Raw genomic sequence first — 144,179 nt, 5'->3', positions numbered from 1 at the left:
CATAACTAGGCCACATAAAATCATGAGTACTTCAAGTCGATCGTCAGAGGAGGTTGTCTGTTAATGTGTGGTACCTTTGAAGATGAAATCGTGGAGAGATGTATCGAGTTTTGATCTGCCTCACTGTACTAATTGTAAGAAACCACGTAACTCATGTAGGGTTCACGTGTTTAACTGTACGCTTTAAACTCATCAGTTTGTGCTCTGCTGTTGCAGCGATCAGGCAACTTGCACTTGAAGAAACACAACATGTGATCAGTAGGACAAGAAAGGCGAGAGAAGTCAGCAGGAGCATGCTGTGTTTTAACGAAATCACAACAGCGTCATAAGTTTTAATAAGAGAACAGGCAAATAGGATTTGGGTAAGACACTCCAGGAAGTCGAAATGTGTCCAGACTTCAGCGACTACCGTAGGACAGTTTTATCGTAAAATCACTCATAGTACCTAATATTTATTTATACTCTAAGCAGCATAAAAATTAATGCCCAATCAATTTCTGAACGCATAGGAATTGGAACATAAACGAAAGCAGTAATCTAATGTGTTCCCATACTTTTTCTAATAATAACTCAAAGCTGTATCACTGTATCACTAACAATGCATCTGTAGTGATGAGTTTAATGTGTTACTGTTTTTGTGCTACTGCATTCTTACGCTGTGCACGTTCCGATAACATCGATTAACGCTGTGACAGCAGAAGAGGAGACAAATGGCAATTTTTACCTCCACCAAAGATTCATTTTAGATAGCAAGTTTGCAAATTATTGTACTTCTTAAATGTGTGCAGTGAGTGGTTGCCGCCTCAAGAGTGGAACTTGTTTGAGTCCACAGCAGCCTGTATTCGACCTTTACGTTGCTCAAATTATTTATTAATGAATTTTTCCACTAGGTTGTGAGAACGTTACACCGTTTGTTCAAAGCAAGTGAATGATCGATTCTGATGAAACTTGTCACAATGTGAAGACGCAGCTACAGATGGATAAACAATATCGCAAACTGAAGCGCTACGATAAATGGTTTCTTATTAGTTCCCGTTTTTCTCTCGAAGTATTACTGCATACGTTTTTGTCACGATATTATATAAACGAATGATATAATTTTCAGAACGTTACCAATGGACATCGGACGTCATTGAACTAAAAACTCTGACGAGAAATGAATCTCTGATAGCCGTTAATAAGAACTAACTTTACCTTTAGTTCAAATGCGTGGTAGAGATCCCGTCAATTACTTAAAAAGAACGTGTGTTATTCCCTGCTGCAAGAAATTCTGTAGAACAAGTCTGCGGCACTATATTTATCACGATACTGTCTTTCAAAATGCTATCCTAAGCTAGAACATAATGACCTGCCTTTGCAGCAAGGACGCTCCAAAAATTTATAACAGTGGATTCCGATACTACTGCGCACATAAGCATCAACTTGCGCTCTCTACTCCCTGTGTCCTAAAAACATAGATCACAGTAACCTTGTTAATTCCGCCTACGACTTAGGAAAGCCATTGTTCATACAGTATATTACATACTTTTTAAATACTATTTTTAGCCTCACAGTTTTCAGAAATGACGCATTTGTCTGCTCATCATCATTGTCATTGACTACTAGACATATGTTATCGAATTTTTCCTTGTATTATAGTTGTTAGCTAAAGGCATAGACGTCCTTCCTACATATTTCACAGTGCCCTCTATTCATCCTACATTAATTCGTCTTAAATTATCTATGTCTTCCATCCCAGTATGTTCCCGTATCCATTTCTTTTTCCTGACTCTCCTGGTGATTTTTAGTACGTACCTCCGTAATGCTCGCCAGGAAACTCTCAATTTTCGAATGGCTTTTGCACTGTAAGTGTGTATCTTACTGTCACAGACATTGATTGTAACATTTCCGACTGTATGTTTGGTTTGCTTGGCAAGGTGCACTCCAGGTCATTTTTATAGTCTTTTCTTTATTCCTTTTGCTGTCTATCCAGTCGCCTTCACCTGGCCTAAATAGAAAACCTCATCTACTGTATCTGTGATGTATTCGTGACGTGATTTTTCATTTGTGCAACATTCTTTTCGACAGTTCATTCTATATTATTTTGATATTTGTTATTATTGATCCATTAGCTGTTTAATTTTACCTGCATTACAGATGACAGTACAATGTCAACACTAAAAGGAGATAAGTGTCTTAACCCTGTAATCTTCCTTAGCTTTTCCAGTTTAGGGGTCTGAAAATTTCTCTGTAGCACCTCATAATAGTTTTGTCTAATTTCATTTTCAATTTCTAATTTCCCACCATCATCATGTGGTTGAAGGAAGCTGTGACATTCATATGAAGATAGGAACTTCAGAAAGTAAGTTACGCATGTCATCCCACAGTAATACCTCTGAGCAACAAGGGTCGTGCATTGTGAGAAGGCAGTACATGTTCAGGATCTCCTGCAGACATTTTTCTGGTGCTGAATGGATTACAGGTGCTTCACAGTGTGTGACTGAAATAATGAAGCAACTGGAAAGACAATCCAAATTTGAGGTATGTGGGACAAAAGGATTCTCATGGGCAAAACGTCTAAACTGCACACAAGTTCACCAAGAACTTCTGGTGCTATATGGACCAAACGCAATGCTGCTTACAGCCATACTGAAAAGGTGCCAACGATTTGACCAATGGCACATAGAAGTGGGTATTGCTGATCGGTAAGTCCAGACATTGCACCATGCTATTTCTGTCTTCTCGGAAGCCTTATAGAACATCTAAGGGGAAACAGATTTTTCCAGTGATGAGGACATTCACACACAAGTTCTTGGATGGTTCCGTGACCAATCAGCAAATTTCTGTTGCTGATAGACTGAAGGATTGGTAGAACGTTCTGACTGTTATTTACAGATACTTGGAGCTGAAGAAAAGGGTCATGTATCTGTGTCAGTTTGAAATGTAGCGTAGCACTTAATAAAAATTACTTGCCCTACCATAATAATGTGTAAATTACTCTCTTTAGTCAACTCCTATATTCTATATTGCACCGTTGTTCAACAGACTAGTGCTGCTGCAGCTAAATAAACTTCAGAGTTCTTCCCTTGCAACGCCGGAGGCAGAGCAGAACATGTCAGTGACCAGTGGGGGATATCAGGAGAAGAGAATTACTGATAGAGGTGCAGCAAACGCGGAAGCTACTGCAACATCCTGAATGGGCTCAGTACCTGAGCAAGCAATGTAGCAAAATGACTTCATGGGGATAGGGGGATATTGTCACAATGGTGAGTGCGGAGAGTGTCGCAAGAAAGCCTAAATCGGATGCAAGCGTAGCAGAAAAGCGCACGTGAAAGGTGAAGATGTGAAATCCTGAAGCACTGATGAAATCGGAAAAACCAGAGCAAATATGTCATGCTCTCTTAGTGTAGCACAGAACACAAGCTATCCCTGTATAAATACTACTTTTGTTCTGATGCAGTTCCTTTCAGTTTGCAGCGGTCCTGTCGAGAGGGGAAGCCTGCACCGATTGACACTTTACTTGTGTTGTTGCTTTCACTCTTCTATGCAGCAGCACGTCCTGCCTGGAAAGACTTGGTCGCTGCGATTTGCAGCGGCAACTACTGAGTCAAGTTACTGGCTTCGTGATGCCACATGTGCTGGGCTGACATGTCGCTCGCCTGTTCACCACATGTTGATCGGTGTGTTCCACAACAGTACGTTACTACCAGCCCTACTACCACTGGCTGCCTGAACAGAGTAGTACCAGCAGTTGTATTTTGAGGACAGTAACACTGTTTCACAAACCCCTTCAGGTGCCAAACAGCCATCTACGTTCTGAGCTGGCGAACTCACAAACCTGGGGTGAGGCTCTGTCAGCCTCCTGATCTCAACCTGACCTCAGGGTACCACTTACGCTAGCGTCATACCCCCAGAACGCTACAATAGTAAGACACATTAAATATTTGACCATTTATCTGATGGACTGTCAGTAGAAATTTTATTGAAATTGAGTCAGAAGTTTTCTCAAAATTTGTAAATCGTTGACTAAGTGGAAGCTCATACTTAATGCTACTGTTTCACTCATGTCTCACAAATAGTGCACTGTGATCGATTCACACCTAAAGCCTGGTTGTTCTCTAGCCTGACTGAAATTTATTCTATACAGCCCAGTTGCATTAATGTGAGCATCCATCAAAAATCTGAATAACCTACTTTTGCAGTGTAGACATGCAGGAAGAGAGTCAATGATATTCTGAAAGGTACTGACAGGGATGTAAAGTCATGCTGACTCTATTTCCACTGCCAGCTGCGCTAGGTTTCGCAGTTGAGGATCCGTGGCACGAACAGCCCAACCGAAGTGGCCCACAGATTCTCGATTGGGCTTAAACCCAGGAGTTTGGTTGGCAAAGAAGTAGAGTAAACTCATCCTGGAGCTCTCTGAACGAATCGCACTCGGGAGGACGACGGTTCAAACGCATGTCTGGCCATCCTGATTTAGGTTTTCTGTGGTTTCCCTAAATCGCTTCAGGCAAATGCCAGAATGGTTCCTTAGAAAGAGCACAGCAGATTTCCTTCCCCATCCTTTCCTTATCCGAGCTTGTGCTCCATCTCTAATGACATCGTTGTTGACGGGACGTTAAACTCTAATCTCGTCCTCCTCCTCGCCGCTGAACCATGCACATACACTGTGAGTTATGTGACACATTCCATTGTCCTGTTGGTAGATATCATTGTGGAGAGGAAAAACAAATTTTAATAGGGGTGGACGTGATTCCCTATGGATAGATGCTCATCTATGATCATCCTTTGTGCCTTCCAGATTGACGAAGTCACCCAGGAAATGCAATGAACACATTCCCTGGCCTGGACCCTTTCCACGATTGTTTCTGCGCCGTACATGGCAAAGGCCGTCTGTCCAATGGAGCATGAAACGTGTTCATAAGAAGCCACCTGTCCCCACTCAGTGAACGTCCAGTTGTAGCACCAAGAGAGATGGTTAGCACAACAGACTAGCAGCCTGGAGGAAAATGTTCCAAATCCCTATCCGGCCATCTAGACTTATGTTTCCCGTGATTTCCTTAAATCACTTAAGGAAAACGCCAGGCTGGTTCCTTCGAAAATGATATAGCAAGTCTGAATGGGGGGCTCCAAATGGTTCCCAATATAGCAATTTCCTTCCCCATCCTTGCTTAACCAGAGCCTGTGCTCCATCTCTAATGAGCTAGCTGTTGACGGGGCGTTAAACATTAATCTTCTTTCCTTCTTCGTCACCATCCAACAGCAGACAGCATGGGTGTATGGAACAGGCACCTGCTACAGACGCCCATATGCAGCCGAGTTCGCTGAACGGTCGTCGAAGAAATGCTGTTGGTAGATCCTTGGTTCATGTGGGCGGTCAGTAGCTCAACTGTTGCACATCTATTCTCTCATACTGATCTCTGCAGCCATCGTTCACCCCTTTAATCTAAGGCCCTTGGTGCACTACAGTTGCCATGGCGCCGGTTTCGGTTAATGTTATTTTTTCATGCACGGTGTACTTTAACGACGGTAGCATGTGAACAGTTTACAAACTTAACCGGTTCAGAAATGCTTCAACCCTTGTCCTGAAAGCCAATTATATGCCCTTTCGGACGTCATATAAATCGCTCCGTTTTCGCTTTACGACAACTGCACCGTTTACCACATCCCCTAACGTTCTATATACCATCCGCTGATAGTGCTGCCACCTGCCATCAGTGAGTGTTATTGCACGGTGACGTCGAAGATAGGCGGTGGTCACAATAGCGTGATGGGGCGGTGTATTTGCTATACGCTTGTAGCTGGTAATAGTTTTAGTGAATCAGTTATTACTGGTTCCTCCATCTTAACGTTACTGCATATTCATTTAAGAGAGACACCTTTAGATTTTATTTATAAAGCATCTTTTGTGATTATTCTGCAAATTGGATACGTATGTTTGTAACTTTTTGGTTGTTTTGGATTAAAAACAACAATTTCTTCATAAAGTTGATGTGCAATTTACTTGCGAAGCTACTGCCTCTTGTTTATATACCCTCCAAACCACTGTTTCTTCCCTCTTTGGTAGCAGAGGTTGATGCCGAAAGACTTCGTTTCACACATACACTTGGCAGTTTTTTCCTTCCTGAACTTTTTCTTACACTGCATTTGCCTTACGTAAAATTCACCTCACTTTTGGCACTCGTATTGATGTTGTTTATGCTCTCACTTATCACGATAGTGCAGCGTTTATGTCTGTTGAACTGTTTTAGTGTAAGCTGTGAGCACTGTTAACCTGTCAAAATAATTTTTTTTTATAATATAATCCATGCGTGCGTGTGTGTGTGTGTGTGTGTCTGTGTTCGTGTGTGTGTGTGTGTGTGGGTGTGTGTGGGTGTGTGTGTGTGTGTGTGTTTGAACGAGTTAGTGTAAATTAGTGAAACTGTCTTGTGTGTTCGGGATAGATGTGAGAGGAGTTTGAGGAGGCAGGGAGAGGGGGATGAGATTTACTAGTTGTGATTCGATTTTTTCTATTTTTGCGGGTATGATAATTGTAGGAATTATATAAAAAATATTCTGCCACTGGTTGGCAATGCTCGCAACCTACTCGAAAACAAACGAACAGACGTAAACACTTCAATACTGTGCTGAGCGAGAGAGCATATAAATTCAGTTCGATTGCCTAAATGAGGTGAATTGTAGATAACGCAAATGCAGCGTAAGAAAAAAATGCAGAAAGACAAAAACTGCCAAATGTATAAATGAAACGAAGTCTTTCGACATCAATCTCTTCTAACAAAGGGACAAGAAGCAGTGGTTTGTAGAACACGTAAACATGGGGCAGAAATATCGCAAGTAAATTATACACTACCATTATAGATAAAATACTATTTTTAAACTACAACCAAAAATGTACAAGCATATTTATCCAATTTGCAGAATAACCACACAAGATGTTTTATAAATAAAAGCGAAACTCATCTGGTGTAAAATTCTCTTAAATTAATTTGTAGTATGCTTAGGACGGAGAAACCAGTAATAAGTGATTTTAACAGCTGCTGCGGAAGATGGCCATGCAAATAAAAATATTTTAGTGAATAACTTGCGCATCTGTGTGGGAATAGGTAGGTCTACATAACATCAATGTTGTTACGCATATTGTCTTAACTCGACCGAGATTCAATGTTTTTCGTCCTCTAGTAAAGAAATTTCTTTCCACCTCTGTGTAACACTCGCACAGGTAAGCTTTTTACTTGGTGAAAATTTCTTACTTGTCCGACATTTCTTGCAGATTAAGAAGGAGGAAAAGTCACATCTAATCAAAATTGGGGCAACTATTTTGGAGCTTTGATTGTGCACACTTGCATCCATAGGCGTGACACTCAGTTTCTCCATCTGTAGCAATGGTGTGACTGTGAACCGTCAAGCATGTGCGCATTACGTTTAAAACTTATACAAAATCGTTATAACCATCACAATTACAATGAGTCTTACTTACATGCTTAGGCTTAGATCCTCCAACGCTGAGTATCATATCGGACAGCAGGTTTGCTCCAACGAAGTCGATAAGCTGCCAGGTTTTCAGCTTCCTCGTAGTTTATGAACATGCACTGTATAGTAATTCGAATCCAAATATAAATATATGAAAACATCGAGGAGATGGTCAGGAATTTCATATAGGCCTACAATACTCCACAGTAATTCAAGGGCATACTGCCGAAAGCTTTCTTAAAATCAGTAAAGGTTAGGTGCAGTGGACATTTGAATTCTATTCATTGTTCTGTTGCGTTTAGCAGAAAAAATAATTGTTCAGAGCAGGAACTCCCACTTCGAAATCCAGCCTGTTCTTCTCATGGTCCGCTGCTTCTTCTATCCTTTTAGAAGGACGATGCGAAAGACTTTGCTTCCCACCGAGAGAAGCGTAATTCCTCGCCAATTTGTACATTTGGTTAGATTTCGTTTCATTGGTAGTTTAATAATATGCCACACTTCCAGTCTTCTCCAACTTGCCTTGTTTTCCAAGAGGTATTGCATAGACTAGTAAGGTTATGTATTCAGTCCGGACCTCCATATTTCAGAATTATGGCTGCGATTTCATCCAGACCAACTCCAACTGCTTTATTGCTTTTAAGTGTTGTGATTCCTGCGGAAATCTCTACTTCATTTTCGAAGTTGTAAGCCGTAAACGGATTGGGCTGGTTTAAGGTTTCTTTGAAGTGCTCAATTTTTCTGGGAGCTTGTTCATGTTTTGTGATCAGAAGTTCGCAAGTTTTATCGTTTATGAAAAAATATGGGCCATCGTAAGTTCTAGAAAGATACGGTATGTCACTTCGAGAGCAGCATTTTTAGCCTCTCAAACTTTCCGTTCACAGGATTCTATTTCGTAATCTCTACAAATGCTTTTGACTCGGCGATCTAACTGACACCGTTACTTGAAGCTGAAATAATTTACACTAATTTAAAAATTTGTAAAAAAACTTAAAAATACAATTAAAACATGTAGATATTCTTTCGAAGATGTGCGTTTCCTCTTCTTTGTATTGATTGGTGGTGGAGAGGATTTCCCTACGTCAGAACGTATACAGCGCGACGCCAAGTCCTCTTGCGCCGCTCCAAATTCACCTCGCCGCCAATACGCTGAGGGCCGTTCCGCTGCAGCTGGTACTTCCTGGAGCGTGCTGTTGCATTCTAGAGTAAGCCTAAAACATGTCTTTAAAAATCTCATAATAACTCCTGTGTGTAAAATCACTTTGCTCATTAAGTAGTAGGTCTAGGTTTTTCCTATGATGAGCGTATATTTCAATCTCTTCGAGCACGTTGAGATAGAGACTTTTTGGAGCTTTATACAGCACCTCCATTTGTTCATTTATATTGTTTACTATCCTTTACATGCGCTCCTAATGCTGTCCGATTGCTATGACTGCAATGTTCCCTGTATAGAATTTCAAAAATACGCCCTGTCTGCCCTATATAATAACTGTCACATTTGATCTTATATACTCCGGAATTGTTGTATTTCATTTGTTTTGTCGTTGCTGTTTTATGTCTTAGTCTATGTGTCATTTTCCCTTCATTCTGGAATGCCACAGAGATGTTTTTTGGAAAGCATTTAGCAATTCTTTCCGACACACGCCCTTTGTATGTCATGGTGACAAACTTCTTCTTAAGTTTAATTTTCCTAGAATCATTACTGATACCCGCAGATTTGTTTTTGATCTTGTTAAACATACGTGTAACATCTTGTGTCCTGTATCCATTAGCTGCTGCTACTTGCTTCATAATTTCTGCAACACAGGGCAATCTCAGGGGTCTGTTGCACATTGCATGAAAGTACGCTGTTTTATGCTGTGCGAGATGGTGGGACGTCGCTTCTATGATGTTGTCGGAACTGATGTCTTTTCTATGGACGCCGAAAACGTGCCTACCTCCCTCCTTTCTGACGGTCAAATCTAAATAGTTAATCGGCCCATTGTTCTCCATTTCTATCGTGAATTTAGTTTTTGGATGCTGCTCGTTTAAAACTTTAGTCATTTCCTCTACTTCTTCTCCCCCAATAAGACAATCATGTCTAGTTTTGCTAATCAGCCTGTTTCCTGAATATGGCCCACTAAGCCGAAAACTAATTTGAAATAAACAAAAATCGGCAGAACGAAAACAGAGTACTTGTTACTCAATCTTAAATATTCGTTTTCCCATATAAAACTGTTGGAACTGACAGTGGATAATATATGTGACTTCAGAAAGTTTGCTGTTCGTACCACCAATTTTTTCATGGGCTGCATACTTACAAATTTTTCATAAAGTGCTTTTTGATTTAATGAACAATGAATCCAGTCCGTCGATCGTTGTAATTTTTGCTCGGTCATTGTAAAGTGAATTTTTAAATTCTTTTTGCATGGCAGTGTAATATCGCTTCATAGCAAATATGCATCACCCATCACTTACGCTACTGTATAATACTTATTGAGAATTCTCATTGCTTCCTTCATGTTTAAAGGCTTGTGACGATAGATCACTACATTGCCTCTTTTTGTGCAAACATCCACTGGACCTGTGAACGTCCTCCATGCCACGAACTGTTGAGTGGGAGTTGTGCCAACCAGAAAATGACATGCCACTGTACTAAATGAAATGTTGCATTGTACCGGGTACTTCCGGGATGGCTAGAGGACAAATGTAAGGATGTAGAGGCTTATCTCACTACGGGTAACATAGATACTGCCTACAGGAAAATTAAAGAGACCTATGGAGAAAAGAGAACCACTTGCATGAATATCAAGAGCTAAGATGGAAACCCAGTTCTAAGCAAAGAAGGGAAAGCAGAAAGGTGGAAGGACTATATAGAGGGTCTATGCAAGGGCGATGTACTTGAGGACAATATTATGGAAATGGAAGAGAATGTAGATGAAGATGAAATGGGAGATATGATACTGCGGGAAGACTTTGACAGAGCGCTGAAAGACCTAAGTCGAAACAAGGCCCCGGGAGTAGACAACATTCCATTAGAACTACTGACAGCCTTGGGAGAGCCAGTCCCGACAAAACTCTACCATCTGGTGAGTAAGATGTATGAGACAGGCGAAATACCCTCAGACTTCAAGAAGAATATAATAATTCCAATACCAAAGAAAGCCGGTGTTGACAGATGTGAAAATTACCGAACTATCAGTTTAATAAGTCACGGCTGCAAAATACTAAGGCGAATTCTCTACAGACGAATGGAAAAACTGGTAGAAGCCGACCTCGGGGAAGATCAGTTTGGATTCCGTAGAAATATTGGAACACGTGAGGCAATACTGACCCTACGACGTATCTTAGAAGATAGATTAAGGAAAGGCAAACCTACGTTTCTAGCATTTGTAGACTTAGAGAAAGCTTTTGACAATGTTGACTGGGATACTCTCTTTCAAATTCTGAAGGCTGCAGGGGTAAAATACAGGGAGCGAAAGGCTACTTCCAATTTGTACAAAAACCAGATGTAAGAGTCGAGGGGCATGAAATGGAAGCAGTGGTTGGGAAGGGATTGAGACAGGCTTGTAGCCTATCCCCGATGTTATTCAATCTGAATATTTGGCAAGCAGTAAAGGAAACAAAAGAAAAATGCGGAGAAGGAATTAAAATCCATGGAGGTTCGCCGATGACATTGTAATTCTGTCAAAGATAGCAAAGGACCTGGAAGAGCAGCTGATCGGAATGTATAGTGTCTTGAAATAAGGATATAAGATGAACATCAACAAAAGCAAAACGAGGATAATGGAATGTAGTGGAATTAAATAGGGCGATGCTGCGGGAATTAGATTAGGAAATGAGAAGCTTAAAGTAGTAAATGAGTTTTGCTATTTGGGGAGTAAAATAACTGATGATGGTCGAAGTAGAGAGGATATAAAATGTAGACTGGCTATGGCAAGGAAAGCGTTTCTGAAGAAGAGAAATTTGTTTACTTCTAGTATAGATTTAAGTGTCGGGAAGTCGTTTCTGAAAGTAATTGTATGGAGTGTAGCCATGTATGGAAGTGAAACGTGGACGATAAATAGTTTAGACAAGAAGAGAATATAAGCTTTTGAAACGTTGTGCTACAGAAGAATACTGAAGATTAGATGGGTAGATCACATAACTAATGAGGAGGTATTGAATAGAATTGGAGAGAAGAGAAATTTGTGGCACAACTTGACTAGAAGAAGGGATCGGTTGGCAGGACATGTTCTGAGGCATCAAGGGATGACCAATTTAGTATTGGAGGGCAGCGTGGAGGATAAAAATCGTAGAGGGAGAGCAAGAGATGAATACACTAAGCATATTCAGAAGGCTGTAGGTTGCAGTAGGGAGATGAAGAAGCTTGCACAGGATAGAGTAGCATGGAGAGCTGCATCAAACCAGTTTCAGGACTGAAGGCCATAACAACAACTTCCGGGAAGGAACGAACAAAGCTGAGACAGGCCAAGTCGTAGCTCGCACGAAGACGGCACACGCGGTCCATATGTAGTCTGGCACCCCGTGCCCTACCCTGCTCTAAAGGAAGCTTTTTATGGAAACATCAGATTAGTCATTCATGATTGCAAATAACCACTTAAACAGAAGAATGGAAAAAACTGAGAGAAGACCCCCTGAGGGCGGACAGTTTGGATTCCACAGAAATGTTGGAACATGCTAGACAATGCTGACTTTACGACTTGTCTTAGAAGAGAAACTGAAGAGCAGACCTACATTTACAGCATTTGTAGATTTACAGGAAACTTTCGACAACGGGGCTGGAATAACTCTTCGAAACCCTGAAGACAGCAGTGATAAAATACAAGGAAAGAAAGGTTATTGACAACGTGAGCAGAAATCCGGCTTTGGCTATATGAGTCGAAGAGCATGGAAAAGAAATAGTCATTGAGAAGGATTAGAGACTGGTTTGCAGACTGGTCTTCATGTTATTGAAACGGTACGCTTAGCAAACAGTAAAGGAAACTAAGGACAAATTTTGAAAGTAAATTAAAGTTTATCGATGATATTGTAATTCTCTTACAGTCGCTAAAGTCTTGGCAGATCAGCTGAGCGATCTGGGTTGTGTCTTGGAATGAGTTCCTCAGATGAATATCAACGAAAGTAAAACAATGGTAATGCACTGTAATCGAGTTGAATCTGACAATGCTGAGAGGAATTAGATTAAGAAATGACACACTAATCTTTGTATTCCTTTTCTAGTTAGAGGAGAAAATAATGGATTTTGGCAGAAGCAGAGAGTAAATAACACGTAGGGTCGCAACTGGAAGAAAAGTCTTTCTTGAGAAGAGTTATTTGATAACATCAAATACACGAGGGGCGTTCAATAAATAATGAAACACATTTCTTCTCAGCCAACTGCGGCTGAAAAAATACGTGATTTGTACTGAGACGTCGTGGAATATTCACGGCTTAGCCCCAATGCCGTAGTTTCATGAAGTTCCGATAGGTGGCGGCTTTCTACGTAGCCTTCAAAATGTCATCTGTGATGCAGGTGCGTTGCAATCCGAGAACTGTCATTCAGCCTCTCTTGGCAGAATATCAGAGAGTAGGAGATAATTGTAGGCGCTTACATAATGTCTTCGGAGACCTGGCAGTGAACAAAAGCACGGCCAGTCGTTGGGCGAGGCGTCTGTCTTCGTCACAACAACGTCGCTCATTTCCGTCCGACCTCCCGTCTGCCGGCAGGCACCACAGCTGCGACTCCTGCAATGTTGGAACGTGCAGGCACCCTCACTCGAGATGATCGACGGATCACAATCAAACACCTCGCTTCTCAGCTGGGGTTTCTGTTGGCACCCGAGAGAAGCTCACAAAACTTCATTGTACTGTTCTCCTCATCCACCCTACAGCATCTTCTGACTTTTGTTCGTTTGGCTCAATGAAGGATGCACTCCGCGAGAAGCAATACGTGGACGATAAGGAGGTCATTTTTGCAGCAAGACGTTAGCTCCGACATCGAGCAGTAGAGTAGTACCGTGCGGGCATAAAGGTGTAGCGGAACCGGATTACAGTATGTCGTGACTTTAATTACTTATAAATGATATTTCAGGTAGATCAAAAAAATATAAAACTAGTTACCTATTGTCAGCGTAACAATTCGTTTGATCTCAAAAATGATTATCCCGGCTAATATTTTGTCACTCTGCTAAAGAAATCTCCACTTAACGTTGTGTAGAAATGTTGTCTGTAAAGTCGTGTGAGTGGCACTAAATTGCATATCATTTATCAGATTTTACACAACTGTTACTTAAAATGGAAGCACTTTTCTCTAGCAAAGGGAACATTTAGTCACACAATACTTCCAAACACTGACGTATGTCTCCTTTTAAAATATTTCATGTAAATCGTCCGAAATAATTAGGCTTCATATATCAGCAAACAAGAAATTGATATTACGTAACGTGCTGTGAGCACTGTATTTAAGGATACAGTCTGAGTTGAATTCTGTCTTTTAAAGTAGATTCGGGACCACCGGTGCACATTTACTTCCATTCATTTATATCTAACAACATTTATGTTTGTTAAAATTCTCGATTCAAAACTGCCTCGGAGATATTTTTGCTAAGATGGCGGCAGACAGACGATAGTCAATTTGTCTATTGTTATTCTCGATTTATTTTATATCAAGGTAATATATTTAAATAAAATTCTTTAAGCCTTTTATCTCTATTCTTTAGTATTTGAAATCATTTTCAATGATAAATACCGCCATATTTTTTATACGAGCTACTAGTAAACTGCGCTGTAAGTTACTAGCTCTAATGGCTGCGCTCCTAATTGCGGAGCTGAAAATTAATACTTAAAGACAGTAATTAGATCGGATTACAATTGAAATAAATACAATTCCACGGCTAGACAATAGCGACTCTATTTTTCAAATAATAATTAACAACATATAGTTACAGGTTTTGTCTTTACAGACCTCACACGCCTCACGTCCGAACAGTTCATCGGTGAGCACAGGAAGAACAACTGAACCAAAATTATCACAGATAACAAAAAAATTATAATTGTCGTTGTCTATGAATGTAGTTTTCTGATAATAGTTTTAATTCGCACAGAAATTAAATTATTGCAGAAATAATGAAATAATTATCGTCATTTTTACACTATACAGTCTTTTTATATGCAGTATCGATAATATTGGTTGAAGTTTGTACACTTACTTCATTTTAACATCTCGTGGCTAGAACACACTGTCGAGGATATTACAAAGGCCATTCCAGAAAAGTGGCGTAAGGCAGTCGTATTGAACGGAGATTATTTAAGAAGATAGAGTTTTATAGTGTAAACAGTGAGGACTAATCTGGTGTACTGGAATCCTGAATAAAACCAACCTGCGCCGGCCGGAGTGGCCGTGCGGTTGTAGGCGCTACAGTCTGGAGCTGAGCGATCGCTACGGTCGCAGGTTCGAATCCTGCCTCGGGCATGGATGTGTGTGATGTCCTTAGGTTAGTTAGGTTTAATTAGTTCTAAGTTCTAGGCGAATGATGACCTCAGAAGTTAAGTCGCATAGTGCTCAGTGCCGAGCCAACCTGCTTCAGAAAAGATGGTCTTACATTACGTATTGAACTCCTCTCGTAAATTTAACTGATGTGAAATATTTTCTGAGGGCGTTTGTCTGGAAAGTCTTTGACGAAAGTGAAACGTGCACGATAAACAGTTGACACAAGAAGAGGATAGATGCTTTTGGAACGTAGTGCTTCTGATGAATGCTAAAGATTAGATAGGTAGATCGGAGAAGTAAAGAAGAGGTGCTGAATTCAACTGGGGAAAAAGAAATTCGCGACACAAGTTTACTAAAGTAAGGGCTCTGTTTATAGGATACGTTTTGAGGCATCAATGATTAGTCAGTTTAGTAGAGAGGAAACTGAGGGGGTAAAAATTGTAGAGGGAGATCTAAGCTTGACAACAGCAAGGGTTTCAAAGGAATATACGAGGGCTATCCAGAAAGTAAGTTCCGACCGTCCACGAAATGGGCGCTACTGTAAAAATCAAAAATGTTTTATTTGCAACAGTTAGCCACAACTCCCAGCTTATTATCTAAATAATCGTCACTCCGACTTAGACATTTGTCGTGGCGTTGCAGCAATTTTCAATACCCTTGTCATAGAAGGCAGCCGCCAGTGATTTCCGCTAATTCTCTACACAGGTCTACAGCTCGTTGTCTGTGCCAAAACGTTGTCTTCATAGTCAGCGGTTCGTGCGCACAGATGAAACTCAGGGGGTCAATTGCGGTCAGTATTGCGGGTGGCCAAACACTTCTTGTTGTGTCTAGACAAGACAGCCTAGACACAATGAGAGGAAGCCGAAAGGCACGCGCTAAGTTAAAGCAGGATGGCGTGAGGTCTGAAACAGGATACGTAATGAATGCTATAAAGAAAAGTACGTAGCTTCTGGAATACTTAACTTTAATCCATCCTTTTGGTACATCTGGTGATTGTGGCGATACAAGTGAGACTCTTTAGATACATGCAATGTTACTAATGGCGCCTTGCTAGGTCGTAGCCCTTGACTTAGCTGAAGGCTATTCTAACTATCTGCTCTGCAAATGAGCAATGCTTCGTCCATGTAGTCGCTAGCAAAGTCGTCCGTACAACTGGGGCGAGTGCTCGTCAGTCTCTCGAGACCTGCCTTGTGGTGGCGCTCGGTCTGCGATCACACAGTGGCGACACGCGGGTCCGACATGTACTAATGGACCGCGGCCGATTTAAAGCTACCACCTAGCAAGTGTGGTGTCTGGCGGTGACACCACACTTCTTACTGAAAACGCTGTAGGAGGATCAACATTGCCCCTGTAGAGTGCAGTGAGTATTGTCATGAAGGAGGAACGGCGTGACAGTTGTGTTACGTGGACTGCATAGCTTCAGGCGAAATTTCTCACCAGGCCCCCGTACGTGGCGGGAGACACTATTTTCTAGGTACATTTACGTGCTCACTGAGCGCTCAGAACTGAAAAGAGCGATGTGACGTGATCGACGGGCGTTCTACAGACACTGCCCAACTCATCTGTGCAAAGCTTCATCGGATTTTTACAGTGGTTTCCATTTCGCGACCGACCGGAACTTACTTTCTGGATAGCCCTCATAGGTTGCAGGGATGGTGATAAATGCATGGGAGGGCTGCATCAAACCAGTCTTCAGACTGACGACCACAAGAACCGCAACAAAGCTATTCATGTGTGTTAAGTGTGACGATACAAACCCCTTTTACTAGATGAATATTTCTAGTATGCAAGGATTGCTTTGTGGAGAGCGAGCGCGCTACCTGGTGCGCGATTCGCGGAAGCGCGTCGCGCGCCCGCGCGAGATTTGCAACGGTCGGTGGGATGGTCTCCAGCCCGGGCGGCCACGTGGCCTGCAGCTTGGGGCATTGTTTGGTTTTCCGCGCATTACGCGACAACTATGTAACTTAACGGCGAAGAGCGATGCGGCAGTGGATTGTGGTTAGCAATATGCACCTTCTGAAAGATCGATCTTTATTATAAGTCATGAGACGCAAAAGCTGTACTAACTTAAAAGCTGCTTAATATCACGAATACTGAAAAAAATAATAAAAATAGTAAATAAAAACTTACAGAGATGAGCGAGCGCTCATTAAAACATCTCGTCATAGCGGATCGAGTGCCGTAGTCATATGTTAAGATTCATAAATTATTAAGCTCGTAAAGGGCACTAAATAAAGTTTGAGTTGAAATTGTTTATAAAATTCAGTAGAAAGTTCATGACGTAAAGAACGGAACTATATAATATTTTGGGTGGCATCACACATACTTTAAACTAGTTAAGTTATACTATACACTTAACTTGCAATAGTTTTCATTGTTTGGAAATTATTATTAACATTTATGGCCCATAATTAATTAGTTATTATAGATATGAAGATTTTGAGCAGCGTAACGTGTAGATCGCTATAGATTAGGTGTAAAAACGGTGCTATATGCAGTTCTATGTTAAAAACTTGCAGCACAGATGCCAACAAACAAATTTGCGCTAAGTGGCAAAATTTTGCAAAAACTAAAACTTGATTTACGGGCGATAGAATAATCCTAGAAATTAATGTAACATAGTACATAGGATATACTTTGTAGCGCGGTTCCGATGGTGTACTTATTTCTGTCGAGGAATGTATGTATCGAAATTTGTAACCTTAACTGGTGAGACTGGTACTAAAATAACCAGGTGGTTGGACATCCAAGCCATCTTGGCCAGGGGTCAGTCGTGCAGGGTGGGTGGCGAGCAAGCCCCACTTGAGGGTGGCCCATGTGGTCGTTTGAGAATTCGTTTTCGCGCCGATTTATTTCGACAAAGAGTATTGTTTAATAATGCAAGTGTGCAAGCATATATTTGGTGAACTGGAAGTGCTACGATATTTGTGTGAGTGCGATTTACGAGGTATACATAGTCGTAAGTGAACATGTAGCGAACTGTGATTTCGCGCCAAAACTGCTAGAACAAAGAGGACAGTGGGACTTGTGGTTCTGTTCGTATTATTTGACTACATTTCGTTTACAGCAGCCTACATTACTGCTGTTGGGGGCTCGGAATCACATTATTATTAAAGTAAAACTGTTAACCGTCTCACCAGTGACAATTTCATTGTGTGAAAGAAAAGGACAACGCCAATAAATAGTGATTGAACTGTGTCGTGAGAAACTGATTTTAATACAATAATTGCCTAATTCTTGTTCCCTAGCATAAACTGTACTTATGTGTGAGTGAATAATTAATTCAAAACTATAACAAATGCGCGGGTGTGGAAGTGTACTAATGCACCAAGTGTGGAAATCATCCCTTGAGACTCAGGTGAGAGCCAAAATTAGCAGTAACATTTTTTTAACCAACATTTGTATTTGCACATTCGTATGAAAACGCTACAACCGCACTTCTTCTTTATTTACCGCCCCGTCGCATAAGGCAAGTGCTCTTTTAGTATGTCTGCATTTCCATTCAGCAGCAACAGAAGCGAATCGCAGGTACCTCCTGAACCTGCAGTGCGATGCAGTTAAGGCCGCCGCAACCGCAAAGAGAGCGCAGTGAGAGGTCTTCGAGACTGGAGGGGCCAATCAATTCCCGGGCGCGAGATTAAATCGTAGCGGGCGAGGGTGCTTTTTTTGGTGGGATGTGGGAAGGAGGGGAGAGGCACAGTGGTGTGAGGCGGCGAGAGATTGTGCAGGTGGCTGCAGGGGCGCCGCAGGCGGCGGCGGTGGTGGCAGCCCGCCAACCAGATCTATGTTCTTCTGTCCCGTCGCGGCCGCGCCTCTTCTTGCAGTCCCTGCGAGCACCGCCTATCCGCGCCCGACCTCCCGGCACCACAGAAGTAAATGGCGTCGGGCCTCGCTGTAAGGCGATCGACTGATCGGACCGAGGTATCGATTACTCGCCTCCGAGCTTATGTCGAGATAGCTGGCCAACAGTCTTTCACAGTCGGCGGAGGCAACTACTTAATGGTCCGCAGCCACTGCAGAGATTTCACTGCGTATCCGGCACCGTCCACAGGACGATAAAACTGGATGTGACACGGGGGACACATTTCTGGATGTCCAGATTAGTCTGTAATTACAGTTTTTATTATGTGAATTCGTACGTTTCCGTGACCAAAGTCAGTCAGCGTAATATTTTTCTGGTAATGATGCCGTGTCATATTTAGTCCAGTCAACAGGTAATAAACGTAGCAGGGTAGATGGAAAATATTCCGAAATTAATGATATTTTAGTATGTTACCTTTGGGTACTCTGTGGAGTAAACTTTGAGTCCAGAATGAGATTTTCACTCTGCAGCGGAGTGTGCGCTGATATGAAACTTTCTGGCAGATCAAAACTGTGTGCCAGACCGAGACTCGAACTCGGGACCTTTGCCTTTCGCGGGCAAGTGCTCTACCAACTGAGCTACCCAAGCACGACTCACACCCCGTCCTCACAGCTTTACTTCTGCCAGTACCTCGTCTCCTACCTTCCAAACTTTACAGAAGCTCTTCTGCGAACCTTTCAGAACTAGCACTCCTGAAAGAAAGGATATTGCGGAGATATGGCTTAGCCACAGCCTGGAGGATGTTTCCAGAATGAGATTTTCACTCTGCAGCGGAGTGTGCGCTGATATGAAACTTTCTGGCAAAGGTCCCGAGTTCGAGCTCGGTCCGGCACACAGTTTTGATCTGCCAGAAAGTTCAAAATTTGAGTTTTTGACCTCGCGGCCCTTGCACTCATTTGGGGAGAGAGGGGTCGAAAAACCTCGAAATTTTCGGCCTTTTTTCATTATTTCGTTTATAACTCCTAAACAATGCGTTTTTAGCGGAGATGGAGAGCATTAAATCTCCTGCATGTTTCACTGGTCAAAAGTATGTTTTGACCCCACTGTTACCGAGATACAGAGGTTAAGAAATACAATAAATTTCTCAGATTATCAAAAATGGCAAATCGCAGATTTCTGCCTTATAGCTTCCATCTGTCAACACTCCTTTGTAAATTGTGTTACGTGCACTGTACGTAGAGAGGTTCTTTTCTATTCAGGTCAGTTTCATTGTAGTTGTACGACGTGAATGTTCGTTAGTGACTTCTTATTTGAGTCACATTACTATAGGTTTCTTTTGCTTTTTTGATTTGCTGTTATTCGAATTATTTTCGTGGAACTACTGGGCTAATATGCCATCTTCACCTTTAGTAAGAACGGTGTTTGGTAAGCGGGGAAACTTCGGCAGAACTTCAAGTGGCTATTGTTAAAAATAGAGGGGTTGCTACGCTTCTGGCCTCCAGTGTTAAATGCAGAAAAACTGAACATCAACGTTTCCTGGAAGGAGTGGAGGAAATTACAGTTCACACGGCTTGTAAAAAACACTACATCCACGAGATACTGATTTTGGCCTTATTACGTCGTGAATGTGACACGTTTACAACAGCCCCCAGCGCAACCCACTCAGGAAGTCTTTCATTGTCACTTGATTCTGACAACAAGTGCTTCTTACGCGAGGAAGAGGTTACTGAAGATTATAGATGAAAACAGACCAAGTTACCTAAGGAAAACCACATTCCCGTGATCAAAGTAACGCTTCCATAAGTAGCAAGCACGTTTTTTTCATAGTCATAGGAGCAAAAAAACCGAAGACAGGATACAAAAATTTCAACTGGTTGGATTACCATCTACAAGAGATGCCGCCAAGTACCACTCCTTCAGGACATACCTGCAAGTATAAACATGACTGGGGAGTGAAGGAAACCCACAAAAATTATCGATGTTCTTGGACTGGAACCTTGACAGTTGAGATTCGTATAGTTCTTGTTCAAAGATTTTATTTTTTATATTTTCACCTTACTTGACCGACGTTTGGCGATTGCTCTACTTTCATATAATTCATTGTGCTATGCCAAAATATACATATTTATCCACTTATTTTGTTCATTTATTTACAGGTGTTATCCCCATTACTAAGACCATGGATGGTGCTCCAGACCACCTCCTCAACATCATTCGCTGTCAATGTACTACAGGACATAGCACGAGGGCCTGCAGTAGTAAACAAGCTGATTCAAATGGCTCTGAGCACTATGGGACATAACTTCTGAGGTCATCAGTCCCCTAGAACTTAGAACTACTTAAACCCAACTAACCTAAGGACATCACACACATCCATGCCCGAGGCAGGATTCGAACCTGCGACCGTAGCGGTCGCGTGGTTCCAGACTGTAGCGCCTAGAACCACTCGGCCACCCCGGATGGCAAACAAGCTGGACTCCGGTGCTCTGTCACCTGCAGCTGTTGTGTTCGTACAATATGCGAAAATTCACCAGAAACAAACTTCAACGAAGAAGACAGTGACACGAATGCGAAGAACAGGCCAACCTCTTCAACGGAGGAGGAATAAAATGATGGCGGCAAAGATGACGACAAGGCATCAGCGCCAAATAGCTCAAGGCATACAGACCTGTGGCGTTTATTTTTAGGTGCATGATATGCAATGCTTTAGGTTCATCACATATTATCCTTCAGATGAATGATGTTTTATTGTTAAATTAATCGAGATTTATTTAATTACGTTACTGTCTTGTATACATCCCAGATATTTGTATATTTTTATGTACCTTTGTTGTAAATTTTTGTACATAATTAACGTACATTATTCAAAACTTTCAGCTCTTTTACCTACATTTGCCATACTAGGCCACTGGAATTTAAACGAAATTCTGGTCATAAATTTGGTCAGAATTGACCATAGAGCAGTCTTTCTTTATTGCGAGCCGTGAACAGTTATGGCGGGGTCACTCGTAGTCGTGGTATCAGTGATTGCGTGTTATCTCGGTGGTTTGTTTCTACGTGTCGAAATTTATGGGCGCCAAACACAATTTAAACGGAGATGTTTAACAAATGAAATTTGTAAGGTAAGAACCTGCGTTTCGGTAAAAATTGGGTCAGTGAAATGAGACCAGTGAAACGAGCAGGAAATTGAATGCTTTTCAACTTCGTAAATAGGTATGTTCCGCAAAACACATGATGTGTTAGTTATAAGCGAAATGATGGAAAAAGTTGAAAATTTCAAGGATTTTCGACCCCACCTCTAAGATAGCACAGTGTCCTTGTGGTCGAAAACTCAGATTCTACTCCACAGAGTACTCACAAACCGCATACCGAAATATTGTCAAATCTGGAATACTCTTCAGGCAGAAAGTACCTGACTGCTGGACTAATTCTAGACTAACTGTCACTGAAACTGGTTGTAGTGGCATTTCTCTACGTCTCTTGGTGTTTATTTTTGTCGAAGATTCGTAGTACACTACTGGCCATTAAAATTGCTACACCACGAAGATGACATGCTACAGACGCGAAATTTAACCGACAGGAAGAAGATGCTGTGATATGCAAATGATTAGCTTTTCAGAGCATTCACACAAGGTTGGCGCCGGTGGCGATACCTACAACGTGTTGACATGTGGAAAGTTTCCAACCGATTTCTCAAACACAAACAGCAGTTGACCGGCGTTGCCTGGTGAAACGCTGTTGTGATGCTTCGTGCAAGGAGGAGAAATGCGTACCATCACGTTTCCGACTTTGATAAAGGTCGGGTTGTAGCCTATCGCGATTGGGGTTTATCGTATCGCGACATTGCTCTTCGCGTTGGTCGAGATCCAATGACTGTTAGCAGAATATGTAATCGGTGGGTTCAGGAGGGTAATACGGAACGCCGTGCTGGATCCCAACGGCCTCGTATCACTAGCAGTCGAGATTACAGGCATCTTATCCGCATGGCTGTAACGGATCGTGCAGCCACGTCTCGATCCCTGAGTCAACAGAGGGGAACGTTTGCAAGACAACAACCATCTGCACGAACAGTTCGACGACGTTTGCAGCAGCATGGACTATCAGCTCGGAGACCATGGCTGCGCTTACCATTGACGCTGCATCACAGACAGGAGCGCCTGCGATGGTGTACTCACCGACGAACCCGGGTGCACGAATGGCAAAACGTCACTTTTTCGGAAAAATCCAGGTTCTGTTTACAGCATCATGATGGTCGCATACGTGTTTGGCGACATTGCGGTGAGCGCACATTGGAAGCGTGTATTCGTCATCGCCATACTGGCGTATCACCCTGCGTGATGGTATGGGGTGCCATTGGTTACACGTCTCGGTCACCTCTTGTTCGCATTGACGGCACTTTGAACAGTGGACGTTACATTTCAGATGTGTTACGACCCGTGGCTCTACCCTTCATTCTAACCCTGCGAAACTCTACATTTCAGCAGGATAATGCAATACCGCATGTTGCAGGTCCTGTACGGGCCTTTCTGGACACAGAAAATGTTCGACTGCTGCCCTGGTCAGCAATTCTCCAGATCTCTCACCGATTGAAAACGTCTGCTCAATGGTGGCCGAGTAACTGGCTCGTCACAATACGCCAGTCACTACTCTTGATGAACTGTGGTATCGTGTTGAAGCTGCATGGGCAGCTGTACCTGTACACGCCATTCAAGCTCTGTTTGACTCAATACCCAGGCGTATCAAGGCCGTTATTACGGCCAGAGGTGGTTGTTCTGGGTGCTGATTTCTCAGGATCTATGCACCCAAATTGCGTGAAAATATAATCACATGTCAGTTCTAGTATAATATATTTGTCCAATGAATACCCGTTTATCATCTGCATTTCTTCTTGGTGTAGCAATTTTAATGGCTAGAAGTGTATTTGTTCATGATTTTCTACTGAGCGTCCCACTATGTCATAGTTTTAAAGACCATTGATATTTGTAGTATCCAGGCCCAGAAAACTTTTACATTAACAGTTTTTCTTATCTATCGTACACAGTATTTCTAGTACCAATCGAGTAGTTCTGTGTGAGGTGGTACTAGGGCCTAGGCGAACTGACCGTGTTGAATGCACTCCACTCCTGAAAGACAAGAAGTTGGTTGTTGCAGCATTAGATTACATTAGATTCATATTTTGTTCCATAGACCCAAAAAATGAGATGATTCTCGTGGGTGTGGAACATGTCAGAAAGTGTAAGATAAAACATTTGAATATAATACTTTCTACCCTGATCATTTGTCAGGAGATTGTCAAAATAGGTGAATACAATGCGGTAACTGGAACAGCTAATAATTACAGAATTAACACACTATCAGAATGAAACATTGGTATGCACTATTGATATATTTATCATATACAAACTACACTCCTGGAAATTGAAATAAGAACGCCGTGAATTCATTGTCCCAGGAAGGGGAAACTTTATTGACACATTCCTGGGGTCAGATACATCACATGATCACACTGACAGAACCACAGGCACATAGACACAGGCAACAGAGCATGCACAATGTCGGCACTAGTACAGTGTATATCCACCTCTCGCAGCAATGCAGGCTGCTATTCTCCCATGGAGACGATCGTAGAGATGCTGGATGTAGTCCTGTGGAACGGCTTGCCATGCCATTTCCACCTGGCGCCTCAGTTGGACCAGCGTTCGTGCTGGACGCGCAGACCGCGTGAGACGACGCTTGATCCAGTCCCAAACATGCTCAATGGGGGACAGATCCGGAGATCTTGCTGGCCAGGGTAGTTGACTTACACCTTCTAGAGCACGTTGGGTGGCACGGGATACATGCGGACGTGCATTGTCCTGTTGGAACAGCAAGTTCCCTTGCCGGTCTAGGAATGGTAGAACGATGGGTTCGATGACGGTTTGGATGTACCGTGCACTATTCAGTGTCCCCTCGACGATCACCAGTGGTGTACGGCCAGTGTAGGAGATCGCTCCCCACACCATGATGCCGGGTGTTGGCCCTGTGTGCCTCGGTCGTATGCAGTCCTGATTGTGGCGCTCACCTGCACGGCGCCAAACACGCATACGACCATCATTGGCACCAAGGCAGAAGCGACTCTCATCGCTGAAGACGACACGTCTCCATTCGTCCCTCCATTCACGCCTGTCGCGACACCACTGGAGGCGGGCTGCACGATGTTGGGGCGTGAGCGGAAGACGGCCTAACGGTGTGCGGGACCGTAGCCCAGCTTCATGGAGACGGTTGCGAATGGTCCTCGCCGATACCCCAGGAGCAACAGTGTCCCTAATTTGCTGGGAAGTGGCGGTGCGGTCCCCTACGGCACTGCGTAGGATCCTACGGTCTTGGCGTGCATCCGTGCGTCGCAGCGGTCCGGTCCCAGGTCGACGGGCACGTGCACCTTCCGCCGACCACTGGCGACAACATCGATGTACTGTGGAGACCTCACGCCCCACGTGTTGAGCAATTCGGCGGTACGTCCACCCGGCCTCCCGCATGCCCACTATATGCCCTCGCTCAAAGTCCGTCAACTGCACATACGGTTCACGTCCACGCTGTCGCGGCATGCTACCAGTGTTAAAGACTGCGATGGAGCTCCGTATGCCACGGCAAACTGGCTGACACTGACGGCGGCGGTGCACAAATGCTGCGCAGCTAGCGCCATTCGACGGCCAACACCGCGGTTCCTGGTGTGTCCGCTGTGCCGTGCGTGTGATCATTGCTTGTACAGCCCTCTCGCAGTGTCTGGAGCAAGTATGTTGGGTCTGACACACCGGTGTCAATGTGTTCTTTTTTCCATTTCCAGGAGTGTACTTAATCTTGACTGTTGTAACCAAATGCTGTCAGAACTGAAATCTAACAGACATTTTTACTTAAGCTGGCTTAACAGTCTCTGTTATGATATTCATCTATAGAGTAGAAGAAGTTGCCTATCAAAAATGTCTTTCAAACTCTGTTTAAACATTGCTTTATCTGAAACTAAGTTTTTCATGGTTGCTGTCAATTTATTGAAAATGTGTGTCCCTGAATACTGGACCCCTTTTTTGACCAAGGTAAGTGGTTTTAGGTCTTTATGTAGATTGTTCTTATTCCTAGTATTGACACTATAAATTGCACTATTGGTTGGAAACAGAGATATATTACCTGTAACAAATTTCATTAAATAATAAATATACTGAGAAGCAGTGGTTAGAATACAGAGTTCCTTGAACAGGTTTCTACATGATATTCTTTAATTTACACCACAAATGAGTTTTATCACTCGCTTATGTACCCTAAAAACATTTACTCAGTTTGATGAGTTACCCCAGAATACGACCCTGTATGACATAACAGTATGAAAGTAAGCAAAGTATGCCAGTTATTTATATCTCCTACATCTGTTGTCATTCTCTTTGCAAAAACAGACTTGTTTAGGCGCTTAAGAATTCTGTGTCATGGCCTTCCCAATTGAATTTATTATCGAGTTGTAACCCCAGAAATTTAACACTGTCAACCTCTTCAATCTGCATGTCTTCATATGTTATACACACACTGAAAGGAAATTTCTTACAGGTTCTGAACTTCTCAAAGTTGAATGACAGTGAATTAGCATTACACCATTTATTAACATCAGTGAAAATTTGATAGCAGCTATTTCTAGATCTCTATCTGACTTGCTACTTATTGCAGTGTTTGTATCATCTGCAAGCGAAACAAACTTGGCATCTGGCAATGTAACAGACAAGAGGTCGTTAACATACACAAGAAAAAGCAATGGACCCTAGATGGACCCTTGAGGAACACCACTTGTAATTAATTCCCAGTCAGATGAAGACAGATTGCTTAATGGACAGGTAAATACCTGACAATGACACCCTTTGTTTCCTGTGAGATAGATAAGACTCGAAACATTTCGCAGTATTGCCAGTGGTACCATAATATTCTAATTCACTTGAGAGAATGATATTGTTCACACAGTCAAAGGCTTTTGACAGGTCACAAAAAATTCAAGTATCCTCTAATTTATTATCTAATGAATTAAGTACATTCTCACTGTAAGTGTAAATAGCCTTCTCTATATCAGAACCCTTAAGAAATCCAAACTGTGACTGTTGTTGTTGTTATGGTCTTCAGTCCTGAGACTGGTTTCTGCAGCTCTCCATGCTACTCTATCCTGTGCAAGCTACTTCATCTACCAGTACTTACTGCAACCTACATCCTTCTGAATCTGCTTAGTGTATTCATCTCTTGGTCTCCCTCTACGATTTTTACCCTCCTCGCTGCCCTCCAGTTCTAAATTGGTCATCCCTTGATGCCTCAGAACATGTCCTACCAACCGGTCCCTTCTTCTTGTCAAGTTGTGCCACAAACTCCTTCTTGTAAAGAGGCTTATATTTCAGCCAGTCTGGAAATGTTCCACTGATAAGAGATTTATTACAAAAATAACTTAAGATAGAACCCAACTCACATCAACACTCTTCGATTAACTTCATTGATATGTTATCATACCCACTGGAATACTTAGATTTTAAGGATTTTATGATGGATACTACTTTTGTGGGAGACGTGAGTGTCATTTCCATTTTACTGAAGTTATTTTTAAAGATTGGTCTCAGATACTCCATTGCACTGTTCACCAAACTTGATAACCCCAAGCTATCAGTAACAGGAATGAAATACTTGTTTAAGATAATTACAACCCGACATGCACTTGTTACTAAAGCCTCATTTATTTTTAAAGCTATCTGTTCCTCTTCCTTTTTTGTCCCCACCTGTCTCTGTCTTCACTATCCCATACATTTTTTATTTTGTTGTCTGCTGTAATTATCTTTTTCTCATAAAAAGTTGCTTCGATTTCTCGATTACTTGCTTCAATATTTTGCAGTATGCTTTGTAATGCATTGAAAATCTAACATCAGAGCTGTTCCTTTATAGTAGATACAGTCTCCTTTTTGTCCCACAAGATACCTTTATTCCCTGTGTAATCCAAGGTGTGATCCGAGGTACCTTTCGGGGAAAAAATTTTCAAAAGGCGAGGTAACTTTATTAATGAAAGCTTCATATTTTACATTTGAGTCAGAACATTAAAAATATCTGTCCAGTTCATGTATTTCACCAATTTCCTGAAAGTCTCGATTTTCGACTTCTTTATTACCTTCCCGTACTCAGATTTAATAGATTTTTTTTATCCTGACGAGTTCCAATATTTAACACAAGATGCTGCATGTCATGATCAGATAGCCCATTTACTATTGGTTTTATGATATGAGATTTTCCATAGATTTGTCTACAAAGATATTATTAATAGCAGTCTCAGAGCATTTACATATCCTAGTTGCAAATTAACAGTAGGAACTTAATTGAATGATAGTGTTACTGACTGCAATAATTGTTCATTGACAGGGCTTTTCAATAAATCCACATTAAAATCACCAGCAACCACTATTTCCTTGTTTTTTTACCATGAGATGGGACAACAGGGCTTCCATATTTTTTATGAAGAGGTTAAAATTTCCTGAAGGTGATCTGTATATACCTACTGTTACAAAGGACTCATTATGAAATACTAGTTCTCTTGCACAAGCTTCTAAGTGCTGCTCTGAGCAAAATTTATTAATATCAATATTCTTGAAATCAAAACAGTTTCTGACAAATGTGACAACCCTCCTTTCTCCATATTTTCTATACAGCAGTAAAAAGTGAACTTCAATCATGTAACATATAACAAATCCATACCAGAGGTCACATGATGTCCAGAGAGGCAGATTTCATCAACTGGTTTGCTCATCTCTAATTCTTAAACACAAATAAGCAACTCACTAAGCTTACCCCTTAGTTCATGAATATTCTGATGCAACAAGGATAACTGATTTTGTGCACTGGCTGAATTACAACTGGATGAACCTAATTTTCCTGTCAATTTTTGACTATCTCTTGTTTCAATCTGAGGCTGTCTGCATGAAATATGTACATAAAAATATGCTTTTGGCTGCCTGTTTTATCAATGTGAACGTCATTTCCAGACTGTTTCTGAACATCTTTTGTTTCTGCCCTCCCTAGACTAAAAAACTGCTGATCTGTCACTTGTAACCACTGGTACTATACCACTTGTGACAGTGACCACTTGTGCCAGTGCACCCCCTTAAGTTATTTGCTATTAGCCCAAACAGTTTACCCAACCCTTTCCTGTTGAGGTGAAGGTCATGTATAGTACAGTCCCACCCGCTGAACACACTGACATGGGACCCCATGCCTGATCCAAGCAACTGTTCCACCCCTAAATGAGCTCTCCTCACAGAAGACTTTAAATGAGGCTGGTCATGGCTCCTCAGAACAGACCAAGCCCAACACCAGTATGTCTCGTTGCTGAAGCTATCTTTACCAGGTCTTTCTCAACTGACAGCCTTGTCTTGTGACAGCCAGAGCGAGAGCACCAGCAGCAGCGAGTACTGTTTGTATAAAGCGTTTATTTTGCATTTTGTTTACGACCTTCCACTAAGGAAGGGATTCTATTTGTGTTTATCTGCTCTGCATAGTAACTAACAGTTCTTGATAAAACTTTACGTAGTTTTCGTATTAGATTTCTTAGTGTTTTCTTGATCGTTTAGAACAGAAAGCGCCCTAAAACCGTCTTTTGTTTGTTTCGCGGCCGTTAGCCACTAGTCACTTGAATCAGCAGTTGTCTTGTGACAGCCAGAGCGAGAGCACCAGCAGCAGCGAGTACTGTTTGTATAAAGCGTTTATTTTGCATTTTGTTTACGACCTTCCACTAAGGAAGGGATTCTATTTGTGTTTATCTGCTCTGCATAGTAACTAACAGTTCTTGATAAAACTTTACGTAGTTTTCGTGTTAGATTTCTTAGTGTTTTCTTGATCGTTTAGAACAGAAAGCGCCCTAAAACCGTCTTTTGTTTGTTTCGCGGCCGTTAGCCACTAGTCACTTGAATCAGCAGTTGTCTTGTGACAGCCAGAGCGAGAGCACCAGCAGCAGCGAGTACTGTTTGTATAAAGCGTTTTTGTACTTATTTGCTGCGCTTAGCTTTTAAATAGTTTTTCTGGGAAAACCTAGCGTAGTTTTCGCGTCTCGTATTTCAGTGAGTGTTTCTTGATTATCAGAGTAGCTCATCAGAAGATTATCTTGGGAATTTGTCACCGTATAGAGTAGGGTAAACATAGTCATGTGTAGGGACTGTGGTTGTTGTGAGCGGACGCAAGGAGAATTGGCCACTCTTCGGGGGCAGGTGGAGGCTTTGTCTGTTAGGCTCATCGAGCTCGAGGCGCAGGCGTCGGCTCGTAGTGGCGTTGGGGCAACTGTGGTGAGACCTATGCCTACTTCGGTGGCCTTGGAATCACATGGAACCCCTGATGTCGCTGCATCTTCCGGCAGTGAGCATCTTACCGGTCAGCCATCACTCCAGGGTGAATGGCGGACAGTGGTGGGCTCGCGCGTGCCTGGCCGAAAGGCGAAGGTGGGATCTGGCCGCGTGGCAGCTGCCTTACCCCTTTCCAACAGGTACGGGGTGCTTCCTAGTGGTGATGACATCGTTTCCGAGCCACCACAGGATGCCTCGCCTGTTGGGCCAGTGGCCGATTCTCCGGCAAGGTCCCGACAGTCACAGAGGGCGGGCCTATTAGTTATAGGGAGCTCCAACGTTAGGCGGGTTATGGAGCCCCTCAGGAAAATAGCGGGTAGGTCGGGGAAGAATGCCAGTGTGCACTCGGTGTGCTTGCCGGGGGGTCTCGTCCGTAATGAGGAGGAGGCCCTTCCGGCAGCTATTGAACGCACTGGGTGTGACCGGCTGCAGATAGTAGCACATGTCGGAACGAATGACGCCTGCCGCTTGGGTTCTGAGGCCATCCTTGGTTCCTTCCGGCGGCTGGCTGATTTGGTGAAGACAACCAGCATCGCACGCGGAGTGCAAGCTGAGCTTAATATCTGCAGCATAGTGCCCAGAGTCGATCGCGGTCCTCTGGTTTGGAGCCGTGTGGAGGGTCTAAACCAGAGGCTCAGACGAATCTGCGACTATAATGGTTGCAAATTCATCGACCTCCGTTATTGGGTGGAGAACTGTAGGGCCCCCCTAGACAGGTCAGGCGTGCACTACACACTGGAAGAAGCTACTAGGGTAGCAGAGTACGTGTGGCGTGCACACGGGGGTTTTTTTAGGTTAGAGGGACCCCCCTTGGGCGAAACGATAAAATACCTGACGGCTTACCAGAGAGAACATTATCATCGTTGATAAAGAACGTCCGTCCTCAGAGACCAAAAACAGGAAAAGTTAACGTAATATTGGTAAACTGCAGGAGTATCCAGGGCAAGGTTCCTGAATTAGTATCTCTTATTGAAGGAAATAGTGCGCATATAGTATTAGGAACGGAAAGTTGGTTAAAACCGGAAGTGAACAGTAACGAAATCCTAGACACAGAATGGAATATATACCGCAAGGATAGGATAAACGCCAATGGTGGAGGAGTATTTATAGCAGTAAAGAATTCAATAATATCCAGTGAAGTTATTAGCGAATGCGAATGTGAAATAATCTGGGTTAAGTATCAAAGGTGGGTCAGATATTATAGTCGGATGCTTGTATAGACCACCTGCATCAGCAACCGTAGTAGTTGAGCGCCTCAGAGAGAACCTGCAGAACGTCGTGAAGAAGTTTCGTGATCATACTATTGTAATAGGGGGAGACTTCAATCTACCAGGTATAGAATGGGATAGTCACACAATCAGAACTGGAGCCAGGGACAGAGACTCTTGTGACATTATCCTGACTGCCTTGTCCGAGAATTACTTCGAGCAGATAGTTAGAGAACCAACTCGTGAAGCTAACGTTTTAGACCTCATAGCAACAAATAGACCGGAACTTTTCGACTCCGTGAATGTAGAAGAGGGTATCAGTGATCATAAGTCAGTGGTTGCATCAATGACTACAAGTGTAATAAGAAATGCCAAGAAAGGAAGGAAAATATATTTGCTTAACAAGAGTGATAGGGCACAAATCGCAGAATATCTGAGTGACCACCATCAAACGTTCATTTCTGAGGAAGAGGATGTGGAACAAAAATGGAAAAAATTCAGAAACATCGTCCAGTACGCCTTAGATAAGTTCGTACCGACTAAGGTCCAAAGCGAGGGGAAAGATCCACCGTGGTATAACAATCATGTACGAAAGGTACTACGGAAACAAAGAAAGCTTCATCATAGGTTTAAGAGTAGTCGAATCATAGCTGATAAGGAAAAGCTGAACGAAGCGAAAAAGAGCGTAAAGAGAGCAATGAGAGAAGCATTCAACGAATTCGAACATAAAACATTGGCAAACAATCTAAACAAGAACTCTAAAAAGTTTTGGTCATATGTAAAATCGGTAAGCGGATCTAAATCCCCTATTCAGTCACTCGTTGACCACGATGGCACCGAAACAGAGGACGACCGAAGAAAGGCAGAAATACTGAATTCAGTGTTCCGAAACTGTTTCACTGCGGAAAATCGTAACACGGTCCCTGACTTCAGCCGTCGCACGGACGCCAAAATGGAAAATATTGAAATAAACGATATCGGAATTGAAAAACAACTGCTATCACTTAGTAGCGGAAAAGCATCCGGACCAGACGAGATACCCTTAAGATTCTACAGTGATTATGCTAAAGAACTTGCCCCCTTTCTATCAGCAATTTATCGTAGAACGCTGGAAGAACGTAAAGTACCTAGCGACTGGAAGAAAGCGCAGGTCGTTCCCATTTTCAAGAAGGGTCATAAATCAGATGCGAATAATTATAGGCCTATTTCGCTTACGTCAATCTGTTGTAGAATAATGGAACATGTTTTGTGTTCTCGTATTATGACGTTCTTAGATAATACAAATCTCCTTCATCATAACCAACATGGATTCCGCAAACAGAGATCATGTGAAACTCAGCTCGCCCTATTTGCCCAAGAAATTCACAGTGCCGTAGACACTGGCGAGCAGATTGATGCCGTATTCCTGGACTTCAGGAAGGTATTTGATACGGTTCCGCACTTACGTTTAGTGAAAAAAATACGAGTTTACGGAATATCGGACCAGGTTTGTGATTGGATTCAGGATTTCCTAGAAGAAAGAACACAACATGTCATTCTTAAAGGTTCAAAATCTGCAGATGTAGAGGTAATTTCGGGAGTACCGCAGGGAAGCGTGATAGGACCTTTATTGTTTACAATATACATAAATGACTTAGATGACAACATCGGTAGCTCCGTGAGGCTATTTGCAGATGACACGATTGTCTACAAGAAAGTAGCAACATCAGAAGACTCGTACGTACTCCAGGAAGACCTGCAGAGGATTAATGCATGGTGCGACAGCTGGCAGCTTTCCCTAAACGTAGATAAATGTAATATAATGCGCATACATAGGGGCAGAAATCCATTCCAGTACGATTATGCCATAGGTGGTAAATCATTGGAAGCGGTAACGACCGTAAAATACTTAGGAGTTACTATCCGGAGCGATCTGAAGTGGAATGATCACATAAAACAAACAGTGGGAAAAGCAGGCGCCAGGTTGAGATTCATAGGAAGAATTCTAAGAAAATGTGACTCATCGACGAAAGAAGTAGCTTACAAAACGCTTGTTCGTCCGATTCTTGAGTATTGCTCATCAGTATGGGACCCTTACCAGGTTGGATTAATAGAAGAGATAGACATGATCCAGCGAAAAGCAGCGCGATTCGTCATGGGGACATTTAGTCAGCGCGAGAGCGTTACGGAGATGCTGAACAAGCTCCAGTGGCGGACACTTCAAGAAAGGCGTTACGCAATACGGAGAGGTTTATTATCGAAATTACGAGAGAGCACATTCCGGGAAGAGATGGGCAACATATTACTACCGCCCACATATATCTCGCGTAATGATCACAACGAAAAGATCCGAGAAATTAGAGCAAATACGGAGACTTACAAGCAGTCGTTCTTCCCACGCACAATTCGTGAATGGAACAGGGAAGGGGGGATCAGATAGTGGTACAATAAGTACCCTCCGCCACACACCGTAAGGTGGCTCGCGGAGTATAGATGTAGATGTAGATGTAGATGAATAAGTAGAGTTCGAATCTATGCTGTTGCCGGCCTCACCCACTGTTACCACAGTGTCTTCCTTTGTGAAGTCTTTGCAAAGTGAACCTACATCCTATATCAACTGATCTAGACTTGCACTAGGTTTAAAAAAACTTGTGTTGTGGCAACCTGACCCTAGTTCATCCTGAAACAGTTGGCCAACACCTCTACTGTGTGAACTACCTAACAACAAAACTTTCGTCTACTTCACTACTTTTTCTGACTTCTAACTTTCCAAACACTTTTTTAAAGTTTGTTGCGTCCCGTCTTCTCCTTGCCGGCCGCCGCGGCCGAGTAATTCTAGGCGCTTCAGTCCGGAACCGCGCGACTGCTACAGTCGCAGGTTCGAATCCTGCCTCGGACATGGATGTGTGTGATGTCCTTAGGTTAGTTAGGTTTAAGTAGTTCTAAGTTCTAGGGGACTGATGAGCTCAGATGTTAAGTCCCATAGTTCTCAGAGCCATTAGAACCATTTTTTGTCTACTCCTACATCTACTTGTGGCTCATCAGTTTCCAATTGTGACATCAGATCAAATCTGTTTTCCACATTCACAACCACACTGTCTTAGAACGTCCTATTCCTATTTCTGCTACAACCTGTTGTCACTTCCCACCACTCTTTTTCATTCTCTCCCCTTAACCTTTCCAGACCTTATTTTGCTTTATCTAGTTCCATCAGAAGGGCATCAATCTTCTCCTCCTGTTCCACTATCTTCCCATCTCTACAGTATACCCTACACAACCAATGAGTCTTGTTTATTTCCCCAATTCCCACGCTGCTACAGTTGCCCACATGAAAGAAACTGCAACAATCCTCACACCACACCCCAGAACTAACAGTCCTACAGCAAGACAAACACTTCTCACTCATGGCAAACAAATTTTAGCTTTAGTCTAAGTTAAAACAAGAATAACTTCGTAGACATATTAACTTTCTTAGAAGGTTTTGGCCTAAATTTCGGATACTAATTCAAAACTTCTGGAGAAACAGAAACGATTTAACCTGTATTGCTTACGTGATGAAACAAAAAGTAAACAAGGAACTGAACCTACACTGTATAAACTTTTCACTTATTTCGGAACTTTTCACTTCAGTTGCTTACTAGAGGATCAAATGGATAGCGTATAAGATTACACTAACAACACAAACTTAACGTTATTGTAATAATCACGTAACTTACAGTATACCACAACGTAAAAAATCCAGGTCCAAAATTCGCGCCTATGAAATGTTTTCTTTTTCCAGGAAATACGCAAAAAAATGTGAAACCTTCAATTGATAACTTAAAATAGGTATTAATTTACTTATTTATGCCGCATTATTGCCTTAATCAATTGTTATTACTCAATTAAACACTTATCTTTGCGAGAGCTGTGAATGTGCACCACTCGTCAACCAAAGATGCTACATCGAATAACTGCTTTCGAATAACTGCTTACTAATTACTTTAAGACTATCCTCAATGTGATGTTGATTTGTAATTCATCCCTCCTGAAAATTTATAGCCTTGTATGTATGATAATAAGTATCTTAGAGAAACGAAGTGATTTGCACCGTACCATGGGTGTTGCCAAAAACTGGGCCGTTCACACTGAAGTAATATAATTTACAGCTTTGATCGGCCCTTTAAAAACGTTCTTTATTTAAATGTACAAAAGCTGCAGAGCGCCAAATTAGTGAAATATTGTTGAACAGCAATGATTATTCCTTATGAAATATTCAGTAATACCTCTTTTTACATAAAATGCAATGACCCGACTGGTTCACTCACTGACTCAGCTCAAACAACTAAGGATAGAAACTTGAAATTTGGAGAAAGGGTTGATCTCATACTGTGAGCGTTGTCAAAAAAAGAGACTGTTCGAAATTCTAATACTGATGGGATGAAATAGGAGATTAAAGGCCTTTTGAAAATACGTCGCTACTGAGGCAGTTTTGAAGCTAGAACTACAAAAACTGCTATTGTTTCTTGGTCATAAGTAAAGATATATGTGTTTATACATTTTTGTAAATTTAACCCATATGAGGGCGAAATCGTCGGTGAAAGTCTTATTTTTAAAATAAATCATTATTAAAAAACTACTAAAGTATTGTGAAAGCTACATCTATGAAAACTGGTATTTGACTTCTTGGTTACAAATAAAAAATACATGTTTCAGTGTTTTCGAAGTTCAATCCTTGAGTGGGTGAAAGAGCGAATGAAATGTTCTATGAAAATACACTCCTGGAAATGGAAAAAAGAACACATTGACACCGGTGTGTCAGACCCAACATACTTGCTCCGGACACTGCGAGAGGGCTGTACAAGCAATGATCACACGCACGGCACAGCGGACACACCAGGAACCGCGGTGTTGGCCGTCGAATGGCGCTCGCTGCGCAGCATTTGCGCACCGCCGCCGTCAGTGTCAGCCAGTTTGCCGTGGCATACGGAGCTCCATCGCAGTCTTTAACACTGGTAGCATGCCGCGACAGCGTGGACGTGAACCGTATGTGCAGTTGACGGACTTTGAGCGAGGGCGTATAGTGGGCATGCGGGAGGCCGGGTGGACGTACCGCCGAATTTCTCAACACGTGGGGCGTGAGGTCTCCACATTACATCGATGTTGTCGCCAGTGGTCGGTGGAAGGTGCACGTGCCCGTCGACCTGGGACCGGACCGCAGCGACGCACGGATGCACGCCAAGACCGTAGGATCCTACGCAGTGCCGTAGGGGACCGCACCGCCACTTCCCAGCAAATTAGGGACACTGTTGCTCCTGGGGTATCGGCGAGGACCATTCGCAACCGTCTCCATGAAGCTGGGATACGGTCCCGCACACCGTTAGGCCGTCTTCCGCTCACGCCCCAACATCGTGCAGCCCGCCTCCAGTGGTGTCGCGACAGGCGTGAATGGAGGGACGAATGGAGACGTGTCGTCTTCAGCGATGAGAGTCGCTTCTGCCTTGGTGCCAATGATGGTCGTATGCGTGTTTGGCGCCATGCAGGTGAGCGCCACAATCAGGACTGCATACGACCGAGGCACACAGGGCCAACACCCGGCATCATGGTGTGGGGAGCGATCTCCTACACTGGCCGTACACCACTGGTGATCGTCGAGGGGACACTGAATAGTGCACAGTACATCCAAACCGTCATCGAACCCATCGTCTACCATTCCTAGACCAGCAAGGGAACTTGCTGTTCCAACAGGACAATGCACGTCCGCATGTATCCCGTGCCACCCAACGTGCTCTAGAAGGTGAAAGTCAACTACCCTGGCCAGCAAGATCTCCGGATCTGTCCCCCATTGAGCATGTTTGGGACTGGATAAAGCGTCGTCTCACGCGGTCTGCACGTCCAGCACGAACGCTGGTCCAACTGAGGTGCCAGGTGGAAATGGCATGGCAAGCCGTTCCACAGGACTACATCCAGCATCTCTACGATCGTCTCCATGGGAGAATAGCAGCCTGCATTGCTGCGAAAGGTGGATATACACTGTACTAGTGCCGACATTGTGCATGCTCTGTTGCCTGTGTCTATGTGCCTGTGGTTCTGTCAGTGTGATCATGTGATGTATCTGACCCCAGGAATGTGTCAATAAAGTTTCCCCTTCCTGGGACAATGAATTCACGGTGTTCTTATTTCAATTTCCAGGAGTGTATATCATTATGAAAGCATTTTTAAAGCTAAAGCTATGAAAATTTGATTTCAGCTTCTCATCTAGAAATAAAAAAAGCGTTTTGCAGTTTGTAGAAATTCAACCCATAAGGGAGTGAAGTAGGGGATGAAAGTTTTTAACCTTCTGAATCTAAATCTACGAAAACTTGTATTTAATTTCCCTGTTAGAAATTAAAAAAATACATACTTCGCTATTTTTGAAAATTTAAACCCTAAGAGGGTTAGATAGGGAGTGAAACGTTTCATGAAAATATTTCATTGTAAAAGCATTTTCAAAGATAAATCTTTGAAAATTAATGTTTGGCTCCTCAGCTAGAAAAAGTATGTGTTTTACTGTTTTTGGCAGGTCAACCCCTAACGGAGTGATATGGGGCTAAACTGATTCTCTGACTCAGCATAGCCCAGCGCAGACCGCTAAGGATTGAAACCTGAAACTTGGAGTGGGAGTGTATTTTATACCGTAAGCACCATTTAAAGGGATTGTTCTGAATTCGGCTCCTAAGGAGATTAAACAGGGGATGAAAGGCGTTTTGAAAATATGCTGTTATTAAGGCAGTTCAGAAGTTAGAACTACGAAAGCCGGTATCTCGTTTCTCAGGCATTTTAGGAAATTCAACCACTAAGGGGGTACAAGAGTGAGTGAAAACGTTTTCAAAATAAATCATTATTGTAAAAAGTACTATAGGGTTTTTAAAGCTGCATTTGTTTTTGGAAGGTCAGCCCCTAAGGTGGTGAAATGCGGCCAAACTTACTCACTGACTCAACATTCTCCAACCCAAACCGCTAAGGATAGAATTCAGAAATTTGGAGTGGGTGTGTATTTTACGGTGTAAGTGCCTTTTACGCAGGGATTGTTCAAAATTCCACTCCTATGATAATGAAATATGGGATGAAAGGGGTTTTGAAAATATTCCACCATTAAGGCAATTTTGAAGCTAGAACTACAAAAAGTGGTATTTCGTTTCTCAGTCAGAAATAAAAAGATACTTCTTTCAGCATTTTTTGAAATCAAGCACTGAGGGGCTAAAAGAGTATGTGAAAGTTTTTCTACATAATCATCATCATAGGAATTACTAAAGCATTCATAAAGCTACATCTATAAAAATTGGTACTTGACTTCTCATTTAGAAACAAAAAACACGTGTTTCACTGTTTTTCGAAATTCAACGCCCTAAGGGTGTGTAATAAGGGATGAAAAGTTTTACGAAATTATTTCATTGTGAAAGCACTTTCAAACCTAAATCTAAGAAAATTTGTGTTTGGTTTCTCTGTTAGAAATAAAATGTATGTGGTCCCTAGTTTTGGAAATTCAGCCCCAAAGGGGTGAAATAGAAGATGAAAATTTTAAAGAAAATATTTATTTATATCAAAAACTTTGGAACTAAATCTATGAAAACTGGTATTTCAATTAGATACAAAAAATATGAGTTACAGGATGAAAGTTCTACAGAAATAGCTCTATAGGAACGCAAAAGAGATCATGAAGTTTGAATTCGAAAACACCGTGATTCTATGGTCTTAATAATCGTGAAAAGTTTAGAAAGTGGTGCAATTTGTGAGCAACATAAAATCTGTCAATGAGAGCGAAGTAGTGGGTGCTAAGCTATTTAGCAAATTCGTTTCTAGATCTACTGATTGCTATTTGTATGTATGATCATGTGAGAGTGGTTATTCAGTATGTCTGTGTCACAATTTTGTTTTCAGTTTCTTGCATGTCTTTCACAGCTTCGTCTTACACCAACGATTAACTGTGCTAAAAGGTTTGGCCTTTCCCTTCCCTCATTTTTACTTGAGTTGCTCTCTACATTGATGGTTTATACAATACATTATATATTTACACGTGTTCCAGCAAAATATCATTTTTATTGCAATTAGTTTTGCCTCCCTTATTTTAGAGAATCCTTGTAGTCCGAAAATATACTATTTATTTTTTTCTAGGTAATCTTTTACTTCGCAATTTTTCAAACACATCTGTTTTCTTCATTCTATGTCTCTCAGTCCGACGAAGTTCAGTGAGACAAATTACTATTTTGGAGACTTTTTCCTAAGTTCAAAACCAGCATATGAGAGAAATGGATTTATTCTTCTAAAGAAGAATTTTCTCATATGTATCACTGTTTACTTTCTACTTACTGCTTATAATCTAGCAATTATTTAATGTTTAATGAACTATTATTTTCATTTTTTCAGATCTTCATTACTTTTATTTTTCTACACTATGTAATTTTCCATATTATAAATTTCCTCATGGTATTTACAGTTCTCCTTTCTTTCAGCCAACTTATGTCTTTCTAGAATCAAATAATTGACTTGTGAATGTTATCTTCGTGATTTACACTAATTACATCATAAAGGGGTCAGGCGAGATATCACTTATTGTGTAAAGGTATGAGATTAACGTAGTGTGAAATTCTGCAGCCATTGAAATATTTAAGAAATAGTCACTGTGATCCACCAAGGAAAATTCTGCTGCCTGAGAGCTTATACTTAAGTCCGAGTTGGTTTCTGTACACAATATCTAATACCCAACGAACAGAAGTTCGATGAAAAGATGACAATCACATTTATATTCATATAATACGACTGGGCTGGCAGAACTGAAAACACTCCATAAAAACAAATGATTAGACACATTTAATTTTCATGAACCAACATTATTAACCCTTTTAGCAGAACATTACTATAGTGTTACAAACTTCAACACGTTCAATACGTTGCTGGCAATAATACATATAGTATGTCTCACACAAAGTTTATCAACAAACTTCTAAACAATCGAAAAGGGAAATAAACTGGGTTTAAGCTTTGAATCCTGCTACAAAGTTACCAAACGACGTACCACTCCCCTTGATCATTTCACGTGTTGCACATCAATCTCTGCTAGGAAAGAGTGCCACCAGCTATAAGTGAATGCCACCTAGTCTCCACCAGAAATGAGTGCTGCCAGGTCCTCACCAGAAGTATGTGCTACCACATCTCCAACAGAAGAGAGTGCCACCAAGTCTCCAATAAACGTGAGTGCCACCAAGTCTCCAAAAGAAGTGAGTGCCACCATGTTTCCACCAGAAGTGAATGCTGCCAAGTCCTCACCCAAAGTGTGGGCTACCAAGTCTCCAGGAGAAGAGAGTGCCACCAAGTCTCCAAGAGAAATGAGTGCCAGAAAGTCTCCAACAGAATTGATTGCCACCGTGTCTCCACCAGAAGCGAATGCTGCAAAGTCCTTACCCAAAGCGTGTGCCACCCTGTCTTCAATAAATGTGAGTACCACCAAGTCTCCAACAGAAGTAAGTGCCATCAAGTCTCCAACAGAAGTGAGTCCCACCAAGTCTCCAACAGAAGTGAGTGCCACCAAGTCTCCAACAGAAGTGAGTGCCACCAAGTCTCCCACAGAAGTGAGTGCCAGCAAGTCTCCAAGAGAAGTTAGTGTCACGAAGTTGCCACCAGAAGTGAGTGCCTCCGAAACTCTGTTAGAAGTGATTGATACAAGCCTCTGATAGACGTACCACTAAGTCTTCAATTGAAGTAAGAGAGAATAATGGACGAATGCCACATTTCGTTAGGAAACACCTATTAAGAAGTGTCAGTCAATCATAGGATGGCGTTAACCCAATACTCCCTCCTCGTTTCCCAGCTGCCTGCTTTTAACATTACTTTTCAGTGTAGCCTTCATCTTTAGCTACTATTTCCGTCTTTAAAAGTTTATTGTAATTGGTGATGTATGACTAATTGTCTGTGTTATCTGGTTTGCCTGGACAGCATTTGGTGCACTGTCTGCACTATCCACCCGTAGAAGCACTGTTAGGGGTCATTCCTGCCCACGTATGCCCTCCTCCGCCCACGCTCTGGTGTGTTGTGTGGTCAGGTGCCGAGGAAATGCATTGTTCCTAATTTGGAATCAGTGCTCCTGACTAACTCTACATGCTCTGCACAGCACACAGGAACCCAGCGAATAGAACATAAGTTCCAAGAAATTTTAATTAGTAACGTCATGGAAGAAGTGTGTCGTTAGAAACGTCATGAAAGACATGTTCAATAAAATTAGTCTTGAAAGACAATTTGCAGATTTCATTACAACACAGTAGCATTAGTACAGTCCCAGCGTAGATTCTTAGTAGTGCAAAGGGGTGGGCGTTGATCACGAAGTAAAAACAAAGAAGTTCTCAACGATTACAACGATGTGCGAATAGTGGAGTTTAAGGTGACACTAGGCCGACGCACTTCGTGCAGTCACCCATTTTCGCGGTAAACCTGCCCTGTAGCTTGGCCTCAAGAAATTTCTGCCCATTTCTAAGAAGTTATGATTCTTCGTTCAGCAATGAACGTCTTGTCTGTACCGGAAGTTAATAGTTTTACTTTCGATTTTTATAGCTCTACAATTTTATTTCTGTTGATGAATTCTGAAGACTAACATTCATAGGGTGATACAGGAAAATGAATTTTCGACTTTCTTCGAGTTTACGTTTGTTGTAAAATTTCTTCTATCTCATTAGACCATCTTGTACAGTAACCGTATGTAGAATATTCTACCATATGTAGAATATTGGCTGCAATTTATTCTGTTATTAACAATATTAATTTCAATGTAAGCAGATTAGATCGTATTTGGATTATTTACATCATTCAGCGGTTGGTTTTGATCTCTTATAAGATCACCATTATACCACTTTACTCTGTGAAAAGGAGTAACACACTTTCTTAGACGTCTACATCTACATCTACATTTATACTCCTCAAGCCACCCAACGGTGTGTGGCGGAGGGCACCTTACGTGCCACTGTCATTACCTCCCTTTCCTGTTCCAGTCGCGTATGGTTCGCAGGAAGAACGACTGTCGGAAAGCCTCCGTGCGCGCTCGAATCTCTCTAAGTTTACATTCGTTATCTCCTCGGGAGGTATAAGTAGGGGGAAGCAATATATTCGATACCTCATCCAGAAACGCACCCTCTCGAAACCTGGCGAGCAAGCTACACCGCGATGCGGAGCGCCTCTCTTGCAGAGTCTGCCACTTGAGCTTGCTAAACATCTCCGTTATGCTATCACGCTTACCAAATAACCCTGTGACGAAACGCGCCGCTCTTCTTTGGATCTTCTCTATCTCCTCCGTCAACCCGATCTTGTACGGATCCCACACTGATGAGCAATACTCAAGTATAGGTCGAACGAGTGTTTTGTAAGCCACCTCCTTTGTTGATGGACTACATTTTCTAAGGACTCTCCCAATGAATCTCAACCTGGTACCCGCCTTACCAACAATTAATTTTATATGATCATTCCACTTCAAATCGTTCCGTACACATACTCCCAGATATTTTACAGAAGTAACTGCTACCAGTGTTTGTTCCGCTATCATATAATCATACAATAAAGGATCCTTCTTTCTATGTATTCGCAATACATTACATTTGTCTATGTTAAGGGTCAGTTGCCACTCCCTGCACCAAGCGCCTATCTGCTGCAGATCTACCTGCATTTCGCTACAATTTTCTAATGCTGCAACTTCTCTGTATACTACAGCATCATCCGCAAAAAGCCGCATGGAACTTCCGACACTATCTACTAGGTCATTTATATATATTGTGAAAAGCAATGGCCCCATAACACTCCCCTGTGGCACGCCAGAGGTTACTTTAACGTCTGTAGACGTCTCTCCATTGAGAACAACATGTTGTGTTCTGTTTGCTAAAAACTCTTTAATCCAGCCATACAGCTGGTCTGATATTCCGTAGGCTCTTACTTTGTTTATTAGGCGACAGTGCGGAACTGTATCGAACGCCTTCCGGAAGTCAAGGAAAATAGCATCTACCTGGGAGCCTGTATCTAATATTTTTTGGATCTCATGAATAAATAAAGCGAGCTGGGTCTCACACGATCGCTGTTTCCGGAATCCATGTTGATTCCTACAGAGTAGATTCTGGGTTTCCAAAAACGACATGATACGCGAGCAAAAAACATGTTCTAAAACTCAACAACAGATCGACGTCAGAGATATAGGTCTATAGTTTTGCGCATCTGCTCGACGACCCTTGTTGAAGACTGGGACTACCTGTGCTCTTTTCCAATCATTTGGAACCTTCCGTTCCTCTAGAGACTTGCGGTACACGGCTGTTAGAAGGGGGACAAGTTCTTTCGCGTACTCTGTGTAGAATTGGTATCCCGTCAGGTCCAGTGGATTTTCCTCTGTTGAGTGATTCCAGTTGCTTTTCTATTCCTTGAACACTTATTTCGATGTCAAAGGAATTAATAAAATCATAAGAGTAATATAATGTAAAAGTACACTGGTATGGCACTGGTGACAGCAGGAGACAGTTCCGTGGAACAGGCTACTCTGGAGAGGCCTGAAGCATGCTGCTGATTAAGGCTCCGTCGCTAGTAGTTTAACAGCGAAAGGTCTGCTCACCGTGTCTGGCATAAAGTCAGTAATAGCCAATGGTTGTCACACATCACTACCTTCAGCAGCATTCGTTTATAAAATATTAATTATTATAAGTTTGGTCATAAAATGAACAGAATAACAATGTTTTAAACCTAATGTAAAAGAAGTGTAAGTACAAAAGGTCAAAAGCAGAGAAGAAATCATTATCCAATGACAGTGGCTCATTTAAATGTAAGATGGCATCTTCAGTTATTTATGGTAGTTGAAAGCGTAGCAAAGATGGTTGGTAGGGCTCCAATTGGTAACCGAGGTAATGAAATACGACCATCAGTCACAGGTGTTACAGAGCCCAGTTGGAAGGAAGGATGCCAAACGGACCAAGGAAACGATGGTGGAATCGATAAGTAGCGCCATCAGTTACAGATGTTGCGGAGTTATTTGAAACGACATCTTGACGTGGAAGTACTATGTGCACCTACACGCATTTTGAGGTGCCTGTTACAACATTAATGTTGAGTAGATGTAGTGCTATCGTTTACAAATCCAAGCCACTGTTTTACAAGTAAAGTAGGAAGCATAAAATGTTACAATCTCTTGTACAAATTACGGAAGTACAGAAACTTCTATACAAAAGCAATACACATATGCACATCAAGAATCAAATGATCTCAGATCTTACATGAATCTCGGTGAAGAAAGAACGATAAAGTCGATAATAGTAACATCACAGCGCAGCTAAAAGGCTGTGTATGACCATTTCGTACTAAATCTGCGTTACAAACAATGTAACAGGGATGACAGAGAGCTAAACTTCTATAATAAGTTACTTATAAAATAAAATAATATGTACAATAAATTAGGAGAATATAACATAAATGTTGCCTTAGGTATAAAAATATTTGTAATACTGAAAGATTTTAAATATTAAATAGCACAAGAATTGAGAAAATGGCGAATATGGTCAGCCCATATTTACATAGCATTCCAAAAGTACATTTATGTTTATCGTATTGTATTGTACTGTATGTAAACCGGGGACCTAGAAACGACGGAGAGGCTCCGCCCCCGCCGCAGCCGCACTGGTCCACAACCCCACGACGACTACCGCAGTCCACTTCACCCCTCCGCCGCCCCACAACGAACCCAGGGTTATTGTGCGGTTCGGACCCCGGTGGACCCCCCAAGGAACGTCTCACACCAGACGAGTGTAACCCTATGTTTGCGTGGTAGAGTAATGGTGGTATAAGTGTACGTGGAGAACTTGTTTGCACAGCAATCGCCGACATAGTGTAACTGAGGTGGAATAAGGGGAACCAGCCTGCATTCGCCGAGACAGATGGAAAACCACCTAAAACCGTCCACAGACCAGCCGGTTCACCGGACCTCGACACAAAACCGCCGGGCGGATTCGTGCCAGAGACCAGGCGCTCCTTCCCGCCCGGAGAGTCGTGCGTTAGACCGCACGGCCAACCGGGCGGGCCACACTTATGCTTAGTATCCTAAATAATTATTCGAAACTAACGATATTTACAGAGCCGAGTAGCTTATCAATTTATTGCCTCCTTTAGTGTGCAAAAAATCATCAGTAAGTAACTGTTGCTCTAATAATAGTATAAGAGAAAAAATAAATGCAATAATTTGAAAAAAGGTATACCTGCCCACACAGGCAGTGAGTAATTTAATGAGGCAATTACCAATAAGCTACAAGTATCTTAAAATTAAATTAACCAGGGGCATAATAAGGGTAATTTATGGGCATGCCCATCTTTGTACAATAAAGAAAAGAAGGTAAACATTTTTATGGCTATCACTCGAATTTAAAAAACTTCGAAAGAAATCCGTGAAAAGTCAACGGAATGAGACAGTAAAATGTATGTAAAATATGAAGCAAATACTTCTTCATTAAAATATTAATAGATAAAAAGCTAGGTGAAAATATAATTTGATCTGCATAGTAAAAGACTAATTGACAACTTAGCGACGAGAAGAGTTGGGAATTTTAGAGTAATTCATAGAAAAGATCGAAGAATAATTCTCTAAAAACTATTTGCTCATTAAGGAGCGACAGCAGCTCCTTTTTATGATTTTGATGAATATATATTTCAAGTTCCTCTAAAGTACAAAGTAAAATACCTGTAGAGGTTGTATGAAGTTCCTTGAGATTATTATCACTAGTTCTTTCAGAGTGGTTGTTCTGAATAATATGCTAACCGAAAATAGATTTACTACTGCCTGTTGTGGGAGTATGTTCACTGTATCTAATTTGAAAATGTCTCGCTTCTTGACTTATGTACTTGCTGTCACAAGTGTTACACATTATATTGTAAACTCCAAGGTTCAAATATTTGGTACTACAGTTTTCAATAGAAAGTCTTAGCTTGTTCTGCAAAAGGTATTTGTTGAAAAGTTCAGTTCTGTGACCTGAAAAAATTTTTAATCAGAGACACTGCCTAGGTAGGCCATTTTAGTCGACCTATAGGGCCTAATTAACGTCAACTGTAGCTTGAACTGAATTCTGATGAGTCTTTTTTTAACTTTACTAAATAGGTTATCAACATATTTACTGTCATAATTATTACCTGTAACGATATGTTTGAGTACATTCTAGTCCTTCTGAATCACACCTGATTGTAATGGCAGGTTTAGAACCCTAAAAATTATGAACTGAAAAAATGCCTTTTTACATCTAAATGGATGACAAGATTTGGCATCAGTAATAACATCAAAAGTTTGAAGTTAAGGATAAGGTACTTTCAAGTAGTTCAACAAACTCCAAATTTTCCACTAAGTTCATGATTTTATGTGTGATGAGATTACCTTTTACAATCATGATAGTTTACATAGTTGGAATATTGGTACAAAGGTTGGTAATATCCAATGATGCAAACCCTGCACTATCAGGAATACTGACTTTATAAATTAGTTGGTGATAGTTTGGGAAAGGAGACCAGACAGTGAGGTCATTGGGCCCATCGGATTAGGGAATAATAGGGAAGGAAGTCAGTCATGTCCTTTCAAAGGAACCATTCTGGCTATAAATTTGTTCAGTTAATTGAAATGTATTCTTGATACTGAAACTTTCTTTGAAATCATAAAAAGTTTTCAAGATACTTAATTTTCTGTTTAATTTGTATCATGGATAATATCTGTTACTGACTGTGGGACAGAAGGGTAAATTTAATTTGTGCAACTTTATCTGAAACCTTAACCTTGGTACATGGGCATTCATAATATTGAGAGAAATTTATTCATTTGCCACAAAAACAAAATTGTTGTCATCAATTATTATTTTAATTTTGCTTGAAATTTAGAGGTTGGGTCTGTTTTTACTTCTACAATGTTATTTTAACTAATAATTGGGATTTTCTCTATGTCTGTTTTAGCCATTACAGCTTTCTTAGCTGCCAGTTTATTGTTTATCACTTCAATTATTTTCGATTCATGGTTTACTTTGTGTTTGTTTTGTTTTTCTTATTTAAAATCAAGTGTTTGGCTTTAATCACTATTTTACAAGCTTCAGATTCATTATACTTAGCAAGTTCAGCGACAGTCCTGACCTCAGCTATTAACTGCTTAACACTTACATTGTTAAGGGATGGAGCCATGTTATATCTTACACCTTTATTCAGTTTTAATGAACGGAATGTTAGTCAGATATTAAATTCTGAAATAAAGTTAATATACAAGGTGTTACAAAAAGGCACGGCCAAACTTTCAGGAAACATTCCTCACACACAAATAAAGAAAAGATGTTATGTGAACATATGTCTGGAAACGCTAAATTTCCATGTTAGAGCTCATTTTAGTTTCGTCAGTATGTACTGTACTTCCTCGATTCACCGCCAGCTGGCCCAATTGAAGGAAGGTAATGTTGACTTCGGTGCTTGTGTTGACATGCGACTCATTGCTCTACAGTACTAGCATCAAGCACATCAGTACGTAGCATCAACAGGTTAGTGTTCATCACGAACGTGGTTTTGCAGTCAGTTCAATGTTTACAAATGCGGAGTTGGCAGATGCCCATTTGATGTATGGATTAGCACGGGGCAATAGCCGTGGCGCGGTACGTTAGTATCGAGACAGATTTCCAGAACGAAGGTGTCCCCACAGGAAGACGTTCGAAGCAATTGATCGGCGTCTTAGGGAGCACGGAACATTCCAGCCTATGACTCGCGACTGGGGAAGACCTAGAACGACGAGGACACCTGCAATGGACGAGGCAATTCTTCGTGCAGTTGACGATAACCCTAATGTCAGCGTCAGAGGAGTTGCTGCTGTACAAGGTAACGTTGACCACGTCACTGTATGGAGAGTGCTACGGGAGAACCAGTTGTTTCCGTACCATGTACAGCGTGTGCAGGCAGTATCAGCAGCTGATTGGCCTCCACGGATACATTTCTGCGAATGGTTCATCCAACAATGTGTCAATCCTCATTTCAGTGCAAATGTTCTCTTTACAGATGAGGCTTCATTCCAACGTGATCAAATTGTAAATTTTCACAATCAACATGTGTGGGCTGACGAGACTCCGCACGCAATTGTGCAATCACGTCATCAACACAAATTTTCTGTGAACGTTTCGGCAGATATTGTTGGTGATGTCTTGATTGGGCCCCATGTTCTTCCACCTACGCTCAATGGAGCTCGTTATCATGATTTCATACGGGATACTCTACCTGTGCTGCTAGAACATGTGCCTTTACAAGTACGACACAACATGTGGTTCATGCACGATGGAGCTCCTGCACATTTCAGTCGAAGTGTTCGTAAGCTTCTCAACAACAGATTCGGTGACCGATGGATTGGTAGAGGCGGGCCAATTCCATGGCCTCCACGCTCTCCTGACCTCAACCCTATTGACTTTCATTTATGGGGGCATTTGAAAGCTCTTGTGTACTCAACCCCGGTACCAAATGTAGAGACTCTTCGTGCTCGTATTGTGGACGGCTGTGATATAATACGCCATTCTCCAGGGCTGCATCAGCGCATCAGGTATTCCATGCGATGGAGGGTGGATGCATGTACATTTCTTGTAACAAAGTGTTTGAAGTCACGCTGGTACGTTCTGTTGCTGTGTGTTTCCATTCCATGATTAATGTGATTTGAAGAGAAGTAATAAAATGAGCTCTAACATGGAAAGTAAGCGTTTCCGGACACATATCCACATAACATATTTTCTTTCTTTGTGTGTGAGGAATGTTTCCTGAAAGTTTGGCCGTACCTTTTTGTAACACCCTGCATATCGTTAGTACGATCTAGAACTAATTTATGCTATTGTGTTACTAAAGAATCTATTTTCTTCCAGTGTTTATGGGTAACAGACTCATTTAGGCGGTTAATCTTTTGATCTGGCAAAAACAACAAATTCATGAATATCAAAGGAGAAAGTTGATTGCCTAGTAATAGAAGCGAATTATAAATTTGATAATTCAAGCCTGGTTTTTATTTATAAGCATTCCTAATATCAGCTTGCATCCAAAATATCCCACCCTTCCGTTTTACAAAATCAGTGACATCATAACTGATGTTGAAATTAATTTTAACGTATTTGTGAGTACCTTTTTCTATTGAACAAATTATTTGTTATGTAACTTCATGATTTTTGTCCCTATTCCTCTAAACGTTTCCCACTTTCCCTGTGCCTGACTAGGTAATACATTTAGAATTTGTTGGAACATTGTAACATTGTCCATGTAAAAACAGTGATAGATAAAATAATAATAAAATTATATCAATAAAAGTAGTTTTGAAAGCATAGTTATTTATTTCAGTCGGTGACCGGTTTCGGTCTCTTGTACAATCATCATTAGACTATTTTATTCCGCAAAAATGTGCAGTACACTTACTCAGAGGTCAAACGATTTGAATACAATCATAAGAATAAAATAACGTGCAAGTATGGCTGATATACCATTGGTGACAGCAGGAGACGGTGCCATGGAGCAGTGTGCTCCGGAGATGCGTAAAGACACCAAACAGAATAATCCCTCCAGAGGCCCAGAAGACCGAGACATTACACTAAATAACTCTTCCAGAGACCCAGAAGACTGTCGCCATGACTTTACCGGGTAACAGTGCAGCTTTGAACTTATTGCTCTTTATCGTCGTCTGTTATGCAGCGAGTAACCCAGGGGACACGCACCTGTAAGCATTCCAACTGGTGGACGAGTGTGCCCACTCAGTTGAACAGTGAGGTGGCTGATTTGTGATCCATCAGTCACCTCGAATGAGTGTCCGCACGTACCGAAATTCTGTTTGCAGCAGACCAGTACGCGGGAGATCGCACAAATTTGCGTGACCTACCTGCGATGACAAATATCTCGTCCAACGACTCAACTTGCTTTTTTTCACTGCCAGGTCTCCATAGCCATTCTGAAGCGCCTATGAATATCTGCTATGCACTAGTTTTCCGCCAAAATAAATCCAATGACAGTGCTCTGCTTAGAGCGCACCTCCGTTACAGACGTCATTTTGAAGGCTACATATAGGGGCAACACCTGTCGGACATCCATGAAACTATAGCGGAAATATTCCATGACGTTCCACAAAAAATTTTACAAATTTTCAGCAGAAATTGCGTTACTTACTGTAGATGCAGGACGTCACGCGGCCTTAAGGGCTAGAGAGAGATTAGCACAGTCACATGCCCGTAGCACCTTACACGATGAGTGTCACGCCTCTTTCGTAGCTTCTGAGATACTTGACTATTCACAACGATGGTGTAAATTAAATGCTGTACGACGAACAGAAAGACGTTGTGTATAAATTGGAAGGCTACATTTGATTACAGTCCATTAATTGTTTATGTTAATAATCGATTAGTAGTATACACATTTATACAAATACATTTACATATCTACACCAGTATAGATCCAGATATTTACAAATTACTAGCTTACGTGCTCATCATAAACTTCTGATATGCGAGTAAATTTCAATCATGTCTTTCATCTCCTGTGCCAAGCTAAAATGAAGCGAGCAGTTATTTGTTTCAATAATTAAAAACAGCTCTTCGACAATGTGCTGAGTGCCTGCATTTCCTAGCACCTCGGTAATTCATATTTGTTCCTTTTTTATGACCTCTTTAAAATATCAAGTGTAAAACAAAGACAAAGGAATACAATGGATACAATCTCTTCCATATTCACATTTCAGCTCGATACTCTCAACAAGAACAGAATGAAGAGTCATCGATAGGAGCGATGTTACATGCACCACCGACAAGGGCAGCCCTCCAGCCAAACCGCATTGTGAACATGCGTTTGTTGTTCTGCTGATATCGCCTTTGAATAGATCTGGCTGTGAACGAACCTGTATTTCCAGCGTGCTGTACGGTCTGTAAAAACGACCGCATCACAGCGCGCGGCTCACGCTGCGGTTGCTGCGTTGTGGTACCTATTCTGCAGACCGCATCTGTAAACATCCCACTATGCACCTGGATTTACACATACCAGAAATTCACTTGACGTACATGCTCAAATAATTCCTTATGTACTTGTAACTAAAGACTTACAAACTACTGCCACATACAAATAATATGAACCACTCTTTGATGATGAAATCTTATCGGGTTATCGGCCGAGTCAAGGCGTCATTCTACGGCAACGTTTCAACAAGTTTCCTACTTGTCATCTTCAGGCGAAGTGTCGAGTTCGTATCTTGTCCCATTCGCATGTGACTTACTCTTAATTCAAGAGATTACAGTTTCGGCTATTCAACAGAATTTTTGATATAGACTTTCGAACAAGTGAAACGTTTTAGTGTATCTGAATTTCACACATAGTGCTCCAATGTACTGTTTCTTTCATCTTTATCTATGGTAACAGGCTAAGTGGACGAATCTTCACTTACCCCCCTTTAAAAAAGCACACTGGCCGCTTTGGGGCGCTGTGGTTGGTGTAGAACTTGTATCAGTCGAACCATGATGAATAAGATCGCTTCAGTTTATGATAAATCTCTATTTCTGATCCAACTACACTGAAGCGCAAAAGAAACCGATATAGGCATACATATTCAAATACAGAGATATGTAAACACGCAGAATACGGCGCTACGGTCAGCAACACGTATATAGAACAACAAGTGCCTGGCGCAGTTGTTAGATCGGTTGCTGCTGCTACAATGGTAGGTTATAAAAATTTGAGTGAGTTTGAACGTGGTGTTATAGTTGGCGCACAAGCGATCGGACGAAGCATCCCCGAGGTAGCAAGGGAGTGGGGATTTTCCCATACGACCATTTCAAGAGTGTACCGTGAATATCAGAAATCCGGTAAAGCATCAAATCTCCGACATCGGTGCGGCCGGGAAAAGATCCCGCGAGAACAAGATAAATGATGACTGACAGAACTGCAACCCTTCCGCAAATTGAGGCAGATTTCAATGTCGGGCCACCGACAAGTGTCAGTGTGCGAACCATTCAATGAAACAGCATCGATATGGACTTTCAGAGCCGACGGCCCACTCGTGTACCTTTGATGACTGCACAACACAAAGCTTCATGCCTCGCCTGGACCTGTCAACATTGACATTGGACAGCTGATGACTGGAAACATGTTACCTGGTCGGACGAGTCTCATTTCAGATTGTATTGATTCCATGAATCCATCGACCCTGCATATCAGCAGGAACTGTTCAAGCTGGTGGAGGCCCTTTAATGGTGTGGGGTGTGTGCAGTTGGGTTGATATGGGACATCTGATACGTCTAGATACGACTCTAACGGGTGACACGTACGTAAGCGTCCTGTCTGATCACCTGCATCAATTCATGACCAATGTTCATTTTGACAGACTTGGTCAATTACAGCAGGACAATGCGACACCCCACACGTCCAGAATTTCTACAGAGTGTCTCCAGGAAAACGGTTCTGAGTTTAAACACTTCTTATGGAGCATATCTGGGATGCCTTGCAACGTGCTGCTGAGTAGAGATCTCCACCCCCTCGTACTCTTACGGGTTTATGGAGAGTCTTGCAGGATTCATGGTGTCAGTTCCCTCCAGTTCTACTTCAGACATTAATCGAGTACATGCCACGTCATCTTGCGGCATTTCTCCGTGAACGCGGGGGCCCTACACGATATTAGGCAGGTTCAGTGTAGTTTCGCGGCGTTAGAACCACATCTTCAGGCATACAGATATGTTTTATTCCGAACGATAAAAATTTGTATCCCTAATGATATGATTCTAACGCCGCGAAACTACCTGTATCAGAAATAAAGATGTATCATACTGCTGTAGATTCCCACAATGCAAAATTTCCTGGTTTCAGTTGGCTATGCCACCCTGCAATGCTGGGAAACAGGAGATGGAAAAATTATGGAAACACCAAAAATACTACATACTACCATGTTTAAAACTGTTTGCTTCCAAAACATCTACTAGTCGTCTCAGAATTGATGAATATGGGATCTGTATGGTTTTCAAACGAATATTGTACCGTTCTTTCTGCAAAATAGTGACAAGATCAGGTAACGATGATAGATGAGGATAGCTATAACGCACTCTTCTCTCAACTAGAACACAAAGGCTCCATTACACTACTGGCAATTAAAATTGCTACACCAAGAAGAAATGCAGATGATAAACGGGTATTCATTGGACAAATGTATTATACTAGAACTGAATGTGATTACATTTTCACGCAATTTGGGCGCGTAGATCCTGAGAAATCAGTACCCAGAACAACCACCTCTGGCCGTAATAACGGCCTTGATACGCCTGGGCATTGAGTCAAACAGAGCTTGGATGATGTGTACAGGTACAGCTGCCCATGTAGCTTCGACACGATACCACAGTTCATCAAGAATAGTGACGAGCCAGTTGCTCGGCCACCATTGACCAGACATTTTCAATTGATGAGAGATCTGGAGAATGTGCTGGCCAGGGCAGCAGTCGAACATTTTCTGTATCCAGAAAGGCCCGTACAGGACCTGCAACATGCGGTCGTGCATTATCCTGCTGAAATGTATGGTTTTGCAGGGATCGAATGAAGGGTAGAGCCACGGGTCGTAACACATCTGAAATATAATGTCCACTGTTGAAAGCGCCGTCAATGCGAACAAGAGGTGACCGAGACGTGTAACCAACGGCACTCCGGGTGATACTCCAGTATGGCGATGACGAATACACGCTTCCAATGTGCGTTCACCGCGATGTCGCCAAACACGGATGCGACCATCATGATGCTGTAAACAGAATCTGGATTCATCCGAAAAAATTACGTTTTGCCATTCGTGCACCCAGGTTCGCCGTTGAGTACACCATCGCAGGCGCTCCTGTATGTGATGCAGCGTCAAGGGTAACCGCAGCCGTGGTCTCCGAGCTGATAGTCCACGCTGTTGCAAACGTCGTCGAACAGTTCGTGCAGATGGTTGTTGTCTTGCAAACGTCCCCATCTGTTGACTCAGGGATTGAGAGGTGGCTGCACAATCCGTTACAGCCATGCGGATAAGACGCCTGTCATCTCGACTGCTAGTGATACGAGGCCGTTGGGATCCAGCATGGCGTTCGTATTACCCTCCTGAAACCACCGATTCCATATTCTGCTAACAGTAATTGGATCTCGACCAACGCTAGCAGCAATGTCGCGATACGATAAACCGCAATCACGATAGGCTACAATCCGACCTTTATCGAAGTCGGAAACGTGATGGTACACATTTCCCCTCCTTACACGAGGTATCACAGCAACGTTTCACCAGGCAACGCCGGCCAGCTGCTGTTCGTGTATGAGAAATCGGTTGGATACTTTCCTCATGTCAGCACGTTGTAGGTGTCGCCACCGGCGCCAACCTTGTGTGAATGCTCTGAAAAGCTGATCATTTGCATATCACAGCATCTTCTTCTTGTCGGTTAAATTTCGCGTCTGTAGCACATCATCTTCGTGGTGTAGGAATTTTAATGGCCAGTAGTGTATATGATCTGTCGATTTCCGTCGCCAGAGGAGACGTGACAATTCATTCTTGTGCTCACAGAACTAGTTCTGGACAAAGCGAGGTGTGTGAACAGGGGCCCTCTCGTCTTGGAGCCCAACAGCACTACTGAGAAATTAACTTTGCACCATGGGACCTGTTCCGCCTAAATAGTCGCATAACCTTTGGACATAGTGAGCTGTGTGAACAGTGGCCCTGTATTTTTGTAACACAGCATCACTATTTGGGAATGAACATTGTACCATGGGATGGACCTGCTCAGCCAAAATAGTCACCTAACTGTTGGCAGTAATGCGACTTTGCAGAGTACCCATGGCACCCGTGGAATACCAAGATATGGCTGCCCAAATCATCGCCGAATCCCTGCCATGTTTCACTCTTGGGAAGCAAACTCGGTCAGAACGAGATTAATCCGCACAAAAGACTTTCGTCAATTTCTCCATAATCCAGGTTTTATGGATTTATCGCCTCGTTTTCCTGTTACGCTAGTGAGTAGTTTTGGACTTCCAGCTCGCTCTGAAATTCCCAGTCTATTGAGCTCCCTCCCCGTAGTTTTGGTGCTGACAGGGTTTGCGTTTGCGACATTCAATTCTGCAATGACTTTTACTGCTTATCCTCTTAGTTTTCGTCACAATCTTCCTCAATGACCGTCTGTCACTATTACTCAACTCACACTTTCGTCCGAGTTGTGATTTGGCGGATGAGGTGTTTGGTGCTTCAAGAAGCGCCGTATCCCAGATGCATATCACATACAGGGAGAAAAGAAAACATCATCCGCTAAATCACAACGCCGACGAAAGTGTTTGTTGAGTGATGGTGACGGGCGTCTCTGAAGAGGATTGCGACTAATTATAAGTGGACGACAGCTGCAAAAGTTACAGTACAGTGAATGACGCTTTCGTGACTTGCAGGGCCAGCTGGAATTCTAAAACCACTCACCAGCAATGTAAATGCCCGCAACCGAAACCTGCGCTATGGATCAATGGAAGAACCTCATTTGGGAGGACGAATGTTGTTGGACGCTGTTTCCACCTTTCGGCCGAGTTTACGTCCAAGGCGGAACATGGCTGGAGTTCGATGATGATTTGGGCAGCCAGGCATGGTATTCCAAGGTCCACATGGCTCATCTCGAAAGTCGCATTACTGCCAAGGGTTATGTGACCATTCTGGCTGATCAGGTCTAGCCCACGATACAGTGCACTAGGATGAATTTTCGCACACCTCTTGCCCACCATAGTCACCAGATATGAATATTACTCAACATTTATGGTATATTTTGGAGAGAAGATGGCACTATCCAACTTCATCATCGTTAGCTGAATGTGCCACTATTTTGCTGGAAAGTGGTATCAGAATCCCTTAAAAAACCTACAGGGTCTCTGTTTATACGTTTCGAGACGACTGGAAGGTGTTTTGAATACCAGCGATAGTCCTACAAATTATTAGGCATGGTAATGTGTCTTTGGTGTTTAGCTTTCGCCAGGGCTGTGGCAAACCTATCAATTTTCAAGTAGGCAGTTCCCTTGATCGGCAGCCCACGCGAATGGGTTATGTCTGTTCGGCAGCCAATGTGCAAGCTCCCAACGACTGGTATTTAGATCGTAAATGTCGTTAATTCTCCCTGTCTGTGGCAGGCAGAGAAGGGAGTTTGCTTAATTTTATCAGCAGGGATTAGTTTTATTCATTTTTATATAAGCCTGCTGTGGGGAAGGATCTTATGCACACTTTTTCTCTCTTGGCAGCGTAACCTTCCCTGACCATTCTGCCCGCTTTGGAATTGATGTTTAAGCCCATAAAAGTTCAAAGTACAATGTTATCGATTGAATTTGAGGTCGCAACGGATAACGCAATTGTAATTTTGGGGGTGGTCAGAGAAAACTACGTCCTGCACGAATCTAGCCTTGTGGCAATAATTTTAGTAAAGGGGCAGCGTGATTAATATGATTCTCTTTTCGTAGGTATGGTTTAAATGAGCAAGCCGAGAGCGGAAATTACTTCGGAAAACAAAGTTAATTTTATTTTAACCAACATTAGACAAAAATTAACGAAGTTACTTCTTAACAATCTTTTGAATACACATTTCACTAATTCTGCTTTGAATTTTCATTTAACTATGGACAAAGATTATTCAACTATGCACATGGGTTATTTCTTCTTTGAATTACAAGCCGTGTTGCCTTTGATTTGCATCGTCCTGTGGGGGAAAGGAAAATCTTGGAGAGCACGTGGTCACTACACTACTATACTGATACATACACATGCACTAAGTTATCACTGAGATGCAAATATCGTAACTATTTCTCTACGCAGATTTTCTGTGTACAATGGCTGGCATCGAGCAGGACTCGTGGCTGGTATCTCCAGCGCGAAGTGCTTCAATACGAAACGATTCACCTTAGAAAAGCTACACTCGTTACTAAATTTTCAATAAATTGTTAAATATCGACACACGCTAGCATAAATGTTCAGCAATCGCAAAAACTGGCTACAACTTCCTTTATTAGCTTTCTCGGCTGTTTCAGTTTGATACTATGCACCACGTGGCGGGTCGTAACGGAAATCTCGAACGGAGAAGATTATTCTTATGTCGGATAAATTGAACCAAAATCAATAAATGGTTCTTAATTAATCAATCGCGAAAAAGCCTCTGATAAATAAATTGTTAACATTAAACATACTTAAACATTCAAATACCTTTGTCCTGATTTCGACGCAGCGTTCTGAAGGAACTTCTGGTCATACTTGGAAGGAGAGACAGCATTGGTCGTATTTTTTTGTTTTATTAACCGCAAAATCGATTTTCCGTCAATTCAGTGCTGTAATATACAATTTAAATTGGTAGGCACTGGTGTCAACAAGCTTACAGCGATCACATAAACTCTATGTGATCGCTGTAAGCTTGTTGACACCAGTGCCTACCAATTTAAATTGTATATTACAGCACTGAAGATGGTCACAAAAAAATACGACCAATGCTGTCTCTCCTTCCAAGTATACCCATTATCTGGTCGTGGTGCACAGGACACTCCATGGAGTCGCCAATCAATGAACTTCTGGTCGCTTACCTGTCTTCCAAAAAAACTCCCCGTAACCATTGCGCGGCTCTTTCTCCCGAGCAGCGCGAGGTGGTGGGGGAGGCCCATGACCAACCTCTGCTAAGAAAACGTTTCTTTTAGACTTTCGCACCTCTGGTAGAACCCTCCTGTTCCTGCTCTTTGCCTTCCACTGACTGTGTTAAGGTTTGTAGAAGATTCTGAGACCTGTTACATCTCTGGTTCGTCTGCTACCACACTCAAAACATTCACACCTGACCACGTACTTCAAGGAGAGGTGGGGAAATGTAAATAGTGACACAGGACGTGCATATTGTAATGAGAATAAAAGACTTTGATCCATAATTGTTTCTACATACATGCAATTTGGGGCTGAGATTATTTCGCTGTTCATTAATTACATAAAGTAATTGTATTTACGCTGATAATGTCTATTGGCTGATAGCACGATATTGTGATACTGATTTTAACTATGTAACGAAACCTATTGTGACGTTACAAACGGCTCTACAAAACCTAGGCTCACTACTATGGACAAGCAGACACTAAAAACTGCCTAAAGCCCACAACATGTTATTGCTTGAAAACGCTGTTTCTGTGTGCAAGCTGCCGATTCGCTGTTGCCTGCCAGTTATAATTTGTGCCGGGCTGGGACTCGAACCTGAATTTTTCGCTTAGCGAGAGCTGTCGCCTTACCATTTGGCTATCCGTGCACGACTCACTACCACACCAAAACTTCCATTTGTCGTCAACCATGCCTCTACGACATGTACTCAGACATCCATTATATATATTCCCGTACAGGCGAGACGTTGTACCTGAAAGTCTCTTGCCCGGTATCGGCGGAGAAATACGATATTGCGGTGCCTGCGTTATTCTGATTACGACGCAAAGTTCCTTTAGACATGCACGCATGCATGCGAATACAGTTAATGTACTTCATAACGGCTGTAGTCGCCGCAGTGCATCGTAATCAGAATAACACAGGCACTGCAACATCGTATTTCTCTGCCGATACCGAGCAAGTGATTTTCAAGTACAACGTCAGACCTGTACGGGAATATACATAATGGATGTATGAGCACAGGTCGTAGACGCATGGTTGAGGACTTATGGAAGTTTGGGTGTGGCTGTGAGTCGTGCACGGATAGCCAAATGGTAAGGTGACCCCTCGCGATAAGCAGGAATTCCGGGTTCGAGTCCCGGTCCGTCACAAATTTTCATTGTCGTCATTTCATTCTACAGCTGGTGGTTGTCCTTATTCGCAATTTCCAATACATTTAATGTATATGTTCGGGGGGTTCATGTTAGTTTCACATCCAGGGTTACGCCTAAGTATTACGGTATTCCCTCTAATAGTAGAATTTCGTCGATGAGCTTAAGCTTCCAGTTAGTGTCATGGACAGGCTTTATCATGAATGGTAGTGCAACATTTTTCTGGGGACTAACCCTTAGATCCTGTTTCCTACTACAATTTTGCACAGTATTCGGTGCGCAGAACTGGAAACAGCACTTGGAAATTTTGACAAACTTTAGTATGATGATCCTTGAGAAATACAGCCTTTAACGTGTAGGTCCATAATGAGCTCATTTACAACTTTATTCCACAGCAATAGAAACAATATCCCACCTTGCAAACACTATCCAGTGGTGGTGATCATTTTCACATCCATCACGGTGCTTCTATCTTTCGTGTACTCAGACGCTATTTATCAACGTACATACATCCAAAGACAAAAAACGACGCACCACGAAGGAATTATCCAAATCTGACGGAAATCGGAAGATTTAGTGTCCATGTACACAAAATAAATGACTAAGATTTCAGAAAAAACTGTGTGATTTAATAAAGAGAAAGAGGTTCACAAGTTGAGAAAGTCAATAATGCGTTGACCCACCTCTGGCCCTTGTGCAGGTAGTCATGGGCTTGGTATTGACTGATGTTCTGAGGGGTGTCGTGCCAAATTCTGGCCAATTGGCATGTTAGATCGTCATACTGAGCTTCAAATGTTCTCATTTGGTGTGAGATTCAGCCACATTGCTGGCCAAGGTAGGGTTTGTCAAGCAGTAGAAACTTTCGCTGCATGCCGACGAGTGTTACATTGCTGAATTGTAAGCCCAGGACGGCTTGCCTTGGACAGCAACAAAATGGGGCGTTGAATATCGTCGACTTACCGTTGTGCTAAGGATGCCGCAGATGACAACCAAAGAGGTCCTGCTACGAAAAGAAATGGCACGCCAGACCGTAACTTCTTATTTCAGACCTTATGACGGGCGACAGGTTGGTATACCACATCTGTCTAGGGAACTCCCGACACGTGTTCGGTGGTCATCGGGACTCATTTCGAAGCGGGACTCATCAACGAACTCAGTTCTACCCCAATCAGTGAGGTCCCGGGCCAAAGACGTGTCTGGAGATGGCCCAAACACTGGAGTGATTTCAACCTGAACGTCACCCACCATACGGCCTAACACCCAGGAATGATGGTTTAGGGTACCATTTCTAAGAGGACCCCTTTGGTTGTCATCCATGGCAGCTCTGCAGCACAGCGGTACTCCACTCCAAGTTTTGTGTCCTCCATAATAAGTTATCCTGGGTTTACATTTCATCAAGATAACGCCCACCCGCACACGGTGAGAATTTCTATTGCTTGTGTTTGTGATTGCTAGACCCTATCTTCGTCAGAATGGTCGGCGGATATCTCAGCAACTGACAACATTTGCAGCATTATGGGCAGAGCCCTCAGAAGAGCTCTGAAGTTCGACGATCCAAAGTGCCATTTGAACAGAATTCGGTACGATATCTTACAGGGCGACATCCAACAGCTCTTTCAATCAGTACAAGCCGAATAACTACATTCATAAGAGCCAGAGGTAGATCAACACCTCACTGGCTTCCTCAATTTGTGAAGCTCTTTCTCTTGAATAGATCACACAATTTTCCTGAAATCATAGTCATTTCCTTGTCTGTACATGTACATAACACTCATCGAATTCCTTCCCAATCGGATAATTGATATATCTTTGCTGTTGCATCGTTTTTTGTCTTAGAGTGTACACTGATGTGTCAAAAGTGAGCTGGCCGGTGTGGCCGAGCGGTTCTAGGCGCTTCCGTCTGGAACCACGCGACCAGTACGGTCGCAGGTTCGAATCCTGCCTCGGGCATGGATGTGTGTGATGTCCTTAGGTTAGTTAGGTTTAAGTAGTTCTAAGTTCTAGGGGACTGATGACCTCATATGTTAAGTCCCATAGTGCTCAGAGCCATTTGAACCATGTTTTTGAAAAAAGTCATAGGATAGCAATACGCATATGCACAGATAGCGATAGTATCGACGCAAATTCCTGTCTGTGGCATCTCAGAGTACGTACTTGTGCAACGTACGTCCTTAGTTATGTACTGTAAGTATTCCAGACTCTGTCTTCCTCTACAGTTTTACTCTCTGCAGCTCTCACTACTACCAGCGAAGTTATTCCGTCATGTCCCTTCCTCTTGTCAGTGTTTTCCATAAATTCTCCAGAGAACCTCCCCATTCCTTACCTTATCAATCGACCTAATTTTCAACATTCTTCTGTAGAACCACACCTCAGATGCTTCAACTCTCTTCGTTTCCGGTTTTCCCACAATCCATGTTTCACTACCATACAGTCCTGAGCTCCAAACGTACATTCTCAGAAATCTCTTCCTCAATTTAAGGCCTCTATTTGTAACGAACAAACTTCTCTTGGCCAGGAATGCTTTCCAGTGCTAGTCTGGTTTTTATGTCCCCCTTGTTCCGTTAAGGGGTATTTTGCTGCCTCCGTCTACATCGTGATCACCAATCCGGATGTTAAGTTTCTCTCTTTTCTCATTTCTGCTAATTCTCATTACTTTCGTCTTTCTTCGATTTACTCTCAATACATATTCTGTACTCACTAGACTGTTCAATCCATTTAGCAGATACTATAATACTTCTTCATTTTCATTGTGGATAGCAACGTGACCTGTGAATCTTATCATTGATATCCTTTTGCCTTGAATTTTAATTCCACTCTTGAACCTTTCTTTTATTTCCGTCATTGCCTCTTCGATGTACAGATTGATCAATACGGGCGAAAGACTACATCCCCGCGTTACACCCTTTTTAACGTGAGCATTTCGTTCTTGATCTTCCACCTTTATTGTTCCATAGTGACTCGTGTACATATTGTATATTACCCGTCTTTCCGTTTGGCTTTCCCTATCTTTATCAGAACATCTTGCACCATTTGCCATTGTCGAACGCGTTTTCCTGATCGATAAATCCTATGGATTTTCTTTAGTCTCGCTTCCATTATCAACTGCAACATCAGAACTGCGTCTCTGGTGGCTTTGCGTTCCCTAAAGCCAAACTGATTGTCATCTAATACATCCTCACCTTTGTTTTTCCATTCTTCTGCATATTATTCTTGTCAGCAACTCGGATGCATGAGCTGTTAAGCTGATTAAGCAATTATTCACGCACTTGTTGTCTCTTGCAGTCTTCGGACTTGTTTGGACGATATTTTTCCCGAAAGTCAGGTGGTATATCACAGTCTCATAGTGACTGAATGTAGTGAATAATGTGAATAGTCATTTTGTTGCCAGTTCCCCCAACGCTTTTAGAAGTTCTGATGGGAAATTATCTATCCCTTCTGCCTCATTCGTTAGTTAAGTCCTCCAAGCTCTTTTAAATTCTCGTTCTAATACTGGATCTCCTATCTCTTTTATATTGACTTACGTTTCTTCTTCTAGCACGTCACCAGAGAAGTCTTGCCTCTCATAAAGACCTTCAGTGTACTCTTTACATCTAATCTGTTCTGTCCTCTGCGTTTAACAGTGCAATTTCCATTGCACTCCTGATGTTACCATCCTTCGATACCACGTGTCATTGCATCAAGAATTTCATGGAGCTGATTTCCATAGTGTTTTGTGAATTGGCACGTCAAGAAACGTGAAGGACTACCACGTTTTTTGCCTGGATACTGTTTCCCGATGAGTCTACATTTACAAGCCATGGTAGCGTTAACCGGCATAAGATGCATGAGTGCAATCTGGTTACGGCAAGCTGCCCATCAATGTACTTGTTCGGTTAGTGTATGGTGTGGCATCGTGGGGAACAAACTCTTTGGTCCGTATTTTATCGACGGCACGTTGAATGGGCGCAACTATCGAACGTTTTTGGAACAGGAACTACCGGTACTACTGCAGGATGTTGCCCTGGACGTTCGACAACGTAGGTGGTTTCAGCATGACGGTTGCCCAGCGCATTGCACAATTGAAATTAGACCGTGTTTACACTGGTCGGTGGATCGGCAGAGGTGGCCCTATTGGTTGGCCAGCTAGGTCGTCGGATTTGACGTCGCCGTATTTTTTCTGCGGTGATATTTAAAAGAAAAGGTGTACCAACAAGTGCCGACAGGGCGTGAAAATATGGTCGACCGCTTTAGAAACGCCTTTGCTGACATTCCCGCAGGTATGCTTCTGTCCTGTGTACGTCATTCGAAAAGCGGATCCCAAAATGTATCGAAGCTAAAAAGTAGAGTAGAGTTCACCTCGAGCCACGCCTACAGTGGCGTGTTGAGTAGTCCCCCGTTCGACGATATGTCGGATGAATACTACGTTGCGAATGGGGTTTCCAATTAGAAGTTACGAAATACTGGCCCGTTCTACCGCCGCAGTATGGAGGTGGAACCCCGCGAGCCACTGAATATTCAAGGGCCACTGAACAGCATGTCGTAAATTACGTTTGTGTGCCCGTTTCTATTCCCCCAATATCAGCGCCATCTTTGGCGAAAAGAAGAAAACGCTTCAGAAGAAAAAGGTATGTAGATGCCGTAGAAGCGTAATCTGCAATTTAAAAAAAAGTTTGTTCCTATTAAAAATTTCCTAGTTGCCCTCACCACCCACGCACGGGGCTGAGTGGGGGATCGTGTGTGGTATCACTGGATGCCCCCTCCGAGACAAACAAGTTGGGATCGAAACTTTTTTGATCCGATGAGCAGTCTTCGAGATATTTCAATGTCTTCAGTTAAAATAAACACCTTGTACATATTGTGTTTTGATGTTAGTAAAATAGTGTAGAACGGTGAATAATGTCTAACTGAATCTTGGCCCAGCCATTCCTCTGTTTCCCTGGGTTATTATGGTAGCACACCCGGATGTGTCGTTCTAATGGTCGTTCAAAGCATGATTGCTTTCGGTTAGAAACTGGAAAAACTTTCCCTGAAACAGCATTCACTATTTTGTCTTTGTTATTTTAGCAGTTGATTAAGTGTTGTGCTTAATTCTGTTGTATTTTCAGCGTGGGGTTGCGCCATTGTCCTGCTATTTCCCTCCTCAAGATGGACCACTTGATTTACGAGACTAACATTAGACAGTTGTCTTGAGAGAGAAGTGTCGCTGAACTGAAGAGTCGATTACGCATGGGTCCTCAATGATGACACCGTTGGCGAGGTAGGAGCCGCTTTAGCTGAGTGTGCTGCTGCCCTGTCGGCCTTACAACAAAACGTTGAATTCCTAGACAACAGTTGGCCCACACGAAAAGAGATTACTAGGTTTCAGGCCCAAATATGGTATTGGACAGTCGTTTAAGTGATATCCAACGTATTACGTTTAGTGCTGATCAGGTTAAGCTCACCCAGCAGTTGCATCGGCAGGGGGAGAATAGCAGTTTCAGTTAAGAGATCTGGGTATGGTGGGCGGGGAGTAGGAAATTTATTCTGCACCTATAACGATACCGAGCAATTTCAGGGGATAGACGCGTTTTCAGAATCAGCTGGGAGAGCTTTTGGGAATTTGTCTCACCCAATGGTACTTTTGCTCCAAGATATTAAGCAGCTTTCTGTGGAGAGACTGAATGAGGTGGAGTTTGTTTTGTAGATTACTGATAAATTCGACTTTCACGCCAATGTCTTGGCAACGTCACATGACATTGTCCTGCAGCTGTTGTATCCACTAACGTGTTGTGTGTTATGTCGTCTGTTTTGCGAAATTTTACAAGACAAGGGGGGAGGGGGGGGGAGCTGAAGAGTCACGCCTGAATTATTGAATTTAAGCTGTTACAACCTCCCAAGCTCAGGGGTTGCAACATGTCAGAACGACCAAGAGATAGGGGTGACTCATGAAGCGCGCAGAGAAACACCGGCAAGTGTGTCACTTAATTTATTGCACCAAAGGTACACAGATGGCTTCTTCCACACAGCGTGAATGCGTAGGTCAGCGCCAATACCAATTCCGGAATCTGCAGCGAAGATGTCCGGTCGCCCAGTCTTGCAGACGTAGAGCTCCTACTCACGCCATGGCTAAGTGGCCGCCGTATGTGTTCGCTGCACTGGTAGCCTGAGACACGGCTCACTGCTCCCTCAAGCGCAACTCGTTGACATCATGTAGAGCGCCGAAGGGAAACAGCCATCTGCCGTCGTTGTAGTGAACTTTAGCGGCTACGCCCATCCGCTCAGGGCAACTCGGTCAGACAGCTCTGTACACAGGAGGCCGCGAGTTCGCACCCCAGCCCCGCCCTTGCAGACGGCAGCTTGCAATCCGCCGGACGATGTCACCCACAGAGCGGAGACCAGCAGTCCTCTCAGTCCTCTTGCCAGTGCAGCTCCAGGGAGGTTCGTGGCAATTTCAGCGGGCCAGTTGGCCACCGATGTCCATCACCAAAGGTCGTCGTGATTGGCCTGAAACTTAAACACTCGTCATTCTCTCCGGTTCTAGATGCAGATAGAAAGGCGACACAATTGCCTGATTTGAGCTTCCGTGCTCACTTATCTATATGACTTACCCTACATAGTTCCTCTGGAGGGGACAAGTGGAGTGCTCTTCAATAATTACAACGTCAGCTTTCCTCAGGCCGCTTCAGCCCCTACACATAGGTCACTAGGCACTGTTGTAACTGCAGCATATGGATTCTTCACTGCATGTCAGTGCCCTGTGCTGCCCTGATTACTTCACACATGTACGAAGTGCCCTCCAGGCCGTGTCTTCTCACCTGCGAGTGGTGCCGTAAACCTGCCACATAGAATCGTTTGCTAAATATTAACATCGACCGCACTCGCCATCCGATGTGACAATCAGTCCCTTAACTAATACGCTCCAGTCATAGCCGAGAGAAATTTACAAGAATTCCCCAAATACACGTCTATACCTATTCCTGGAGAAGCATACCTCCTCCCTTCCGAGAAGATTCGTCCTGAATATTTAGCATGGTGCTCCCTCTTAACTACGTTAACTCTCATAATTCACATAAAATCATTGGGGGAAGTGGCAACAAAACGACTATTCACGTTGATGTGTAGAATATATGAGTCTGGCGACATACCATCTGACTTTCGGAAAAGCATCATCCACACAATTCCGAAGACGGCAAGAGCTCACAAGTGCGAGAATTATCGCACAATCAGCTTAACAGCTCATGCATCTAAGCTGCTTACATGAATAATATACAGAAGAATGGAAAAGAAAATTGAGAATGCGCTAGGTGACGATCAGTTTGGCTTTAGGAAAAGTAAAGGGACGAGAGAGGCAATTCTGACGTTACGGCTGATAATGGAAGCAAGGCTAAAGAAAAATCAGGACACTTTCATAGGATTTGTCGACCTGGAAAAAGCGTTCGACAATATAAAATGGTGCAAGCTGTTCGACATTCTGAAAAAAGTAGGGGTAAGCTATAGGGAGAGACGGGTCATATACAATATGTACAACAACCAAGAGGGAATAATAAGAGTGGACGATCAAGAACGAAGTACTCGTATTAAAAAGGGTGCAAGACAAGGCTGTAGCCTTTCACCCCTACTCTTCAATCTGTACATCGAGGAAGCAATGATGAAAATAAAAGAAAGGTTCAGGAGTGGAATTAAAATACAAGGTAAAAGGATATCAATGATACGATTCGCTGATGACATTGCTATCCTGAGTGAAAGTGAAGAAGAATTAAATGATCTGCTGAATGGAATGAACAGTCTAATGAGCACACAGTATGGTTTGAGAGTAAATCGGAGAAAGACGAAGGTAATGAGAAGTAGTAGAAATGAGAACAGCGAGAAACTTAACATCAGGATTGATGATCACGAAGTCAATGAAGTTAAGGAATTTTGCTGCCTAGGCAGTAAAATAACCAATGACGGACGGAGTAAGGAGGACATCAAAAGCAGACTCGCTATGGCAAAAAAGGCATTTCTGGCCAAGAAAAGTCTACTAATATCAAATACCGGCCTTAATTTGAGGAAGAAATTTCTGAGGATGTACGTCTGGAGTACAGCATTGTATGGTAGTGAAACATGGACTGTGGGAAAACCGGAACAGAAGAGAATCGAAGCATTTGAGATGTGGTGCTATAGGCGAATGTTGAAAATTAGGTGGACTGATAAGGTAAGGAATGAGGAGGTTCTACGCAGAATCGGAGAGGAAAGGAATATGTGGAAAACACTGATAAGGAGAAGGGACAGGATGATAGGACATCTGCTAAGACATGAGGGAATGACTTCCATGGTACTAGAGGGAGCTGTAGAGGGCAAAAACTGTAGAGGAAGACAGAGATTGAAATACGTCAAGCAAATAATTGAGGACGTAGATTGCAAGTGCTACTCTGAGATGAAGAGGTTAGCACAGGAAAGGAATTCGTGGCGGGCCGCATCAAACCAGTCAGTAGACTGATGACCAAAAAAAAAATTCACATATTGAGGACAGTCTCCCAAATTCACCATACAGGACTTATGCCCACACTTTACTGCTACCATGTATCCCTTATCATATCCTTGTACACTTGTTAGGACCTTAAAACTGCTTCCCCAACCAATTCCAGTCAACGATTCTACTGGTAACTTGTATCTTGGCACATCCCCAGCCTATGCCCTCTTGCATCTTACCCAGAAACTCAGTATGCAGAAGCCTGCTAGAAACACGCCACAAATCGTAATCGATACGCTCACACTAATACTTTGTACGCCTGTTCTTCCCGGAAATGGTGTACATGCTGCCACATTTGTTCCATTGAAATTCCCCCTTGCTGTGTCTCTGTTAATCTCCAAGGACTGCAAAAGCTACGGACTGAGTGTTTCTTTTAAGTATGTTAATTTTTGAACAGAGATCCTTCCGGCCAATACAACATATTCCACGACAATTTCATAACAGCTGAGCCTGTAAGGGTAGCCGGGAGACTAAAATCCGTCCCAACTACCTCACAAGTCGTGCCATTGCTGATCATTCCGCTTTCCTGAAGCTCGAGCTTTCCATACAGTTTCCGGCGTGATTACAGAATATAATCAATGTTAACCCATCCTCTGAAAGCTATGTTCGGACTGGCAGAAGCTCCTTCCCACAACTTGTCCCATTTGCTTCCCCCAGAAACAAACTCGCTTTACATGTCTACACATCAGTCCATACTTGGATATCAGTCCATACTTCACTACCCTGACAGGTCACAACCTTCCCTTGTATGCTCCTTTCCAACTGTACCCGTGATGCCACCATGTGAACCTGCTTGTCCTTTGAGACTAGCAATACTCGTATTTACTGTGTTCTCACCTGCACCCACTTCCCTTCCCCCGAGAGTGCATAATCCACAACAACAAAAATAACAGCAATAATGACATAAAAAACTAACAACTCCGTAAAAAACAACAAATATTCCTATCGCAATAGAAATACATACTCCCTGATATACTAAACCAAAAAGGGGAAAAAACAACAAATTACAATTATAGAACTTACTTTCATGACCTTCACCTATACCGCACATCTTGCACCTAACTTTGCTCACTAATTCCAGGTTCCTTCTTTTTACGCTTTGTCACTTTCATCTCCTTGTTGGTTGCCGATAATTGTGGTACCCCTCTACCACTCCTTTAAACGGTTTTATGTGACTGGAGTGTATACCATGCGTTTTTGTGGTGAGCTGTATCTTCATACTGACTAACGAGATCATTTCCACGACTTGGTATGGTCCCTGATGTTTTCTAAAATATTTCTTCGATTTCCCCTTTGACATATAGGAACTAGTGACAAAACCCACTGCCCCGCATGTTGCTGTGGCAATTTGCCCATGCATCTGTTCAGTTGTTCCTGGAGTTCTAGTGCCTTCGTGTTTGCCTTTTGCACGTTCCTCCCTAATTCTTCTGGGAAACTTCCTCATCCACTCAGCATCTGGCCCGACTTTCGGAATCAAAACATCAAAGAGAGATGGCATTTTCCTGCAATATAGCACCTAAAATGGCGACAAGCCCGATGCAGCACTAACCTTCGAATTTCAGCCACACTGTACATATGGTAAACAGGCGTCCCTATCATCTGCCTGGAACCTACATAATAGCTCAAACATTTTAGCAGTTGTCTTGTGCACACGTTCCGTACTCCCTTTGGTCCACAGATGAAATAGACTCGTCTGTAACTTCCGTATGCACAACATACAGCATAGTTGTTTCATTAAATGTGAGACCTTGGTCTGTAATTATGGTCTACGGACCACAAACTTCAATATCCAGTTTTTTACTGCCTGCGCTACAATACTAGCCCTTTGGTCTGGCGTCGGTACTATTGCCAAAAATCGAGAAAAATGATCGATGATCATGAGAATGTACCTGTTTCCCTCAGGTGTTTTATTAAATGACCCTAGAATATCCAATCCTAACATAGAAAACGGACTAGTCGCCTCTGGTAACATTTGCAAGGGCTCTTTATGAGGCATAATGTCCGTCCTCTGCACACATGGCACGCAGTCCTTAACGGGAAAGCAAGTCTGGATTGAGAGTGCGTTCTGTTCCGTATGATCCGGCAGTGGTCGCACTGATTAATCCCTTCTCGGGCAAGCCAACGGAGGACGTGACAATCTTCGTTTAGGATCCAGAATGAGATTTTAACTCTACAGCGGAGTGTGCGCTGATATGAAACTTCCTGGCAGATTAAAACTGTGTGCTGGACCGAGACTCGAACTCGGGACCTTTGCCTTTCGCGATCAAGTTCCTCTGCTTCATGCTCACAAACCGCTCTGTTAACGCTTGTACCCGCTGAGTTACAGCAGCAGCTGCATCTGAGATAATAATACGTGTTTCCACCATTTTGCATACATTACTTCTACCTTACTTTAACAGTAACACGAACCCCCATTTAACCCTGCACAAAAAATGTAATCACTAATTAATGGCTCCTGCGAATCATCGCCCATCTACACTCAGTACAACCAATAGAACAAACAGTTGCAACAGCTCTGGTTCACGGCAGCTCGTGCCCAGAGAAATTGCAAAATGAACACCTCACTGGCATTAAATTATCACCTCACTGTTACCACTAAACGAAAGTAAGTCCACGGGTTCCGGTCCGTGGATTCACAAAAGAAACTCTAACCATCGTGTGCCCTTCTCGCACAACTAACTCTGACAACGACAGCAAACATAAAAAATAACATAAATAAAGCTTAGACTCACCGCACCACATTGTGTTGAATGTGTACCACCTATGCTACGCCAAGTGTTACAGCCTTACTCACCACTCACCAAAACCAACTCTCTCGTCGAAACGTAGTGTTGGACGTGGGCGAACACTTTCCAACACTTCCTGACAGCAAACTGTTATAACCCCGCAAGCTCAGGGGTTGTAACATGCCAGAACGACCAAGAGGTGTGTTTTGGCAGAGAGGGGTGACCAATGACGAAGCGTGCAGAGGAACAGCGGTAAGTGTGTCACTGACTCTATTACATCGAAGGTTCACAGCGGCGTTCCTTTCGCTGATCCCGGTGACGGTGTTGAGCGGCGTGCATGCGTGTGTCAACACCAATGTCAATCACGGGAGCTGCAGCATCGTCGTCCGGTCGCCCAGCCTTGTGGACGTAGCGCCCAGTCTGCCAAAAAGACCTCTCTGTGCTCTTCTCACAGCTCCTTGGGAGTATGTAATATGTTTTCTCCCTCTGCCAAATTTGATGTGGGACACTTGAATCCAGGTGAGGCTGATCAGTTGCGTCTTCTTGCTCCATTTTCCCTGTTGTTAAGCGATAAACTGAGGGTAACAAACAAGTTACAATACAAAGTAGTCCTTATAGGTGTGGTGCCGGTCCGGCAAGCCCCTCACAGACTTCCCCGCCGAAGATGAAAAGCTTATGTGAGCTGATCACGTGGATGTTATGTGAAGGAATGATCAGGCTCTCTGCCTCGTCCTATGCATCTCCCACGTTGCTTGTGCCTAAAAGCACGAGTGGGGAGTTCTGTCCGGTGATGGACCATAGGACACTAAACCAAAAGGTTGCCGGCCGGTGTGGCCGAGCTATTCTAGGCGCTTCAGTCTGGAACCGCGCGACCGCTACGGTCGCAGGTTCGAATCCTGCCTCGGGCATGGATGCGTCTGATGTCCTTAGGTTAGTTAGGTTTAAGTAGTTCTAAGTTCTAGGGGACTGATGACCTCAGATTTTAATCCCATAGTGCTCAGAGCCATTTGATTTGAAACCAAAAGGTTGCGTTGGAGTCCATCGTGTCATTATATCTTCATGACCGTTTGCCAGGGCCAAATTTTTCACCGTTCTTGATCCAAACCAAGCATATTATCAAACCCCGTTATCTGAAGATTCTAATCAACCACTGCATTTTGCACAGACTAGAAACTATAAATTTAATAGATTCCCTTTTGGTTTGTCGACGGGTCCTGCTGTTTTTCCTACCTTTTGGACTGTGTCTTGGACGACCTCAAGTTTAAGTGCGTCTGTAATTATCTCGACGTTGTAATGGTTTATAGCACCATGTTTGCTGAGCATTTGAGGTACCTGGAGGCAGGTCTGGAGCGTTTTCAGGAGGCAGGATTAACGGTCAAGCCATCAAATATTACACTAGCCCATGGGCAGATCTCCTCTCTAGGGTATTTGGTTCTACCGATGGAGATCGCATAAACCAGAATCGCACTGAGGGTTTATGTAGGTTTCCTGCGCCCAAGAAGAAGAATATCCGGGAATCGCCCCAATTAAACAGAATTTGTTACAAGGGCAGCAAGACGTTGGCTACAGTATTCACAAGGGTCTTTTTTATCAGTGCCGACGCGGTACACACAAGCCTAAGATTTGCTTACTCAAGGAGCTTGTGGCCCTATTTTCTGTTACTTCCGCAACGCTCTAATGGGTAGCCATTTGGGGTTCCATAAGACCATCGACAAGATTAGGGACCACATTACCTGGCCTATGTAAGGACGTCAGAAGAGTGGTGAGGGAATGCTAGTATTGTAAACAGGCTAAACCAAACCCCAATTCTCGTAAGCGCCTTTTGCAATCCACCAGGCCGTATTGTCCGATGGATAAACATTGACTACATAGGACCACTTCCTCGGACCGGTGCCGGCAGTTGGCATGCTTTGGTGGTAGTTGCTGCTTTCTAGCGTTTCTGCTGGTTAATCCTCAGCTGTCACTGCTCCATTGACCATTCGCAATCTGTTGACCATTTTCTCCTGTTTTGGATGCCCTAGTCCAATGGTGAGTGACAAATCCCCAGCCTTAACTTCCAAGACTTTTAGAAAATTTTGTTTTGAGAACACAATTAAAAATATCACCACTACTCTATACTACTCTCAGCTTCCGTTCGCGAAGTGAGTTAATCGCAATTTAAAGGCAACACTCATCATTTTCTACGGTTGGTCGCAGAGAAAGTGGGATCTGTAAATGCCGTGGCTAAATTTCGCCTTTTACACCTCTAAGCACGAGTTGCTTAAGATCTTTCCGACCTCGGTTATTTTGGGGTGCCAAGACAATTCGCATCTGGCTAACTTATGATGAATTAAAAATGGTTCAAATGGCTCTGAGTACTATGGAACTTAACATAGGAGGTCATCAGTCCCCTAGAACTTAGAACTACTTAAACCTAACTAACCTAAGGACATCACACACATCCATGCGCGAGGCAGGATTCGAACCTGCGACCGTAGCGGTCACGCGGTTCCAGACTGAAGCGCCTAGAACCGCTCGGCCACAGCGGGCGGATATGGTCAATTAAAGATCTCCTTCTGGAACGGGTTACCACGGAAGCCATTAAAAAATTGGCAGAGGGCAAGGCAATAACAAAGTTTTATGAGCATTACAAGAGAGGTCGTGTACCCATTAAGCTGAAGTGGGCAGCTGGGTTTTCGTGCAGAACCACAATGTACCATTATACAGGAAGGTGAATTATTTCATTAAGTTGGCTCTTCGTTTCTTTGGCTCTGCGAATTTTGAGCCCGGTGAATCTTCTCATGCGTAATCTTAGCCCAGGAAAAATCTCCCATGCCCTTGTTAGTCAGGTGAAGTGGTGTTAGTCACTACCTGGGAAGAGAAGTGGCCAATTAAATTTCAAAAGGAGGTTAAGCTTCAAAGTTGCGGTCGGCACAGGGGCCGATCGGCTGAATAGCAAATTATAGTAAGACGTAATTGGAACAAGTAACGCTTTTGGACACTGAGGACATTAACACATTTATATTTTAAACAGAGAGGTAGCAAAGTTTTGAAGCAAATTCGACCCAGGGGTCGACTAACTGAATCAAATCAGAGAAGAAACAAGTAAAACCTCCTAGAGGGTCAGGACAAGCCACGTTTAAATCATACATAAAGCAACAGGTCTAATTTTTAGATTAAATCACCGCAGTGGCCGTTTAGTTAAGAAGCTAGGATCTACTAAAAGCCACTTAAGGAACAGTTCTAAAACCTCGGTACATACCAAAGTTAAGTAATCAATAGAGCAGCAGTTTTGATTTTAAATTTACTCTCTGTGCAGTCTTAAGCAAGTAACGATTAGAATATACTCAAGGTACACTTAAGTTTATAAAGTTAGCCCTGTTTTCCAGCAGAATAACAACCTACAATAAATAGTAGATACAGATTATACTTTAAAAATGCGTAACTTTCAGAGCCGTACCCCAGCTTTGGGCAGGAGCCCGCATCGGTGTCCCTTTTAAAGCACGAAAGGTCGGCCGTTGACCCCAATAATACCGAAACAAGCAAGTTAGCCGCCACACTCGTGACACCGAAACAAACTAAAGGCGTGTCTAAGTTTGGGGTAACTGTTTGCCGGTACCACACTCGCGCACTCATTTAAACGACAGTAAGACACTCAAGCAGACTGAAGCTTCAGGTACAAAGTGCAGTGTAATCTACCTCGTATAACAATAATAGGAGAAAACTCTACATCTACATCATACTCTGCAAGCCACCTGATTCCTCCAGCTCTTTTCCACTCGCGAATAGTGCATGGGAAGAACGATTGTCGGTAAGCCTCTGTATTGGCTCTAATTTCTCGAATTTTCTCTCGTGGTCAATATAGGAGATATATGTGGGGGGGTGGGGGGGGGGGTGGGGAAGGTAATACGTTGTCTGACTCCTCCTGAAAAGTGTGAAAAGTGCTGTCCCGTTATTTCATTTCCCCCTGATGCACGCCTCTCTTGTAACGTCTGCCAGTGGAGTTTGTTTAGCATCTCCGTAACGCTCACTCGCCAAGTAAACGGTCCCGTGAAGAAAAGCGCCGCCCTTCGTTGGATCTTCTCTACCTCCTTTATAAATCCTACCTGATATGGATCTCAGATAGATGAACAATACTCTAGAAGCGGGCGAACAAGCGCCTTATAAGTCACTTCCTTCGTGAATGAGTTACATTTCCTTAAGATTCTTCCGACGAATCTGAGTCAGGTGTCTGCTTTTCCCACTATCTGTTTTATATGGTCATTCCACTTAAAACAGAGTCCAGAGAAAACACAGGCTCATTAAACTTGCATCAACACTGCTGAGTAAAGGGCAAAAAGTGGGGAACAATTAACTAATGCCTTCATACAAGATCGCCAAAACACAAAGTTTGGAGGAAAAGATAAGTAGAAGTTCGATTAGGCCACACTCTTATAGGACCAATAAGGCTGTTTCCGCTACTAAGTGAAATGAACCGACGCTTCCACGAAGACAATGCTGCGAATAAATAATCTGAATCTGTCGGACACTGCTAAGGTCTCTTATTCGCAAGCCGAGTCAGAAACAACTGCAGACAAAACCAAAAATCAGTCACCAAGAGAAAATCGTCCGCTCAAGTGCACACAGCACAATCCGCGCGCTCCGTCCCATGCCAGTGGAAAATTCACTCCAAGACGCGTCAGGATTACACCTCCACTTCCCGCCGGGACCTCTAATGACCTCCGTCAAAACGCCGGCGTTCCTGGTACTCCCTTATCGCTTCCGCTCCCTCTTCAGACCCCATGCAAACGCAACTCCGCCTAACTCGGCAGCGCCATCTACGAAAGTCAACGTGAAGCCGTAACCCCTGGATGACGAGGCGGACAATTCAAACACGAACAAGCCGGCACGGCTCGCCCCCGTCTTCACAGAAGGCAGTCCAAGGCGACTGTTGTCACCTTACTGGGCTTCAGGCTTGTCTCCGACGCTTCCAGCTGCCAACTTGCAGCCATTGTTGCCACCTGCCGGGACCGTATGAGTACAATCAGGGATTTCTCTCCGACTTCCAGATCAAGAACTTACCGTTAGTTCCAATCTTGCAGTTAATGATCCTTTAGTCATCTGCCAAGACATTATCTAACAGGAGCTCTAGGGAAACATCCTTAAGTAAGTTTGGTATCCATGTTGATACATTAGCGGTCTTGAATAGTTCCACTGCTGTCTTGACCACCCTCATCTGACGGAGATATCTTGTGTACCATCTTCTTCAGCAAATCCACTGTCCTCATTTCCTTGCAGAAAATAAGATCAGAGCACCCTAATCCAGACGTGAATCTGAGGCCTTCACTTGTGTCCTCCCCAATTCTCTAAAAGAAAGACTAGTTTGACTAGCTCTTCATGCTATGAGATGATGTTAACAAGAAGGTAGCCTCGTTGGATAACAGCCGCCCAAAAACTGAGGCTGCAGTACTATAGGTCTAATTACCTGTTTTCCTACCTTATCTTTTTCTGTATTCGTTTCTTCTGAGAACTGCGATTAACAGATTCCTCTATCGCTCTCTTGCTCTCCTACAATTAGAAGTGTCTTTTAATTCCCTATAATTTTTCTTAGGAAGGCATGCCTTATGTTCGCTTTTTCTTTCTTCTCTAAGAAGTTTCCTCGACTGTGCTATGGACAGCTGTAACACCCCAATTATAGAACCCATAATGAACACCCTTTAGTTGCAAAAAGAAATAGAAAAATCAGTCATCCTGACAGTGACGGCAGCTACTTACAACAAAATTTACACTCTTGACAGTTAGATTAACAAGAACGTTATGTAAATGCTAATAAAATAAATACTAATAAAGGAAGGACTGAATGAAGAATACCACGTGATACGAAACAGAAACTTTAAAGAAAGAATTCAAAAAATTGTTATTTACGAAGGTTAAAGCCCAGACCATAAATTGGCCAAAGATAACATTTATCCTAGAAGAGAGTTGTAGCCGCATCGAGCTGTAAGTTCGCTGTGACTACAATGTAACTCGGCAATGGAGGTGTTAACTTCAGTTCTCTCTTGTAGTCTTACAATAGTAGTACGCATGTTATGCGCTACTAGATTGTTTTAAAACCGATCTGAATTTAAAAGTTTTACAGTTGGAAGTATTAGTCAGAAGTCGGACTGAAGTAAAATCATATTTACCGTTTAGACAGGAAACGGGATAGTTGATACATGTGACAGAAAAATAACTCGTGTGATTTGCTGATTTCTGATGGGACTTAGCCTTCATGATACTTAATAGTCACGAAGATAAAAGGACACAGAAAGAGACTGTTCGCCGACATAAACTCAATTATTAGACTTGGGTAGGCAACAGATAAACGCAGTCACGAAGAACTTACAATTGCGCCGTGTTGTCAGAAGCTATCGCCAAAGTCAGAATTACTGATGCTAACAGACGCAATTCGCTGAATGAAAAATCGGTGTGTGTGCTCAGTGTAGGGGCAAATAATTACGAAGAACAATAAACTTTAATTCAAGTTTAATTCTTCGCGTCGCATACATCACTTAATGGACATTTAACGCGTATTTGTGGAATTAACTGATTCTTCGGATAACATAGAAGTGAAAAGTGATTTAGTGACAGTTTAACTGTAAACAGCAATAAGTTTACACCGAAATACGACGCATTCCGAACGTTGCTCAAGGGTATGTTATCTCTGGAATTACGTCTGTAGTTGTTGAATACGCGATGTAGCGACGCCTTGACGACGGAATAATAATTAACAACTCAATATCCTCGCAAAAATCATGATTTGACATCGGCTTGGGTGATGTATTGATGATTCAAGTCATTATATTTTCAATGTTTGAATACCCATTCTCAAACCTGGCATAAGAACTACAGTCAGCAAGTTCGCGTAAACTGAAAAGTCTGCCGCGAACACGCAAAGGACTTTTGGTTATCATTTCAGATCAAGGGAGTCATCGCGATATCGAGTGGTGCAATCGCTGTATTTATAAGTGGAGAAGATCGATAGACATCCAACACCATTGCTCCATCGAGACGTTGATATCAGTTTTAACAGACAGTATCGGAAAAATAACTAAACCGCGCGAAGAGTTTGTTTTTATAATAGTTACAGATTAGCGTTGTCGTGATCGACGGACGCCGTTCCACGTCATCTCGACTGGGGCAATCATCACCATCGAGCCGAGACAAAACGAGATATGACACAGCCAAATGTCTGGCTGTTTGAGGTATCCCTCCGTTTCTTGTTCTATCCACTTTGATCTCATGAGTATAGGGGATACGTAATTCCACACCAGCATAGCTCCACACTAGTGCAAGGTTAACCGCTCAGTGAAGTTGCCCAGTATCCCTAAGGCTCCTTTATAACGTATCCACAACCCGGATTGTGTCTCACCTTAAAATCGTTATCGAAATTTCAATAAATAGGCAGCAAAACAAACAGAGTCTTACAGTAGACTCAAGTGACTCATGTTAAGAAAGAAAGACATAAACCTGAATAGCCGCCTCCAGTCTGCTGCGAGTTCATGGCTTAAACGTTGTGCCATATCATTCATTACTATTAGATAGGACTCGCATTTTATGACAAAATTCATACTGCATACATAAACCAAATGAGCTATGAAATTTGCCGATGGAGTAAAAAATAGGTATCAATGAACCCTTCTGATTCCATTTAAAATTTAGTATAGCAATGCCTTTGTTTTGTGGTTGCTGGTAAGTTACTGAAGAGTTGTGTTGTCAATAGTGAACACCTTTCTAGAGCAGAGTGTGCATGGAATTTAAGGCGCAGCCCAGTCAGCCACAGAAACACTGCTCTGGCATTCATAGTTTGGCGAAAGTGGGAAGGCGTGGGGGTAGGTTGGCGGCGTTTCAGCTACAGTAGCGCCGCTCCAGGCAGAGAAGGGGGGGAGGGGGGGGGGGGGGTAGCGCAGTATGGAAGGAGTGACTCAGCATCTCCGATCTCCGAGTGGTTATGACACATCTCAAGGCCAGCTTCACCGCCGAAGTGCAAGCGGCGGAGAAGACTGTCGCACGTCGTCGAGGCCAGGGTCTGGCGTTCGTCAGGGCCAAGTGTTGGCACTCAGGCGAGGTTGCGCGTATCGGTGTGATGGGCCTGGATATGTCCGTCAGCGTGACGGGGAGACGCAGCAACTACAGGTTTGTCCAACGCAGGAAGCCGCAATGGGTGGCGACGGAGGAGACATGGGTGAGGCTGGGTCTAGTACTGTCAGCTATCTGGACTTGTTTCAGTTGTGGCATTATGGGCCCAAGTAGTTACTGTGGGTTGCAGTTGGAGCAGACAACCAGTTGGCGGCCAGCAACTGAGATGGATTGGTTCAAATGGCTCTGAGCACTATGGGACTTCTGAGGTCATCAGTCCCCTAGAACTTAGAACTAGTTAAACCTAACTAACCTAAAGACATCACACACATCCATGCCCGAGGCAGAATTCGAACCTGCTACCGCAGCCGTCGCGCGGTCCCAGACAGTAGCGCCTAGAACGCTCGGCCACTCCGGTCGGCAACTGAGATGGAAACGCCAGTCTTAAATGTGATGTGCTGCAGAGCTGGGCAGCTTGTAGTCAAGACAGTTACGGCGGGGAGAAGCCAAGTTGCCGACGACATCGCCTACCTGGAGGGTGAATGGTGTCTTTTCTCAGTGGCCTGCGAAGGTGGCAACCGCAACAAGGGCGTGGGAACGGTAAAGATTCGTTATTGTTGTGGGGGTGCTTCGTTTGTCCACAATGACTGGTGAGAACTGACGAGTTGTCAGGCTGACTATACTGTGCAACAGTACTGAGCACAGAGAAGGTAGCCAGTTGCTGCCGTGTGACTTTGAATCCAACATGCTCGTTATAACAGTGATACTGTATGACGTGGCGGAAGAATGTGCTTTCAGAATTTTGGTTTTATTTTTGCGCGAAGGTAGTGTTCAACTGTGTTCAAGAAAGAGTTTCTGTATTGTGTTTTGTAAACATGCTGAAAACATACTCAGCTACTGTAGATAGGTATATGTTTTCTAAATTTTATGTTGGTATTTGTTGTCCATAGGGCAGGCAGACTGGTGTAGTCCTGTTGTCTGTAGCAATAATGAGTAGCTGGTGGAGGTGTTGATAATAGAGGTAGCTCCTGTTGTGATTTTAGTCATTTGTTATACCGTGTTATTTTAATTGTGGGATTATAATGTACTATGGGCTGAAGTTGTGAATATTGTGATTTCTAGACTGTGTTCTTGGTTGGTGCCCATTTGTGTGTCCCAGGAGCTGAACCAGAGTTGTGCTTACAATATGTGCCGAGGTTAAGTATTTTATTTTATTGTTTATTATTTTACGACGCCCATTTTTACGTGAGAACTACTGCTGAGCAAAATACTGTTGATTTCTTGTTAACTGCCATCATTTCTATTGATATCACTGTCTTTGTATGTTAATATACACACATCAAAAAAGTTTTGCATCACCTCGTTTCCGAGCGTTCCGGAACCTGTACAGAAAATTGGAATAGAGATCAACATAAACATCATTTCCACCCTTTTTATTGCTCATGAAAGCCACACATTGCATGTTGTACCACCAAGCAGTGAGAAGTTTAGAGTTGGTGGTCCAGATTTCTGTACACACATGGGTACCTCTAATATCCAGTAGCACGCCCTCTTGCATTGATGCATGCCTATATTCGTCGTGGCATACTATCCACAAGTTCATCAAGACACTATTGGTCCAGATTGTCCCACTCCTCAACGGCGATTCGGCGTAGATCCTTCAGAGTGGTTGGTGGTCACGACGTCCATAAATAGCCCTTTGCAATCCATCCCAGGCATGTTCGATAGGGTTCATGTCTGGAGAACATGCTGGCCACTCTAGTCGAGCGATGTCGTTATCCTGAAGGAAGTCATTCACAAGATGTGCACGACGGGCGCGTGAATTGTCGTCCATGAAGACGAATGACTCGCCAGTATGCTGCCGATATGGTTGCACTATCGGTCGGAGGATGGCATTCAAGTATCGTACAGCCGTTATGGCGACTTCCATGTCCACCAGCGGCGTACGTCGGCTCCCTCATAATGCCACACCGAAACAGCAGAGAATCTCTACCTTGCTGCACTCGCTGGACAGTGTGTCTAAGGCGTTCAACCTGACCGGGTCGCCTCCAAACACGTGTCCGACGATTGTCTGGCTGCGACACTCATCGGTGAAGAGAACGTGATGCCAATCCTGAACGGTCCATTCGGCATGCTGTTGGGCCCTGCATGGTGTTGTGGTTGCAAAGATGGACCTCGCCATGGACGTCGGGAGTAAAGATGCGCATCATGCAGCCTATTGCACACAGTTTGAGTAAGACGACGTCCTGTGGCTGCACGAAAAGCATTATTCATTATGGAGGCGTTGCTGTCAGGGTTCCTCCGAGCCATAATCCTTAGGTAGCGGTCATCCTCTGCAGTAGTATCACTTGGGCGGCCTGAGCGAGGCATGTTATCGACTGTTCCAGTCTCTCTGTACCCCTCCATGTCCAAACAACATCGCTTTGGTTCACTGCGAGACGCCTGGGCACTTCTTTTGTTGAGAGCCTTTCCTGGCACAAAGTAATAATTCGGACGCGATCGAACAGCGGTACTGAGCGTCTAGACATGGTTGAACTACAGACAACAGGAGACGTGTGCCTCCTTCCTGGTGGAATGACTGGAACTGATCGGCTGTCGGATCACCTCCGCTTAATAGGTGCCGCACATGCATGGTTGCTTACATCTTTGGACGGATTTAGTGACATCTCTGAACAGTAAAAGGGACTGTGTCTGTGATACAATATCCACAGTCAACGTCTATCTTCAGAAGTTCTGGGAACCGGGGTGATGCAAAACTTTTTTTATGTCTGCATATCTTATTTAAATGTTTTTTTTTTTTTTTTTTTTTTGTAAAATTATCAATATTCATGTTAACGTTTGATTTTGGTAGGCTTTTGATTATTACTGTATCCCATTAGAGACAGCTATTTTGTTCCAATGTGTGTGAATTCCTAAGAGACCAAACTGCTGAGGTCATCGGTCCCTAGACTTACACACTACTTAAACTATCTTATGCTAAGAACAACACACACACCCATGCCCGAGGGCGGACTCGAACCTCCGACGGGAGGGACCGCGCAATCCGTGTCATGGCGCCTCTAACCACGCGGCCATTGCGCGCGGTGATATTTTGTTAATTTAGGGTTAAGTGAAGTGTAACATAATTAATTGTTAATTAGGAAGAGTGTTTCGCTTAACAAGGCGTTCTTTTATAGTATTTGTCAGTATATAGTGAATAGCCAAACTGTCTTCTGAACAAAAGCAGGTGGATAAATGGAGGTAGTGCAGAAAAACAAAGATGATTCGAGTCAGTGATTGTGGTCTGTCAGCTGATAGCACTTTAGGCCATTCAACCAATTACCCTGAGACACCAATAAAAGCAGCAGATAAGCCAGGTGTAGATAGGGAACCATTACAATTAATAATGGAAACAGCCTAAAAATTGTACAAAGAGATATCCCCAAAAAATGCAGAAATACTTGGACAATATAAAAACATGAAGAAAGTATTTCAAGAAAATGAAAAAAGATTGAAGAAATTTTGGTAGGATTGGTAACAAAGAAGGAAAGGAGACAATGAAGAAAGAGACGTCAGGTTGTAGGGGAATTCAGATAAACTCAGACATGATATGAAAAGAATGAGAGTCGAGGTAAAAGAAAAAACATGGAAAGATGTTATGGAAGCTAAGGCTGAAATGCAACAGAAGATTCAAGAAGTTGTGACATGTCGTGACCAACAAATTTAAAGTAGAGATGCAAGAATACATCATCACTATTAAAGGACTAGAAACTAAACGAACTGGCTGTGAGTCTGTAGGAAGATATAATAACACAGAGGTAGGACAGTGACCGACAAATCAAACTAGAGATCAACCATTTACAAGAATGTATGTGAGAACAGGAGAATAAAACTGAACAAATTGATAAGAAAATTAATAGTGAAACTTTAACAGTGAGTGAAGATAATATCATTGTATTAATGAACAGTGATAATAGTTATGCCAAAGCTAACCCAGGGCACAAATATAAATCAAAAGGGAAATTTCACCCAGAGATATTTATTAAGTGGTTAAAAGGACGCAGACAAAATCCATCTTGCAATTAACAGAATGGAGGGCACACCTTTCAGCGGGGCTGGGGAGTTAAGAAGAATGAAGAGGGTAATAATTACAATAAATATGAAGCTTAATTTCTGGAGAGATAATGCTAATCTAAGAGTCATCAAGGTGAAACAATTAAAGGTGGACTATGTTGCACATCTCTTAACACTCACTGACAGAACTCAAGTGACAAAATGGTCCCAGAGAAGGCATAGGGAAACAGAAACTCTTCTGCTAGTATACCAGATGGCGTTTGGTACACTACCAGATGGGTACGACTTCTTGTTTCAAGCTTCACTTTTCTCCCATCTCTCTTATCCCTAGATTAAGAAAATTGTAGAAGTAAAAGAGTAGATTAAGCAGTGGTTGTCCAAGGATTTCAGTTAAGCGCACCTTAGTAAAATCTATGGTATATTCAGCATAATCATATGAAATCAGTGTTGAAGAAGTTAATGAAACATTTAAGAAACCATAACTTGAGTAAATGTTCAACATCAACATATAATAAAAATAGTACTGCCAAAAAGAGTGGATGTTAGTGCCTGATCTGAAAGAAAATATGTATCAAAAAGTGGGTGAAGCTTTTTAGTATTAGTAAAAAGTTCTATGTAATCGTATCAGTTGTTTCATGAGTCGTGAAAGAACAAAAGGCTATGAAGAATTGGTGTGAAGTAACAGCTATAGTTATGATAAATAGGAAAACGTGTAAAATGACATACTAGTTAAGGTGAAAAAGATGAGGTATAACGACGGTTGATGTAATGATGTCAGTGACAACTGGAGAACTAAAGAAACACAGAGGAATTTTTTGTTTACTTATTGAGGTGAATAAGAAAGGTTAATGTACTTGTAGATTGAAAGAGTAAGTTTTTGAAGTGAAGATCATATTAAGTTGGTAGATATGTGTAATGGGAGTTTATATTAATTGAAAGGTATAAGAAATAGTGCTACCGTACAAGTTGTATGGGAATGTGTATATGGTATGGATAACGAAACAAAATACAATCATTCTCATCAACTCGCTGTACATCAAAGTTCCAAACTGCTCACAAGTTCTACATCAGCTCGGAGCCACCATGTGCTACTGCACGAACAGATTTACTCACACATTATACAGCACAAACACTTAAATGGGCTTCTGTAAATGTTTTTGGCCCATGTTCCATCCATAGGGCGCCACCTCATATTCGTCCCAATATACGCAGTGTTCCACAAAAGTATATAATATAAATGCAGGCACTATTTGCTATTCGGAAATCACGTATGCACTCACATATTTTTTAAACTTCCACATATTCAAGTTCATTTCCAATAGAAACATAGATAAATTGAATGTCACAGTTCACAATAAATTAATGGCAGAGTCTAACAGATTTTCTTAAGCTTTTGGAGGTGATTGAATAATACGATTAGTTGCGTGAGTTGACTTTAGAACGCCATTGAAATCCCACAGTGTCTCAAACTACTATTATATGGGGTAGTAACAGTAGCCGTCGAGAAATCGCAAATGACAAGGATAAGAGACTAGCGTGTCGCTTCCTTCAAATCCGGAAAGCAGTTGCTGTTGTCAGAGTCTGTAGCCGCATTTCAGTAAGTTTCCGACCGAATATTGTAAGGAAATTACATGCAGTGGAAAGTCATTACCTACAGCGGCGTCATATCTGCAATCCTTCAATGGGCCAAACAACACAGAAACTGAAACTTCCTGGCAGATTAAAACTGTGTGCCGAACCGAGACTCGAACTCGGGACCTTTGCCATTTGCGGGCTAGTGCTCTACCAACTGAGCTACCCAAGCACGACTCACGCCCCGTCCTCACAGCTTTAATTCCGCCAGTACCTCGTCTCCTACCTTCCAAACTTCACAGAAGCTCTCCTGCGAACCTAGCAGAACTAGCACTTCTGAAAGAAAGGATATTGCGGAGACATGGCTTAGCCACATCCTATGGGATGTTTCCAGAATGAAATTTTCACTCTGAAGCGGAATGTGCTCTGGTACGAATCCTCCTGGCAGATGTGAAGTTTTAAGGCGACTGCTCGCGATACAAGGCTCCGCTGTAAAGTGAAAATTTCATTCTTGAAACATCCCCCAGGCTGTGGCTAAGTCATGTCTGTAAGTTTGGAAGGTAGGAGACGAGGTACTGGCGGAATTAAAGCTGTGAGGACGGGGCGTGAGTCGTGCTTGGGTAGGTCAGTTGGTAGAGCACTTGCCCGCGAAAGGCAAAGGTCCCGAGTTCGAGTATCGGTCCGGCACACAGTTTTAATCTGCCAGGAAGTCTCATATCAGCGCACCCTCCGCTGTAGAATGAAAATTTCATTCAACACAGAAACTGCTTCACTTGAGGCGTGGGGTATGGTCCAACATTCTCTCGATTTTCTCTCTTTTGAAATGACACGAGTCGTCGAGTTCACCTACGACCCAACAAGACCTAAACCCGATGTGCATGAAGATGTACGAGGGATAATCGGAAAGTAAGTTCCGATCGGTCAAGAAATGGAAACTACTGTGAAAATCTAATAAAGCTTTGCACATATGTGTTCGACAGTGTCTCTAGTATGCCTGTCGGTTACATCACTTCGCTCTTTTCAGTTCTGAGCGCACGGTGAGCACATAAAGATGCGTAGAAAATAGTGTCTACCGCCAAGTATGAGGTCCTGGTGAGAAATTTGGTCTGATGTTATGCAGCCCAGATTACGGAACTGTCATACGGTTCCTACTTTGTGACAATTGTCGGTCGCAATCTGTAGGGGCAATGAAAATACTCCTGCAGCGTTTTCGGTGGGAAGTGATCACCCGCACTACAGCCCGTAATTGGCTCCGTCTGTGTTTCATCTCTGCTTACATTAACTACTGGCTATGAAGACAACATTTTCGCGCAGACAACGAGCTATAGATGAGCGTAGAGAATTGACGGGGAGCATAGGCGGCTGCCTTCTATGACGAGGGTACTGGAAAGTTGATACAACGCTACGACAAATGTCTAAGTCGTAGTGGTGACTACGTACAGCAGTGGCTTGAAGCTGTAGCTAACTGTTTCAGATAAAATATTTCTGATTTTCAAAGTGGTTTCCATTTCGCGATCAATCGGAACTTACTTTCTGAATAGCCCTAGTAGTTCCGACTGGAGACGGTTCTGTGATGTCTCGAAGATGTTTCTTGTACCATGACTTAAGCCCACTCGTTGTGATCACCATGAACATGAACCAGGTTGTTTATTTCTATATTCTCGCAGACAAGTGTTACCCTTTGTTCCACATATTCATGATGAGTATGCTATGGACACTTCCGTCTTCCAAGTTGGCAGCAGCCGTGTTGATCGGGCTACACGCATACGTTCGAGGCATAACGAACGCTCGGGCAGCGTGTAGCATCTCGAGGGGCCCGCTAAATTATCGACGTTAACTTAAAAACTTAATTCTGGGAGTATTTGGAACATCAGGTGAAACATACACTGCTGCCCACCGTAAATGCAACACCAAGAAAGACAAGAGGTAGCACAACAAAATTTATTTTGTAGATAACATGTTGACCAAGTATCAAATGATTACGTTTACAGACGTCTGTGACATGTGGTTCCTGCCAGAATCAGTAGCCAGAGTAGCCGCCATTGTTGGAGATCACCGCTGCCACACGTCTCGGCATTGAGTCAGAGAGACGTTGGATGTGTTCCTGGGGTACAGCAGCCCAAGCAGCTTCCACACGTTGCCAAAGATCATCTGGTGTGGCAGCTGGGTATGTAATCTTGGTCACACGTTGAGCAATCATGGACCGCATGTTTTCTATCGGCGAAAGATCCGGAGAGCGAGCCGGTCAGGGAAGCAATTCAATCTGGTTATTGACGAAGAACCTTTGGACAATGCGTGCCACGTGTGGTCGCGCATTATCCTGTTGAAATATGGCTGTGGCCGAGCCCCGAAGGTAAGGAAGGACAACTGGCTCCAGCACCTCGGATATGTAGCGCCGGCTATTTAAAGTACCAGCAATGCGTACTAGAGGCGTGCGAGAGTAATATCCAATACCACCCCATGCCATAATACCCGGTGCAAGACCAGTGTGGCGGTGCATAATGCAGCTGTCCAGCATCCTCTCTCCACGGTGTCTCCACACTCGAATCCGACCATCGTGGTGCTGCAGACAGAAGCGTGCCTCGTCAGTAAAGACAACGTCATTCCATTCTGCCGTCCACATCCTTCTGTCATCACACCATTGGCGACGGAGACGTCTGTGGTTCTGCGTCAATGGTAGACGAAGCAATGGACGTCTTGCGGACAGACCACTCTGCTGTAAACGGCGTCGAATGGTACGCGCAGACACTGGATGATGCGTTACAGACGCAATGTGCTGTGCTATGGTTCGGGATGTCACTGAGCGATCCGTCACTGCCATGCGCACAATTTGCCTATCAGCACGTGCAGTGGTGCACCGAGGTGAATGCGATCGACCACGTCGGTCCGTCGTACCCTCCTGCATCCAACCGTCACATATCCGCATTATAGTTGTTTGGTTTCGTCCAACACGACTAGCGATTTCTCTGTATGATAATCCACAATCTCGGTAAGCCACTATCCTTCATCTGTCGAACTCGGACACTTGATCAAAAGATGTTCGCTGTTGTCTACGAGGCATAACTGATCGTCTTGTGAAACAACCACAAGGTAAACACACGTGCCGAACGTACACTCGTCGAAATCGCCGAGCCTTAAATGGCGCTATGAGGTGGCGCCACAGGCGCGCGTGATGTGCGTCTGCGCTGAAATTCTAATCAGTTGCATATCTCATCGCTGCAAACTCATGGTGTAAATTTCACTTGATTCGGATGCTTCCTTCAGGGTATTGCATTTACGGTGGCCAGCAGTGTACTATTAACCTCTATTTGGTAACTCTTTGGAATCTAGTCTGCAACAAGTGGCTTCATATGGAAATGGTATACCATACGAAAATTGGGTCCTTCTTCGCTAAACTGAGTCCATTATCATTAAACGGTATTAATATTGTATTTCCTAGTGTGGTTATGTTCGTCCCTAAAACTGAATAATAATAGACGGCCGAAGAAGAAAGTTCGGTAATTACTAACACGGTATTGCAAAGAAAACTTACACGTCTACTAGACGACACTTATTCAGTTAGTAATGCAACACACTTTTTCTGAAAGCAGGTTTAGTTTTATGCAGGATTCCAATACACCATATTATTCCCCATTCTTTTGACTGCAAAACTCAATTTTTCAATACCATGTCTTTAAGCCATCCTACTGAACGGGTGTTTATGCCAGCATGGTACTACTCAACTGGTCGACGTCGAAGCCGACTTGCTGCATCAATAAGTTATCCATCATCCACGTACTACTGGTAACGTGCAGGCAATTCCGCACAGACGGTTCTCCGTTGGTCTTCACGGTTTTCTGTGAGAGTCGAGGAATCCTGCAGACACACACCATTGATTACCCCAACTGGTGGACGAGTGTATCAGCACTACCAACAAAGACGTCCAAATAAGCAGCGAGGAGTGTGATTGGGATCCACTGATTACATCGAATGAGTGTGTCCACACATTCCAACATTGTAGGAGCCACAGTTGCGTGCGCCCATCCGGCACACGGAAAGTTAGACAAGGTTTTCTTTACCCTGTTGCGATGATGACAGACACCTCGCACAACGTCTCACCGTGCTTTTTTTCACTGGCAGGTCTCTGTAGATATTCTACAAACGCCTATAAATATGTCCGATGCTCTGGTTTTCCACGTTTTCGGTTTTCGGCTTTAGGAATCGCCACTCGACAACACAACAACTCCTCCGCGTAGTCGAACATATAACACACGGCTACAACATGAACAAAGCCACAGGGGCCGTGTCCTTGGCAGCCAAAAGGCTTTCGACCGTTTCTGGCACAACGGCCTCATACGCAGACTAGGTGAAGCTGGTTTCCCGGACGGACTCGTACGTCACATACACTCATATCTCACGAACAGGATAAACAGTCAACACAACATAGTATCCAAGCTGGAGTACCCCAAGGAAGCATCCTAGGGCCCATCTTGTTCAACCTGTACATTAATGACTTCTCAGCAACACAAAATACGACGTTAGACATCTACGCGGATGACAGCGCCATCCTTGCACAAGACTGGAAATGGTCGAACATTAATTCACGAATACAGACAGCACACAGAACAGCTGAGCCTTGGCTGGAGCGATAGCGTATTAAAGTAAACGTTGACAAGTGTGAAGCAGTTCTGTTCACTCGTAGACAGAAACTACTGCGCAAACATCAACACAGTAGACCGATAACACTGCATACACGCCCAATACGTTTCCGAGAGAAAGTCAGATACCTATGTGTCTGGCTGGACCAGAAACTTACATGGGGGGAACACATCGAGTATGTTGCCAACAGAGCGCACGCGAGGCTCAAACAGCTCTACCCAATGCTCAACAGGGAAAGCACACAGAATAGGAGGGTGTCGAGGTCCATATACATGACACTGATTAGACCCCTGATGACGTACGCACCTCCCGTCTGGGGATATGCAGCTCCTACACGACTGCAGATCATACAGAACAAAGTGCTATGAAACGTTAGCAACGCTCCACGCTACACACGCACCGTGGGTCTTCACCAAGAATACCGCCTTGATACCCTCAAGGAAGTATTCAAAAAACACGCCACACGACTATACAGGAACTCGAGACACTCGAACAATCCTTTCATCCTCACTCTGGGAAACTACGATCACAACCATAGGTGGAAGCACAAGCGGCCAAAGACGCTGCTAGCTAGGGCATAGCCACCTATGGTAAACTAACAAGCGACAAACGTCGGCAAGCCTGTGCATATCAGCACCACTGACTGGTAATTACCAGCTGCTATTAGAGCCGACCAACAGGCCACAGCAGAGACACCGACGAGCTCGCCCACTGACGCACAAACAATTCGCTAACATCACCCTACACTGTGCATCCGATATATGACCTATCGGACACGATAATAAACCTAACTGTTGCAGGTTGCTGACGCTGAACGAGAGCTTTACACCGCCACACAATGGCAGCCTCCGAGCAACACCACCGCACAACGTCAAAGGTATCGACATGCATGATACCCACTACTAACAAAGCCTACCCTTGCACGACCTAACGCAGGCAGCAAGACATCCGCTGCTGCTCTTACCACCCGACCTAACTATCGCAGAGGGTTTTTTTTTTTCCTTTGGCTCTTGCCTTGGCACTTTTTTTTTCCTCTGCCCTTCAAACCGCTACCCTTCGTTCGACTTCGACCCAATCTATCTCCAGATGAGCGCGTATTAATGATTAACCTTAACCAGACGTACGCAAACATCGCAGTACCCACATCCTGCGACACCTCACTTTAGTGAAAACTAAACCTTATGCAGGGATGGCAGTAGACCTATTGAGTTGGCCATCCTGCCGGTGTGGCCGTGGAGGGGCTCCACCTCCATTTTAATTTTTTTAAAAAAAGGTTTTTCGCCAAAAGAAACACAATGACTGCTCTCTGCCTGGAATGCAATTCCGTTACAGACGTTATTTTGAAGGCTATGTACACCGCCGCTACCTATCGGAATTTCATGAAACTACAGAGGGAATATTAGACGATATACCATACCAAATTCTGTATTTTTTCAGCCGAAATTGGCATAGAAGAAAAAAATGCGTTCATTACTTGTTGAACGCCCCTCGTAGTCTATGAAAAGATATACAGTATCTAGTGGTCTCACCACATTCAAGCGCTCTCTTCTGTAGCAGGGAAAGAATGTGCAATATTAAAAGGCTCTTCCAAAGGTACCTTTCTGCAAGGGTTGATGCCGACGATCGAAGTTTTCATATGTGCATACGTCTTTTACTTTCTTTTTGAAAGGGTGGAGGTGCGGGGGCAGGGATGGTGCATATAACGGGCAGATAGGAATAAAAGAAGACCAGCGGTGCGATGGCAGCGAGGAATAAATAAAAACTGGCAACCGATGTGCAAGAACGAAGAGAGGCAGCGTGCGCAAGCACCTGCGTCGACAAGTGGAGTTCGGCAGCCCCCTTCGGGAAGAGAACTGCGCTCGCAGATCTTTCCCGAGCCCCTGCGAGAGCCTCATACAAGGCCTTCGTGTTTGGTGGCCCACAAAACGGTTCCCCTTCTCTGCCGTCGTAGGAAATAAATAATGGACGGCGCTAAATCGTCGGTGGTGAAGAGCTTCACCGAGAACAGGGCAGCTGTAGAGGTTGATGGGGACGCAGGGGTGATGGCCGGAAGTTACGGGTCAGAGGAGAGGGGGAAGATGCAGGATAGTGGAGGGAGGGTGAACGAGGGAGTGGAGGGGGGGTTAACTGTCAAGCGCCGTGGCACGGAAGATGGACGGCCGAGGTTGTCGGTAAATAATGAAGCGCAGCCAAATTTGCGTCAACACTGCATTACCGAAAGAGGCTTTCCGCGGCAATCGCACCACGGTGGGCGGGCGAAGGGGGATGTGACGTGGGGGGAAAGGGGGGGGGGGACCTGTCGGAAAGCAACCAGGCAAACTGGTGACTGTGTGGCGCGGTCAATGCCGCTGAGAGGGTAGCCGGTTCTTCGGCGAAGCAATGAGTGCGCTGGGGCGGCCAACACTGATTGCCCTCGGTTAACGCGCCTGTTACATTGATGGCGCATTATGGCGGTACGCGGTGCCTCTGAATTATTCGGAGCCCTGAGTAACGGCACCGCAGACGGGAGCCGGCGCCGTGAAATGTAGCGCGCTGCGCCGCCATTGTCCCGTCCCACAGATAGCAGTAAAGCCCCGCGGATCAGCGGTCACCGCCCGTGCGCTCCGCTACTGTGACACGTGATCGGCCACCACTCTCCATGCTATTACGCTCCGCTTCTTCTTGCTCCTCATTTCAATCGAGTGCAAATGTCTTTTGGTAAAATGCAGTTTCATTATTTCAAGGCCGTCAAAAAACACATACGCACAAACACGAAAAAAACGTGGAGGCATATAGTACGATCCATTAGCTACTTTAATGAGTCATATCATCTGAAACAGTAATGAGACACATTTGCAATTTTTGGAGATGATAATAGACAACTGGGAGATTACATACATACGTACATACATACATACAAGGTCCTCACAGCACATGTTGAAAGTACCCTCCATTGCCTCACGGAGTTCTGCAGCAGCTCCTGGTCTGTTCATGTACACACGGATTTTCAGGTCATAAGAAAAAATCCGGTGATGATTTAGGTCATCTGATCGTGGGGGAGGGGGCGTGTCACAAATTTTTTGAGATTGATTCACCAAAGAAATTGGTTACAAGTTTCACGGAAGCGTTAGACGTGTGATAAGTTCCTCCATCTTTTTGAAAATAACCTTCTGCAAGTTCGACATAGAATTAAGATCACCGATAAGATTCGCTGATGACACTGCTGTCCCCAGTGAAAGTCACAAAGAATTACAGAACCTGCTGAATGGAATGGACTGACTAATGCGTACAGGATATGTACTGAGAGTAAAACGAAGAAAGACGAAAGTAATGAGGAGTAGCAGAAATGAGAACAACGGGAAACTTAACCTAGGCGGTAAAATAGCCCACGACGGATGGAGCAAGGAGGACACGAAAAGCAGACTAGCAATGGCGAAAAGGACAGTCCTGGCAAAGAGAAGTTTACTAGTATCAAACATAGGCCTCAATTTGGGGAATAAATTTCTGAAAATGTACCTCTCGAGCACAGCATCGTATAATAGAGAAACATGGACTGTGGGAAAACAGCGAAAGAAGAGAATCGAAGCATTTGATACGTGATGCTACAGAAGAATGTTGAAAGTTAGGTAGGCCAGTAGGATAACGAATGAGAAGGTTCTCCGCAGAATCGACGAGGAAAGGAAATATGGAAAACACTGACAAGAAGGAGGGACAGGATGGTAGAATGTCTGTTAAGATACCAGGGAATAACTTTCATGGTACTGGAGGGAGCTGTACAGGGTAAAAACTATAGAGGAAGACAAAGGTTGAAATACATCCAGCAAATAAATGACGAAGTAGGATGCAAGTGCTACCCAGAGATGAAAAGGATCGTACAAAAGACAAATTCGTGGTGGGTCGCATTAAACCATTCAGAAGACAGATGACTCAAAAAAAAAGGAAAAAATGTTGGATGTCCGCTGCACAAAACTATTGCCTTATAAACTGTAGTGACTATGGCCGCATCAAAGAAAATGGGATCAACAATACTGGAAGCTGACATCGGACACTACATTCCTTGCTTTTCATCATGCGGTGATCTTCCGTGAATGAAACAAGGGTTTACAAAAGCCCAGTATTTTGCTGCTTTGTTTGTTGATGTAATCTGACAGATGGAACCATGCCTCATACGCAAATCAAGTTGTCTAGAGAAAGTCTGCATGTTGAATAATAAACCCTGAAACCATCGACAGTATTGTCTCCTCATGTTCAACGTTTGGCAATGCTTTCATCATATGCGCTTTCTGTGGTCGCAATGCCAATTTATTCGCAGCTCCCTGACATGTGCCTTAACAAGTGCCCCTCTGCTGGCTAAACAATTCCCTCAGAATGTTGTCCAAGCGTGTCGGTTATACAGTCAGAGAGAGAGCAACTAGAGTAACTGCTGCTAATAAGGCGAGTTCACCTTTCGTTTGTTATATGTATTTGCGAGCTTCCAACAGGAGCGACGTATATATTTATAGATACCAGTGTAGTTACTAGTTTATTTTTGTAATTTCTTGCGTGTTTGAGTGCTTACCAGGCACAACCGTTTATTTTAATAACAGTGTAGCGTACAGCACCGACGTTGTTATCGACCGTTATATCTACCCTCGCAACATACAGGCTTTTGTTTGTTTTGGTTGGCATAGCTCAGTGTCAGTTAGACCGTCAGTGAGAGAACAACTCGAGTTCCCGCTGCTAATAAGCCGAGTACACCGTTCGTTTGTCACTTATTTTTACGAGTTTCAAACAGGAGCGACTTCAGTAATAGATAGGAACTGTGATTGCTGTGTACAGATGCGAGCTGAGTTGGTGACCCTTCGCTCACAGCTCCAGGCTCTGTTGGCTTCCGTCACACGGCTTGAGGTTGCTGCCAAGGGGCATCACTGCGGGGGTCGGTCGCGGGGATGCGAGGGACGTTGAGCACGTCCCACGTGTCCCCCGATCGGTCCACTGCTGTGGTCCCCCGGGTACTGCCTGCTCTTAGGTTGACCCCTCACCTGTGGTCGAGTGGGGGATCATTCCAAAGTCTGGCGGGTAGCTAAAGACTTTCCGAGGGGCCGATCGTAGGACCTGCCCGGTTAGTTTGAAGAACACGTTTCGGGCGTTATCTGTGACTGACGAAGTCTCTGAGCTGGATGCAATCGTCCACCCTGTTCCACAGGAAGCATCTCGGCCCGCGAGGTCTGGCCATTCACAGAGGATGGATTTTCTGATAGTTGGGGGCTCCAACGTCAGGCGCGTAATGGGGTGCCTCAGGAACTTGGCTGCCAAGCAGGGGAAGGAAGCCAGAGCGCATTCCGCGTGTATACCGGGGGGAGTCATTCCGGATGTGGAAAGGGTGCTTCCGGATGCCATGAAGAGTACAGGGTGCAACCAACTGCAGGTGGTGGCTCATGTCGGTACCAATGACGTGTGTCGCTTTGAATCGTAGGAGATTCTCTCTGGTTTCGGGTGTCTAGCGCAGATGGTAAAGACTGCCAGTCTTGCTTGCGAGATTAAGGTGGGGCTCACCAACTGCAGCATCGTCCTTTGGTGCAGAGCCGAGTGGAGGGAATCAGAGACTCAGGCGGTTCTGTGACCGTGTAGGCTGCAGATTTCTTGACTTGCGCGATCGGGTGGTGGGTTTCCGGGCTCCGTCTAGTAGGTCAGAAGCCCATTACCCACAGGCAGCAGCTACACGGTTATCGGGGGCTGTGCGGAAGGGACTGGCCGGTTTTTTAGGTTAGAGGGTCTCAGGAAACCACAGAAAGGGCATCCATCTAAAAGGCGGCAGGTAAAACACAGTAATGTAGAAACGATCGGTATTGTAGTTGTAAATTGTCGTATCTGTATTGGGAAAGAACCAGAGTTCCATGCCCTAACAGAAACCACTGAAGCTCAAATAGTTATAGGTACAGAAAGCTGACTAAAGTTGGAAATAAGTTCAGCCGAATTTTTTTCAAACAATCTAACGCTGTTCAGAAAGGACAGATTAAATACTGTTGGTGGTGGAGTATTTATTGCAGTCAGAAGTAGTTTACCTCGTAATGAAATTGAAGTAGATAGTTCGTGCGAAATAGTCTGGGTAGAGGTTATACTTGACAATTAATTGGATCGTTTTACCGACCCCCGACTGAGAAGATATAGTTGCTGAACAGTTCAAAAAAAACTTGAGTCTCATTTCAAATAGGCACCCCACTCATACAATTATAGTCGGTGGTGACTTCGATCTACCCTCGATATGCTGGAAAAATTATCCGTTTTAAGACAGCGGCAGGCATAAAGCGTCATCCGAAATTGTAATGCTTTCTCAGAAAACTATTTTGAACGGTTATTTCATGAGCCCACTCGAAACGTAAATGGTTGTGAAAGCATACTTGACCTCTTATCAACAAATACTGCTCGACAAAGAGTTGCTGCTAGGCTGAGTACCGTAACACCTACAACCATCAAAAAGAAACGAGAAGTATATCTATTCAAAAGACCTGATAAAAGTGCTCTTAACGCCCTTTTAAGAGACAGTCTTCACTCCTTCCGATCTGATCATGTAAGCGTAGAAAAGATATGGAATTATTTCAAAGAGATAGTATCGACAGCAATTGAGAGATATATACCACATAAATTAATAAGTGATGGTACTGTCGCCCATCGTACATAAAACGGGTCAGATCGCTGTTGCAGAAGCAACGAAAAAAGCATGCCAAATTTAAAAGAACACAAAATCCCCAAGATTGCAAAGTTTTGCAGAAGTTCGAAATATAGCGCGTACTTCAATACAAGATGCTTTTAATAATTTCCACAACGAAACACTGGATCGGAATCTGGCAGAAAACCCAAAGAGATTCTGGTAATACATAAAGCACACCAGTGGCAAGACGCAATCAGTACCTTCACTGCGCGATAACAACGGTGAAGTCACTGATGACAGTTCCACTAAAGCAAATTTATTAAACCCGGTTTTCCGAAACTACTTCACCAAATAAGATGAAGTGAATATTCCTGAATTCCAATCAAGAACAACTGCCAAGATGAGAAACAAAGAAGTAGATATCTTCGGTGTAGCAAAGCAGGTTAAATCACTTAATAAAGGCAAGGCCTGCGGTCCAGATTGTATACCGGTCAGGTTCCTTTCAGAGTGTGATGATACAATAGCTCCATATTTAGCAATTATGTAAAACCGCTCGCTCACAGAAAGATCCGTACCTAAAGACTGGGAAATTGCTCAAGTCACACCAATACCTAAAAAGGGAAATAGGAATAATCCGCTGAATTACAGGTCCATGTCTCTAACGTCGTTTTGCAGTAGGGTTTTGGAACATATTGAAACGTCACGGTTTTACGCTTCATTTAACTAACTGATTAATTTCTACATGTTTAATAATTCATTTTACGCCGAGAGCGTCCTTTCAATGTTTCGTCTAGCTAATTAACCTCTGGATTCAAGAATGCTTCCGTGTATATTTTTTCTTCTGTTGGTGTCACACCTCCTCTCTCATCCTTTGATCCCGTGGTGTATGTGGATGGATAAACGTAATTATGCATGGAATACATAATAATCTGGGTTAGTCAAAGATGGTAGCAGTAGGGTAGCTTAGCACCAACATAACAACGTGAGCAGATTCGGCAGAGAGTTCGTGATTCCAAAGATAGTGGGGATGAGCAGGGCAGAGTTTGTGAGGTTGGTTCTCACTGAGGTCCTACCCCCACCACCAGCTTTTTTGAACGGTTGGCGGTTGGTCCTGGAACGCGCCATGTTAGGACACTCTGGGGCCGCCGATCGAACGAGACGGACGCAGGGGTGCGGCGCTCGTCATGGATGGTGAGAAAAGTTATTCATAATGTAGGTTTTTTGGGGTAACATTGATTATGAAGCATGTTCGGGCGTGAATTAATACCGGGAAACGTTCAGCGATATTGTATTTGTAGAAATTTTTCAGATTAATGTGTTTCAACTAGCGGATTTGGGTGCGAGGTGATTGAGGGCATGAGCCAACGGTTCTTGTTCTTAGGTCAATAGCAGATAGGTTCACTAATGTTTCATTTGTTGCATAGTTTAGTTCCGGATACAAGCAATATAAATTTTCCATGATTCAACGATTTATTTTACTCGTTTCTTTGTTGTCGAACTTGGCCGCGTGTTGCCAGCATTCATAACGGTAGTCAATGGATTTGCGTTTCGTTAATCATAGCATGAATAATGTGGAGTCATGAAGCCTGGGCTGGTTTGCTCACGCTGCATTGCGGTTGCATAATACGCGGTTTCAACAAGAACTTATCCGCATGGTACTGCATATGTAGTAACACAAGTAATGTTTGAGAGAGTGAAAGGCAATATCCTTCCCTATGTGTGACAATAACTAAATGGTGTTAAGAGGCCACCATTCAGTAACATTCATTTTTACCCATTTTAATCATTAGTAGATGTAACTGGCGACGAAGTGTTGTCAATGTTTCCGGTATGACGAGATGCAAGAGATAGTGAGTGCTTCATGAAAGTTTTGTCACTGAGAGTGGTAGTTTCCTTAAATACAATACATTTTATGTATGTTTTGTCACAAAGAGTAATAGTTTTCTTAAATATTATCGAAATAAATCAGAATGATAATTGAAATTCTCTCTTAGCGTTATTTAGTATCCTTCATCCATACCACTGAGATAATGACTATATTCTATAAATGTTCAATCCAGGCATATCCACTGTATGCATTATGCACTTCATGCGACTAACTGACTTCATAGTATCAAAAAAAGAAAGTCTTGCGATCCCTAATGTGCACGTGTTGTTCCATGGCCATTCACTGATGTTGCGTTATCCGTTGCTTCATTTTTAAATTAGAATACTATCTTTTCTAGCGGGTTTGATTGCCCATATCTCAATTTATCGGGCCTAATTGAAGGAATTAGACACATAGCGGTAGAAATTGGAACCATGGAGCACTGCGTCCGCTCATATTAAAGGGAGATACTTCTTACATGAAAAATAATCAGCATAACAAACAAGGGGTAGACTTTCAATATACTGTGTTCTAGCATTATAAAGTACCTCGAAGAAAACGATTTATTGACACATAGTCAGCACTGATTCAGAAAATATCGTTTTTGTGAAACACAACTCGCTCTTTATACTGATGAAGTAATGAGTGCTATCCACAGGGGACGTCAAATTGATTCCACATTTTCAGATTTCCAGAAGGCTATCGACACCGCTCCTCACAAGCGTCTTCTAACCAAACTCCGTGCTATGGAATATTGCCTCAGTTGTGCGACTGGATTCGTGATTTCCTGTCAGGAAGGTCACAGTTCGTAGTAACAGACGGCAACTCTCAGAGTAAAACAGAAGTAATATCCAGCATTCCCCAAGGAAGTTTATAGGCCTATTACTGTACCTGGTCTATATTAACGACATATGAGACAATCTGAGTAGCTATCTTAAATTGTTTGCAGATGATGTTGTCATTTACCGTTTTGTAAAGTCATCAGATGACAAAAACGAATTGCAAAATGATTTAGGTAAGATATCGGTATGGTGCGAAAAGTGGCAGTTAACCCTGAATAAAGAAAAGTATGAAGTTATTCACATGAGTACTAAAAGAAATCCGATAAATTTAGATTACCACACAAATCTTAAGGCTGTAAATTCAACTAAGTACTTAGGGATTACAATTACAAACAACCTAAATTTGGACGATCCCATAGATAGTGTTGTGGGTAGAGCAAACCAAAGACTACGATTCATTGGCAGAACACTTAGAAGGTGCAACAGGTCTACTAAAGAGACTGCTTACACCACACTTGTCCGCCCTATTCTGAAGTGTTGCTGTGCAGTGTGGGATCCGCATCAGGTGGGACAGACGAATCACATCGAAAAAGTTCAAAGAAGGGTAGCTCGTTTTGTACTATCGCGAAATAGGGGAGATAGCGCCACCGACGTGATACGTGAACTGGAGTGGCAATCATTAAAACAAAGGCGTTTTTCGTTGCAACAGGATCTTCTCATGAAATTTCAAACACCAGTTTTCTCCTCCGATTGCGAAAACATTCTGTTGGCACCCACTTAAATAGGGAGTAATTAACATCACGATAAAATAAGAGAAATTATGGCTCGCACAGAAAAGTTTAAGCGCTCGTTTTTACCGCGCGCCGTTCGAGAGTGGAACGGTAGAGAGACATCTTGAAGGTGGTTGATTGAACCCTCTGCCAGACACTTTATTCTGAGTAGCAAAGTAATCACGTAGATGTAGATGTAGATTCGAACATTATCAATAACTTCTCAACTTAATGATGGTCTATGTTTACCACTGTCACTGTTTAGAAAACCAGTTGTCTCCAGCATCCTTCACTGAATTCTTTCCGGAAAGCCCGCTGTGTTGTAACCAATGAGCCTGTCTTCAAATATTTTTTCACTATAAAAACGCGCTCTCGAAGTGTGTGATGTAAGTTTGTGCCAACTAAAGACTGCGAACGAATCACTAATTTGCTCGTTATTGTCAAGCGGACCGAACTACACACTCATAAACCTCGCAAACCACGACCGGCGAAGCTACGAACGAACTAACACGATCCGAGCAAGTGCGACATTAAACAGAACGAAGCCAAAAACAAACGGTACTTCTTATTCTCCCAGAGCTACTGAATCATTAAAAGAACTTTGCCGTTCCTATGAGCTTTCAGAGGGAAATTATGACCCACTGAAGTTGTTCAGGTTTATATGGATAGCCCCGTACAAGGCAAGCACTATTCTATCATTCCCTTCGTTCATCTCAACGACCGCTCCATCTCGATAACTTCATCTTCTGTATTTCGATTAAAATGACGTTGCGACTGACGTTTCAGTGAGTCAAGTGATACGGGCTTGGCATCAGCCAGTCGCAGATATTTCTTGAGCTCCACGTCCTCATTGTGTTGCTTATTCTGCACGCACAAGCAGCAATGGCATGGCGAACGACGCATTCTCGCCATAAGCGGGGAGCCATTATCTTGCTGACATGTAAGCCCAGGATGGCTTGCCATGAAGGGCAACAAATCAGGGCGTAGAATATCGTCGACGTACTGCTGCCTCAGATGACAACCAAACGGCTCCTATGTAAGTCTGTAGCCTTTCGTGGCCGTTGTTACTCAAGTTAAAATCTTCTGGGTTGTTAGACCGCGTCATACTTCTTCAAACAATCGACATTTTGACCTCTCTGCTGGGATCTTCTTCACGTTTTCTGGTGTCCACTATAGATTGATAGTCAGCTTGGTGTCCCAACACTTTGCGGGCAGTGTGCAGACACGTCTTCACTGTTCGTTAGGGCTCATTTCTAAGTGGGACTCATCGATGACGGCAAGTCTACTCTAGTCAATGAGATTCTAATCAGAATGTGGCCGAAATAACTGCGAACGGGATTGTTGGTGTACAGCGATCAATGGTAGTCGGCGCAGCGGGCACCGTGAGCTCAGCCCCCTTTCTGTGAGCCGCCTGTTAATGGCCTTTGTGTTCGCTGAGGCACAAGTTGCACGTCATATCGATCAAGATGATGAATCCGGGCCTCTGACGATTGCTCAGTCGTGACGTTCTGTCGTCTCTCTAGGTCGACTGCTTTCTTCTTGACGCTTTGTTCGGCTATGGTTTCCCCATTCCTGCCAACATTGTCGGATAATGGCAGCGATCCTATTCAAATGTACAGCAATTCGTCGATTACTTCAACAGGGTTCTTTGAGCTCAACTACAGGTACTGTTTAAAAATGATGCGTATATTGTTCACCCGCTTGTCTGCGAGGCATAGTTACCGTCCAACTGAGAAATCGGAATGAAATTCACAAGCACTTTGTGCCCTCGCATCGAAATGTCCCCAGTCTGCTACCCTCGTCAGCTGTAACGGTGAAATTCCGCAGCAGCGTCACACATTCATCCATGTGCCGGCAAAGTTTACGAATTTAAAAAATGGTTCAAATGGCTCTGAGCGCTATGGGACTCAACTTCTGAGGTCATTAGTCCCCTAGAACTTAGAACTAGTTAAACCTAACTAACCTAAGGACATCACACACATCCATGCCCGAGGCAGGATTCGAACCTGCGACCGTAGCGGTCTCGCGGTTCCAGACTGCAGCGCCTAGAACCGCACGGCCATTTCGGCCGGCTTACGAATTCAAATTTTCCGTCTATATCTGTATGCACAACGTCGAAAGCATCAGCACATGTCATGTTGTGAACGATCCGATAACTCCACTCCCCACTATAGGTTAGGTTAGGTTAGTGTTGTTTAACGTCCCGTCGACAACGAGGTCATTAGAGACGGAGCGCTAGCTCGGGTTAGGGAAGGATGGGGAAGGATATCGGCCGTGCCCTTTGAAAGGAACCATCCCAGCATTTGCCTGAAACGATTTAGGGAAATCACGGAAAACCTAAATCAGGACGGCTGGAGACGGGATTGAACCGTCGTCCTCCCGAATGCGAGTCCAGTGTGCTAACCACTGCGCCACCTCGCTCGGTCTCCCCACTATAGACAGCTGTCAATCAAGAAGTTATTTTAAACGAAAGTATAGCGTAGCAGTGGCACTTTTCATCAAGCCTGCAATAATCCAGTAGTAGGTGCCTGCCCTAAATCTGCATGCCACCTCACAAGGATGCAGTAGTCATCTGGGCCACCGAGGAGACAATCTCAAGGCAAATTTCTACATTCTTCAGATTTTACATTTCTTCGAACGCTTTGGTGTTAAATCAAGAGTCTGATTTCAGAGGCTTACTGGTAACGCTATTCTCGAAAATCTTGTCTTTTTCTAACAGCTTTCGGGCCTCAGACGCATGATTCATTTCGACTGGAAGGCCTCACTTGTAACTCGAAAAAATTAAGTAACGTAAGTAATTTTTCATTATTTGGAAGTATATGTCTGCAGCACTGCATTGAAATCCCCTCGCCACAGTGCCGTATCACGCCCCTAGAGTAGCCAAAACAAAGGGCGTAGCACAGAGATAATCCGTTTTCTGCACTTGAAGGGGAACAACGGTCCAATAGTCACGCTAACTTGGTGGAAGTGTACAGCAACAATTCATTATCATACGACAAAGTGGCTAGCTAGCTAGCGCAGAAGCCTCCACTGTGGTAAAACAAGCCTGAACGACGAAAATAAAGTGGAGACCACTTCCTTGTGAAGCACCGAGAATCGCCAAGTCAGTGGACATTTTGGTGCTCTGGTACTAGCTTATCACAATCGAGACGATAGTCGAAAGCTGAAAATCAGTCGTCGATAAGTTTTCCACGTCTTGCACAACATTTTGAACAAGACGAACGTCTTCACCTGCCGAGTTCGGCAACTGCTCACAACCACTCAAATAGTGCCCCAACGGAGCGGAAATGTAGCAACTGTACCCGTCCTGTCAGGATGACTTCTTTAGCCGCCTGCTCATCATGTTCAAGTGCTGGGTGTATCACTACGACACGAGACCAACGCCGAAAAATGTGGAAACAAAATCATCATCCGGAAAGGTACTGAAAGTTCTTAGGATTGGCATGGTGTGGTACTAACAGATTAGTGTTGTAAGAAACGAACAGTGCCAAGAGCATACTATTGAAATCTCCTGAGGAGCTTACGGAAGGCTGTCAAGACGAATCGTCGCTGAAATCTGCCCAAAGGTGCGTTTCTGATTCACGACTATGCTCCTGCTTTTTCTGGACACATTCACGCATGCTACTTCTTTGGGCTATTTGGTTTTGCAACACCCTTATTCTCCGACGTGGCACTGCATGACGTCTTCCTCTTTCCTCGCATGAAGAAACCATTGCACGATAGCCATTTCCAGAATGATGATCAGCTGATTTTTGAGGTTGAACGTTTCCTGAACGGCCGAAGTGAATACTGCAACAACCAAGGTCTCCGCCGGGTCATTCACCATTGGGAAAAATGTGTAAATACGAGGGCGCGTCAGTAAACTCACAGACGGAAAAAAATCGCAACACGAAAAAGGAGTTGTGCGACATAACCGACAGCTGGTGGGCTTGTTTCTATATCTGAAAGATGATGTCTGTTCCAGTTACGCGGCAGTCGCATAAGAGTGGGGCTAGTAGCGCCACTAGGAGGATGCAAATTGGGTTTGCTTTTGTAAGACGTGTATATTTCTATTGTCTATTGTCAAACCACAATTAATGAAAGATGTTTATATTTTATTAATAGGATTAAGTAGGAATAATTAATATTTGTCATGTTGGAAATAATTGCGGTAGCAGGGAGTGCCTGCACCAAAGTATTGTTGATAAAATTTTTAAAAAGGCGGGAGAAACCGCGTACGGATACATTTTAAGAAAAGAGCGGGAAAGACCGCGCATTGATACATTTTTTAATGGTAGCAGGGATTGTCTGCACCAGAAAGCGTTGTTGGCGGGAGAAATGTAAAGATCTTTCATAAATTGTGGTTTGTCAATAGACAATAGAAATATACACGTCTTATAATTTAAATACAAGCTGTAATGGACGTGAGCCTTAGCTACTTCTAAGACTGGATATGGTGAGTAGATGTCAGTGAAGAATGCCTTTTAAGGCGACAAAGACGTCATTATCAACATCCCACTGAGATTGAACGAGGACGTGTATTAGAGCTACACGTAACTACAGGTTCCTTCTGCGCTACTGCACAAAAACTCGACGGGATTGTGGCTACTGTGCGTGACTGCTGGTAGCGGCGATCATGAGAACGTATGGTCGCAAGTAGACCAGGCACCGGACGGCCATGTGGCACTACCGAGAAGGAAAACCATAGTGTTCGCTGTATGGTTCTGGCGTATCGTACTGCATCTACAGCAGCAATTTCAGCAAGCGATGGCACCAAAGTGACAAAACGAACTATTGCAAATCAAGTTCAAGGACAAATAAAAGGCAGACGCAATGTAACTTGCATTCTACTGATCCCAAACCCCCGCCATTTGCGACTTTAATGGTGTCAAGGGAGAGCTCATTGGAAGGCAGGCTGGAGGTCTATTGTGTTTTGTGATGAAAGCTAGTGTTGCCCCAACCGTGTGTTGGATAGAAGGAGGTCAGTTGAGGGCCTGCAACCAACCGTCTTCGTGCTAGACACGCTGGACCTACACCTGGAAATGTGGTCTGGCGTGCGATTTCGTGTGACAGCAGGAGCGCTCTCGTGGTTATTCCCACGCACGCTGACCGCGAATTTATACCTCAGTCTGGTGATTCGACCCGTTGTGCTGCCAATCATGAACAGCATTCCACGGGGTGTTTCCCAAGAGGATACCGCTAGCCCACACATCGCTGTTGTAGCCCAGCATGCTCTACAGAGTGTCGACGTGTTGTCTTGGCCAGGTCGATCACCAGATCTGTCTCCAGTCGAGCACATACAGGACATCATCGGACGACAACTCCAGCTTCATCCACAACCAGCATTAACCGTCCCTGTACTGACCGACCAAGTGAAATACGGGTGCATCTTCGTTCAACAAACTGACTTCCAGCACCTCTACAATAGAATACACGCACTTTCAATGCTTGCACTCAACATTCTGGCGGTTGCAACCGTTATTAACGTACCAGCATTTCAAATTTGCAATGGCTGATCTCGCGCTTGCTGAATCTTGAAATGTTAATCGCTTCAGTATGTTACCTAGATAAATGTATTCCTGAAATTTCATTATTATTATTATTATTAAGCATTACAATCCATGAAGGCTTTTTGCTGCAGAATGGACAATGTTGAACCACTTTGCTCTGTCTTTACAAGTAATTTGCCACTGTCTGTCATGTCCTAGTTTTCTGAGATCGTCTTGAATATTGTCCAAGTATCTCATGCGTGGGCGTCCAAGAGGTCGTCTTCCGGTGGGAATCTCTTCAGTCACTTTCTTGATGGTCCTGTTTGGTGGTGCTCTGATGACATGCCCTATCCATTTCAGTCTTTTGGCTTTAATTTTGGCCACTATATCGGAGTCTTTATATAATTTGTAAATTTCATTGTTATTTAGCAATCTCCATTCATCACTGATCCTATCTCTTATGGGTCCAAATATTTTTCTCAAAATTTTTCGTTCAAATACTCTTAATCTGTTTTCCTCTTTTTTTGTGAGAGTCCAGGTTTCAGATCCATAGGTGAGTACTGGTATAATCAATGATTTGTATACTTGTAGTTTGGTGTTCCTAGAAATTAACTTGCTTTTGAAAACTGTCAAGAGACTATAGTAGCATTTGTTAGCCTTCTGAATTCGTGATTCTATTTCAATTTTTATGGAGTTGTCAGAGGTTACTATTGTACCAAGGTAATTAAATTCATTTGTCTTTGTGAAAGCTGTGTTATTAATTTGCAGTACATTATTATTTGATGGATAGCGGGATAAGATAAAGTACATTGTTTTGTCTGTATTCAGCTGGAGGCCTGTGCCATTTGTGGCTTTAATTAATTGTGCAGTAAGAAGCTTCAAATCATTCTCACTGTCAGATAATAATGCAATGTCATCAGCGTATGCTACAATGTTAATTTTGCTTTCCAGTTGTGCTCCAATTTGTAGTAGCTTTACTTTTTGGATTATTCTATTGATTACTATGTTAAAAAGAACTGGTGAGAGTGAATCCCCTTGTTTGACTCCAGTTTTAACCTCAAAGTCTTCAGAAAGTTTGCTAGCTACTTTTATTTTGTATTTTGAGTTTAAAGTGCAAGATTTTATTAAATTTATCAATTTGTTAGGGATGCCAATCTGCCTCATGCACTTCCATAAATATTCCCTGTTGATACTGTCAAAAGCTTTTTTAAAATCAATGAAAAGCATATGTACATTTTGATTGAATTCATATTTCTTTTCACCCAACATCCTTAGGACATATATATTGTCAATAGTCGATCTGTTAGGTCTAAATCCACATTGGGCATCATCTAGGGAGTCTTCAACGTAAGGGCTTATCCTTGCTAACAGTATATTTGTCAGAATTTTATATGTTGTGTTTAGTAACGCAATTCCTCTGTAGTTTGAACAATTTGTTGGGTCCCCCTTCTTGTATATAGGGCACACAACTACTTCTTTCCAATCATGTGGGACCTGTTCCTGCTTCCAGATGTTGGTGATGATTTTGTGTAAGCAGTTTACAAAAGGAAATTTACTGAGCTTCCATATATCTGTGTCTAACCCATCACTTCCAGGAGCTTTATGTCTCTTCAGCTTCTTGATGCTTTCTTTAATTTCTGCTAAGCTGGGCTCTTCGTCCGATGGGTCAGCAGTAAGATATTCATTGTCATCTTCCTGAGAGACGCTTATAGTTGGAGCATTTAGTAACTCATTAAAATATTCCTTCCATCTGTTAGCAATGTCACTTCTTTCTGTTAGCAAGGAGCCATCTGGGTCTGTTATGAACTGTCCATAATTTTTTATATTCCCACTTTTAAACATATTTATGCTCTTGAAAAATCCTCTGGAGTCTGTGGTACGGTCATTCTCAGCTCTTTTTAATTTGTAATTCATAAAATCCCTTTTCTTTTTCCTAATGAGTTTCCTGGCAAGTTTCTGTTTCTCTTCAAAAATAAGTTTGTTTTGTGTTATTGGTTTTTGTAGGAATTTTTCCCTTGCTAATTTTCTATCTTCGATAGCGTTCGAGCACTCGGCATCAAACCAGGGGTTCTTAGTTGTAGTAAAATGTCCCAAAACTGAGGTAGTTGCTCGTGTGATATTTTCTTTCAGAGCGTTCCAGGCTTGATTAGTATCATCATTGTTAATTTTACTTTCCACTTCAGGTTTGTGTGTTTCTAATTCTCTAATGTACTGGTTGAGAATGTTTGGGTTTTTCAATTTCATTGTATTAAACCTAGGAACACCATTTAATTTAGACCATTTATGTCTTGAGAGTGAGATCTTGAACTTGGCTTTTACAAGAAAGTGATCCGAATCACAGTCTGCTCCCCTTTGACTTCTGATATCATGTATGCATTTATGATGTTGTTTTTCGATTAATACATGATCAATTTGATTTTTTGTGATGCCATCTCTTGAAGCCCATGTTTGTTTATGTATATCTTTATGTGCAAAATATGTACTTTTGATCAACATGTTTTTGGAAGTGGCAAAGCTAATAAGTTTTGTTCCGTTTTCATTACTCTGCTGATGTAGACTATGAGGTCCAATTGTAGGTTTATAATGATTTTCATGTCCTAACTTGGCATTGAAATCTCCTAGAATTATTTTAATTGAATTTTTCGAGAATGTATCATATACCTGTTCCAATTTGTTGTAAAATTCTTCTTTAATATTGTCCTCTTTATCCTCTGTTGGAGCATGGCAATTTATAACATTTAAAGTCTTATATTTGCATTGAATCGTAATGTGAGATATCCTTTCATTCACTGCCTCAAATTTCCTAATAAAAGGTAACAATTTGTTGTTTATTATAAATCCTGTCCCTAGTGCATGTATTTGTGTATCATTTCCCCCATACATTATTGTATACTTATTTTTGTTTATACTTCCATTACCCGTCCATCTGGTTTCTTGTACTGCAACTAAATCCATTTTATACCTTTCAAGTTCCTGTATGACATTTATCAGTGATCCTGATCTATAGAGACTTAATACATTCCATGTTCCCATATTCATAACCTTTAAATTTTGCAAGTTCGTCATCAAGTTTGGTGGCCCAGCATTCTTGTCATTCTGATTCGTAGCAATCCATTTTCTCCTACAGGATCCTGTGATAGGGTCGCTGGCCCTAAGCACAACCCCCAACCTGGAGGACCAGGGTCTTGATTTCGGGGATGCCTACCCCTAGAGCAGTTGCTTTCACTTCAGCTAACGAACTTGCTCTGCCCGGCCTGTTGGTCCGCGGGAGGTATTTGATTTCCCTCCTACCACCCATATCTGGGAGGCGTTCCCCGATCCGCCACCTGGGGACGCGCCCTCTAGGAGTTACAGGCTCTCCCGAGGGTGAAATTTCATTACTCTGTATTAATAACTTTTCATTTGATGTCGTGATTTTTTTTCCGTTAGAGTGAGTCGCAAACTGTGACAGAGACAACAGATTCGAGTGCACCGGCCTGAACTTTATTTTCCTTTTCAACGTACTCCCCCTGTAAACTTAAACGCTTATCCCATCGTTTCTACAAGGTGTTAAAAGCCTGCAGCGTACAGTTCTTAAGGCAACTTTCACGTCTAACGAGTGACTTCTGGGGACATAACACGTTAATTTGGTTCCTTAAATTGCTGCAACCCCCAAGACTGATGTGTCCTGCAGACAGCGAAATACCCCTAGACGGGGAAACAATGTGCTATCACAAAAAAACCAGGGACACTCCTTGTTTGTGACTTCCTGTTTTTGTCCTTTGTTGAATTCCAGTACCCAATTGAACACAAATTTCCATGAAATTCAGTTCTAACCACATGCAGGACGAATTTTGGTATTGATGTGCTCTGTGGCCTGTTCCTCAGCTCATAAAAGTAGTGTTTCTCTAGTCTGGTACACTCAAAACAAACCTGTCATCTTGGTAAGACTGCAGATCGTTAACCATTGTCCGCGGAGTACGGAATATTGGCTACCCTCCACGTGACATTTACTGCCAACTTATAGATATGTACAGGGGCCAAAATTTAAGACGATACATGGTATTCTGGCGTTTACGACTTATTTGTTAAATCATCCTCGTGCGTACGGAAAAGCTAACACCATCACTAAGTTTCATAACCACTGGGTGATTTTTGAGGTGATAATTATAATTTAATGACTACCCTTCATAATCATAGAAAAAAACATCTGAGCATGCCGTTGAAGAGAACAATTATCTGACAATCTACAACCATACAATCCATTTAACTGAAACACAAATTTCAATGGAAACCTAACCTGGAACCCTCACCTACTAACGATCCAAATGTAAGTTTGCAACAAAAACTATAAATCGCTCAAACGTGGGGATTAAATCACTCGACCATCATTCACGCATACAAAACGCTCATCTGTCCCATCCCATTGTATACCAATAATCCCCCCAAATCCTGGGACGACATACACTCGACGTCACTTTCCATGTCCATCTACATTCTCTCATTCGCATCCTGTACCTTCTTTCACATCGTGTCAGACAGCTAAAACACCTTCACTTCTCCTACATATCCCGTGAACTTAAGTTCCTAACAGCCTACAGTCTCCCCCATCCTTGTTTATCTTGGACTGCTGTCACTCCTCTCTTAACACGTCCCACATCCTCTTCACTTTCAAACAAGTCATTTCAATCGCTTTTCCTCCCAGACTATGGATTCATCCCTTAAATCTACCCTTTACTCCCGCCTACATCTATATATCTTATAATATCCAGAAGGAAGGCTCCAACTCACCTTTTCTTTGCCCTGCTGGCATCCCACTCTTTTTCTGGCACCACATCAAACCTGTCTGTCCCTCACACGCAGGGATCCCACATCCTTTTCCTTATATTACCCTTTTCACTACTCCCCAGACCTGAATCCATAGGTACAGTAATCGGGAGACCACATTACACGCTCATAATAAAGTGCATCTACCTCACATAACAACCATATTTTGTCATAAATGTCATTATCTGTTTTACCTTCTTTAATTGCTTACATTAAAGTTTTAAATTTTATAATACAATGGCTGAAGAGTGGAAATTTGACTGGTATAAGGTGAATGTATGTAATGAATACTACATAAATTAAACTTCCCTGCCGTGGTTTCTCTCTGAATGCTTGGCCTAATCTCATGAACTAGTTTAGAGATTTTGATACAGTTTTCACTACTAGACGGACTGATTCACGAGAATGGTTTGTGTACATAATTTGTAAATATTTGGTACAAATTGGCTGAACTGTGATGAATTATAGCCTTCCGCCACTGTGAAAACGAAACCGTTGCCATCTGACGCTAAGTGACAGAACTCCTCGGAATCATCCACGCAGACGTAAGGTTGCCCGACTAAAGTGCCTAAACGACAGGAGCTGTCACTACAAGGAGACCGGTGTAAGCTACCGCCGACTTCCTAAACGATGTGCGATACGGGAGTATCAGAAATTAAGCTGACAGAAATAGATCTTTTTGTATTGTGTTAATGTTTACAGGGGATGAAGGGGAATCCAGGAAAATGTCGATGATAAAATTTAGCTCGCACGGGGCTGGGGCTGGAATTTTAATCGTAACTCTGCACAGTGGCTCGTAAACAAAATTACAGCTATCCAGCAGACAAGTCGTGCGGTCACAGATTCTTAGCGCTCCCGAGAGAAGCCAGAGCAGGTCGTCAGTTATTAAATAAAGAAAAAGCCCTACCATTGCAGCGAGTAAATTTACCGCATCTTCTCAAATACCATCGCCAGTCCTACGCCTGCGTCAAAATCGAATCCCAGTACCACAAACTATCCCCCCCCCCCCCCCCCCCAGTAATTTGTCACCAAGTTTCACCTTCCGTACATCCCACTCACTCCGTGTTCTTTCCGAAGGTAATATCAACCGTCTTCCCCTCCCATGTCATTCAATTATTCCATCCAAAAAGAAGGCTCTATTCCAGCATTTCCTCGCATAACAACAATCTTTCCCGGCCCGTATCACGTAGCAGTAAATTCTGTCTCGTATCACTTCCTATCCAATCCCTCTGCATCAAATTCCCTCACTTGTGAAATGTTATCAGGAGCTCACTGCACCATCATCTTTATAGTTCTCAAGACCAAACGCATTACCTTCTCACCAAGATTAAGATCCTTTATATTCTTATATGCGTATTTTTATGAATTTCATTGAAGGCTGAAGAGCAGAAACATAGCTACTGTCAGCCCACCCCCAGGAGGGACAAGTGGTTAATAATACATCAAAATTTTAAAACTACATTCCATTGCCTGAAATACATAACTTGCAAATACATCTACCCAAAAATTGCGAAGATCTTCCTACTTGCACCCATTGCTAAGATAGTCGCTTAATGAAACACTACTTCAATCTACAATCCCCGCTTCTGTTTTCTAGCACCAGCAGCTTATTTCACATCCTGAATTAACTGTCTCCGTGAGCTTTATCCATACACAACTCCATCCAAACAACTTCGTACTCCTTGCCCCCACCACTGAAGATATGAATCGTTTCTTGACAATTGTCCTTCAAAATATTCACCTCTTTCTGTGTTCTGATATCCTCCAACAAATCACAATGTTTGCCGGTTCGCATGTCACCCAAAGGCATCTGCCACACACACTCAGAACCTCTCCCATTCTACTGCCTTCCGTCTAGATGCCCTCCCTCAATTTCTCTCTCGCCCAGCCCCACTGGCCATTTAAATTCCTGCTGCACCTACCCCACTGCGAAGACTTCATCTCTCAGAGTGTGAACATTAAAGTTCACCTCTCTAACACATGCACTCTCTTTCATTAGTACCCAGATGCCCACCTACATTTTCTTTCTCGCAACCAAATTGCATCCATTTGTTTAATTGGCACTGTCCATCACGCCCCACTACTTTCTTAAGAACAATAGCAGCTCCATTATCTACAGCAGGAGTCTCATAATGCCACCACCAGAACCGTTGCAGTCAGTCACCGACGTACGAGGCTTGGATAAAAGTTATTAGTAACACTAACGTAACATGAAGGATTTGCATCACATGACATGCCCTCTGTCTGTTGCGGACAGCAGAAAGTCAGTTGGAATAGGACAGAGAGCAACAACGGCTGTTTTTGAGTCAGTGGATGCGTGTGCTATCTGAAAGTGCGGGAGCACATTTCAAACACCCGAACAGTATGTTAACAAAACGCGAACAATGTGCGTGGATCAGGATTGAATTGTCATGTGATCGGAGTGCACAACAGTGTTTCCTTCTGGCACTGCTTCCCATCACCCTTATGACAATGCACGATGAGACAAGACGAACCCCATGCAGTTATTTGCTTTACGTACTTCTATCTGCATTCCTTCATCTTTTCCTATTTTCATTTTACATTTGATTGCGTTTAAAATCCGTGTTGCTAAAGAGTAGGTGCCCAACAGGGAATGACAAACAATAAAGAAAGGAAGTAGCTTCACTACTGGACATTAAAATTGCTACACCACGGAGATGACGTGCTACAGACGCGAAATTTAACCGACAGGAAGAAGATCCTGTGCTATGCAAATGATTAGCTTTTCAGAGCACTCACACATGGTTGGCGCCGGTGGCGACACTTACAACGTGCTGACATGAGGAAAGTTTCCAACCGATTTCTCATACGCAAACAGTATTGACAAGCGTTACCTGGTGAAACGTTGTTGTGATGCCTCGTGTAAGGAGGAGAAATGCGTACCATCACGTTTCCGATTTTGATAAAGGTCGGATTGTAGCCTATCGCGATTGCGGTTTATCGTATCGCGACATTGCTGCTCGCGTTGGTCGAGATCCAATGACTGTTAGCAGAATACGGAATCGGTGGGTTCAGGAGGGTAATACGGAACGCCGTGCTGGATCCCAACGGCCTCCTATCACTAGCAATCGAGATGACAGGAATCTTATCCACATGGCTCTAACAGATCGTGCAGCCGCGTCTCGATCCCTGAGTCAACAGATGGGGACGTTTGCAAGTCAACAACCAACTGCACGAACAGTTCGACAACGTTTGCAGCAGCATGGACTATCAGCTCGGAGACCATGGCTGCGCTTACCCTTGACGCTGCATCACAGATAGGAGCGACTGCGATGATGTACTCAACGACGAACCTGGGTGCGCGAATGGCAAAACGTCACTTTTTCGGATGAATCCAGGTTCTGTTTACAGCATCATGATGGTCGCATTCGTGTTTGGTGACACTGCGGTGAACGCACATTGGAAGCGTGTATTCTTCATCGCCATACTGGCGTATCACCCGGCGTCATGGAATGGGGTGCCATTGGTTACACGTCTCGGTCACCTCTTGTTCGCATCGACGGCACTTTGAATAGTGGACGTTACATTTCAGATGTGTTACGACCCGTGGCTCTACCCTTCATTCGATCCCTGCGAAACCCTACATTTCAGCAGGATAATGCACGACCGCATGTTACAGGTCCTGTACGGGCCTTTCTGGATACAGAAAATGTTCGACTGCTGCCCTGGCCAGCACGTTCTCCAGATCTCTCACCAATTGAAAACGTCTGGTCAGTGGTGGCCGAGCAACTGGCTCGTCACAATACGCCAGTCACTACTCTTAATGAACTGTGGTATAGTGTTGAAGCTGCATGGGCAGTTGTACCTGTACTCGCCATCCAAGATCTGTTTCACTCAATGCCCAGGCGTATCAAGGTCGTTATTACGGCCAGAGGTGGTTGTTCTGGATACTGATTTCTCAGGATCAATGCACCCAAATTGCGTGAAAATGTAATCACATGTCAGTTCTAGTATAATATCTTTGTCCAATGAATACCCGTTTGTCATCTGCATTTCTTCTTGGTGTAGCAATTTTAATGCCCAGTAGTGTACGTAGTTGCCCAAGTTGGTTAAGGCCGCTGTGGATCAGGGAGCCGAGTGGTACTGTGGGAGTGTTTGCGTGTTCTGCCCGCAGGAGTCAGAATCAGTGATATGTGGAAAAACATCTTACTGTCGGAATGACTACACAGAGCAATGTAAATGCCTTTTAGCATTGTGTAGCATGTGGGCCTAAGCACTCTTTAGAGAGTACTGCTGATGGACCTCATCAGCGAGTCATGGCGCTGGTGCCACACGTCAGACAGCGATGGCTGTTCCGATGGTGTGTGGGCTGTAGCGGGGCGGGTCTGCACCTCAGTGCTCTCATAGACGACCCGGCGTGCATTTAGATATGCATTCGACTAACGTCGTCCAGAGTACAGTCGTGTTGGACGGGCACTCGTCTCCCACCAAGGGACGACCAAGACTGCAACAGTTGCTCGTCAAATCGCCAGGGACGATTGGATGTTGAAGTGATGACAGCTAACAGATAATTCACGGACGACTTTCAGTAGGAGGAGCGCTTGTAGCATTACAGTTTTCTCCCCATTCGCGATGTCCACGTAGGCTGCAACGGCAGACCGTGGCTGTTGCTTGAATCGGGATGGCCGTGTCTCAGCGTCGAAGTAAGGAAGCTTGTGGAAGGCGGGTCGACACCGACAGCATAGCGTGGTTTCACGGAATCTCAATAAACCATCATTCCTTCTGTTACTGGTGACACGAGCAGAATAGCGGCACGACTGAATGTGAATGGGACCTTCACAAGCCTGGTTACTTAAGCAGCAGAGTCCACGCCTATGACGCAGTAGCTCTAGGTGGATTGCTGAATTTGCTGCGGTTTACTTGTCTCGTCAGCGTTCCTTCCTCATTCTGGTTAATCAGTAATTATTCTGAGTTAACGAACTCGGATCTTTCTGCAATGTTTGACAACTGCAGCGGCGCTCTGGTGCTTGGAGTTAAGGAGTGTTACGTCATTCTGCCATGTTACTGGGGCGTTTGGTCCTTTCCTACCTCACTCTGAGATTATGTGCCAGCGGTCGACTAGTCTCCTGCCTTCTGATAAATCAGCGGTACGCTCTGTTGTCATACCAATTGACAAACTGGCCCTTAGCCGGCCCACATAGCTCTGAGTTCGCTGGGCAGAAAATCAAAAAACTTAGACGTGCACATCGAATTCATTCTGGAGCGCAAGAGATATTAGGGCAGACTATTCAATTCTCTATCGATCTATTCTCATGTCAAGAGCGACTGAAATACAGAATTCAAGCGTTTCGCTTCCGAGCACCAAAATACCATTCCCTGAAATATATAAAGTGCAAAACATCTCATCCAAAATTGTAAATATTTCCCACTGATCCCCAATGCAACTTCCTGAGATAGAGTCCCAATCTACAGTCATCGACCTCCCCCCTACGCCTCTCTGCAGCTCCACTTGAAACAAATTCCTTATAATCCAAACTTCAGAAACAATGCTACAAAATACTGCCCGAATAGCTAGAAGGCGCAATGTGGCACAGCTTACCTGTCGGGTCCTTCACGTCTGCTTATCTGACGACACAGCATTTCTTCTGTCAGTGATTCATATAGAATTGTGGGCATGTGCCGTAGCAGTGCCATTTAACAAAGAGATTATACACTGAGGAGCCAAAGAAACTGGTACATCTGTCCAATAGCGGGTAGGGCTCCCGCGAACACGCAGAAGTGTCGGAGCACGACGTGGCATGGATTCGGTTAATGTCTGAAGTAGTGCTGGAAGGAATGGCCATCATGAATCCTGCAGGGCTGTCCATGAATCCGTATGAGTACGAGCGGGTGGAAATCTCTTCTGAACAGCACGTTGCAAGGCATCCCAAATATGCTCAATAATGTTCATGTATGGGGAGTTTGGTGGCCGGTGGAAGTGTTTAAACTCAGAAGAGTGTTCCTAGAGCCACTCTGTAGCAATTCTGGACGTGTGGGGTGTAGCATTGTCCTGCTGGAATTGTCCAAGTCCGTCGGAATGCACAATGGACATGAATGGATGCAGGTGATCAGACGGGATGCTTACGTACGTGTCACCTGTCAGTCGTATTTAGACGTATCAGGGGCCCATACCATTACAACAGCACCCCCCCCCCCACACACCATTACAGAGTCACAGAGTCTCCACCACCTTGAACAGTGCCCTGCTGACATGCAGGTGCCGGCCGAAGTGGCCGCGCGGTTCTGGCGCTGCAGTCTGGAACCGCGAGACCGCTACGGTCGCAGGTTCGAATCCTGCCTCGGGCATGGATGTGTGTGATGTCCTTAGGTTAGTTAGGTTTAACTAGTTCTAAGTTCTAGGGGACTAATGACCTCAGCAGTTGAGTCCCATAGTGCTCAGAGCCATTTGACATGCAGGATCCTAGATTTATGAGGTTGTCTCCATACTCGTACACGTCCATCCGTTCGATACAATTTGAAACTAGAGTCGTCCGACCAGGCAACATGTTTCCAGTCATCAACAGTCTAATGTCGGTGTTGACGGGCCCAGGCGAGGCGTAAATCTTCGTGTCGTGCAGTCATCAAGGGTACACGAGTAGACCTTCGGCTCCGAAAGCCCATATCGATGATGACTGGTTGAATGGTTCGCACGCTGACACTTATTGATGGCCCAGCACTGAAATCTGCTCCAATCCGCGGAAGGGTTGCACGTTGAACGATTCTCTTCGGTCGTCGTTAGTCCCGTCCTTGGAGGGTCTTTTTCCGATTGCAGCGATGTCGGAGATTTTATGTCTCATCGGATTGTTGATATTCACGGTACACTCATGAAATGGTCGTAGGGGAAAATCCCTACTTCATCGCTACCTCGTAGGTGCTGTGTTCCACCGCTCGTGCGCCAACTATAACACAAGTTCAAACTCACTGATATCTTGCTAACTTGCCATTTTAGCAGCAGTGACAGGTCTAACAACTGCTCCAGACACTTGTCTCATGTAGGCGTTGCCGACCGCAGAGCCGCATTCTGCCTGTTTACATATCTCTGTACTTGAATACGCCTGCCTATAGCATTTTCTTTGACGCTTCAGTGTATATTGTCAAACGTTATCTATCAGGTGTGGCTCTTGCCTCCATTTAACGTGCCTTTTGACTTGTCAGAACATGCAGTGTTGTTATTGTCCTGCATTGTGTTGTGTAGTGATCCGTTGTTTGCCGCTATCGTCTCCGACTTTGATGTTTTTTTCATTTACGGTGTCGCTGCCAAAGACGAAAACTCTCGTAAAATGTGCATACGGGTATCATATCCTCAGTGTAAGCAAGAATTCGAGAAGCAAGTCCTACCATTGCCGAGATTTTAACTGAGCAAAATGAAATGTACATTGAACCAAAAAAAAATGCATTTAAAATGTGTACTGAACTAAATGAAATGTGTATCAAACCAAAAAATGCATTTCAGTAATTGCATACACGAGTATTAATAAACTATTTATGCAGTAGCTACTGATACCACGGACAACAGACGTGGTATTTGACTGATATTACTCCAGAAATTTCAGTACGCTGAAGTTTCTCACAGTTACAGTGTTGACGTAATTGTATCATGAACAACTATGCAGTAGAAAATTTTGAAGTATCCAAATAGGTTCCTCGTAGAATAGACAAAGATTGTCTAATGAAGAGGCCGGCCGCGGTGGCCGAGCGGTTCTAGGCGCTTCATCCGGAACCGCGCGACTGCTACGGTCGCAGGTTCTAATCCTGCCTTGGACATGGATGTGTGTGATGTCCTTAGGTTAGTTAGGTTTAAGTAGTTCTGAGTTCTCGGGGACTGATGACCTCAGATATTAAGTCCCATAGTGCTCAGAGCCATTTGAACCATTTTTGTCTAATGAACATTTCGAAAGAAGTAAAAATTTACAGATTTAAAAGAAGATCCAAAAGTAGACATCAGCTGTAAACAATGGTAAGGGAAAAGTTGGTTGTTTTGGGAAACTGTGCAGGAAAGTTTCAATAAAATCTCATAAACAAGATATTTCAACTACATCTATTGTGTTTTTTTTATTCAGGTAATTCATCATTTTCAAATATTTATAGAAGAAAAACATTTGAAAAACAGTAAATTCTATCCAAAACTTTATTCTTGAAAATACGTCTGTCGGTTAACTTTGTTTACCTGCAAACTCAGTAATGTTTCGTTAACTCGCCCAGCTAGTAAAAAATGCCAAATCAACGCAAACTCATGTTAAGGGCGCTGTGAAACCTCTCACAAATACAGACCTAAAGGGTCCGCCGTGTTTTAATTTATGATTAAGAAGCGCATTAATTTTTTGGTTAATAAAATATACCAGCCTCAAAAATAACTCTGTGATTGAGCGCAATACAAAATTAGTTTTATTGTCGTCTTGCTGCAGCAACGTAAACAATGTTAAGGATGGTTCTTAACATTTCTGCGCTCACACTGTCACATAAATCCACGTAAAGTATTGTAAGGGACACAGTCTCGTTTATTTGTTTACATAATCATTTATATTTACATCATATTTACGTGATTATCAACGAATTTTGAAACGCATTTGCTTTCAGGAACATACTCAGGACTTTTATCTGAGACGTAATCATCTATATCATCCTCCGATTTGTACAAATTGTTCCTGAAAAGATTTTCCTGGCACGAACACCGCACAAGCTACAACTAATCCCAGTCATTTTTTTTTTCTTTTTGCACTTATCGCTGTTTGTAGGTACATATCTTGACGAAGTTGCCATTAGCGAGAATCTCAGAGGTAGAGCTGCTATTTCTCGGTTTATAGTGGTGAAAATCAATAAAAACGAATAAAGCACATGAAGTACTATATTTTACATGCAACAACTTCGTTTCTCATCGAATGTCCCTCATTGTTCTTTACAGCCGAGATCTTAAAATATAGTGCTGAATGAACAATTTTAGTTTTAAAAACCAAAAAGTATACTGACAATTTCAATGAAGTGCTTCACATTACGTAACGAAAGAATGTGAATTGGAATTTATTTTAATGGAGAGAAATGGTTCTGTATCGAATGAGACTGTCACTATCTAGATCGTCATCTTTACGTTAACCGCAGTAGTTTCAGTAAAGAATTTCCTGAAAGGTCTCTGTTCCAGAAAGCACTGAAAAAAACTCTTCAAGGTCAGAAAAGAGCTATGCTCACGTTTACAACAGAAGCAGATTAGCTGATAATACTGCAGAGATTAGATCAGATTAGATGAACTCTACGTTCAATGGATTTATTTTGTGGAGATCTGCGTGGAAGTGAAACAAATATTTTTTTGCATTATGTGATAACAGTATAAGTATAGTAGTAATTACAAGAATAATAAACATGGACATACGTATCAGCACGAATGAAGCGGGTCTAGTGGGACTCTGTAAGGCCTTCATCCTGATAATGAAGTCCACGGCCTTCAAGCGAATGCGGGAAGCAAAAGACGTGGACATAATTGGTGAATTCCAGATAGATGATGTAGCCATCGCAAGGGAATGCGATAGACAGATCCAGAATGTAAGAGTATTAATCAGAGTAAATGTAGATTCGTACCACTACCTCTCCGAAATAATACTGGGATTTCTACCCAGGAACACTAAGAAAACCAAGACATTCAAACTTAATAAGGGTAATGTACAGAAATTTTCAACTTTTTGCAACAGGAAGCACTATAATGTCACAGTTGAAATGAGCTGAGGTTCAAACGAGTAAAAGTTGCAATATAGATAGCTCTATAGCTGAAAAGGAAGTAACATACCTGATGGATAACGCCCTTTTATGAAACAGTAATGCGGAAACAAACAGCATCTCTAAAGTGGAGCTTGCAGACACGTGACAACAGAATAAGTTCATAGTGCAATGGAAATCAGCTTCCCGAATCACCAGAAACGAAAAAACGACGGTTCATAAAGGACTAATTAATATCCTTGGATGAAGACTTCAGGAAGAACAATTCCAGAAATTTCTGCAAAAGCTCTAAATGGAAACTTTGCTGTTGCAGTCCATCAAACCTTTCATTCAAAGTACCAGACAGGAAGATTGTTTACATTGATGTAGACAACTACCACCTTCCGGCAAAATATGAAATCTCCCTAACTCTGAACCAACTGATAAATTCTTTACGTATCAAGATCACAAGCAGGAACCAAAATCTCAATCACAGACCAAAGAAGAAGTGATTGACATCATCTAGTCCTTGAAAACCAACAAAGCATGTGGGGAATATTCAACAGTAGCAGAACTATGGGAGAAAACTGGAGATAGGACTGTAAGCAAGTTAACAAAGATACTACAAAACATTTGAGAGACTGAAACATTACCTAGAGATTAGAATGCTGCTGTGATTCGTTCCTTGGATAAGAAAGGAAACTTGGTGACAACGAGGGATCTCGCTGATAACTGTAACATATAAGATTGCCTCTAACGACATATTAAACAGCAAAATCCTAACTAAACACAACTAGGGGAATATCAGGGGCGACTTAGAAGAGAATGTTCTTGTACTAAACTGATGACGTGAAGTCATTACTACAACAAGTGAAAATGGCTGGTAAGAAGTCTGTTGTCGTCTTTTTTTGTTCTAGGTAGGCGTACAAATCGATTGAGTTACTCTCACGAAGATCGTTCAGGAACTGGGACCGGACCAGATACGCATAATGTTTTCCAGCAGCCTGTAAACAACACTAGATCACGAGTAAAGTTCACAGAAACTCTTTCAAGAAGTTTTGAAACCAAAGCTAGAGTAAGGCAGGGGAAAGTCTGTCACCTCTCTTCTTTACCCGTGCACGGGACAAGATAATAAGAGAGTGTCGAAAGGAGTTAGCTATAAAGAAACTTCCAAATATTAGCTGCCTGGGGCACACGCCATGGGTTTATTGTTGATGTCTGTCAGTTGCTTATGACCTGGGAATTCTATCTAATTCAAAAGAAGCGTCAGAGAAGTAGTTCTGTGTTCTCAGACAACAAACAGCGAAGGTAGGTCCAAACATGTCACTTCAAAAAAGAAAAAAAAAGAAATAGGACCCGAACATCATTGATACTCCATGCACACTGCATTTGGAACAGGGAATAATCAAGAAAGAATAATGCCTGGTAGATTGGCTGGAACCGAATCTTTCCGAAAGAATAGCATTATCAACTCGAGAACACAAGCCGGAAATGACATACCAACTGAAGAAGAGCAACCATAACAAAAAGTGTGCCTCCCGTAACACAAAAATAAAACCCTACCAGACATACAGCCGCCTTGAAATCCTATACAAGTGTGCATCAGAGTGTCTAGTACTCAACACAGAGGGTCTCACAAACTCCAGGACAGAAACGTGATGAGGAAGATACTGGGACCAGTCAAGGAATGTAAAGCATATAAAACAAAATCAAATTAGGGGTTCTATAAATACGGTGAAAAAATCATGGATCGAAGGAACAATGGAGCCTGAGGATGCGCAACAACTATGCCAGACACAATAGTTGCATAACGTAGTCCTTAGTTGGCCTATACGAAACAACCAGAAGAAAGAGAGTGTAGAACATCAGATGACTCTGTTTAGAAATACGTGATCGGAGTAGAAGGACCTGATCACAAGGAAGTCTTCAGGCTCCTCTTAAACTAAATTTTACTTTTAGCTGAACTTTTATAGCTGCTAACAAGTTATTGACAATTTGTACTCCTGAATAGTGAACCTCTTTTAGGACTAAAGTAAATGCCTTTTAAGACTTTATGTTGGATGTTCTTGTTCTTAGCACTGATTTTGTAAACTGAGATGATTATTGGAAGCAGGAATGTGTTATTTACAAAAAATTTCGTTAATAATTACATATACTGGAAGCAGTAGTTAGTATATCCAGTTCCTTGAACAGGTTCCTACGTGATGTTCGAGGATTCACACCACAAATAATGTGTATTACACCCCTTTTTGGACTCTAAAAATTTGCTAGACCTGAACAGTTACACCAAAATATGATACCATATGACTTATGGGGTAAAAGTAAGCAAAGTATAACAGTTTCTTTTATTTTTTTTCACTTATGTCTAACAAAATTCACAATTCAAATAATAAACGGTTTACAAGTTTTAGCAGTTCTGTGATATGCTTCTCAAAGACTAATTTATTATCAACTTGTAATCTCAGGAATTCAATACCGCCAACCTCTTCTATATGCACTTCTTATTACTTTACTTCTTACTTCATGCAAAGGCTGAGTGGAAACCTCTTACTTGTTCTGAAATGTAAGTAGTAAGTTTTTCAAAGTTTAATGACAGTGAGTTGGCTATAAACCATTTATTAATGTCCATGAAAATGTCGTTAGCAGTTCTTTCTAAACCAATGCTCGCCTTGCTATTTATTGTAATACTTTTATCATCTGCAAACAAAACAAAATCTGCCTTTGGCAATGCCACTGGTGAGAGTTCATTAAAGTACACAAGAAAATTCAATAGCCCTCAGATGGACCCCTGTGGGTCGCAAACGTAATTACTTCCTATTCTGGTGCTCACTGACAGCTGACAGCTTCCTGTTGGTGAGAAAGACTTAAACCGTTTTTGCAGTATTGCCAGCATCCCCAAAGTACTCTAATGTATTAAAAAGGGTATTGTGATTCATACAGTAAAATGTCCTTAAAAGTACTGCAGCTTGTAATTTATTATTTTATGAGTTAAATACATTCTCACTGTATCTGTAAATAGTCCTCTCAATATCAGAATCCATTAGAAATCCAAGCTATGTTTTGGGCAGTATTTTATTCATGGTCAGGTGACTAAGAAGTCACCTGCACATTATCTTTTATAAAAACCTGATAAAAGTGACTGGTCTGCACTATGACGGCATTTCTTTATCAAATGGTTCAAATGGATCTAAGCACTATGGGACTTAACTGCTGAGGTCAGAAGTCCCCTAGAACTTAGAACTACTTAAACCTAACTAACCTAAGAACATCACACACATCCATGCCCGAGGCAGGATTAGAACCTGCGACCGTAGCGATTGCGCGGTTCCAGACTTTAGCGCCTGGAACCGTTCGGCCACTCTGGCCGGCCATTTCTTTATCCCATTTCTTGAAGAGATATTTAATGTCAGCCTACCTCAGCCTTTCAGGAAATGTTACAGTAATAAAAGACTGGTTGCATAAACAATAAGCATTTTCAAAACTCACAAGAACATTCCTCATAATTTCCCTTGCTGATATTTCTTCCTAACCTCCTGAATGCTTCGATTTTAAAGATTTCATTTTGAATGTTATTCCTCCTGGTAAAATAATTTTCATATTCGTGTAACTGAAGTTATTTATAAAGGCTAGTCTCAGATAATCTATGGCATTATTTACTGACCCTGACAATCCCTTGCTATCAGTAAGAGATATAATGTATTTGTTAAAGAGATTTACGACATACACCCATATTTTACCATTACTCATAAAGCTGACTGCTTCTACTCAGTACTAGTTTTGCCAATTTGCTCTTCCGCTACATCTCAAATTGTGTTAATTTTGTTGCCAGATGTTGCTATCTTGTTCTTACAGCACATTTGGTTAGATGTCTCGACTAATTCCCTCAATATTCTGCAGTATTCATTGTAATGAGCAAGTCATCGACATTGGAGCTGTTCTTGGCCGACAAATCTGGTTTTCCTATTGTTCTATAAGGTATCCTTGTTCCTTAAATAATCCATGATTTTGTTGTAGACTTCTGTTTAATCTGAATTATTATTGGAGGAAAACAGTTTTCAGACAAGGTAACGATTTTGTAAATAAATTTTTTGTATTTTTCAAACATGTTAACACTATAAACATCATTCCAGTTCACACTTTGAGCTACTCAGTTTTTGATAGTTTAACGACTTAAACATGGAGCTGAAAGTCAGGGTCTAGTAGGCTGTTGATTATTGGTTTTGTGCTATGGTTTTGTTCATTTGGGTTTTGTATATATTATGAATGACTGTCTTAGAATATTTAGTTATCCGAGTTTGAAAATTTACTGTAGGAATTATAATGAATGAGAGATGTTACGGCTGTTGAAAGTGATTACTGGAAGAATTTTTAAGAGAAGCTATGGTAAAATCACCACCAATCACAGTTTCTCTGGTTTATACTGTTAAATACGCCAATAGAGCTGCTAGACGATTTATGAACAGGTGATAATTTCCTGCAAATGCTTAGTATATAGTTACTATTCTCTCAGGATCTATCATGGAATTCCATTTCTGTTGGATATGCTTCCAGATATTGCCCTTGGCATAATTGATTAATGTCAGTGTTCTTGAATTTAAAGCAGTTTCTAATAAATGAGGCAACCCCTCTTCTCTCTGTATCAACTCTACAGTAGTAAGAATCCAACTTAAATCCTGAAATATTTAACACGTCTGTTACCAGTGGTTGTATGATGTTCAGCTGGGTTAGATCATAGATTTTCAAAATTTTCCTCAAAAATGGTTCAAATGGCTCTGAGCACTATGGGACTTAATATCTGAGGTCACAAGTTACCTAGAACTTACACCTACTTAAACTTAACTAACCTAAGGACATCACACACATCCATGCCCGAGGTAGGATTCGAACCTGCGACCGTAGCGCCCGCATCTCGTGGTCGTGCGGTAGCGTTCTCGCTTCCCACGCCCGGGTTCCCGGGTTCGATTCCCGGCGGAGTCAGGGATTTTCTCTGCCTCGTGATGGCTGGGTGTTGTGTGCTGTCCTTAGGTTAGTTAGGTTTAAGTAGTTCTAAGTTCTAGTGGACTGATGACCATAGATGTTAAGTCCGATAGTGCTCAGAGCCATTTGAACCATTTGCGGCAGTAGCGGTCGCGCGGTTCCAGACTGAAGCGCCTAGAACCGCTCGGCCACAGCGGCCAGCGAACTTTTCCTCAGATGGAACACTTTGACAGTCCTGTTATTCTGATGAAACGCTTTGTTTATTTTGTAGGTTAATGAAATTTTTTTAAAAAATAAGCAATGCTTGTTTTATTCTATGATTACTACAATTTTAAATAACAGCTAACAACATAGAAATCATAATAAAAATTTTAAAAGTAATTAGCATCATCAAAATATGGAGACTAATCGCCATGTCATTAATAGTTTCTCATGGAGCACTTATTCACTTTCTGCAGACAACCAGTGTTCAGCGGAATACAGATTGGGAAATCCTGGGTAAGATGCATCTAATTCATCAATGGAGATGAATAGTTCATCAGTTATGCTTTTGAGTCCTCAGACGTTTTGGTGTAATTAGGATAGCTGATGTTGCATGCTGACTGAGCTATAACTGGATGAACAAAAAGTATTCTGAGAGTTTCAGAAAATTTTCTGTTAAGAGCTGTTTGAGTGGTAGCTGTATGCTAATAGCCGGCCGCGGTGACCGAGCGGTTCTAGGCGCCTTAGTCCGGGACCGCGCGACTGCTATGGTCACAGGTTCGAATCCTGCGGTTCGAATCCTGCCTCGGGCATGGATGTGTGTGATCTCCTTAGGTTCTAAGTTCTAGGGGACTGATGACCTCAGATGTTAAGTCCCAAAGTGCTCAGAGCCATTTGAACCATTTGTATGCTTATATCTGCCTGTTTGTTTTAGCTGTTTTGCCAAATTGACTGTTTCTTTCGAACCTAATGTCTGTTGAAAAAATGGTTCAAATGGCTCTGAGCACTATGGGACTTAACATCGGAGGCCATCAGTCCCATAGAACTTAGAACTACTTAAATCTAACTAACCTAAGGACATCACACACATCTATGCCCGAGGCAGGATTCGCACTAGCGACCGTAGCGGTCACGCGATTCCAGACTGAAGCGCCACATTGACCAGCTAATGTCTATCGAAACTCGTTTTCTTTCTTCCCTGCGAATGCCTAGGAATCTTATACACAGAGGTAATTTATGAAAACGTCTTCTGAACGTTTCTGTTGTCGATCCCGTAAAAGAAGATACAGCAAAGAACGACTGGTCAAGTGTCTAATGCCACAAATGCTATAGAGATACAATAAGAAGAACTGAAAATATTTCTTCATTAATTTCAACTGTTAGTCTCAAAACAATGCGACTCTCTTCGAAGCAACTCTATAAGTATGCAGCCACCAGAGGCAAGGTTAGATGCCACCCCTACTATACAGCCTTCGAAATCCGGTATTCCTTCTGAATCGTCCGGTACTTTCCGTGACCAGTGCCTGTGCTCCCAAGGTAACACTACAACACGTCCAGAGCAGTGATTTCGTGAAAAGGCCAACACGGCTCTCTGCGCAGTTGACGCGTGTTCCACTCCCGTCTGACAGTAATTTCTCTACAGAGTAGAGCGGGGCGCTGGCTCACGCAGCCAGACGTGCCCAGAGTTGCTTCCCACTCTTCGACGGCGCGCAGGCACAGCGGGAAGAGCCGGTGGGAGTCTTCGCACATCCTCTGAGACTCTGCGGACTCGGCAATCGACTGCTGCTGCCATTTTGCAGGGAACTCGGAAACTCTACTTCTGAAAGTCACTAAAATTTTGCTGCGTCCGTACGTGTCCCCCGGACTTTTGTAGTGTGGTATTACGCGGCACGAAAAAAGTGTCTTCCGTACTTTCAAAGCTGAGCTCGCTTTCTCATTAGTTGCTGCCTTAGTGACGTGAGACGACGGAAACAATAGCTTACTCTCACAATATTGGACGTCGTTAAGTACGCAGAATTAATGTTTTGAAAATAACTTTCAGTCAGCTGAAATATTGACATTTCGTTGTAACCTCAGGAATTTAACAGATATTTTTTCACGGACAACAATAATTTATTGAATTTATAAAAAATTAAGAGAAACTAGAAGTACAAGCCCGGGATCTTGACCAGCAGCTAAAATCAACCAAGAACCTAACATGATGCACCGAGCTTTCGACAAGACCGATCTTCTCCATAAATAGTCTTGAAATTTTAGATGGTACGACATCACCGCCATTCGATTAGCACTTTGTTCACATTTGGTAGATCTACAATGAAAATCGATTAACTGCACCAGTCTATTTCGTGTACTGCATGAATACAAAATAACTGACGTAACTCACAAGGGGAGGCCGCCAATTGTGAAATTCAGATTCGATTCGTACTGCGCATAATAAAAGCTCATGGCCAGAGGTGTAATGTGGCAAAGCACGAAGATGCACTTCTCAGCCGTTGTCGAGAAAATCAACAGTCAAAAGAAACCGTTGCGGTGAAATATTCTCTACGAATATCAATGTTCTACAGCGTCGTGGCGCAGCGGTAAGCGCTCGGATTAGTAATCCGAAAGTCGCCGGATCGAATCTCGCGCCATGCAATTTTTTTTATTATTAGTTTTTTGTAATTCATATATATATATATATATATATATATATATATATATATATATACTATTAATGAATTGATTATGCATCTTGGTGAAGGCGGATCGCTCTCCAATTGTACCGCCTCCATTTTTCCGTTTGTTTAACAGGGTGTACCAAAGCTCTCACGTCCGCACTGATTATATATATATATAATTCCCGGCAATCAGTTGCAACAATTATGCATATAATAGGTTGTTGAAAGTCGTTTGTCGTGGAAAAACTGGCGACTTCGAACATCATTATGTTTTCCGCAAAGTTGTATTTCACAAATGTTATTAATTGTCTTCATAATGTTAACCACGTATAGTTAACGGAAGACATAGAAACGACATTCCGAAACGAATACGTATGGCATAAGTCAAGCATTCGAATTAGAATAGAGACCCCACGAACACAAATTTGCTGTGGCAGATATGAAATATAAACTCCGTTACTCGCTCGTTACACTTGAAGGACAGATGTTGAATGGGCCGAAACGAGCCGCCGCATAACAGCGTAGTTGCCTGCTAACTTCGAAAGAAGGTAGATGCGGTCCCTAGCGCAACTTATAACATCGTCGAAAATCAGTGCGGACGTGAGAGCTTTGGTACACCCCGTTAAACAAACGGAAAAATGGAGGCGGTACAATTGGAGAGCGATCCGCCTTCACCAACTTGCATAAGCAATTCATTAATGTTTGAATTACAAAAAACTAATAATAAAAAACATTGCATGGCGCGAGATTCGATCCGGCGACCTTCGGATTACGAACCCGAGCGCTTACCGCTACGCCACAACACTGTAGGAAATAATAAATCGTAGAGAGTATTTCACCGCAACGGTTTCTTTTAACTGTCGATTTTCTCGACAACGGCTGAGAAGTGCATCTTGGTGCTTTGCCACATTACACCTCTGGCCATGAGCTTTTATTATGCGCAGTATGAATCGAATCTGAATTTCACAATTGGCGGCCTCCCCTTGTCAGTGGACTTTAATAGACAACCCGCCAGGTTATCCGAGTGCGCTAACGCGCTGCTTCCGCCCGGCGGATTAATGACGAGGGCTGGTGTGTCGCCCAGCCTGGATGTGGTTTTTAGGCGGTTTTCCACATCCCCCTAGGCGAATACCGGGCTGATCCCCACGTTCCGCCTCAGTTACACGGTTCACAGACATCTGAACACTTTCGCACTATTCCATGGATTACGCTAGTCGCAGGCAGCTGGGGTACACTAATTCCTTCGCAGGGGCTACGAGGTGGTGGCAGGAAGGGCATCCAGCCACCCATTCAACTAACATTGCCACATCCGATTAACCATGCCGACCATGCGCATCCGCGGCATAAACGGCACAAGCTAAAAAAGAAAAAAAGTGGACTTTAATAGACACTACCTCTAAAGCAAAATTCATGGAAAAATCGTTGGATATTTTGAGGTAAAAACTGGTGTAAGGCAAGGCGTTGGTTGGATGGTCTCCATTGGCCTTCACTCTGTTATTAGATGAGCTCATCTAAGACTGGTAGAAAGAAATACCTGGAAATAATGTGGGAATAATAAGTAAAAGAATCGACATCAGATGTCTTGCTTTTGTCGATAACCTAGCAATAATTACCACGGGTACTATTGAAATCAGACAAGTCTTATAGAAGCTTCGTGAGATCGTTGTCAAAACCGGTTTCTAAATCTCTTATGAGCAAACACAGTACATAGTCTCCAAAGACGTGTACCTGGGATACGTCACGGCAAAATACTGAGTTTCAACATTTCAAGTACTTATGTGAAATTATTGGGAAACCTGGTAGCGACAAAGTGAGAAATAAAACTTGCGCAGGAAAACTTCCCCACCCTACTCAATCGTCTGTAATATTTACAACAAGAATTTCCTTTTCGTAAAATCCAAACTAGGCAACTACCAAACAGACGTTCTTCCAGAAGCGCTCTACGCCGTTGGGACGTCATCATTAGCCATGTGTACCAATGTGATTGAGAAACCTGAGTGACACATTCTGCGTTCGCGTACTTTCGGTCTTTGGCTGACATACGGCAATGCAACTCAGTGTATTTTCATGCGTGTAATAGTATGGGTCAACTCATAAACGTTGTGTTGTGTCGCTACCACGACTGGCTGTTAAAGCTCTATGGTTACTTCATTATTTCTCTGAGTAGTCATGTTTGTTTTTTAAATGACTACACAAAATGTTTGAGGGGGAACAGTAAATACCAGCTACCTGCCGCGGGTTCGCGAGGGGTAGTACTGAGTAAGTATCTACGAAGGGACGACTTTTCTGTGGCAGCGGCTATAAACTATACACACAAAATTTCCTCGTGAATCAATATATTAGTGAAAACTTTATCAAAATCCCTACAGAAGTTTCTGAGCTTAACCTTCAGAGCCACGCGGGGTAGCCTCTATGGAGTTGCAAACATAAAAGGCACTCATCTACATCTACATACAGGGTGTTTCAAAAATGACCGGTATATTTGAAACGGCAATAAAAACTAAACGAGCAGCGATAGAAATACACCGTTTGTTGCAATATGCTTGGGACAACAGTACATTTTCAGGCAGACAAACTTTCGAAATTACGGTAGTTACAATTTTCAACAACAGATGGCGCTGCGGTCTGGGAAACGCTATAGTACGATATTTTCCACATATCCACCATGCGTAGCAATAATATGGCGTAGTCTCTGAATGAAATTACCCGAAACCTTTGACAACGTGTCTGGCGGAATGGCTTCACATGCAGATGAGATGTACTGCTTCAGCTGTTCAATTGTTTCTGGATTCTGGCGGTACACCTGGTCATTCAAGTGTCCCCACAGAAAGAAGTCACAGGGGTTCATGTCTGGCGAATAGGGAGGCCAATCCACGCCGCCTCCTGTATGTTTCGGATAGCCCAAAGCAATCACACGATCATCGAAATATTTATTCAGGAAATTAAAGACGTCGTCCGTGCGATGTGGCCGGGCACCATCTTGCATAAACCACGAGGTGTTCACAGTGTCGTCTAAGGCAGTTTGTACCGCCACAAATTCACGAAGAATGTCCAGATAGCGTGATGAAGTAATCGTTTCGGATCTGAAAAATGGGCCAATGATTCCTTTGGAAGAAATGGCGGCCCAGACCAGTACTTTTTGAGGATGCAGGGACGATGGGACAGCAACATGGGGCTTTTCGGTTCCCCATATGCGCCAGTTCTGTTTATTGACGAAGCCGTCCAGGTAAAAATAAGCTTCGTCAGTAAACCAAATGCTGCCCACATGCATATCGCCGTCATCAATCCTGTGCACTATATCGTTAGCGAATGTCTCTCGTGCAGCAATGGTAGCGGCGCTGAGGGGTTGCCGCGTTTGAATTTTGTATGGATAGAGGTGTAAACTCTGGCGCATGAGACGATACGTGGACGTTGGCGTCATTTGGACCGCAGCTGCAACACGGCGAACAGAAACCCGAGGCCGCTGTTGGATCACCTGCTGCACTAGCTGCGCGTTGCCCTCTGTGGTTGCCGTACGCGGTCACCCTACCTTTCCAGCACGTTCATCCGTCACGTTCCCAGTCCGTTGAAATTTTTCAAACAGATCCTTTATTGTATCGCTTTTCGGTCCTTTGGTTACATTAAACCTCCGTTGAAAACTTCGTCTTGTTGCAACAACACTGTGTTCTAGGCGGTGGAATTCCAACACTAGAAAAATCCTCTGTTCTAAGGAATAAACCATGTTGTCTACAGCACACTTGCACGTTGTGAACAGCACACGCTTGCAGCAGAAAGACGACGTTGTCTTCTATATCTTTCACATCACTTGCAGCGCCATCTGTTGTTGAAAATTGTAACTACTGTAATTTCGAAAGTTTGTCCGCCTGAAAATGTACTGTTGTCCCAAGAATATTGCAACAAACGGTGTATTTCTATCGCTGCTCGTTTAGTTTTTATTGCCGTTTCAAATATACCGGTCATTTTTGAAACACCCTGTATATACTCACTAGCCACCAAGCGGTGTGTGGCGCAGGGCACAATTCGCGCCACAGTCATATTCTCCCCCCCCCCCCCCCCCCTCTCTGTTCCACTCGTGGATCGCACGAGGGAAAAACGACTGTGTGAATGCCTCTGTACGAGCTCTAATTCCCCTTAACTTTGAATGGTGATCACGCGATTTGAAAGTTGGTGGTAATAAAATATACTCTACATCTTCGGCACTCCGTCGTCAGGCCATGAGTGGCCTACCAGGACCACCAGACCCCCGTGCCATCCTCAGTGGAGGAGGCGGATAGGAGGGGCGTGGGGTCAGCACACCGCTCTCCCGGTCGTTATGATGGTATTCTTGACCGAAGCCGCTACTATTCGGTCGAGTAGCTCCTCAATTGGCATCACGAGGCTGAGTGCACCCCGAGAAATGGCAACAGTGCATGGCGACCTGGATGGTCACCCATCCAAGCTCCGACCACGCCCGACAGCGCGTAACTTCGGTGATCTCATGGGAACCGGTGTATCCACTGCGGCAACATCCTCGGCGAAGATGGTATTTCGTTTAGCACGTCATCTGTCTGCAAGTGTATCCCACTTCAACTTTCTATGAGATTTGTAACGCTCTCGCGATTTCTAAATGTACTAGTCACGAATCTTGCTGCTCTTCTTTGGACCTTCTTAGTCTCTTGAATGAGACCCAACTGGTAAAGGTCCCATACAGACGAGCAATACTCTAAAACTGGACGAACTAACGTATTGTAAGAAAATTTTCTTTGTTTGAGGACTGCATCGCTTCAGTATTCTACCAATAAACCGCAATCTAGAGTTCGCCTTGCCCGTTACTTGTGTAATCGGATCATTCCGTTTGAGATCATTTCGAATAGTCACACCCAGATACTTGACGGATGTTACCGCTTCCAAAGACCGGGCATTTATTTTGTACTCGTACATCAATGGGGATTCTCGCCTTGTTACACGCAGTAGGCTACACTCACTAATATTGAGAGATAACTGCCAGTCATTACACCATGCATTTATTTTCTGCAAATCTTCACTGATTTGTTCACAACTTTCGTGTGATACTACTTTCCTGTACACCACAACATCATCAGCAAACAGTCTAATGTCGCTGTCAATACCATCAACCAGATCGTTTATGTAAATCGTAAAAAGTAGCGGACCTATTAAGCTGCCCTGGGGCACACCTGGAGTTACGCTTGTTTCTGTTGAAGTCACCCCATTCAGAACGATATACTGCTCTCTGTCCGTTAGGAAACTTTCTATCCAACAGCATATGTCATCGTATAGACCTTAAGCGCACACGGTTTGGAGAAAGCGACAGTGCGGAACTGAGTCGAACGCCTTTCGAAAGTCGAAAAATATGGCATCAATCTGGGAGCCGGTATCTAGAGCCTGTTGTATATCATGCACAAAGAGGGCCAGCTGTGTCTCGCATGACCGCTGCTTCGTAAAACCGTGCTGATTTCTGCAGATGAGCTTCTCAGAGACTAGAAAGGTCATTATGTCTGAACACAAAATATGTTTCATGATTCTACAAGACATCGATGGCAGTGAAACTGGCCGGTAATTATGTGCATCGGATTTTCTCCCCTTTTTATAGATTGCTATGACCTGGGCCTTCTTCCACTCCCGTGCAACTTTCCGCTGTTCCAGTGATCTCTGATAAATGATGGATAAGAAAGGTGCAATATTTGTGGCATAATCTTACGGTGATACCGTCTGGGCCAGAAGCCTTCCTGGCGTCTAAGGATCTTAACTGTTTTACAATCCCAGATACACTAAACACTATAATTATAAATTATATACACAAACATTCCTCCTGAATTCTGAGTAATACATATAAGATTTACAAGGTGACACTATAGACTAATTCGATTAAAACATTCCATATTACATGTCCCCAGCTGTTGGAATGTAACCTAAACTATCATGGCACTTGTTAAACAAATGCAAAGTTGATTCTCATAAATTCCTCCTTGGAGTTCTAACCACTTTTCAGGTCTTTCCCTTCTAGTTCGTTTTGAAGCTCCTGTATGGAAGCAGCACTATTAATAATCCGAGTGATCAGTTCATCTCGTATGTTTGCTTTATCTTTCTAGACTTCGCCTTTCCACCGCCCCCACAGTTAAATATCCGGAGACTACGGTACCCAAGAAAAGTGACCATTTCTGCTGTTCCGTCTTGCGGGGAACGTTATGTTTATATGACGAGTCACTTGACGATTAGAATTTACATGAATCTGTCATGCTGGAAAAAATACTAATCATTGTAGCCAAAGAAACCTCTTGCAATAATACTGGAAGCTCATCATAGACAAAGTCTAGGTAACGGAGACCTGTACGACGACGTGGCAACACAACAGGCCCAGTCAACATTTGTAATTCCGCACCACACCTTTACAGAGGAGCGTTCTCGAAAATGTGTCTCCAAAAAGGCATCTTGGTTTTCGTCGCTGTTACGAGTAGTACTGATACTGTTCCCGATATCGTAAGACTGGAGGATGGGATTATTTCTTGTCGAAGCTGGAATGGAATGATTCTTTTTAATTTCTTTAAACTGGTTTCAACAACTGAACATCAAGCTCTCCGGGATGTTCAGCAACCGTCCCTAGCGGTATGTGACAGGAAGCGAATGTCATCTCAGACCTGATGGAGCTCTGGATCTTGGCCGAGTCCTCAGGAAGATCTCACGCAAGATCGGGTGATGAGATTTGAATCGAGGCCAAATCTGCAACACGCTGCGGCAGCGAGTAAACACTGTCGAATCTGGTACTCTGCGGTTCGGAAATCACCTATCATATTCCCTATAAGCAGCAACGTTTGCATTATAAAACTTGTACACAAATACCTTCTATTTATTTTTATACTTATATTTGTATTGTTTATTTATAAACACGCGCAGCACTGTTAAACGATAGAGTTCCCCAACAAAACACAATCAGAGTTGAGAAATTCAGTTATGTAAACTCAAATACGGCTTCATAATTTGATCTTAAAGCAATAATTACGATCGATAAATAAACACATTGCGACTGAAACAGCAACACGCGAAATAAAAATTTGTCTATGTAACCAATAAAAACTGGACAGATGTTAAGTGGAGTCATTTATTCGAATTAGCCAATATTACTACCTCTTACTTAAAACATTAACTATTCCCCCACAAACACCCTTTATATGGTTTATTCTTTGACGCTGACTCTGTGTAGTTATTACAGACCTTTGTGGTAACGGAAACTGCATCAGTTGATAATGTCCTAACATCTCAAACATTAGAAATACAAATAATTGTGACGAATAAAGCGAGTTTTGGAACTATGTTGACATTTTGAAATAAATTAAATAGAAAAAGTAGATAAACTTTGTTACTAGTTATAATTTCTTTTCATGATAAAAAGTATTATCCCAGCAATCACATTACTTTTAGACATGTGGCACTACACTAACCCCTACAGTAATCCAAATATATTTTCTGGTCGTTAGAAAGGGAAAAAGTATGGAAATAAATGCAAACGAGAGGCTACTAATATTTTCAACGTGTGCTTTTCACTTATTGCGCCTATAAATGCATACATCTTGAAGTATCCTCGTACTCTTCCACTACAAAAACTATTTACGGAGGTAAATCGCACGACAACCAGCTCTTTCACTGACGTTACTGTGACGTATCAATCTCTTGCGATTAGTTGACTACCGAGGATAACATCTTCTCTTTGCAACAGATATTGACCTAAAGGAGGAAACCAGTCTTGCTCAGTGAAGGTAATTACTGTAGTTGGAGATGATTACAATCCCAGCACTTCCGCAGTTGTAGACAGTTCCGACTTTCATGGCAGAGATGATTACTCTTTTGTTATTAACGACATTTTTCACGGTTTTTTAATGTAAGCTGGAAGCAGCTTGCAAATGACAACCAGTCATTTATTACGTTCATCTAGAACATAGCTGAGAGGACTGCGTAGTAGTTCAACCATCGCGAAATACGCTGGACACAGCCCTCCAAGGTCAACACGGTTAGCTCAAAGGAGAAGCAACAGGCTCTGCACAGTACATTACCTAACTACACACAATTTTGGTAAACATTTATGGAATACAGTGATCAATTAATTGTTATATTTAGATTAAAGTTCAGTTATAGAAAAAACCGAAACCGGTTACTCATTAAAACAGACATAACGTGATCAAGACTGAACTTTAATCTAAATATTACCTAACTAGATTGCACAATATGTAACAGTTATTTCTACAGCTAAAAAACAATGGAACAATCAGAAAAAGAATTCGAAAGAGGGCGAAAGCCTTTGCTGTTAGAGAAAAGGGAATTAAAGTTCCTAAAAGAGAAATGTCAAAGAGGACACTATGAAATAAGCAGAGAAATGCAGTAGCTTTTCCTTTCATTTCTGACAGACTTTTATAGAAATGTCCACTCAATGAATATTTTTATAAAGATAACTTACTCGAGGTTCTCATCCCATTAATTCCATACTACTTTTTCGTCTGCACGAGTACGTCTCTATAAAATACATAAATAAGTTAAGGTTCAGAAAAAAATTCATATTGCCGTTTCAAATAAATGGCTCTGTGGACTATGGGACTTAACTTCTGAGGTCATCAGTCCCCTAGAACTTAGAACAACTTAAACCTAACTAACCTAAGGACATCACACACATCCATGCCCGAGGCAGGATTCGAACCTGCGGACGTAGCGGTCGCGCGGTTCCAGACTGTAGCGCCTAGAACCGCTCGGCCACTTCGGCCGGCCCTGCCGTTTCAGGTAACTTGGGAGCTCAGTCGTCCACAGACATCATTTTAATCAACACAAGTCTTCCCGGTTATTTATGTAGTTTTATTCATCGGAGTACTTTATTTATTTTATATTGAAATTAACGGTTCGAATGTTAATATTCTGTGGACGACGAGCCAACTCTGTTAAGTGACGTGTGCATAATTTGCTCGATCTACAACGATTCGTTGTTACTGTAGAGGCCATGGCGGTAAGCTATGTGGTGGGTAGTGGGTTGTGGAACGGGGTATTTTAAAGTCGGGATGCTGATGGTGCACCACTCTGGACGTGGTAGCAGTGGAGCGGTGAGTGGATGCCTGATACTCATTCGACGTCTTGTCGTGGAAACATCATTGCAAAGACATCAACTACAACAATGATGATGATAGTGGGAGAAGTATATGGCCTCTTAAGTTGTGAATGGCCCACAAGGAGATGCAGTTGGCAGCGGACGGCCTGGCAGCTTGCAGTGTCTGGCGACCGCTGGTGATGACGTCAGTGAGTCTGCAATGACGCCGACCACACTAACTTCTGATCGCTCGTTACGTGCACTGGAGACTACCCGACTGCCCAGGACGAAGCGTGCAGGGGGGGGGGGGGGGGCGCTGAGTCACTTCGTGGCCCCAGGGTGAATGAGATGCCTGCCACAGCAACGTTGGTTACCCCACATGTGCAGAGGCACATACGTAAGGAGTTTACCTGCGCAGTAGATGGCAGATGAACGGCTGCACTACCCCGAGCTCGAGCAGTAGACCTCCAGGTTAGGAGACCGGCAGTCGCTGAAGTAGCCCCCCCCCCCCGAGTGGCCCGCTGTTTGGAGGACGCCAAGTCCTCAGCATAAAAGAGAGTCAGGAGCAAGTGATTGATTGAGCCATGTAGACTCATAGATCGTAAGCTCATAGACTCATGGATCAACATAGAGTACCCCTCTGGACTGGTGGCTCTCAGACCGCAATATCTTTGACTAAAAATTACGAGTATTTATAAGGCTTTGACTCACCCTTGTTTTGCTGCTGCATCGGTTCCGAAGCACGTCAAGTCATAACAAATCCGTAGCTTGGATGTTAAGTAACTGGGACACCGATGCCAGAGTGGTTCTGTCTTCTTGCTGAGTTGGTGGTATTTCAACTCCGGCCCCTCGGCTGTGCCTGAACATGTGGTAACTGCCTGGCATTGTAACGGCACTTCCTGTCGTATCAGCAAGCAACACCCAATGTAACGGCGTTCAGTCAACTCTGGTCTGACCGATTTATGCAGGCTCTTGAATTAGCTATTGCAGGTGTCTTAATTTTGCTCAGCTGCACCCAATCAGTTATTTGCAACGGAAAATTACTATGCTGTGTACTATACATCTAATATGTACAGCACGAAAATTAGAGCTTAGCTGACTTTTCAGTAAGTCAAAATCAAAAATATATAATATATACGGAGAGGCTTTGGAATTTAGGTCTCTTTGTAGTACTACCTGCACGAGTAGCCGCCATGTTTCGTGAACGCATTCCGCGATTGATTTGAAAGCGAGAGTGTACGTGTGCGAGATTTTAAGTCAAAGCAGTTGCTGAATTTCTTTCCGAATTAATACGTACCGTTTGTTCGGCTTATAACTATTTCAGGTGCTTTGTTAAAAGGTTATCTGTTGGTGGTTCTGTACATTTGTTTTATACACCAGAACAGAAAGGACTTTCACATTTTTAACTACACGTACACATATGAATTTGTTATTTTACTCTGGATGTCCACCGAGAAACAAGCTGCTGATGAAGAAATGGGCTATTGCGCTGACAAGAAAAAATTGATTTCCAACGTAAAACACTCGCATTTGTTCTTCACATTTTGAAGCACAGCTACTGAATGAAGTGAATGATAAAAGGCGACTGTATAACAATGCTGTACCCAGTATTTTAGATTTTCCTAGTGATCTACAAAAAGTAATCTATAGAAAGAATGTCAAAAATGGATACAACTGTATCTTGTAAGTAAATATTTTTGTATTGATAATTGTTTATATTTTTCTGTCACATTTTCGTGCTGAAATATGTTGATAACGTTGGCTGAACGGATCAGAGCATTAACAACCGAGTACTTACGTCATTTCATCTGTTTACATATTGTTCTAGTTATTAGTATGTGTCATTAATTTCTGTATGAAAATCAAGAGCGCAGATGGAAAACCAGTCCTAAGTAAAGAAGGGAAAGTAGAAAGGTGAAAGGAGTATACAGAGGGGCTATACAAGAGCGATATACTTGAGGGTAATATTATGCAAATGGAAGAGGAAGTAGATGAAGCTGAAATGGGATAGATGATACTGCGCGAAGAATTTGAAAGAGCACTGAAAGATATAAATTAAAAAAAGGCCCCCAAAGAAGACAACATTCCATTAGAACCACTGATAGCCTTGGGAGAGCCAGCCATGATAAAACTCTACCATCTGGAGAGCAAGACGTATGAGACAACTGAAATACCCTTAGACTTCACGAAGAATATAATAATTCTAATCCCAAAGAAAGCAGGTGTCGACAGGTGTGAAAATTAGCGAACTGTCAGTTTAATAAGTCATGGCTGCAAAATATTAACACGGATTTTTTACAGACGAAAGGAAAACTACTAGAAGCCGACCTCGGAGAAGATCAGTTTGGATTCCGTAGAAATGTTGGAACACGCGAGGCAATACTGACCCTACGACCTACCTTAGAAGATAGATGAAGGAAAAGCAAAGCTACGTTTCTAGCTTTTGTAGACTTAGGGAAAACTTTTGACGATGTTGACTGGAATACTCTCTTTCGAATTCTGAAGGTGGCAGGGGTAAAATACAGGGAGCGAAAGACTATTTACAATTTGTACAGAAACCTGATGGCAGTTATAGGAGTCGAGGGGCATGAAAGGGAAGCTGTGGATGGGTAGGGAGTGAGACAGGGTTGTAGCCTATCCCCGATGTTGTTCAGTTTGTTTACTGAGCAAGCAGTAAAGCAAATAAAAGAAAAATTTGGAGCATGAATTAGAATCCATGGAGAAGAAATAAAAACTTTGAGGTTTTTCGGTGACACTGTCAGAGACAGCAAAGGGCCTGAAAGACCAATTGAACTGAATGGACAGAGTCATGAAAGGAGGATATAAGATGAACACCAACAAAAGCAAAACGAGTATAATGGAATATAGTCGAATTAAATCAGGTGATGCTGAGGAAATTAGATTATGAAATGAGACACTTAAAGTAGTAGATGAGTTTTGCTATCTGGGGAGAAAAATAACTGATGATGGTCGAAGTAGAGAGGATATAAAATGTAGACTGGCTCTGGCAAGGAAAGCGTTTCTGAAGAAGACAAATTTGTTAACATCAAGTATAGACTTAAATGACAGGGAGTCTTTTCTGAAAGTATTCGTATGGAGTGTAGCCACGTATGGAAGCGAAACATGAATGATAATTAGTTTAGACAAGAAGTGAATAGAAGCTTTCGAAATGTGGTGCTGCAGAATAATGCTGAATATGAGATGGGTAGATCACGTAAGTAATGAGGAAGTACTGAATAGAATTTGGGAGAAGAGGAATTTGTGACACAACCTGACTAAAAAAAGGAATCTGTTGGTAGGACATGTTCTGAGGCATCATGGGATCACCAATTCAGTATTGGAGGGAAGCGTGGAGCATAAAAATCGTAGAGGGAGACCAAGAGATGAATACACTAAGCAGATTCAAAAGGATGTAGGTTGCAGTAGTTACTCGGAGATAAAGAAGCTTGCACAGAATAGAATAGCATGGAGAGCTGCATCAAACCAGTCTCTGGAGTGAAGACCACAACAACAACAACATTAATTTCTTCTACTTGTAAACGACCCGCTACTGACCATTGAGTTTATTTCATTTCCCGCTGACACTGTCGAGCGATAGTGTATGCAAGCACAGAAAATAGTGTTTCTAGTTATAACTGTTAACACTAAAAATTGAAAGTTATTTAGTAATATTCTCACGCACTTTCGTGTACAGCGCCCCTTACTTTTGTCTTCACAAAACACGGCAGAGGGTTATTCATTCTGGTCGCGGTATTACCTATCTATGGTGTTCTATTTGCTTGCTGAACTTAGGGTCTACAGTACACCAACAAAAACTTTGTATTTTCCATCAGCCAGATTAGGTATTTTACATCTGTGTATTTACTTTTCCTCTAACAATAAAGCACTGAAGTAATAGGTATACAAGAAAAAATTACAGAACGATATCATTCCAATGCGTGTAAGAAAAGGAAGTTTTGGCGTAAAACAGATTCATCGTATCACAGCAACGATCACTGCAATGCTAATTGTAACACATGTTTAATCAACAGTAGCAGTCATGCATAAGTCATAGGCAACCTGTAACTGAAGCACACTTACTTGCATGTTCGTATCAGCACTTTCGTACTACAGTCGCACTCAACAGTAAGATATCGTGGAAGAGAGAAGCATTTATCAATTACGACCTGACAGTACAATGAATCATGACTGTTGCAAACTACAGCATTAGGTTAACAGTATCAGGGACTTAATCAAGTAGTGGTAGTTCAATATAATGCATTAACTATTAACTGTTTTTAAGACATAACATGATAATAGTAATTAAGAAAAGTACTTTAGTAATATGTGCTTTTCGATTTTTATGTGAACAGTAGGTTTGGAATAGTTTTTCGAGTTATTAATTTGTGTCAAGACAGAACTTGTATTTTGAAATATTGATTTTAGTGTAAGAAATACAGAACAGTGTAGTTCAAACGTAGTCAGTTTCATCATCGCTATTTCACTTCCGCAGCGAAGTGTAGATCGCCCCCATCCTCCAAATCAAAAGAAGTTCATTCGTTCTCCATGCGTCTACCTCAGTTAACTCAATCCTATTGCTCTGTATTCGCTGGCAGTCGGGGGAGTTAGGTTCACCATCAATGCAGCTGGCAACCGCAGTGAAATAATAACGACAGGTTCTTCGGAGTCATGTGATGGTTAAATACTGTCTGCTACCTTCACTGTCCACTATATTCATTTGTAAATACTTTTACGTATTGCGTGTTGGCTTTTTTCTCGGGAACTTTAGCCAATGTTTTGTCTAATGACTTTTCTGTCGTTTCACGACCACGAGTGGCTCCAGAACTGCGACCGAATAGGCCTCGGAAGGCCCAACGATACCGTCCGGCCGCCATGTCATCCTCTGCCGATAGGCGACTGGATGTGGACATAGAGTGGCATGTGGCCAGCACACGGCTTTCCCAGCCGTTAATCAGTTTTCGTGACCAGCGCAGCTACTTCTCAGTCAAATAGCTCCTCAATTGACCTTACAAGGCCTGACTGCACTCCTGTTGCCAACAGTGTTCGGCAGAACCGGAAGGTCGCCCATCCAAGCCCGATAATGCTTGACCTCGGTGATCTGGTGGGAAGGGTTTTACCACAGCGGTACGGCCGTTGGAGCCATTTTCAGTGGCTCAGTTGTAATTGCTACGTGAGGGTCACAGTCGAGCCGGAAATTATATGTATAGCTGATTCAGTCTTTCCAGCTACCCTGATAAACAAAAATGTTTGATACCTGATGTGTTCAGCCTCCAATTACGCATCTTACAGACTCATTCTATATTTGGAACCCCCTGTTTGCTGTGAGTCACTTGAGCCCCCATTAGTGCGATTCCCGCCTCCAGTGTTGCAGCCGCTGGTAATCGACACGCTCTCATTCGGCCAATCGGTCCCCTAACCATCTCGATTCCAGGCCCGTATTAGGGCGCCCGAGGGACCATGCGCTTTGGCTCAGCAGCAGCCCAGCTGGTCGCCACCATTGCACCCGTCATCGCCTTTGCTCTAAGCACGCAGTCGACTACCGGCCGCTGCACTGACTCCGGCGGCTTCGCAAAGTCTGTAGAAAAAGATATTATACTAGCAGAGACCTCCAATTAAGAAACACTCAAGTGACACCAACGGAAAATGACAGTGTAAAATGAAAACTCAAACTTTTTAACCCGTGCCCTAATGTATATTTCATAATCAGTTTTTTAATGAGAATTTAACCCTCCATTAGTTTTAAGAAACCTCTGCTTTAAGAAAAAACACTAAATGTCGGTCACCTTCCATGTACGTCAAACGAAAAGTTTTTATGTTGTGAACTGGTCATTAAGAGTTATTAGTGCCAGCCATTGTAACACAGACCTGTAACTACCTCCCACGGAAGGACGAAGGAACTGTACATGATAACGGGTAATAATGGTAAAAAATTTTATTGTATTCTACTTCCACCATTTTAACTTAGTCTCAGGCACATATTATTCTGCAGTATATGTGTTCAGCCCCTATGCTATAACACTGAGCTAGGGACACCACCATGGTATTACTGAGTGAGAGACGCCAAATTTCTGCCACAAGGACGTTTCTGTTGCTTGACCAACTACTTCGTGACAACAGCCAGACCTCGGTCATTCCAATTAAGAGCCTCACATGATATCTTGCGAACCATGGATGAAGGGTATCAGACGGATGCCATATTCCTTGACTTCTGAAAAGCGTTTGACTCGGTGCCCTACTGCAGACTCCTAACTAAGGTACGAGCAAGTGGAATTTGTTCCCAAATATGCGAGTGGCTCGAAGACATCTTAAGTAATAAAACCCAATACGTTGACCTCGATACTGAGTGTTCATCGGAGGTGATAGTATCATCTGGAGTGCCCCAGGGAAGTGTGGTAGGTCCGCTGTTGTTTTCTATCTACATAAATGATCTTATGGATAGGGTGGATAGCAATGTGCGGCTGTTTGCTGATGATGCTGTGGTGTACGGGAAGGTGTCGTCGTTGAGTGACTGTTGGAGGATACAAGATGACTTGGACAGGATTTGTGATTGGTGTAAAGAATGGCAGCTAACTCTAAATATAGATAAATGTAAATTAATGAAGATGAATAGGAAAAAGAATCCTGTAATGTTTGAATACTCCATTAGTTGTGTAGCGCTTGACACAGTCGCGTCGATTAAATATTTGGGCGTAACATTGCAGAGCGATATGAAGTGGGACAATCATGTCACGGCAGTTGTGGGGAAGGCGGATAGTCGTCTCGGTTCATTGGTAGAATTTTGGGAAGATGTGGTTCATCTGTAAAGGAGATCGCTTATAAAACACTAATACGACCTATTCTTGAGTACTGCTCGAGCGTTTGGGATCCATATCAGGTCGGATTGAGGGAGGATATAGAAGCAATGCAGAGGTGGGTTGCTAGATTTGTTACTGGTAGGTTTGACCATCACGCGAGTGTTACGGAAATGCTTCAGGGACTCGGGTGGGAGTCTCTGGAAGAAAGGTGGCATTCTTTTCGTGAATCGCTACTGCGGAAATTTAGAGAACGAGCATTTGAGGCTGACTGCAGTACAATTTTACTGCCGCTAACTTATATTTCGCGGAAAGACCACAAAGATAAGATAAGAGAGATTAGGGCTCGTACAGAGGCATATAGGCAGTCATTTTTCCCTCGTTCTGTTTGGGAGTGGAACAGGAAGAGTAGATGCTAGTTGTGGTACGAGGTACCCTCCGCCACGCAGCGTATGGTGGATTGCGGAGTATGTATGTAGATGTACATTTATCTCTGTTCCAGATATTCCCGTTTGACACATAAATGTAACTTCCCCCGCAAAGTTAGCTGCATTTAAACTCATCCAACTCCACTCCTCTGGACCAGAATGTCGTCGTCATACAGCTGGCGTCATACAGCTGACGTCCAGTCTGTGCTCGTCAGTGTCCAGTCGATGATGATGCCGTCTCCACCACCGGGCTGAACACACCATGGGCTAGCGATAACGTGAAACTTCACCAACTCAGCCGCAGTCACAGAGGTGGTACACAGTTAGTGCTACCATAATCAATGGTTGGCGTACTGACAGATGCTGTGATTCTGTACTTGCCACATTCGACATCGACGCTACCAGCTCTAAGGTCTCATGAACAACAAAGCGTTTCTTGTGTCCATGAACTGCCATCTCTACTGTACCTGCACCGATTTTCGGCAGAGAATCGCTATCTACACCTATCCATTCGAGACAGTAGAGTTATAATTGGTGTCAGAAGAACTACTGAAGATGGCGATGGACAACAACCAGAAGATAGTAGCCATATCCGTGATTCTGCACCAGTAACGTCTTAGACAGAAACATGAGTAAGTGGCAATTGTAGTGTTTTTTGGACATGTATGTACTGAATAACCAACGGTGAGAGGAGTCAGCGAAGTGAAATGGAAAGAAGACAAGGATTTCTGGCCGGGTGAGTATAGGGTAATACCAGCAGCGGGAGTAGGATTAGTTTTGAACAGGAAACGTGTTGCTGTGAACAGTTCAGAGATAGCGTTGTTCTTATCATGATCAACAGCAAATCAACGTCGACAACGACAGTTCAGGTATGCATGCCGACGGCGCAGAGTGAAGATGAAGAGATAGAGAAAGTATATCAGGATGTTGAAAGAATAATGCAGTACGTAAAGGGAGATGAAAATCTAATAGTCTAGGGGGACCGGAATGAAGTTGTAGGTGAAGCAGTAGAAGGAAAAGATAGAGGAGAATATTGGCTTGGGACAAGGAATGAGAGAGGAGAAAGACCAATTGAGTTCTGTAATAAATTTCAGCTAGTAATATCGAATACTCTGTTCAAGAGTCACAAGAGGAGGAGGTATGCTTGGAAAATGCCGGGTGATACGGGATTTCAATTAGATTATATCATGGTCAGACAGAGATTCAGAATTCAGATACTGGACTGTAAGGCGCACCCAAGAGCGGATATACACTCAGATCACAATGTAGTAGTGATGAAGAGTAGGCTGAAGTTTAAGACATTAGTCAGGAAGAATCAATACGCAAAAAAGTGGGATACGGAAGTATACATACGCTTGAAATTCTCTAAGGCTGTAGATACAGCAATAAAGAGTAGTACAGTAGGCAGTACAGCTGAAGAGGAATGGACATCTCTCAAATGGGCAATCACAGAATTTGGAAATCCGGCCGGAGTGGCCGTGCGGTTCTAGGCGCTACAGTCTGGAGCCGCGTGACCGCTACGGTCACAGGTTCGAATCCTGCCTCGGGCATGGATGTGTGTGATGTCCTTAGGTTAGTTAGGTTTAAGTAGTTCTAAGTTCTAGGGGACTGATGACCACAGCAGTTAAGTCCCATAGTGCTCAGAGCCATTTGAACCATTTCTTTGGAAAGAAAAACATACGTACAAAGAAGGTAACTGCGAAGAAACCATGGGTAACGGAAGAAATACTTCAGCTGAT

The 144,179-nt window shown here is 42.9% G+C and overlaps 1 protein-coding gene across 1 annotated transcript; it reads left to right on the top strand.

The window, feature by feature from the left end:
• Positions 1-40,385: 40,385 nt before the first annotated feature.
• Positions 40,386-40,946, top strand: LOC126456576 (putative uncharacterized protein ENSP00000383309). Its single transcript, XM_050092323.1, has one exon. It carries the CDS (start codon positions 40,386-40,388, stop codon positions 40,944-40,946), a length of 561 nt encoding a protein of 186 aa, XP_049948280.1.
• The last annotated feature ends 103,233 nt before the right edge of the window (positions 40,947-144,179 follow it).

This window comes from Schistocerca serialis, chromosome 2 (genome assembly GCF_023864345.2).
Source record: "Schistocerca serialis cubense isolate TAMUIC-IGC-003099 chromosome 2, iqSchSeri2.2, whole genome shotgun sequence".
In the NCBI taxonomy this organism is placed as follows: Eukaryota; Metazoa; Arthropoda; class Insecta; order Orthoptera; family Acrididae; genus Schistocerca; species Schistocerca serialis.
The sequence above is the reverse complement of the archived record's forward strand: the minus strand, read 5'-3'. Positions and strand labels throughout refer to the sequence as shown.

What these genes read in the sequence shown, in the direction of transcription:
- LOC126456576 (XM_050092323.1), top strand. Translation starts at nt 40,386, where the DNA reads ATGAGTGCTGCCAGGTCCTCACCAGAAGTATGTGCTACCACATCTCCA.